Here is a 144,179-nt window from a genome sequence, read left to right on the forward strand (position 1 = left end):
CATCACATGATGAGTCTGTGTAACCAATCCTGCTGCTGCTGCGAGGGCAGAGAAGAGCACAGGTGGATTGATTTTCTGCATGACTCTCAGTTGCAGATGCTTTTGGGGGGTTTCATCCTGCAGCTTGTATGATAAAGAGTCATGTCTTGGTTCCAATATGCCTGAAATTGTTCATCAAAAATTCCAGTCTGGCTTTGATTTACCTCAAAATGTCATCAAAAACTTATTTGCCTCTAAACTTATTTCTTTTAAAAAAGATAAATCAATTCTGCACCTTGGTGAAAACCAGATCACCATCTTCTGAGCAAAGAAGAGACCGTGTGACTGCTTAAAACAAAAACTCAGCCTATGGTTTGCCATTTCTTGTAGAATATAATGAGTTAAACCCAATATAAGCCAGATTGACCATACAAGTCCAAGTCAAAATATTAAAAGCAAACTTTGAGACTTAGTTTGCTTTTAGTTTGTAAACAAATCTGCTGATGATTAAGCCAAATCTCCTTGTGACATTACTTAAAATAACAATAATCTCTCAATTTAAGAACCAGTTCAGTTGCAGATCTTCAAGCTCATTAATAAACGGCTAAAACCCTACATTTAGTCCAGTACCTAAGAATTGGATAGTTGTTCAGACCTGTCTTGTTTAAAGGGGCTATATATCAAGTTAAATCAGTTTTCATTTACACCAGCAGTCTTCAACTGTTTTCCAACCAAGAACCCCCTTAACTGACAGAGAGACAGAGCAGGGACCCCCCTATATATAGGTGTGAATGCTGAGTGAACCTGTGTGCAGTTTGAGAGAGATGCTGTTTTGCAAGATATCTTTGGCCTCTGTTTATCCACTGAGGTGTGTTTAACGAAAATTACAAGACTAAAAATTGAAATATTTGGAAATAATCGTATGATGATATAAAAAATTTCCTAATCAAACCAAAAATGTCATGGACCCCCCTAGGGGTCGCAGACCTTCTGTTGAAGACCTCTGCTCTACACCAATGTATTTTTTTCAATCTGTTAAATTAGTTTCAGCTAATACTACAAGATTAAAGATGAATTCACTGCTGCAAGATATTTAAGATTTGACACACCATTTTCATTTGAATTATATTTGTATATTACCTCTAAATGTTTTTGTTTTTGTTTCTTGTCTCTTTGAACAATGTTATAAATCTATGGGTATTCCAGGTGTTGCATTATTTTGTTTATTACTGTTACTTTTATTACTGTTATTACTGTGTTGAATTTTGGCAGTAATGTTCATGCCGTCATATGTAGTATCAATTAATATAAAAATTAATAAAACAACAACAACAAAAAAAAAAAACAAAGGCAACAGACCTATCTTTGCTTGACAGGTTTCATCTCAGAGGGTTCTTCTTGTAATTGTTTTGTCTTTAATTATCTCAAAATGGTTGAAATGTCTTGTACTATGATCTTGATTCTGTTTCTAAGTTTTTCAGTGTGTAAAGCTATACTCACTTAAATAGCTGGACTGACTCTGGAAGTCTTAACTTCAAGACTTCACCACTCATTTATTAAGATCATACAATGATGACATGTAGTTCACAAAATAAGAGTGCTGATTGGCCTTGTTGTTTAAGAATGTGTCCAATTTAAAGAGCCTTTAGTCCTCCCCTTTTAAATAACTAATATTATACACGCTTGTGTATAATGTCAGCACATTTCAGGGCATAGTTTGGGGAAAGCTATTAAAAATTAACTTCAACTTTAACAAATTAACCTGACTGTAGTCTGCTGCTCAAAGTTAAAAATTCTAGTTTCACTAATACATTTTCAAATTAAAATTATTAAATGAAATATTCTCATGATGAAGAGCTAATATCTGTAGAACAAAAACAGAACTGCTAACTTGGAGCTTAAAGCCAACAATTCAATCACTCACAAACTATCACTCCTTATTTCTCCCTAAGAGGATACTCTCACACATTAGCCGGTTTCCTGCTCTTCTTTTATACCCAGGAGGCTTTCTGACACCATCCAGGAGGCAGAGCATGAAGCAGAGTTACATCTTAACCTTATTCCCCTGAGGAGGCCTTTCAGCTCCAGCGGGGCTTTGAAACAAGAGGCTCATCACTGAAGCTAATGTGACCTCCAATGGAAGCAGCCAGCGTGCGTGTGGCCTTTACAGATTTTGTTTGAAGGTGACATCGCAACTGTTGATCCTGGGAGGAGGAGGATTATGGTTGAATGAGGAAGGTGCCATGTGTCTGTCTGCCTGTTGGCTGCCTGGAGTCAAAGAAAAAAAGGTTTCCACTTTTAAGATTCCGGATATCGATCATTTTTTGTTCACTGTGTCCAGCTTTATGGTTAAAGGTGCCGGTATTGATGTACTGTGGTCTGTGATACAGACAGATACACACACACACATACACACACATACAAGGGGTGAGAGAAGTCTGATTCATTTTTCATGTTAAGAAAAAGGACACTTCCTGAAGAAGTTGATCACATGATACTCTTGTGTCTGAGCACTATTTCTTGTCAGTCGGGTCGTAAATGCAGACTTTGTAATATTAGCCTCTAGCTAATAGCAGACTTGGCTTGGCTGAGAAAAAAATCTCAAAATGGGGTAGCCATATAATACCTTTTATTTTACCTCTGCAGACTGCATCATACAGAGAAAAGGTGGAAGGATTTTACTGTATGTAACTGTGAAAAGTAAACTGTACTTGTAATACATGCTGACTTTTAAAAAACATTTAATAAAAAACTCAATTGATTAGGTTTTTTGGTACAATATAATTTTTGATGAGACAATATTCATTTTTTTAAATGTAAAAAAATATTTTATCTTCTGTTATTTCAAAAACTGCAGTAATTTTTGCTCTGGTTGCTATTCTCAGGATTTACATAGTAGTCGCAGAGATGCATTTTAAAAGTAAGAAAACTTGCTAACAGCCGAGTATTTTGTCTGCTCCTCTTACTAGAGAGCGAAGGCATTCAGCTTTGGCTCATCCTCTGTTCACACATGCATTACATTCCTGAAAACTTTCCCAATTCATGTTTTTTTTGAGAATTTTAACAGCCTTTTTTTTTTTTTACTTGACTTCCCTGATTTTTTTTTTCATTTTGTAGAATTTCAACCAGGACTCAGGGTAAAGCAGCTAAAAAAAAGGAAGAAAGATAAAACTATGAGCTCAGAGTGTTGCCAACCTACTGGTTCTCTTTGAGTGATTTGTTATTTGTGCTTTTTTCATTGGATATACTTCTTTCATCACATCACCAGATGAACACAGTGGAAAGAGCAGATTGTTGACATGTCATGGAAATCCATTGAAAAAAGTGAAGGATACATTAATACCCAGACTCTTAGCACTCAGCAGGAACCAATAAATCCTAAAGTGGAGGAAATACCTGCTTGGCTCTGCAGTTTTCCTCTGATGAATGTACATTATCACAAATATAGACTGACTCTTACCGTATCTAGAGGCTGAGGCATCTACTGTGACTTCTATTACCTCAGTCAATAAGAGTGTCGTCAATAAAGCAGTCTGAAAAGTGTAGTCTGCAATAACTGAGGGTTTGTGTCTTATTCAAGTATTGAATAATAAGTTCATATTAAACCATCTTCTCAGCTTAAAACAGTATTTATGGCATTTATGGGATTTCTTTATTGTCTTCTTGAAATTGCAAATGCCACAAGGTAAGTTATAACACATCCGCAAAGGTTGACGGCAAAAACACAGTAATGATTGCCACCACTAATTAAATGCTCTGGTGTTACCAGATGAATCAATGACCATCAGAAGATTGTCTGAGGCTGAGATGAATCTCATGTGTTGGAGATTGTTAAGAAAGCATAAACAGATCAATGGAGCTCCACTTTATAGGCTTGGATAGGGCTTAGATATCCTTTCTGCTTTATGTTGGAGTGTGTGTGTGTGTGTGTGTGTGTGTGTGTGTGTGTGTGTGTGTGTGTGTGTGTGTGTGTGTGTGTGTGTGTGTGTGTGTGTGTGTGTGTGTGTGTGTGTGTGTGTGTGTGCGCGTGTGTGTGTGTGGCGTATGTGACTGTCCGCCTGGTAACCAGAGCCGTAACACAAGCCCATTTAGCATATGGCATTTTTTCACCACAGAGAGGTAAACACAGTGGGGAGGCCAGAGGAATAGTAAAACACACTGCTCGGGCCGGATCTCCCTGTGGACACACACAGGGTGGACACACACAGAGGACGCAGTGTCCATACCCAGTGATAATCTGAGGTCACTGTGGGACGTACTGTGCCTTCTTTTGATCTCGACTCAAAATCATAGCAATGAAACGATAATAAAACAACATGGAAACTTCTTACATGAGAAATGGCGTACCTCAGGGCTCTTTTCTAGGTCCTCTGCTGCTAAAAGTTTTTCTCCTCTCTGATAAGTCATCTATTTCCTACTTGCCCTTTGGGTCATTTCAATGTGTCACAACACCAATGGATGTTGATATCAACTGTCAAACCTTAAACCCTAATGGGGCTTTTTTTAAAAGTGACAATCTTAACAGATCAATGCACCTATTGGGTGTCAGATTACTGAGACCTTCAGTGACCACACATGTGAAGGAGAGAAGGAAAAAGAAGACACCAAAGCATACGATAGAGTTAGCTTTAGCTGCACTGAAAGACATGGAGCTAAAAAGTGCAGATGCATAATTGCAACTTGATGTAAGGCATGATTTGTACCTGTTATGCTACTGCTGCCATGCCTTGCCTGTGTGACCTGGGGATTTTCACACTCTGTTGTTTTGGGATGAAAAATGCTGGAACACCTTGGGAATTAAATAAAAAAATACTGACTTTGTTTTTAAAAGATCAAAGTTAATTTGACAGAAAACTCATGAGGGCGTTGTCTCTCCAAGAAAGTGCTGAAAGGACGTAGAGAAAAGCAGCAGTGGCGGGGTGTTAGGAAGTTAGATGCCGGGAAGCAGCACTAAGGTGGTGCTAGGCTAGAGAGAAGCCATAAAGACAGGCCTGTTAGGGAACATTAGGTGGAGGAGAGGGTCATAAGGCTTCATGAATGTTTCAGCATTACTGGGGGCATTTGTCTTCCAGCTCTACTGTCAAAAAGCCATCATGACTCAGTGTTGTTGGGGGGGTCAGAGAGTAGGGTGGGGGTGGATTGCGGCTGCAGGGCTGAGACAGTCTATTTTCCTGTGGCAAAGCACACGTGCACAATCACAGACGTGGATGGACGACACACAGAGGAACACTCACTACAAACCAACAGCAGCACATATACTCCCAGTTGTGGTAGTGCACTCAGTGCCCGCCTCATCCGTCACTCTTTTCATCTCCATCACTACTAACACACTTCAAGTTGAATCATGGCCTCTCGTCTCAGGGATGAGCAGGTTTAAGACCTTCCTGCTTCCACACTCGCTAATGTTTGGCACCATCGCAAAGCATCAGGTGCTTAAACAGTCATCCAGCCCTGAGGTATGGCTGCTAAACATCCACACCCCCAGGGTCTTTCAGCGCTGGCTCCCCTTTGACCCTGCAGGCCTCTGGGAGCTGCCTGGGGTCACGGTCAATTGTCCTGTGGACAATAGTAATGTAGCACTGATAGCGATAGTAAGTAGATAACACAGTGGGTAGTCTGTGTTTTGGAGAGCAGAGGATGGAGGGAGTGGACTATGAGGGGGAAAATGATCTTGCTACCAAATTTTTAATAATTTTCAGAGTGACAACAAGCTTCTGTTTCTGGAAGTCTGAGCACTATCTCAGTTAGCCACACAGCTACACTACCAAATTGCCTGTCTGAGCAACTTCTATTAGCTCGAGAAAAAGTCTCAAGCAGAGGTCACCAGTTGGAAAACATTTACCTGCAAGAGCTCCAAGTGAGTTTTAACTAAACATGAAATAAAAAATCTGGATCTTTGCACTGACCTCTGCCACAAGATTTCAGATCTGAAATTAATTTCCTGTAAAGGGCTAATTGACTCAGCCTTGAGCTATGCTGATACAAAACTTATGAGAACTTCCTAATGACAGAAAATGATCTTTAGGATAATTTCCTGTGAGTAAGAAAGCAAAAAAGATCAAGTTTCTATCATGAGGCTGGTGTAGAAATGATTTCAACCATCATTATTGCTTGTTGCCAAGATTTTGTTGATATTACACTGTTGTGTTTTTCTTAAGAGGCCAACTCTGAGAGGAGACGGGGGAAGATTTCAAGCTGTGAGTGAAATATAAGCAATTATGAGAAGTTTTGAGGGCAGAGCTCTTTATATTCCCTTAAAATTTCCAGGAGTGCATATATGGAGACTTACAGAGCTCAGATATCTCCTGGAGTTTTCAGTCAAACTACTGCTCCAACAAACAACAGGGTGATTCAATCAGGTTCAGTTCAATCATGTCTTTTCAGACATAAAAGCTGTTTCTGCTTACTCTTTTTATCTACCCTGTTGCCTCTCATAAGCCAACTGTGAGCTGACAGAGCGTTGGTAGTGTAGTGATTAGATGATGTGAGGAGGAGCTAGGGAGGTGATAAGAGGAGAAGGAGGAGGAGGAGGGAACTAACTAGCTGATAAAGCAGTTGTCTTCCCTTCCTCTCTGCTGTTAGCTTTGTTAAATGTGACTGACAGCTATTGACAGATATGTAGCTGAGATGCCCCACCTCCTGTGCATGTTTCTGTGTGTGCATGCATGTGTATATTTTTCTGCCTATGTCAGCTTAATGCACTTTTTTTTTTTGCAAACACTTAAAATGTTTGTTCGTGTAATGGCTTGGTTTGCAGGACTTTAGTGCAGTATGTGCGGCTTGAGTGTATACTTTTATAACATTTTACAGGGAAATCAATCATCATCTGTCCTGTGTGGCTGGTGACCAAACAATCTCCAGGGTGCAGAGATGACAGGAACCGAGTAAGTGAGAAAAATGACAAAACCGCTAATTTGCTGATCCACTTCAAAGTGGTTGAAATCAGCCACTTCCCTAATTATCTGCTGGTCTTTTTCTGAGTGTTTCTACCACAGTTTCAAACACACACTGCATGTGAAGAAAGAGCATATTCTTCCATGTTTTTCTTTACTCCATACCCCTCTATGATAGCAACAGAGAAAGAAAACATCTCTATTTGACAGGACAGTACAGAGTCGATGTTAGCCGTATGAGAGTGATGTGTTGGACCAAATGGAGAGCTTAAGTAAGATTAGTTGGACTAACAGCAAACATCTTTATAGGCAGAGAGGTCACCATGCCTGAGCATGGATGCGCATGTGGCACGGGTACAGTGTCCATATGTTGTAAATCCTTCCCTCAGGGACATCATGCAGGCCCTCTTTGACTGTCAGATCTGGCTCTCTAGAAACCCAAAATGTGTTTCAAGAATAATCAAATGCAATCTAACCTGCCTGTTGACAACTACATCTTCAAGATTTATTGGGATATTTTCCAAACTTAAACAGTGACGAAGCCACGCACCAGTGTGTGTCCATCACTGGCCAATAGAGTCCTACCAGCAAGTGGTCCCCCTGTCTGAGAGTACCACTCAAAGACATCCAAGGGTCTTTCAACACAACTATCCCACAGGGAGGAACATTCGCTTGAGAAAAGACCCCATGCCAACAGGGGGCAGGTAAAACCATGAGGTAACTGTCACATGGGAATTACACGGTCACATCAGGAGGACAAACTGTTGCGGACTTTCTTGTGGTTTGGTTGGTGGGGCAGCATCAGGCTGTGATTTGCACTTATTTATTACAGTACATACTAAGAGGACACATAAACACCCGGATGAATAAAGAAGAGCTGGGTGAAAGAGATGTGTGTGTTAGAGGGAGGGAGTGCTGTAACAGTAGCCTCTCTCTTCACTGCCAGCTTCATCACCCACAGGAACAACAGTCGGGTACCTACAAAAGCCTTGCGCATAAAGACACACAAATAGCACACCAAGAACTATTGTAAAGCGCAAACGCATGGGGAGAAGAACCTTATAACACTTTCTAACATCCAGAATGACAATGCCACATGTCAAGCTACAAGCAGATTTACTCCTTTCAGCACTGGCGCATGTGAATCAGCCTGAGAGATGAACCCAGCGGGAAGGAAACAGTTCAAACAGGGACAGGAGCATAAAGGTTATATTTAGATAGATAGAAAGATAAAAAGATAAATAGAAAGACAAGCTAAGCTAGGTCACTAACAAGCTAGATAGGAATATAGTTTAAAGTTATCTTGCTAGATGACAAAGGGCTAGCTCAAGAACAGAAGAGGAGAAGAGGTGAAAGAAAGCTAAATAGCTAGCAATGGTAGCTAAAAAGTTATCATAGATAGATATACAGTTGAAAGTCAGCCAGCTAGATAACTAACAAGCTTGCTCAAAATATGCTTTCTGTATAAAGTGTTTGTGTGTGTGGTGTGGCCACGTTGGAGGTACACGAAGTGAAGTGCATGGTAAGATATTATTTGAAGATTTCTCATCCGCCAACGAATGTGAAAAAACGCACAAAGCACACTCAACCTTATAGTGAAGGACTCAGCCAGCATGAAAAACAGATATTTTGAAAAATTGCACCTAATAAGCCACAGAGACCCATCTTTATCATCATCTACCCAAAGGGTAAAGAGTAAACAATTGGTGTTTAAAACAAGAAATCTCCTGTGAACCAGGCGACCTCACTTCTCTGACCACTAAAGATGCTTCCTCCAAAGCCTTTAACAAATGAAGTCCAAACACTTCAGCTCATGACCACCATGAGGCTAGCCCTCAAGTGGGTCATTCCCCAAAATTATCATATTTCCTTCTCTGGTCCTCTCCTCTCCCCTATCCCTCTGGTTAAAGGCATAAAAGTCCGAGAAAATAACTTGAACAAGGGAAGACAGCGTAGACCTGGAATTTGGACACAGCTTGGTGGAAGATAGCTTAAATAAGAGGCACAATACTAAAGTATACAGTATGAGTTATTGTGTGTGTGTGTGTGTGTGTGTGTGTGTGTGTGTGTGTGTGTGTGTGTGTGTGTGTGTGTGTGTGTGTGTGTGTGTGTGTGTGTGTGTGTGTGTGTGTCTGAGGAGGTGGTAGGGTAAAATACGCTGCCCCATGGGACACAGTGGATCCTTGCACCAGCCCCCACAGAGAAGGATAAGGCCATCTGCCCTCCTCATGCATCAATCCTACCTAAAACACACACACATTCGCACACACACACACACACACACACACACACACACACACACACACACACACACACACACACACACACACACACACACACACACACACACACACACACACACACACACATGCAGGCCACTGGGCGACAATATGGAGAGGCTTTGCAGACAGTGTTTGATCTGCCTTTCAACCATCCAGCTGTAAGCAGTCCACTGAGCCCCTGTGTGTCTCCTGCAGTACTGTCCACTGTCCCTGTGGAAATCAGCAGCCGACAACAACAGCTTCAACCTGAGGCCTGAATGGCAGCACACAAGCTGATCAGCCTCATCTCTGAACACAGGGAACAGGAGGGGGCACAGCTCAGTGGATCCACTCAAACTCAAATGACTTAATTCAAGTGATTCCTCCAAGTCACACAGATAACACACGCCACTGTAATATGAGAGCTCTAAAACAAAGCGTAACAATAGATTTTTAAATAAAATAACAAAAACAACAAAAAAAATACTAAACAAAAAGTCAGCATTTAGAATAACTTGATTACTTTATATGAAACAGGATATGAAATAAAGAATAAGGAGAAAATAAAACAATTTGGGAAGATCTGACATTAATTTACAGGTCACATAAATATGACCATGTGTTTCTTAAAGTTAAAAAATCTTATGAATCTGTCGACCAACCATTTTTTTTTAACAGGATGACTCCCAACAAAAGTTACTTCATTACCCTACACATACGAAGCAGGTTTAGACTCAGCCTTATCACAAAGAATCCAAGGAGTTTTGATAACCTTGTTAGAAATAGTCCAACTGGTAGACTGAAAAGTGTTTATCTGATCGCATAATAAAAAGGTTATTTTTGTACAGGGTGTAAATAAAATACTGATTTATGAAATGACCTTTATGGAGCCTCATGTCACTTTTTCCACATGAGCCAGCAAAATACACTCAAAGTGTCTGTTTGTGTGAAAAGACAAAAGACACAAGTTTCAAAACACTCTCTTCCACATCACTGAGTTGTTCATGTGGTCTGAGGCAGACTGAGCACAGATGGACGGAGAGCTGCTGTGGTTTGACTTTATGAGTCCACTCAGCTGAGAGTCTGAGGCCTGTCTGAGAACAGAGGCTAGCCTCAACATCAGCCAGACTACAGCGCGCGCGCGCGCACACACACACACACACACACACACACACACACACACACACACACACACACACACACACACACACACACACACACACACACACACACACACACTGCACTGACAGCTATTAGGCAATCAATAGAAGCTAATACATCAGAGTATCTGACCACTCAGCTCCACTAGCTTAGCAGACCGAGAGGGAGAGAAGAGAAAGGAAGAGTAAGGAAGAAGAGAATCATGGTGAGGAAGAGGATACGTGAGAGAAAAAAAAAGAGGAAAAGCATAGAAGAGTTTGGAAAGAGGAATCACATAAGAAAAAGAGGACAGAGAGGACAAAGGCAGGTGAAAACGTAAATCAAGAAAAATAGGGGAAAGATGGAAAAGAGAAGAAAGTAAAATGGGAAAGAGAAACGAAAGATGAGAGTTGATGAAATAAGAAGAAAAAATGTTAAAAAAAAGAGAGATTAAGGCTTAGGAGAAGTAAAAAAAAGACAGGAGGAAAGAGGAAAATGGACAACGGAGAAAAGTCATGAAGGGAACTAAGAAGAGTATGAGGAGAGAAGGAATCAGAAAAAAGAAGAGAGATAAGAAAGGAGAAACTAAACATAAGATAGATAGGAAAAAAGAAGAAGAGATATCTATGGGTTATGCTTTAGGAAACAATTACTTTCCAAGCACATGTCCAGATGTAATGATAACGATCAGTGAACACGATTAATTGATCCTGTTGTGGCTGCATTTATAATGGATGTGATATTAAACATCTTACATTCTTTAGTCCAGAGTTATGGCAGTGTGCTTCAACCTCAGAGGGACATAACCTCAGCACACTCATAAAAGCTCCACTCTTATCATTAATATCACATTAATAAAGTTATCAATCTGACGGATCGGCCTCCAGAGGCTCTGTAAACTCAGCCCATGGTTAAGTGTGAAATCAATCCCTATAAATGACCTGGATAAAAATTCTCCCATGCCGGAGAGTTTGAGTCTTAAATCAACCAATCACAGAGGTGCTAGTAAAACCAGTCTTTTAGCACAGCTTGCTAACAATCTCAGTATTTCAGCTCTGGCAGCTCATTCTCTTTTTCCTCCTTCTGTCTTTCTTTTTTGTCTTTTGTTCACGTCCCATCCTTCTCCTCCACCCCCTCCACCCCTCTGCTCCTGCACGACCACAAAGGGGAGTTTCCTCTCTTTTCAGAGTCAGCCACTCATGTTGGCTCGGGGGTTGTATAGATGGGAGGTGAGGGCGATCCACACTTGTTCAAGGATCCATGTTCTGGCTATTTCAAGGGAGAGGGAGGTTGTTAAACAGTCAGTGAGGAGGTGACCCCTGACCCTGAAGGCTGCTGTCCATCAGTTACACAAATAAAAACAGAGAGGCTTGACAAAATGGTACTGACAACGCTCTTTATCTCCACCAGGAATCTCTGGTAGTTGTAGAAAAATGCGAGGTTTATACTCCAAATAAAGTAGCAAAATATTGTCCTGTAAACCAGAGACCTTTTGGTTTGTCTCTGTCCAGCAAGTAGCTGCAAACATCTGAGGAGTGTAACTGCATTCTGTTAGATATCATTAATTTTTTTTTTAATATGAATTTCAATATGATTAAAGAATTAATATTTTAGTGATCATTGTGAGGAATGTAGGCAAACTGTGCAACCTAAATCTGGAGATCTGCGCTGGCTGCAGAGGTGAATGGTGATTGCTGTAGTTATGGAGGAGCTGCATTGATTGTAGCAGACATAAACACTTTCTGATGCAACAGATTCAGTCATTACAGATACAAATTGAAATGAATGCTACACAATACCATACCCAAAGCTAACCAATAGATTTCATGCATCAATGCAGTTAAAAATAATGCACTTTTAAACAATACCAAAAAGGGACACTAGTAGTTCTAGATTTTGGAAGTGAGATGACTATTCACCATTTTAACTAAATCGACAAAAAACATTGCTACATCACTTGTTTATGATGTATTTTTTGTATCACATTTGGCACATTGCATGGTTTTGGTAACTTTTTTAGTAAAGATTTTAAGCTGTATGAAACACTGATATGTTGGGTTTAAGCCTGTAGATCTTATGTAACCATTCTAACAGGGTAACCTAACTCCTACGAGCTAGCAGCTGCCTACTAGCTGCAGGTAGCGTTAGCTAAAGGTACAATTCACAAACCAAAAGTAGCTTACTTTTGGTTGAAAAAGTAGCCAGTATTAATGTAGCACATTCAAACATTCCTCTTCATTCTCATTCAAGCTGTTTTATTGAAAAATACTGTCCCCAACATGCTAATAATGACTATCCACATTACATGAGTTGGTCACCAAGTTTTTGCTAACACTTTTCACTTCCCCTTGTTATTTTCAGTAAAACATAGTATGGTGAGTAGTCACTTTTACTGTATAATTTTTATGACTGTTTATTTGTTGGGGTTGTAGTTGTAGAGCCATCAAAATATCTGTTTTTCATCATTTTATAAAACACACCAATCACATCCATTTTCTCACTTTTTGCATTTGTTCTTCATGTTCTACTGCTGTGTCACCCACTTAGCGCTGTTGAAGCATTGTTGAGTCTGACTGCATGCCCATAGTGTGGTGACTCACAGGTTAAGGGACACATAACAGAGCAGTGAACAAAGACTGGAGACACTGTCATCTGTCAGACCCCATGCTGCAGCTACTTTTGATGCCAACTGGTGCTCGCATCTATCTATCTATCTATCTATCTATCTATCTATCTATCTATCTATCTATCTATCTATCTATCTATCTGACTATCTATCTATCTATCTATCTATCTATCTATCTATCTGACTATCTATCTATCTGACTATCTATCTGGGGACAACATGTGGCACAGTTGGAGACATTGTGAGGGCAGATGTCAGTCTTTGTGTGAGAAGCAATAGACCACCTTACTGCTGCACTCCATTGTCATTCATTTGCTCTGCTGGGGTTTGTTCACTTTTTACGGTGAGCAGGACTGGACACACCAATTCATCAAATGGCAACAAATGAACTCACAGGACACAAAGACACACACACACACACACACACACACACACACACACACACACACACACACACACACACACATACACACACACACACACACACACACACACACACACACACACACACACACACACACACACACACACACACACACACACACACACACACACACACACACACACTTTAAAATGGACAGGGTCAATACAACAGGACATATAAACACGTACATGGATGCAAAATGTTGATGAGACCCTGCCCATGTAGCATTATTTGGGAATCATTCAATAATTTTCTTCCACAATTGGTTACAAATTCACAGATAGAAAAAAAGAGGAGCGTTTGAATTTTAAAGACTAAATTGTGAAATGGGTTATGTTTTTATTTTATTTTTCATCCAAAATGTGGTATAATTCTGGAGTATGATTAAACATATACGTTTTTAACCTTCTGCTCAGAATCTCAAAACTGAAACTGAATAAGAAAACTATCATGCTTTATTAATTACCATTCATACATTCTGTTTGTTACCATGGGGATTTAAATTGAGTGCCAACTCAGTTTAAATGAATTAATAAAAACAGGTGAACGCGATTCCATGCGCTGATTTTTTATTTGTAAAACATGAAAATGCAGACGCACAAACAGAACAACTGCAGACACCTTGATTGTTTTGCAGCCTTACATAACTGTAGAAAATATGTACATATGTTATAAATTAAAAGAGTGTAAGATTCATTTTGTACACAAGTAGGCTGCAATCTACAATGACAAAAATACCCCTGCTTTTCAAGCATTAGTGGATGCAAGAAACTCCAATAAAATAATAAGTTATTTGGTTACACTGGGCTAGAATAACTGCAGACTCAAAGCTTTAAGCCACAAAACAACAGACAACATATTTTGACATATATTAAATAGATTTAGACACTTTTTCAACATTTTAAATTATGATGAGCTTCCATAAATAGTATAATCCAAATACCTGTTTTCAAGCAGCATTTACATTATCACAAGATCCTACCTTATAGGCTTCTTTCGATGATCTTTTATGGCTTAGCAACAATGTTTCTGAACGTATAATATTTGTTATATTTTAATTTTTGTATTACACAAAAATCAGTAAAACAATCCTTTACACAAGTAGTTTGAGTTTTTCCAATTAAGTGAGTGCAGTTTAGCTCAGGTTGCTCAGTTGTTAAACTTAGTTCCATGGACGATACTCTTGATTTAAAACTGTTAATCCAGAATAAGGAAAGTTCTTCTGTGTTTTGGGATTGTCTTTCACTGCAAACATGGTGTCTTCCTGTAATCCACTGCCTGGAGAAGTCTGGAGACCTGTGCTGTCCAAGATTTCTGCAAAGCAGGAAAATAGCACAATTAATTACCAGCCTCATTTTCTTTTGCCACTAAATCTGGGGATCTGCTAGACAGAGATGAAGACTATTAATGAAGACAAAAAATATACAATAATTAAATAATAGTAATAATAAATAAAGGGAATTAATTCAGAATGTCAAAGACAAAGCACACACAAACATCGTTAAGTGGTAAGTCTCAGTGTTAAACAGAGGCCTGCAGTAGGCCCATATGCCATTCACGGGGTTCACACATCTAAACAACAAATCTAACAAGATTGCATGTGGAAATGCAATACAACGGTAAAAAACAAACAAACAAAAAAAAACGTGGAGCTTTTTTTTTCTATTCCCATGGTTGGGCTTTTCATCCGAAATGAGTCGATTTTTTTTATTTAAAAAAATATATATATATATATAGGCTATAATTCTACAGGTCGCTTATTATCGGATTAAATTGGCTACTGTAGGCCTACTCAGTGGCCTTTAACATTTGAACAGTAGAAAACAATGGTGTCTTATTTCTTACTTTTGTGGTTTTTCATATGGTACTGTAGCTCCTGCTCCTCCTGAAAAGTAGCCCCGCACAGCTCACAGGGATGCGGCTTGTCCTTTGCGTGAGTCCGCCGGACGTGGCTGTCGTGGGCCGCGTGAGAAGCGAAGGCCTTCCCGCAGTGCTTACACTTGAAGGGCCGCTCTCCGGAGTGCTGGCGGATGTGTGTGCGGAGGATACTGGAGGCGGTAAAGGCCTACAGTGAGAAAAAAGAACTGTTGGTGAACATATTTCATTTTTTTTTCTATTAAAATAGGCCTATTTATTAAAAGAATAATGTAAACACAAATACACACATATTAAAAATGAAATGTTTCAACTGCAGTTCAAAATTGCTGCTGGAAAAATTATTAGCTTGTTCCCAGAACAAGCTAGAAATTCGGAACACAATGGCCCGGTGCTATTCTCCATTTTTGGGCACTTTAGCTAACAGGCTACTGTTGGATATAAATCTCTTATACTTTAAATAGGCCTAATTAACCACTTTGTAGGCTATAATAAGCCAAATGACAGGCTAAATATAAAAAAAAATCGACTAACGGTAAAAATGCACTCTTGTTAGCATTTCCTTAAAATTCGGTTTCTTCTCATACCTTCTAGAAAGACTGTAAGCCCAGGCCTCGTGCCGTATTGCCCCGATAAGAAGAAAGTAGATTAGCTTTAACAAAACCCTCTACGGGTGCATAAAAAGGGGAGGATATCGAGAGACAGAGAATGAACAAAAAAACTTCTGCTCATTCCAGGGCCGTATATTTCAAGTATAATCCCGTTAGACAAAAGGGTGGGTGTGCATCTGGCGATAATTAGCATGTAAGTGTCTGCGTGGAGCGTGCCCGGAGAGAGAGACAATAATGAGGGGCTCGAGCCAAATGCACCATGAAACGAGGAGGCAGATAATGGATCCGGAAGACTGTTGGTTTAAAGAATAACATGAAGAGGGGAAGAGGAGAAGGCCTCGATTATCTGTACTTGAAATGAACTAGGAAAAAAATCACGGTATTCTGGAAGATTTTAAAGCCTAAAAACATCGTCTTCCGTTTAAAGCAAAATGAGTTTGATTTCTTCGTCATTTTGTTTATTAATTTTTATTACAAGGCACGCTATTTTGCCGTTGTGTTGCAGGGTAACCACGCAGCCTTACTAGGTTTACATACTAAATTGAAACACACAAAGACTTACACTGTATTAAAAAATGGCCCATTTTAAACACAGGCCCACACAGAAACACTGCATTAAAAACAAATGTCATACCTTATTACAGTAAACACACTTGTACGGTCGCTCTCCAGAGTGCACACGCATGTGTTTGTTGAGACTGGAGGACTGTGAGAAACTCTTTCCACACACAGAGCACTATACCAGGAAGAGAGAGAGAAAACAAATTAATGAATAAATAAATATGAGACAAAGCAGTTTCATTGAATTTGGGACTTTAAAAGAAGTCAACAATACAAATTGTGTCACATAATGTTTCTTCTTTAGTTTAAACCAAGATTTTCCACGGTAAAATATCCGATTTAGTGTTCAACTCTTTATCTTATTTGTATTTTTTGTTTAAGTTTTGATGCTCGATCTTACACTCTGTTCATCTCCAGCTGGAGTTCTTACAGTAATTTGCTTTTTTTTTACGAGCTTAATAAAACCTGATGCATCCGTTTGTAAGTGACACAGCAGGGAGCTGTTCTTTCAGCACCACACAAACTTCTGCACACACCTATCGACCTGTAGCCATGATGTCATCATGTACAAGCACGTGCATTTTTCAGTACCTTGTGAGGTCGGTGTTTCTCGTGCACGTGCAAAATGTGGATCCTTAATCTGTCTCTCTTCTCGAAGGATCTGTTGCAGAGGTGACAGGGAAACTTCCTGTCTCCCTGGTCCACGCAGCGCGTGTACTTCAGGTGCTTGTCTCTGTAGTATTTATAGGCAAAAACTTTGCCGCACCTGTCACACTTGAAACCTTCACCAGCATCTGTAAAAAAAGGGAAAAATAAGTTTAGTGTTAAAGTGAAAAAAAAAAAGTTGGTTAAATTTTTTTTTCAACAGGGTCTAGATCCTGACCTTCAGCGGGAGGGACCACGTTGTTTTCCTCTCTGGGGTCTTTCAAAGTGAGTGGGATTCCGAGGAACTGCATGTAGCAGTCTCCATACCACACCAACAGCTCCTGGCCGGGCCGGATCTCTTTACAGGCCTCGTAGAAGATCTGACCCTGAGCCTGGACAGCGATGAGGTTTTGCTCGTCCGGGAAGCGAGCACACTTCACCAAAGACATCCAGTTGCCTGATCCTCCTCTGCCGTCCACGAAGTGACTCAAGCGGCCGTTTTCAAAGACCTGGAAAAACCAAAATGTTAACTCACTCATCACATCAGAGAAAAAAACAAACACAGTAATGTTAACTTTTACAGCACATCCCACACATTACCTCCCACATCAAAGTGTTGTCGTCGTAGGTTTTGATTTCACTGGTATTGACCAGTTTTCCCTGGAAAGGTCCGAAGCGCGTGCCTTTCGGGATGCTGCTTTTGTCTGTGAAAACTCCACGATGTGACACGTTTCCCCACGCAGTCTGAATGATTGTTAACCCTGGAACACAAAAACAAAACCGTGTCACTCCTCGGCCAAATAAATAGAATTAAATATGTGTTTTTCTTTTGTAGAAAGTTTGCAGGTCCTCACCCTCTGGGAGTTCCAGTGCGTCTTTGTCCAGTGGGAGGATGTGAGAGTCAGAAACTGAAGAGGAGAACACACATTTTAAAAACAGTGGGAATTAAACACTTGCTTAAGACGAATAATATTATGGTACATTTTCATTCTGCAGGCTGATTTTTGGAGCAGTTCGCAGGATTTTTGACGGAGTAAATTATTACTCATTCCACTAATTAAACTCACCTGTCTTTTCTGGCAGCGTCAGTCCTGATATCGCATGACCCACGTTCCGGTCCTGGTTTCCAGAGTACCCGTACAACACCATGAACAAGTCATCCTCGCTAAAATTATAAAACGTACGGGTTTTCTCAGGTGAACTCTCTGCGCTCCGGAGCCGAAACAAACTCTCTTTCGGCGGTGAGGACGAGGACACTGAGGATGACCTCTCACTGGACGGGCTGCTGAAGTCCGTCGAAAGAGGACCAGCCGCTTGCTCCGTCACCACCGCAGCCAGCTCCTCCGGTTTGGAGTTCAGAGGTTGCCCCGGCAACATCTGGCTCAGGTAGGGGATCCCGGATGCGCTCAACACGTGCTCGTGCAGGACTGAGGGGTGGTGATGGAACTGAGGGGCTCCACCGGGCAGACTGAGGGGCAGGGACCCCTGTGCGTCCGACACGAGACGCCCGAGGGACTTGAGCGGGTGGAGGAGGCTGTGAGTCCGCGGGAAGAAGTCCATGAAAGGGTGGTGGGGGGCGGGGAAGAAGCCCCGAGCCGGACTGCCCTTCAACATGCTGGAGTGGTAGCTGGTGTCCTTGAGGACAACGGGGATACTGGACAGAGACACGGACATGATGGGACGAGGGAGGTCTGGGAGTCAGATGAAGACTGGTGTTTCCTTCAGGAGAACAGAGAGAGGGGGAGAGGTCGAGTTATAAAAGTTTAATGTGTGTAAACTAAAAAGGGAAACATGACATCAGGAGAGGTTTACCACACCTGAATTAATGATTTAAAACCGAGTTCAGTCACTTTGGCAAAGCTATTTCTGCTAAACCAATAAAACCAGAAGAACAACATTATCTAAATCCACCAATAAGAAACCCAAAATTTCCGAGACAGTATTTTCCATGATTATAAGACCTATCCATCATACCGGTAATTCTGAGAACAACGCTTTGCACTGTAAGTGAAAGCCAAACTGAACAGCCGATTTTGCAATATTTCCAACTGAGAGCACACACCATAAGACACACATTAAATGATCATCAGCTGTTTTAAATGACCAGCAGGAACATGGTGTGTTCTTTTGGGGAATGGTTCACCAGTCAGCCGGTAAATAGAGAGACAAATCAGGGTCGTGACACCCATCACAGAACAGGCGGCCGGAGCAGAGGTCAACATTAATGAAGCTCGTTTATGGACCTTACAATTACCGTACTATCATGGTTAGAAGAGAGAGACATCAGCAGGTGATAATAAGCGCATAAAATCAAAGAAACCTTTTAATTTTAATAGTTAAAATAAATATTTTTAAAAAATTACAAGCAAGATCCAACAGTATTTGGTTTTAAAATAAACCAGATAATAATTCTGATTTAAGAAATTAACCAGCGATTATTCCGGAGAATAAAGGTAGTACTATGTTCCTGGAGAGATTTTTAAAATCTGGAGAAACTTACCTTTTCGATTAAAGAGCAGATGCAGTCAAGTTGTCTCTCTCATGTCCACAGGCTTCAGTTTCTGTCGTCTCCAAAGCGCAGCTGACAAATCGCTCACAAAATGTGCAGAGGTTTAAAAACAAGAAGCCCAGCAGCAGGTCTAAACTTCAGAGTGAGCTTCAGCTGTGTTGTCCTGTGGTCATCTGAGGGCACCTTTACTGTGCTCATCAGGGTCTGCAAGAGATGCTTCCCTGCACCCTTATTCTTATTGGTCGGGAGTCAGCTCAGCCTCATGCATGCCAATGCCCCCACAGGAATACATCTTCTGTGGGACTACCCACTCCTTTAACTTCTCCACAGCAGTCTGCTTTCTCTGCTACAATGAGGCCAATCAAGAGATGACCCAGCTCAACTACGCTCTCCGTTTCTTTCTCTCTGTCACACTCACACTTTAACAAATGCACAACCCCACAGCGAGAAGGAACAATACGCTTTATTTATAGAGACATAATCATGCATAGCCTACCAAGGTTTTACCCAGAGTTAAATTCCAGATAATCTCGTTTTCGTTTGAAAGAGTTTTGCTTTAATTGTGTCTTTTCTCTGTGCATCAGATTTTTTTTTAAAATTCCGGTTGGATCCAAGTAAAAACGAACAGTCGCATGGGATTGTTCTTGAACTGAAAACGCGTCTAAAATCCTTTCACATTTGCCGATGATCAAAACATAATCTCAGACAGTTTATGTGAAAAAATTTACGGTAATTACGGTAAATGGATAAGCAACGCGTATCCGAAAAAACCTGGCTTCTGTTTTGAGAATGGTTTATTTAATAATTCAATATCTAATTTGGAATTGCATTCGTACTTAAAATAATGTTTTGTTCGCTCATTTTTGTATATAACCCCTAGTGTCAAGGTAGATGTTATAAAAGATGAAAGCATATAGAAAAAAACACCTTCTTGTGAAGCCTCACACTAAATGCTATGCCTTTTCGTTTCTCTGTAAGAAAATAAAATAGATGAACATTAAGGATATTTTTTCAAAGGTTAAACATCCTCCTTTCTTTTCATTTGAAATAAGACTCACCCATTAAATACTGCAATAACAGAATTCTTTATTTACAAGGCAAATAGCATCAGCGAAGCCATATTAGTTCACAACTTGCATAACTGTGGTTTTAACTTTTCTTGTATATCTAACTTTGCATAAAACGCTCACACACACGAGAGATACAAAGATGAATGCAGGTATACAGTGTGATTCCTGTGAACAATGCAGAAAAAAATATTTCAGGGGGGAGAAAAAAAACACAACAGTAAGCTTTCTTCAGAAAGTCCATATAGTATTTTACATATTGCTTCAATATCCCTATGTATCATCTTTTTCATACGAACAGTGAAGGAGGGAGGAAAGGGCGTGAAATAACAGAGTCTTCAACCCAACACAGAACAGAGAGCAATAATGAGGGACAAGAGTCTCCAGCAACTGCGAAAAAGTTGAACGATGATGCACCCATTCAATATTGTACACAACTCATTATACAAATTTATACAGACAGCGGTGTAATGTACAAGAACGAGAACAGACGAAATCTAAGGCATTATGCTAGGGTTTTTAGCATTTCAAGGTTGCATCTTAGCTCTAAGAAATTGGCAGACAATACAAAAGGGCATTTAAAGTTCTTCAAAAACCATAAGTTAGAAGAGAGGAAAAAAATATTTTTGTGTAGTGGGTCCAAAAGCCTGGATATTTCTACGGGGCAAAATCATTTATTTGCTCCTGTCCTCATTATAAATGCTAAAAAAATGCATTGCTACCACATGGCTTTGAATTTTCTTAAAATGTTGACAATCTTTGGAAATTTTGCAAAGGGCTGTGAATCATTCTTTAAAATGGCTCAAAAAGGCTTTTTCTGCGCGACTGTATGATACAATCAAAACAGCATTTATCAAAAAATGTGATCTCCTGGAGGGCCTGCAGCAAAAAAACAGAAAGAAAACCTGCAAGGCATCTGCAACGATGACGACTAAAACATGCAGACTTCCTTTGCCCAAAAGTTCACTTGCTACAGCTATGGATCTGATGTTGAACTCAGTAATCACAATAAAAAAAACGAGAAAGGAAGGAAATAAGCAGCAACGGGCAACATCCTACCTAAATGCTGAGAAGAGCATGGTGCAACTGCACAACACCACGTTGTCAACATGTTGACAATCAACACCATCAGTCACATCCTTAGGCCTTCTAAAGACAATACATTCAGAATGATTCTCTTCCTCTGGTTTGCTGCGACTTCTACATTGACCCTGTTAAGTGACATCATGTGTTTTTTTTGAGGGCCTGAAAACAAACTAACCAACAAGTCTTCTCTCTATGAAAATAAAAGCTGGCAGAATCCAGAAAATTCCAATTTGAAAGGTGAGGATTATTTGGCTTGCTCCGAGTTTGTCCTGGGTTAAAATAGTTAATATAAAAAGTTTAGTTTGAGGAAAAATGTATTTTTGAGGTTAGAGAAGATGACTTGCTCTAGATCTCGTGAGGGTCAAACCCAACCCCTACAGGGGCCACAAGAGCAGCATGTCATTACCGAACACTTTATACTGCCTGAGGTCATAAAATATGGCTAAGTGTCAGTCAGAGCAGGTCCGGTGAACCGTGCAGTCTTAACTCTGACCTCTGTATGCAATAGAAGAGTGGCTGCATAATCTAAACAGGAACGCTGTGTGTGGATGTAGACTTTCTTGGTACAAACTGCAATAAAAAACTGTGTTTAATACTGCATCCAAACGTGGAGCAAAAATGTGTCCTTTTTTATTCAGGAAACTGTACAAAAATTACAAAAACAAAAAGACGAAAAAACCCCAAAGTGATTCTCAAGTAATCGTTATTGCTTGTTTACATCACACCAGAACAGTTTGCACCTAGCAGCTTGTATGAAGCAGTTTCACTCCAGACAACATAGAAAGCACACTTCTGTTATTTTTTTCAGTTATTGTATGGCTGTGTTGAAGTTTTTTTTTTTTTAGTAACTTTTTGTTTCAATGATTTTCTATGCTAAAGGCAGAGAAGCAAGCGATAATCTGTACACTGTATACACAGCACACCCCCTTTCAACCCTTCCCTACCTCCCACCCCCACCCATGTGTCTGCATCGTACCAGAATGTGAAGGCTCCCACTCCACCTCCCGAAAAAGAAAAAAACGAAACAAAACAAAAACAATACCTGCTCTGCTTCAAGAGGCAGTTTCGACCAGACGGGGGAACCATACCCTAAGGAACAAAATAAATAGGAAAGAAAGTCTTTTTATCGGTATGTACAATCTCTGTAGGTCATTTTTAAACCATATATGAATTTGACATCTTCTGAAACTCCAGGACCACAAAAGACTTCGGAATCCAGGTTAATAGAAGAATCTCCTCAGAAAGAATACAACCATTACTGTTAAAATTATAAAAAAGTGCCTCTTTCACACTTTGAGAAATATTTTTCTTGTTGCTACCAGGATAAAGAATCATCTACAATAATTAAAATGAATCTATACAGAAAAATAAAACTTAATTTAATACACTATATAAACCTCTTGACTAAATTAGTCTAATCATACAAATCACCAATCCACTCAAACCATTCTTCTGCAGTGTTTTATCAAGATCAGTTTCTCAACCATATCTTCATTCTACAGCTGTGGTCAAAAGTTTACATACACTTGTAAATAACATTATGTCATGGCTCGCTTGAGTTTCAAGTTATTTCTACAACTCTGGTTTTTCTCTGATAGAGTGATTGAAACAGATACTTCTTTGTCACAAAAAACAATCATGAAGTTCTGTGCTTTTATGACTTTATTATAGATTAACAGATTAAGTGACCAAATCTGCAGCCCCACAGCATAATACTTCCACCACCGTGCTTGATAGTAGGTATGGTGTTCTTGGGGTTAAAGGCCTCACCTTTTCTCCTCCAAACATATTGCTGGGAATTGTGGCCAAACAGCTCGATTTTGTTTCGTCTGACCACAGAACTTTCCTCCAGAAGGTCTTATCTTTGTCCATGTGATCAGCAGCAAACTTCAGACGAGTCTTAATGTGCCGCTTTTGGAGCAAGGGCTTCCTTCTTGCACGGCAGCCTCTCAGTCCACGTCTGTGCAAAACTCTCTTGACTGTGGACGCTGACACCTGTGTTCCAGCAGCTTCTAATTCTTGGCAGATCTGCTTTTTGATGATTCTCCTCATCCTCCTGACTAATTTTCTCTCAGCAGCAGCTGACAGCTTGCATTTTCTTCCTGATCGTGGCAGTGACAAAACAGTGCCTGGTACTTAATACTTACAAACAATTGTTTGCACTGTTGCTCTTGGGACCTGAACTCAGAGGAATCACCAGCTGTAATCACTCATAATCACTCACAAGAAGTTAGGAGGCCATGCTATGAAGCTCATTTCATTGACACAGCTTTGTAAGTCACAAGAAATGCTAATTCATGTAACTGCATGTATATTTTTGACTAAGCAGATTTGGCCACTTTTTTCTGTTAATCCATAATAAAGTCATAAAAGAACCAAACTTCATTTATGTTTTTTGTGACATAGAAGTATCTATTCCAATCACTCTATCAGAGAAAAATCAGAGTTGTAGAAATAACTGGAAACTCAAGAGAGCCATGACATTATGTTATTTACAAGTGTGTAAACTTTTGACCACAACTGTACATCTTAATTCTCACAACAAAAAATAATAAACAACTGAAATGACAATAAAATAAAGAACAGCAAAAAGGCAAAACCGGCTAAGTGTTTGAGCTCCGTTCGTGGACTGAACACATTTTGGAGTCTTTGCTGCCATGGTGGAACTATGTGGAAATGTCACAAATGAGTGAACAAGAAAACATAACAAAAAAAAGTCAGTGTACGTCATTTTTGTTGAGATGAGATTGTAAATGGCCGCTGTCCACTGAGAGGAATACATTCATCAGAACAAAGGGATCCCACCCACTGCTGCCCTCTTTAGGTCAGTGTCCCCCTGATCGAGGAGGCCTACAGTAAGTCACACTACGGTGAATGCAGCTGGACAGGCAGACAGACTGGCTCATCACAAGGCTCTCCCCCAGGAGGGTTAGGCATGTTGGACAGAGATCCACAACCCTGCCCCCACCAGCCCTCTTCGCACTCTCCGGTGTCTGTTCAGGGGTCCGGGCTTCTCCAGGGGCCGCTGAAGACGCCCAGCCGTGGAACAGACAGCAAACTCAGGACTGGGGAGGGTGACTTCTGGGTGTCAGGGCACGGCCTGGCCGGTTCAAGGGGAAGTCGGTTGGGTACAATTTTTTAAAGGGCCGAAGTGCTCCTTGGACCAGCTGATCACTGAGGTTCAGGCTGAGCTCTTCATGAAGGTCAACAGTACTTCTGTGAGGAAAACAACATGTCTTAGTGGAAACAGCACAAGTGTTGAGTTAACTTTCAAAACTTCTCAGGAGTAAATCAGATGCATGTGCAAAGGACTTTAAACCATCCCAGACCACACCGCTGAGGCTAAAACAAGTCAGTAAATCACAAAAAGTCTGCACTAATGGCCAAACGGTAAATAATTGAAATAATCTAAGTGCCAATATATTTCTATAATCCTGGAAGGAGGATAAATCAAGTGACAGATATACTGGTGTGTTAGAAACAGTCTGAAGTGCAGACAATCAAACATTAGCTTCTTACTTAAATATTCATGAGCCTTTATTGGGCTTAAAAGCATCACGAGCAACAGCAGTGCATTTTACATACCAGGCTAACTATACCAGGGAGACAATGGAAGAAGGATTAACTGAGTTATCACTAAATTATTACCAACTGTAGAGTGCTGAATGTCTGACTTGTTATGCTGCCAAATCAAACGTTAATGTGCTTGTTTATGTGCACAGAGTGTGTGTAAGTTTAACAGAGGAGGCAAGTTTTACTGCTTAGTCCGCGGTCCCGACAGTCCGGCCTTTACAAATCATGCAGTAACGTCTACGCAGTCTAAATGGTCCAGGCTGAAGTGCCCGCTGCTAATTACATCATTGTCCTCTAAGTTCAAGTGAAACATCAGAACTCCAGCTCGCAAGACTCGCGTAAACTACCGAGTAAATTATTCACTAGCTGTTCAATAAGTGTACCCAAACACTTAGGGTCTTACGATAACACAAACACAGAAGATAAGCAGCTCGGCGTGCAGGGGAAGAAGGATGAACCTTTCAGTTTTCTTGGTCCCTTGACTGCTGTGGAAAGTGTCTGACCTCAAAGGTTTGAACTCTAAGTGTCTGACTTCCTCTAGAAAGCTTATTTACAGGCTCATCGTGAGGATTTCGCTGAGAGACTCTGAACTTGAAATTCTTGTTCCTACCCGTTTTCACAGTCCCTAGTTTTGATACAATTTATACTTTTGCTTTGTCAGTTTGAGCCACGTGTTTGAGTCAAAGGTGAATATGGATTTTAAAATTGAAAATAGAAAAAAGTGGGCTAAAAATACCCATTTAGACACTTTCTATCTTTATTAGAGTGTTATGTATACAACTCATCAACAGGAATTTTTTGAAACATTTGACAGTGAATCACATGATTTCTGTCGTGAAAAATGTTCTTCTTGGGTAAATGGATTGAAGAATTAATTAAATGTTAATCATTTTGGGCATTAAAAAGTAAATAGATGGCTGTAGTTAGAGCCCAACAAACATGAACTGCTTTGAAAACAACATATTTGGAGATTTATACTGAAATGGATCCATTAGCTCCCGCTCACTCTACATTATCTAGAGTCATAGAAAAAAAAGGAAAATGTCTTAAAATGTTCACCAGTAAAGTTAAAAGGGTTGTTACTCTATCTACAACTCAAAAAACATGATTGAACAATGAAATGGAAGTCGCCTTTTAAGTTTGACCATTGAACCCTGTAGTTTAGTCTTTTCTTTCTTCAACCTAACAAGTTGATTTGATACAGTGTTACCCTCTCTTTCTGGTGTAGATGAAGCAAGTGGCTGGGCATTCTCCTGTGGTTCATATGGGTCACTGGAATGGGTGGTGTGTGTTTTAGGTTTTTGTGGCTCACTGGGTTGAGGTCGAAGTTGGGGATCTTCAGGAACAGATTCATAAATAGATTCTGGTGTGTTTTCAATGAGTTCATTTGTCTGCCTCAGTCTTTACCTTTGACTTTTCTAAATTATCCTCCACTCTTTTCTTTTTTGCAGCAAAAAAAGTTAACAGCTGTATTGGTGTCTTGGGCTTAGATTTTGACTTGTGTTTGTGACAAACAAAACAAATAATACGATGAATTACCTCGATGCAAACTGCTCCAGGAGAAATATGCGCTTGGTTAAGTTGATACATTTCTTAACCAACACATTTAAGCCTTTTGCAAACAAGCTTTTCTAACTGATATGCTGATTTCATTACTAAACTACAAAACATTTCTCTCTTTTTCTGGAGATACTCCTCCCTAGCTTGTGGATCAGCATTTCTCCTGGCCCTGAAAAGTCCCTGCCTCACTTTATTGGACAGTGGCATATGAAAGGACAAAACTGAACCTTAAATATCAAAATCTGTGCTAAATCCTTATTTACCTGAACTTGCTCTGCAGGCTTGGCATATTACAGTATAGTTTTTGGTTCATTTTGGACAATAACTTAAAAAAACGGTGATAATGACCAGTGTTACTATCTCTGAATAATGTGAAAAAAATAAGAACAAAAAATGCCATAAAGTTATGAATTGTATAATATTGTTATTAAAATAATGAAACAGTTTCAATTCAATGCCTTAAAAGCGACAGATATTAATATAAACCTGTATTGATTATCATGTCCGCTCTGGATAACAGAGGACATAAAAACTTTATGGTTGATATCCAGAAGGACACACAATTCAGGACATCATGCACTAGTGACCGAAAAGTTTAAAATATTAACATTTTAAGAGGCTGATGCAATAGCCTGTCACATGACTATCCGATTCCAAATATGGTAATTTATAGCCACTGTATGTGTGTTATTTTTATACTTAATACTCATATGAGTAAGTAAAGTGGAGAGAGTTGAATACTGCTAAGTGGTATTTTAAAATCTGTATTTTTAACTTCATTATTATGCTTTAGACAACAAAAATGACACACCACATCTTTGACCCGTTTACCTGTTCTTGTCCCATGGAGGGCAGGCCGGGCGATGGCCCTGAGGCCATGGACGTGACACTCATCTGCCCGCCCATCTGTCCCATGCTGCTGGTAGCCATGTTAGTGGCCATAGAGACGTTGTTGAGGTTCATGCCATTGCCGTTGTACATGTTGCTGTTGTTCTGCTGGGTGAACTGTGGTGATGCTTGCTGCTGTGAGAACATACTGCAGACAAACAAAGGAAAAGAAAGATGGAAATTTTACTCATTTGTTAATGTTACACCATTTTTCTTCATCTTCTCTTTCTTTTTTTTCTAGAATGAGACACAGATTGATTGAAGCTCCCATCATCTCTACCTGTTGCCTCCCATGTTGCCTTGCGGCCAGCCGTTCATGTCAGGCGAACCCTGGAAAGCAGCGTTTCCTTGACCCTGCTGCATCATGGGGGATTGTGTGTGGGCCATGCGGGGGGAAAGCATGGGGCTCTGTGGTGTGCCGGGACCTCCGAAGCCTCCATCTGCTTGTTGGCTCATACCTGTGGTGGATGCATCATGACAGGTAAAACAGACTGAACCTGCAATGTCTCGACTCTGATCATGTGCTGAGGAGGGAGGAGTGACTGGATGTTAGCAGCACATCAACTATGACACAGTCATGCCACATGAAGACAAGCAGTTTAGCATTAATGAGCATCTGAGCAAGCACAACAAGAAGCTCGAGGATTTCTGGTTGCATTCAGGACGGCTGACAGGGAGTTGATGATTCTTACATGCAGTAAACAGGCAAGGAAGAAGGGATAAAGGGATTAGGAGATCAGGAAAGGAAATAAGGAAATAAGGACAAACAGTTGGAAGTCCTGTTAAAGTTATCGCTCTATACAAACCTATGGGCAAGACTCTGAGGTCATTATAAGCAACAGTTTGACTCTGAATCATCAGATTGAAATAACTGATCTTATAAACCTGACACATTGCTGCTCTGCCTGCTTACAATCTTTAGAGTCAGGTGTCTCCTGAGTTAAGCTGTATCATGGGGCCCTCTAGTGGAGAAAAAGTGCACAGCCAGCACACTATTCTTCTAACGCACAGCACAGATTATATGCTCACACTCCTGATAGCAGCGCGCTTGTTATGCAACTGAAAGACAAATTATGCAGCAGTTTGGATCATTCACTGATTAATGCAGTCATCAGATGATTGCAGCTAAAAGCATGTGATGCTGTGCAACTAGAGTCACATCAACACACAGACACAATGGTGTACACACACACACACACACAGGTTGTAGGGTGGAGTGTGTGTGAGGCGGGGGGGGTGTGGGAGCAGTACCTGAGTTGGGAAACTGAAAGGCACTGTGCTGCAATTGGGGGCTGAGTACGGCCCCGTACTGTCCGCCCATCATGTTTGTGTTTCCCATCATCATCTGTGAGGAGGAGGAGGAGGTGGAGGAAGAGGAGGAGGTGCCATGCAAGTGGAGCTGGGGATTGGGGGGTAGAGAGGGCAGGCTGGGGGAGATAGGGGAGGAGAAGGGGCTGGTGGGAGGAGGTGGCGAGGCCAGGCCTGTACTGGTACCGTAGCTGGGCGGGTAGGGGAACTGCTGGGGGTTGGCCTGGGGGATCCGAGGGTTACTCATGCCTCCGGCAGCCATGTTCGGAGGCAGGTTGAGTCCCTGAGCCCGCATGGCCATGCTGCGCTGCTGCTGGACCTGCTGGGCCTGCTGCTGCTGCTGCCGCTGTCTCAGGTGATTACTCAGCAGCTCCCGCTGACGCTGTGCCAACATCTGAGCGTTGATGGTCCCCTGAGAGCAGGAGGAAACAACGTGAGGTTGGAGCATCCCCTTTTAAGAAAGGGCATGAGAGATTATTCATAACACACTCTGAATAAAGCCTTAATTTCAGTCACCGGCAAATGAAACACAACCTGCAACCATAACAGCACATCTGTGCAGAAAGATCAGGTGATGGCAGCAGTCACCTACCTGGTTTGGAGCACTGGCCCTGAGAGGTAGGTTCACATTTGAAACACTACTCATCTGAGTCATCATTGGCTGACGGTTCTGGTGGGACAAGCAGAAGAAGAGGATAAGAAAAAACACTTCTACTTCTCTAACACTTGGTTCAATCTTGTACCAGTGATTTTAACAAAGACAGTGAGGAGAGAGCAGGTAAAAAAATGTGTTAAAAACAGAATGTCCTTTAGAACAGAATCACTAATTCACCTCTGTGGTCCTGTTGTTTATGAAATATTAAATGGTCAATAATCAATATGAAATAAGATTATATTTATGTTTGAGATGATAAAATGTCCAGTTAGATCTGGATATTGCAAGAATTCTCAACATGTTCTCCCCTCTCAACCAAGAACAGCTTCCCCAAAAGGGAAACACCAGCTCTTCTGACAAGCTGTGTGTGGCCAGAACGTAAACCAACAACAACACAAGCTGCTGCTGAAAACAGGACACATTCAAATTATGCACCACATATTTGAATGCTTGCTTAAAATCCTGTCAGCAATATTTAAAGAATAGCGTGCACGTTCACTCTCTTGTGATACACAGATGCTGCATGTAGAGAGTAAAGTTCACAGTGTGTCTTGTTGAAGGAAGTCATGTAATTTATTTCTGATGTGATGATTGGTTTAAAATTTAAAATCTTATGATTCTGTTTTTGTCATGAGGTGTGAGGATGCAGCATTATGTGTTTAGTCAACATCACACATTCTTTAGTATGAAAAAGTGGATATCCTTACAATATTTTATAATTCCTCTTTTTCTTGTTTAAATTTTGTTGGACTTAATATGCAATTCCAGAAACTGCCATAAAAGACCAGCAGGTGGCAGCCTTCCTAAATGTCCAGCCTTGTCCTGCACGTCCTGAGGAAGATCTGCCAAAATGTCAGCCTCAAGGATGACTACACATCCCTTAAATATTTGCCCACTCACACAGCTGCTGATCAAACAGAGCAGCGTTACATAATGAAGACGAAGGAATCAATAAACAGGTTCACTGCACAGTCTGGATCACCGTGTACCTGCTGAGACTGGAGCCGGTGCTGCAGCTGCAGCCGTAGTGTGTTAGGCTGATTGGGGACGACCCCCGTGGGCCTGAGTCCAGGTCTGGTCTGCATCCTCATCATGGGGTAACCGGGCCGTGGACCCATCTGACCTGACATGGGGTGGAATCCTTGCTCTTGCATTGGGGCACCAGGATAACCCCTCTGGGCCATGTGGGAGGGTGGAGGACCAAACTGCTGGGTGTACATGGGGGGCTTTTGGTCCAACATCATGGAGGGGTCCTGGGGGAACTGATCCGGCTCAATAGTTTGGGTCTGAAACAGCCAGACGTATAGATTAAAACCATATTGTGTCATAAAAACCCTAAAAAACTCTCTAAAGAAGAACATTAAAGTATAAACGGGATGATTTATTTTGGACGTATGAATCTCACTTGTTCTACCAGAGCAGGGATCCCCAGAGCGCGATCGATCTCCTCAAGGCCGTCGAAATCTTTCAGTGCCGTGTACAGCTGTGACATCAGGACTCCCTCGTCTACAGCGCTGCCTTCCCCTGAGCTGTGCTCTGTGCTGCACAGCAGATCCTCCTGGGGCGCTGAGTGCACCGGCCTGAGCAGAGACGAGACGGAGAATATTTTCTCACTAAGAACATTTTGTGCAGTACAAACTTCAGCTCACTCATACAGCTTTGAGGACAGGTTTTTACCTGGTTTTAACAAGTGCTTTAAGTTTGGCAGAATTACCTGTTCTGGTTAACAAAAGCTGTCTGATCGATGGGCATCATGCTGTCGGGCCAGGGGGCTGTCTGGTTGGGTGGAGCCTGCTGCTGGGAGAAATGGTGGCCAGCGATGCCAATGTCCATGTCAGGTTGAGCTAAATAAAAAAAAAAGCAAACAGGCTCAGTCCAGCTGTAAATGTAGACTCTAAAAGAAAAAACTCCTGCAATCCAAATCAATATTAATTTTCCTCTTTTAAAGACAACAACTGGGACACAAAGTCCTGGATGAGATATTACATACTATAAAGTTATACCTCAGTCAGCCACTGGGTGGCAACCTTAAACTTTTCTCTGATATGAGTGAGGGAAGGTCTCTTCATTTTAGCTTTACCACTCCCCCAGCAGCACAGGATCTTTAGGGCTGTGGCTGAGAGATCAGCGAAAGAACAACAAGAAATATCAACAAAAGCTTTGCTCTGTGATGTATCCTTGTGGTGGAGGAGGCTTTGTTGCTATTGGTCAATCAAAGGGCTACTTTATGATGCCACATTTTATTTGTGTTTTTGGAGAGCTCTGCACCCTCACCATTGGCCATCATCGGTGACTGAAGCATCTGTCGGGGCCCTGGCTGGCTGTTGGGCCTCATGGGTGCTCCATTGGGCCCCATCCGGCCCTGCATGGCACCTTGCTGTCCTGGGCCGGATGCTCCCAAAGGAGGGGCGGAGGCTGAGCCCACCCAGCCCTCCTGCTGCTGCTGCATGCCCGGCCGTGGACCCCCAGGGGCCATGAGTCCTGCAGGAGCAAACACAGATAGAGGGATAAGACACTGTGACATATAGTGGATTGACTCTGTACCCATGATGCAATGGTTAAGTAAGGGGTAAAAACCGTCTTTTGGAGGGCAAGGGGATGTTGGAGGAGTTCTAATATGTGGGAGTGACAGTGAGAGAAACTTTGTGCCCGAGTGTGTGACTAAATATTTCCTGTCACAGGAAGTGAGTCACTGTGCCATGACATGATATGTCACAGGCTAAGAGCAAAACAGAGGGAGTCAAAAAAAGTCTTTCCTCATAAAACAAGAGTTAAATATCATAAGGAGGATATTGTTTGGAGTCTCACTGGGTTCGCCCCTGTGAAATTGCTCAGACATAAGTGAAGTCTTCTTTTTTTATCTGCTCCAAAGTCCAGGCTCTGCACTGAAAGTTGCTCCTCTGTTAAGGTAGCGACCCTTCAGGAACAGGAATCATCTTTTTGTTTTCTTATTTGATATTTACATTTTTTTCAACCATTGGCTGCTTTTTAATATCCCTGAATTTTTATTCTCATATTGACGATTGTGGTGTCTTTTGTTTGTTTTGGTATTTCAGACAGGAAATGTGGGAGGAAGAGTGGGGAGTCATCATGCCTCAAAGGGTCGTGGCTGGTAGCTGAACTAATTTAAGATGAGTTTAAACTTGGAGCATCTGAATATGAGGCACCTCTACATCAACTAACAACCTACACCAGCATCCTGTTATAAATTAAATATTATTAACATGAATTATAAGATTTAAATAAATGATTTTGGGCTCTAAAACAATTAGAGGAAGTGGGGGTGGCATGATTAATCTCTTAATCTAATCCAAATGAAAGATTTCACATTTTTGAAGACCCTTCAGACTCATGACCCCAGCTCTGAATCGAGAGCACACATTTCCTCAAAAGAAAAAGGAAAGCAGTATCATCATGAGAACGCTTTCTATTTCTGTCTGAAGATTTCAACACTAAAATGAAAATGCTCACTTTCAGGAAAAGTGTACTCAAGCTCCTCATAAAGGAATAAGTGTACATGATATCTGCACATTAACATGAGATTTCGTCCTCTTTTTTTGTCTTAGTTAACATTTCTACATTAGGAGATGAAAAACCACTTTGTTTTTCAAACTTTTTCAAAACTCTACGATCTAAAATCATGCTATAACATTAAAAACCATGACCACACCTACCTGTGTTTACCATACCAGCCTGGTTAGCCATCATGCCATGATTTCCCACCATGCCTTGCTGCTGCTGTTGCTGCATAAGAGTGTATGGGCTGGTGGCCCTCATGGGGTACTGTAATGAGGGCTGCTGAGGGGACACATTCATGTCCAGAGAGACACTCCTCACAGGCAGACCCCGGCCCGGCTGACCTGGTCGGACTCCTCCAAAGTCTGCAGAAAGGAACAAAAGAGTTCTAATTTACAGGTGTTCATAAAACAAAGATGTATGCTTATAATTAGAACTTTGGTTTTAACAAACTGGAACATATTTCAGGAGGGAAACCCAGGAGCCTGAGACTCACTTGTTGGGGCCATGCCAGTCCCCATGGCTCTGTGTTGCTGCTGTGCGGCCATGGCAGGATTGTTTTCAGACATTTGCAGGATGTCGTTGATAATGTTCTGCTTGTCCATTGGACTGGGCAAAGAAACAGGCCGGGGTTCACAGAAGAGCTGCGGCTGAGCATTCTGCAGGTCATTCAGGATGTCGTCCAGCTCCGACGACTGGAGAGAGAATGGGGAAAAGAGTGTGAAAAACAAGAAACAGACGAGCCATTCAGAAGCGAATTTCTGTCTCACCTGGACACATTTACTGAAAGCTAACTCAAGCCTGTGAACAAAACAACACTTGCATGAGTCTTTATCCAGGAAATGGTAACAGCAGGCTTGGCCTTGTTTATAATACAGCACTAACCCCGGGATAAAATGGACCAATTTTCCTAAATCTAGGCCACGCTTCACTTTGACTTAGATCGTCTGACACATTCTGCTCTTTTCCTTCAAACCCTCAGCTGTGTGTGCTCCGCTTTAAAAGTCCATACTTTTAAGTACATATTAAAGACTGCCTTTAAAAATTTTATGACTTATTTTGTCGTCACTGAGGAAGAACATGGGGCTACAGAAGCTGCTTTCTGCTGAGTAACTTTGGAGAGGAGTGTTTGGTCGATGCCTAAGTTTGAATCGCCCCATGTGCCCCCCCTTCTACACACACACACACACACACACACACACACACACACACACACACACACACACACACACACACACACACACACACACACACACACACACACACACACACACACTGCAAACAGCTGGGACTGAGCGGGCTCACTACAGCCCAAGGCTACTTTCACGCACAGCTGGGCTGTGGACTATCTGGACAGTTTTTGTTTAGTTTTTCACACAACTCTCTAACAGACAAGGACAAAGTAACTGAAAGAAGACGAAGTTCTGTAACCGTTTTAGGCTGACACTGTGGACTATCTATCCTTCCAATGCCACCTCATGGAGCTTTTCGGATCTTTATCAAAACATCTGTTACATTCTACCCTCAAGTCTCCCTTGGAGTAAGCACAAATTCTTTATGTGACCATCATCCTGAAATATTCTGATCAAATGAAACACTTTCAGTAAGACTGTACCACCTCAGCTCATCATATTTTAGCCTATTGCTATCATATCATAAAAGAAAAAAATGACCAAAACAGCTTTAACACACATTTTTTTTCTCCATCCAGATCACTCGGTCACTCAAACATGTTATCCTTTTAAGTTAGATCAGTGAGTGGTGATCCGATTTCCAACCAGAACCAGTTAACAATCCTATAATTCACTTGTTGCTTCTCACACCAGCTTTCTATAGCAGTCAAAACAAACTCAAAGTTCCTGATGGTTATGTGCAAGCCACTGCACCCCCTGACCCCTTGTTCCTCCATATCCAGTTCACCAACTGCAAATCAAAAGGTGATCACGCCTTCTCTGTTTAAGCTTCCAACTTCAGATCAACTAACACAATCTATCAGATCAGTAAATCTTTGAGAGATAAACATCTGTATGGACAAGCCTTCATGTAGCTCTGAAACCTTGTCCTTTCTTGGGTTTTGGTCTGTTTGGGTTTTTTGACATCATGTTAACTGTACTGTATTGTAGTAACTGTGTTTGCAAAGCACTTTGAAACAAAGTGCCATGCTTGTGTCATACTTACACTACCGCAAATATCACCCACAGTTTTTCTGTTTTTCATTGTTTTAGTTTAAATTAATTTATGTCTTGTGTTGTGGCGTCTTTCTAAACCCCTTGATCTGCATAGTGGGGGCAGAGTTCAAGGCCTTTCATAAATCTGCTAGTGCTCAAGATTTTCTATCCGTCTTCTTTCACAAACTAACTTTTGATGGATGAAAGTTTGGACTCTGTAAATCACACCAAAAAAGAGTGTGGTGTAGTCCCACTGTCTTTTGAAGTGCTCTGAGGTAATTTTTTGGTGCTGTAAGAATGTAGACTGATTGATTGAAAAGCGCTGCACAAGTCTTGCTGTATAAGTTTGCCTGTCCTACACCAACAGAGAATTTGGGATGCTACATTAAGCCTGGCTCACACTATAAGATTCTCAAGATGATATGATCTGGATTCAGCCCACCTGACAATCGGTAGACATCAGTGGGCGAGGTCGGCTCTGATGTTCAGCCCAGATTATTTTCTAGTGTGAGCAAATGACTAGTTAATCCTAAACCCCTCGATCTGCTCACAGACTTGTTGGAAGCGCCCCAATAATTTTTATTTATCAGAATGATTACGCCACTCATATACACTAAGAATGACAATAGCCAATCAGAGAGAGCCACCTACAAGGGACCAATGATTAGAAGTTATCAGAGACTAAATGTTGTGCGTGTCTCCTCGACCACTTCTTCATCCAAATGTGTTTAGTTCAAATCTTGTAGTGTTTCTAAGATCTAAGAGAAAATGTAGTGTGAGCCAGGCTTTAGGGACGCATTGGTCCAACCCTGGTATCAGGTATCGATACAATATTGACCAAGAACGTAAGACCAGATGTTGGTGACAAAAGGCCAATCCACTGAAACATTTTATTTCACTTAAACTTGAGCTCCTCTGTGTTTTTCATGACCACGTGTGTGTATTAGGTCATCAACAGCGGTAGGTCTGTGCACTTTTGCTGGGCAGAGCTAAAATATCATGAAGGTAAGTAACAGTAGCTCAGCAGTTTAGAGGATTTTCACACTAGTTTCATCAAAAACTCTGACAGAAATTAGTAAAATGAGCCAGTTTCATTTCTCACTGCCGAGGTTTTATCCCATAAAGCAAAGATTTAGTCAGTTTAGATATATTTATTTCATTTTACAATGTAAATAAATTGAAGCTGACAAAACATTACTCTCAGTCTCATCCTGGCTGATACCAAAGCCCAGGTGTTAGTATTTGTCGGGACTGAAATAGTTGGATTGGTGCTTCACTTTGCTCAATGTACATCCAAGTCACTGATCCACTTTCTGACTAGTATGTGTGGTTTTGGGGAGTGGTTATTTATGAAGAAGAACTTTGAGTTGTGTTAACTAATTTGGAAATTGCTTTACAAACAAAGTCTGATAATTGGATCAAAAACAGCCCAATACAAAACAACCAACCTACAACAGAACAACAGCATGTCTGCACTGAATTCCACTCAGCTGACATACATGAAGGCAGTCAAAACCTGAGAGAAACGTAAACATTGGTGAGTGTAGAGCTTCCCAGCCAGGCCTGGGGGATTTAAGGTAAATAAGTTGCAGTGGCTGAAATCAGCCAGGAGAGAGCAGCACACTTGGAAACACTGACAACTCCTGACTGTGACACACTGTACTGTACAGCAGGAAAACAGATCCAGTGTTGTACCTCAGTGTTCCACACAGTTACATCTATTACTTGTGCATAAAAACACTCCTAAAGATGAGCAGTCGGTCAATACGGCTGATAACGTGGGTAAATGTTGAAGCCTGATGAACGGCCTTTTCTCTTCGTGAGATATTGTGTTGGAGAAAACATCTCCACAGTCACAGCAGCACACAGATAGCCTCACAGTGCCCATGGCTCCAAGCATACAGGATATGTAGAGAGCGGCAGAGAGCGGTGGGGGTGGGGGGCGGTGGTGGGAGAGAGAAAAGCCCTAATGAGGTCAGGAATGATGTAATGCTCCTGTACGCTCTCAGATTGCTCTTTTCCTCCTCCTCCTCCTCTCCGATTCTCTCTCCCCTCCCACTTTCTATTCTCTCGTCTTCTCTGGTTGCTTTTACCCTTAATGGGTCCTATTTCTATCAATCCCTGTTACTCTCTCCCCTCAATGCATGTCAGCGCATGCAACGCAGTCCACATCCTTCTTCGCTGCATTGCAGATTCTGAGTTCATCTGAAACTGGAAGGATTTGTAGAAACCAAATTACTCTGACCAAAAATAAAGTCTGAGGCAGCATCTCGTTTGCAGATGACTTCTGAGAGTTTGTGGAGTAAAGGTGATGTTAACACAGAGGAGCAGCTTACACAAATCATGTGATCCACTGTTTAAGGGCAAACATGCATAGTTAAAACTCCTGTATGGTTTTTGTCCTGGAAACTTACTCTCAGTTTATTCCCACATGCATTACGTAAATATGAACACATATGACACACACACACACACACACACTGTACATTACATTTAGAAATAGCTGCCTCAAGACTACTGCCCTAAATCTGTGATATTTACATCAACCCAAACCCTATAATATTGATGAATGTTCACCAATGTGTCCTAAATTTACACAAAGTCAGAAAAGAAAGTAAAAGTTAATCATGTAAATAAAAAAAGCATCACAGTTCCTTTCAGTCAAATCCTTCTGTTTTTACAAACATCTCGCAGCAAAGCCTGACTCCTTCACAGCAGAGCGTATTTTCCTACTGTTTAACATGACTCAGCTTAATGTCAACACTGCTCTAAAGAAGGGCTGTAAAACCAGAATAATTTGATTAACTTGTTGACTTCTTGTTGTGACACCCTGACCTAACCTGGGTCATTTTAAAGGAAAGGGAACTGAGACACAGCCAAAAAGAAAAAGTGTTTGCTCAAATTTTGATTCCACTTTATCAACAATCCAAAAAGAATAATAAAAAAAACAACAGCAGAACATTTACAGCAAGAGATGAGACCTTACGAGCTGTGATTAGAGTTATATGAGATGGAAGTTAAACATTGTTTAGTTCTACTTTAATACATAACTCAAAAATGTCATTACATCATCATCATGGAGGCAAAATCACTGGAACATTAAATTAGTCAACAAAGAGGTTTTCTGAAATATGAGCCTTCATGGCACAGGTAACGCTGAGCCGAGCACCTATTGTATAAGCTTTCTCATGTTTTTTAAAATGCTTGCGATATTATCAGGGCTGCTGAGGGGATTAGTGTTTTTTAAGTGTGAAGATTGATAGTGTCATTACATCTTTTTATCAAGAAATACAAGAAGAATCAAAGAGAAGGTGGAAAACTTTCTATTGATTTCAATTGAAGAGAAAATACCTCTCTGAGAATTTAAACTTTTGCGATCGATATAAAAGTGCAGCTTGCACACCAACTTTTACTACATTTATTATCTCCCTTAAAATATTAAAAGCTTTGCACCTTGTGATTCAGGCGATCAGAGGCTTGCTGGGTTTTAAAAACATCTGACATTAACCATACACAAGGACCTACATGATTTCTGAAAAACGTCGGTATGTTTGCTGAATGAGCTCCAGTGGAAGTGACATGTTTTGGCATGCCGTTTAACATTATACAGACTCTTAAGTTAAGAGGAAAACTGCAGCATTTAGGCCATCTGAAACTAATGAAGGAGCCTTTGAAACTAATTAGAGTGAACTGAATGAGACAAATTGTGGTATTTTCTTTAATAGCTCTCATTATCTGGGTCATAAAAGGTGTGTGGGTATTGGGATAAATATCCTTGACACTTTAGATGAAATAAACACTAAATCTGGAGGAAAACTGGTGATTTACAGTGACGCGGCAGAGAGCTCTGATTTAACTCTTGCCTCAAAGCGTATATGTTTCATTGGTGGGATAGTAGTGCTTTGGAAAGAGGATTATGCAGCTTCATAGACAGTGTGTTTACAAGACAACATTTGAAATAACCGCAGGGACACACACACACAGACACACACACAAAGATAATCCTTCCTCCCATAGGACTGTGAGACTAAAGGACCATACCTATACTTCCTTTAGCCATCAACACAGCCACTAATACTGCGCTCTGCTCTGATTTCTCATTTAGCTCTGCTCCAGCCATCAATAATTCAGCCCTCAAACAATCATGAGGAAGAGAGGAGGGAGGGAGGGAGGGAGGAAGACACAGCGAGAACACAGTGGGTGAGGTTAGTACAGCGAAAAGGATGAGTGGACTTTTTAACTAGTACAGTCAGCTTTCACACATGGCTGAGCAGAAACCCACTCACACACATGTAATGGCTCTAATGAAGTCATGGCTTTAGTGCATGTCTAATAAATGCTCTTGTTCTGGCTTGGAAACCATAGTCACTGAAATGTGTAATCACCAGCACTGTTAAACGCTTTGAATGCTTTAATCACCGCCTCTACATACAAGCCAGATTTTCCTTTTCCTACGTGCACCAGCACACCGGTCTCTTAAAATAAAACCTTCACCGGTAAGTTCTATTCTTCTATTCCTCTGTCTTCTTTCTCCCTCTATTGTTTCCCGTACGTTCCTTGTTCTACAAACACACACCACTCCCTCTCCCTCTATCTCCATGGCAGCAGAGAGGACATGCAGGAGCATATGGCTCATCATTTTCACTCTGCCTGCCGAGGCTGGGCTCTCCTGGGGGTATCTACACCTCTCTCCCTCTCATCTCTCTTTCTTTGTTCAGTTCAACAGCAGCTCTTATTATCCACCCAATCACCCTTTCCTTATTCTCCATATGTACCCGAGTGGCCGAGCACATGCTGTACGTTACGCACAGCGAGATGACATTGTGTACCACTGCACATCTGTATGCACACTCAGAAATGTGCAACAAAGGCGGTGGAAAACAATAATAGAGCAGAATCAGAACGCATATGCTCCAGTTTGACTTTATGTTAATGCATTTTAATCAAATTAGAGCTTACGGAGGAAACAAGAGTTTTATGTGTGTATAAAACTGCATTCTTTAACATGTTTCTCGTACATAAAGGTCAGAGTCCCACAACATTGATTTTCTGAGCTACATTGCTGCTTTGCTGGAATCTAGAGTTTTACCAACCACACACACACCCTGCTTACTTCCCATTTCACTTTCTCCCTCCTCTCTCTTTCAGTGCCAGGCCTGACCAGCACTCCCTGCCAAACCCGAGGACTCAGGCCAAACGCAACCAGGATCAAATGGCTGGAGAACCGCAGGGGCTCCTTCCAAATGTCACAGTTGTTTGAAGCTGGGGCGGACAGCTTCAGTTGGCTTCTGCTTCCGATACATAAGCATTGACGGCCCACATGTTTTTATAAATGTGATTAAAAAGTACACACATGATGTCTTAATGTGAAGAATGAGACTGTGAACATGTATGTTGCATATCAGAGCCACAGCCTACCTGACCTCTACTCTGCTGGACTGTATTTGTGTTTAGCTGAGGCATACTGTGTGGACATGGGACTGGGAGGAAGTAACATCTGCCACCTAACCCAGATTAATGCTCAGGCACAGAGAGGAGGCCAGCGGATCAGGACTGAAAAGTTTTGGCATTTGCATTCAGAGGAAGAGGAGGAGAAGAAAAAGTTTGAGGGCAGCTCTGGGTCTAAAAAAACGTGACAAAGGAAGTGTGAAAACCTACCTGCTCAGCCCGGTCGTATCCTGCGTCTTGCTTTTCCGCTTTGACGAGCGGGTGTTTCCCCCCTTCCACCTTCACCTCCCCAGCCTCCAGCTTAGGCGCCTTGTCCTTTAGTACAGTGTCATCTTTATCCAGCAGGTAGCGAAGCAGGGCATTGTCTTTCTTCTTTGGGCTCAGGGGCTCCTGCTTGGGTGTAATTTCTGCCCCAGCGGCTGTCCCACCGGCCCCCGGGGTCTGGTCTTGGCCCAGCTCTTTGCCTGTGGCCTCCGCTGTGAGCTTGGCCAGGTCTACAGGAGACGTGCTGTTCTGGAGCAGCTGGTGGAGGATCTTGTGTTTTTCTTTGAGGGAAGTGGCGTGTGTGCTCCCCCCTGCGTGACCGCTCCGGACCCCTGTCCCGGCCTGGTCCTTGCTCTCTCCTCCTGCGTTTGGGGAGAGGGACGTCTCTAAGGGCTCAGGCTTGGTGGTGAGCAGTTGCAGCAGCTTTGTCTGACCCTTGTTGTCATGGAGACGGTTGTGAGCATCGTGACCCTCAGTGGGTCCATCTCGCTCTTCCTTGGGCTCAGTTAGGTTGCTGTCTGTCTGGCCTTGCGTGTGCCCCTGACCCCCTTCTGAGTGAGGTCCAAACGAGTCTCCCGTACCGCTGCCTCCTCCAAGTTTTGACATTAGATGTGGGTTCACCCCTGACCCTGGTGTGACCCCTGCTGGGGAGCCTATCTTTCTGTCTGGAGACCCCAGAGTGTGTGCATGAGGGGGTCCATGTCCGTGTCCCACACCGTGACACTCGCTAAGAGCCTGCAAAGCTGAAAGAGAGCTGCTAGTGTAGCTGTTAGCGTGAGAGCTAGTCGTACTGCTACTGCCCGCACTTCCAGGCCCTCCACCACACATCGCCACAGGGGAGGGGGAGTGCAGGCCTCCTGCTACACGAGGGCTGCCGCCCCCTCCAGGACTCCCTCTGTGCCTGGGTGACAGCATAGAGTTCTGTTGAGGTGGGTGAGGTCCACCGGCCGGGCTGGGGCTGGCTCGAGACGGGCTGTTCATCCTCCAGTTGGGGCCCTGCTGCGGAGGCTGCATGCCCCCGGTGTGGTTGTGCGGTGGGGGGCAACCGAAACGGTAGCCCTGCATATGGCCCCCAATGGCTGCTGGCTCTCTGGGGCCAGCTGGGCCAGGGGGAGAGAAAGGCGTGCTGTTGCTGCTGATGGTAGTGTCTTGGCCCTGAGGCCCTGAGCCTGGCAAGGAGCCTGGGGTTGGGGGAGTCATGGAGGGAGTGGAGGGGTTCATCGGTTTAGGAGCCATCCCTGTGGCCTGACTGCCAGGACCCATGTCCTGACCCATCCCACAAACTGTCTGCTCCCTGGGAGTGAAAAGAATGCGAACAAACAGGTACAGTAGGTTAATTACACTGTTTTAACTAACACATCTGTTTTTCTTAAGGTTAAAAAGTCAGGAACAGGAACCACTGAGCAGAGGTTTCCAAAAAGAAGGGCAGCTCTGACCATGAACCAGCATAAAGACTCACATTTAAACCCATCCACATGGAACACATGAAGCCAACACCGTGCCCTTTGGGGCATTGACAGGCCGAAACATGTAGCCATGCAGCTCATTTGTCTCTGTCTTCCTGACACAGGTGTAGTTAGAGAGTCATACCTCTGAAGAATATGCAGGGACATGTAGAGCTGGGGTTCGTTGGTGGCTTGTGAGCGCACCAGTTTGCTCTTTGTGTGGGCCGACACGATGGTTCCATCAGAGAGTGAGAATCGGTAGATAGGGCTGAACGCCTGGCCGTGGCGGAGCACTGAGGAAAAATAGACCTTATGTTAGAGGACGATCAGATTTTTAACCCCATACAGATAAAAGACATATTTTCTGTTGTGAAGATTCTTTTTGTAGTTTGTTTTTTTTGACTGAGGGACTTAGTAAGGCAGCAGATTATCTACAAGCATTGTTATGATCAAATCCTTATTTTATAGGAAATCAAGCCAGAAGAAAGACAAATAAATCAAACTAAAGAAACTAACTGTCCACATGTCAAACAGGATAGTCTTTGAGTAAGTGGTGTTACCTTCCTGTTGATGCCTCTTTGCAAATGACATCTCTCCATCATTCTGCAGGTGGAACCTCTGGATGCAGCGCCTGACCAGATCTTCCCAGCCCGGCTTCATGGACGCTCGGAGGAGGCTCGTATCCAGGGACGTTATCTTACCTAAACACAGAGGAGCGGATCAAAAAGGTCTTAGCTGTGCACAGAAGTGAGGTTTTCCAAACACATGCACAGAACAGCACCAGCTGAGCTGCTGGGGATTCGATGCCTCGCTGAAATATAAATATGTAGAGCAGCTTGTTGACAAGAGATGCTCTTTACTTTGCCACTCTGCTGCGAGACAACTGTGTGGTTTGATACCTACAGAAGAAGTACAGAGGATTTACTCTGCTTACATTTTAATTACAACCTGTCAAAAGCGTTAGTGAGAGATTCCCAATGTGCCTGTGAGGTGAGGTTTTTCAGAGAGGGTCCTTAAGTTTTCTTTCTGGAGCTCAACAAATGCTCCTGAGCTGTGTGTAAACACAGTCACATTCTCCCTCAGATAGAGTAAAAGTTATCCCTCATCGGGTTGTGATTTAAATGGAGGCAGTGATGCATCTAATGGGCTGACAAGCAGACTGCTGCTTGAATGACAGCCAAAGGGACAGTAGCCTCTTAGAGCACAACACCAGATTCATCTTATTGGTAAGCAATGTGCTCAGAGGATATGTTCATGAGAAATCCAAGAATCAAATCATTCTCACTGTATGAATAAAACTAACCAGCAGTAGGGCTGAACGATTTTGGAAAATAATCGAAATTGCGATTTTTTTGGACAAGTATGGCAATTGCAATTTAGCATGCGATTTTGGGGGGTGATGTTTATATTTTCATTATTCACTCAACACAAGCAATAAACCATTCTACAGTATGACCAACACAACAAAGGATTCTGTCAACATACGAAATATCCTTTCCTTTAGGCCAGGTGTACATGTTATGATGAAATGAGATAAATTGGTGTATGAATTGATACAAATAATGTATCTTCATTTAACTATTACGATTACAGCAGAATATTGACTGATTGATTAAACTTCAAGCCTTGTAGACATGTAATAAAATGATTAATTTCCTTGAATAACATCAGAGAAAGAAACAAAGCACTGCAGAACAACAGGCCTGGTATGACCAATAATCTGAAAAATAAATATGAATCCTCTCTTCCGTAAATCTCACACTAAATACAGCAAAGAAATGTGAATAAAATCAAATCTCTGGCTCAACCTCTGAAATATGTCAACATGTGAAGTGCTCTTTTATAAAATGAAATAGAAACAGTATGGAAACATATTTATCAAAGGTTTAAAAATCTCACTGATCTCTCATCAGTAACAAAACTAGGGCTGAACGATTTCGGAAAATAATCTTAATTGTGACTTTTTGGACCAATATTATGATTGCGATTTAGCATGCAATTTTTAGGGGGGATGTCTTCTTCATTATTCATTCAACACAAGCAGTAAATCATTCTGTAGTATGACCAACACAGCAAAGGATATTGTCAACATAAAAAACAAGACTCTCCTGTGGCCAGGCCTACATGTTGTGATTAAATGAGATGAATTGATACTAATAACATATCTCTAACTATTACAAACACAGTAGAATATTGACTGATTGATTTAATTTCAAGTCTTGTAGATGTGTAATAAAATAAACAATACATTCCACAAATAAAATCAGAGAAAGGAACAAAGTCCTGCAGAACAAGAGGTCAGGTATGAACAATAATCTTGAAAATAAATATCAATCTTCTCTTCTATGAATCTCACACTAAATAAAGTGAAGAACTGTAAATAAAAACAACGTTTTGGCTCAACCACTGAATTATGTATACTTGTGGATTACACTTTTTAAATGAACTTTAAAACTTTTCTTTCTTTCTTTTTTAAATTTCAGCCTTTGCGATTTGAAAATTGCATTGTATTACATTGTGATGTTGATTTAAATTCGATTAATTGTTCAGTCCTAAACAAAACACAAACTAAGGTGCAGAAATGTAAATAAAAACAAAATTTTGGCTCAACCACTGAAATATGTAAACATACGGATTTCAGTTTTTAGCTGCATTTTCATTTTTTTCAATTGCAGGCTTTTCGATTTGAAAATTGCATTCTATTACATTGGGATATGGGTTTAAATTCAATTAATTGTTCAGCCCAAACCAGCAGGGCTCCAAAGTGCGACCAATTTGGTCCCATAGGCGACTAATATTTATTCTGTTACGCAGGCTCGTCATCTCACTTTTTATAATTAATTTCAATACGAAATTCTTCACATAAAGTAAAAAGGATTAACGTCAGTTCAGTTCAGTAAAGCACTTTAGGAATAGTCACTTTGTTTTGGAAATGTTTTATTTTTTTCATGTTTGGGTTTAAAATGTTTAGTTTCAGCTCAGTGAGGCACTTTAAACACTTAATTCATTTTCTTTTCCTATCTAGTTGTGCTCCAAATAAAGACAAACGTTTCTCTACATCGTATTCATGTTCGAAAATTATTAACATATTATGGTCATGGAAAGCAATGAAAAGGTGACCTGATGGCATTTAAGGTGTCAAAATTAAAAATTTGGGTGCACCAAAATTTTGTGCTGGTGCACCGAAAAAAAAAAGTTAGGCGCACCAATGTGAAATGTTAGCCTGGAGCCCTGAGCAGCCTAACAAAGAGCTGGTAGAAGAGAGTAGTTGTGATTCCTGAACACCTACAGAGGTCTGGGTGGGGGGGCTGCAGTAAATTACAATACACCAGTGAGTAACTTGGGAATGTGCTTGTGTGTCTGCCACACACAAACGTTACGAGCACATCAAAGACCAGGTGATATGCAGACCGTCTGCATCGGTGTGTTGATGTTCACAAATGTTTTACCTCCCAGAGAGCAGACCAGGGTGGGATGGAGGTGTAAGGATCTCTACCAAGGATGTAATAATCTTTTAAGACCTCAACCCAGTGTGAAGTGATTTATGTGAAGGTGATACCGAGAGAGGAAGTGACGATCATGGAAACAGGCTGAAAAAGTTTGGAGTTGCTAGCTGTGTGAGTGGTTTAAGTACCTTGCAGGTCCTGGCGCGTGGTGAAGCTCTCATGTGTGGGAAGCATGGGTCTTTCCTTCATGGGCACCCTGCGAGCCACGCAGATCAGGCACGACTGAAAGTCTAAAAGAGAGAAGAAAGATACACAAAGAGAGGAGGGGGGGGAGTAAGGTAGAGGATATAGAGGGCAGGGGTAGGGACAGGAGGGATGAAGGGGGAGGGGAGAAGGAGGGTGTAAATGATAGAGACGAAGGCAGGAAAAGAAAATGAAATGCATGTTATTCCCAGGCAGCATAATTAATACAGTTATTAATGAGCACAGGGATCAGGGCTCCGCTGCTTTCATGAGGAGGAGCAGCGATCACTGGCAGGGGAAATGATGAAGTGTGACCTTTGAAGGTATGTGTGTGTGTGTGTGTGTGTGTGTGTGTGTGTGTGTGTGTGTGTGTGTGTGTGTGTGTGTGTGTGTGTGTGTGTGTGTGTGCTTGCATGCGGCATGTGTGCTTGCTGCTGGTGTGTGTCTCCAGTTCGTCTCACCTACAGTGTCATCTCACACAGATGACACCTCCCCTGGCCCAACTTTAAAGATTGCTATCGCTCAATAATGGCAGTAACGTACACACACACACACTCTCTCACACACACACACACACACAGATGATATCGCCAAGTCCGGGAGTGGGGTGACCCCGGAAAGTCTGCCATCTGACTTCCTTGTGCCAGTAATACCCACAGCCCTACACATGTTTCTAGCTAAGGAATTCATGCCAGAGCTAACACACACACACACACACACACACACACACACACACACACACACACACACACACACACACACACACACACACACACACACACACACACACACACACACACACACACACACACACACACATACACATTCCTCATTTCAAGTCGTAAACAAATCCTCTTGGGTGGTCCCACTCCAAAAATCTGTGAATCTCTCCAAACTCCTTTGCTTTCTCTTCTCCTTCTGCTCTCCTGCTATTCTTTCTCCTTTCTTCAATCTCTGGACAAACTCCTGCAACTGTAACCACTGATTCTGGTTTGCTGCTAACACACACATACACACTCTTTAGTACACACACACACACCTCTGGCCTAGATCCTAGTCAGTGTATCTGCCAAAGTATGGCTGGCAAGCAGCTGGTGCACAAAGGAAGCCAGAGACGAAAGGCAGGTTGGCGTGAAACATTTGCATTTTCACTTATTGTTCTAATCAACCACTCCTACTTATTATTCTGTTATACAGAGAAGTTTCTCATTCAACAGAGTTCATGTTGAGATGTAGAATTTTGCTTTGAAAGCATTAAATTTCTCCTCTTTGCAAAGACTAGACGTTTTTTTCGATAAAGGAAAAGTCACTTCTGGTCAAATTTGACTCAACTACAGGATCAAGTTTCTTTATAAATCCCTGAAAACACTTGAAATGAAGCGTTGACCTCTCCGTGACTGAGAGCTGCAAGGAGAGCAGAAGCAACACACAATTTAAATCATTCCCCGAGAACAGGGAGCAGATGTTTATACGAGTGGCTACCACAAACGCAGCTCCTCTCTCTTTCTACCCAAACAAGCTCCGAAGTACGTCCTGAGTGTGGAGTGGAGAATAATCCTCAAGTTTTCAAAAGGTTTACAGCTGCACATGTGATTCAAACAGCTTCACTCTGCGCTTTCACTCCTCAGGTTTGTGATGGATGGACATGAATTATAGATGTGCTTTAATGACAGCTGCCCAGCCTCACGTCTCCCTTGAGTCACTTAACTTTTCATAGATGCAGCTTGAGTGACAGCAGCTAGCTCCTCATCAGCTCCTTAAAGGACTTTTACAATGTTGGCAATGAGACTCGAAATGACGAAGCACTCTGAATAAGTCTCAATGTAAACTGCTGTGTTTACCTTTCTGCTGATAAGTTCAGAAAAAATCATTTTAGCCTTTTATATATTATTTTATTTAATTTACCATTTTTTTGTTCTTTTTAAGGTTTTTGAGCTGTAACATGAGGTATTAGCTCTGCTATCAGATATCTTTTCACTATTTTAATGATTAAACTAGACCAGGGGTGGCCAACCGGGCAGAGAACCAAGAGCCACAAAAATGACCGTGGTACTACGGAGAGCCACGTCACACTCGTGGTCTTACAAACACACTTCCTCTCACACATCAACAAAATGACATAAAATGAAAACCAATACATTTCCAATTTTCAAAGATTTACTGTGTTTCTGTGTTTAAATTCGTACTAGAGAAGAGAAACTGAAACTTAAGTATCAATCCCAACTGATCCCAACTTTGGCATATATATATTTATATATAGTTTTGATTGATTGGCACATCTCTGCTCATGACTATATGAGCTTTTTTTCATAAATGGATCAAAGAGCAACATGCGGCTTGCGAGCCACAGGTTGGCCAGCCCTTGTAGAAATTTAAGACACCTGCTAATTTTCTGCAAAGTTGTCTTTAAAGAGAAATTTGTAAAATATTTTCCCTATTTTTCTTGTATTTCTTTCAAGCATTGTTATTATTTAAGCATTAAATTTAGTTTATTATCTTAATTTCTTGTTTGATTTTTTCTTCAAGCTTCTTTTTTTAATCTTTTTTTAAATCAATTTTATTGTCCTTTTTTTTACATTAAGTTTCTTTGAATTTTGAGTTTTTTGATTTTTTTGAGTTGAACTTTGAGTTTTCTTTTCTTATACATTCATTCTTCATTTTACCTTTGTAATTCTAATTTTTGTCCTTATTTAACTTTTTTTTTGATTTAGCCTTTTTTTCTTTAAATAAAGTTTATCAGATTTTTTTTGTTTAGTCTAGAAAATTCATGGTATGTTTTTTTCTTTTTCAAATGTAATTATTTTGTTTTGTTATTGCTCTTGTTTTTGCCTTTTTTTCATTTAATTTCTATCGCTTTTGTATTTTTTAAAATATTCCTTTCAACGTGTGCGCTTGAGCTTTTTCCTTTGTTCCTTTTTTTTTCACGGGCCGCTCATTTTTTCATTCCTTCTTTTGTGATATTTTTACAGTGCTTGCATCTCTTCTCCTCCTGGTCTCAGTTAATTTTTACTACTCTTACTATTCTGTCTCACTACCCCTGTGAATAGTTTATTAATTAATTAATTAATTGTATGCTTTGCTTGTTTCAGAGCTTTTTATAAACTCTTTTTTTAACTCTTGTTGGTAAAAGGCACTACACAAACAAACTCATTCCCACCATGATTCATTCTCATACCTGGGGGTTCGATTACTGGTTTGGTTGGTTATATTGCTTTAGCAGAGGTTTTCTTTTCCCACATCTGACAGTCTAGTGTCAAAGATAAACTCAGGCTAATTCTCTTTAAAGAAGTCTTTTATTCCTCACTCATAAAAAGTTTGCCTTTGGTCTGTCATGAGCCAGCTCTCATAAAGAGGGCAGTGTTTTGAAAATTGTTCCACTAATGACTTGTTTTTTCAGAACGTCTCCATTCACAAGCTCAGAGATCCTTATCCTGTGGAGTTGCTTTGGATTCCTCTAATTTTCTGGCATCTCTCAATCAGAAGTTTTCTAATCAGCAATGTGTCTAAAATTAGTCGAGAGTTAATGAGAAAATTTAATTCTGAGAGTTTCAATAAACCCAGAAACTAAATTTTGTCCAAGGTTGTTGTGAAGGATTATGGCTTTGGTATCAAGTATCTTTTTTTTCCCCCCACAGTTTGGTCCCTCTGCCCCTCCGTACCGTCTCCTTCCTCCTTGATTGACTTGGGCTCAGACACTGCGAAACACTGCATGGTCTCGTATTTCTGCGGCTGAGGTTCATGCTCGTGCTGCTCGTCCTGGCTCTCGCTGTGCGGGTTGACCAGCATTCGGCAGTTGAATGTGTGGCTGTTCCTCCTCGGACCCTCGCTGGACCAGGGGACGCCGTTTACTGCAAAAAGAGCGAGAAGGAGAGATTTACAGTGTGGGGAATTTTATTGGATATAGTTTTTTTTACTGCAGCCAAAAGTGAACAACAAGGAAAGAGAAGAGGGAGCCAAGAGAGGCTAACACACTGCAAGTGAAAGACATAATGAGAGCAAGAAAGAGAGAATGAAGGCAGGAGAAGTGTAAAAGAGGAGAGAGCAGTTGCTGGGTAGAGATCAGTCGTAATGAGCAGTTGGAACTCGGAGCCTTGTGCCATCCATCCACAGCCATGCATTACAGCCAGGCCTCCATATGCATGTCCTCTAAAACACCACTGCCAATCCTTCTTCTGCTCTCCAACACTTACACAAGTGCGAGCAAACACACACACTTGAACACACTAAAAAAAGAACAAGGAGATGTACGGTCGCAAACACACACACACATACACACACAAGTCATTTAACTCTTGCAAACTCCCATCACACTCCATCTGGTTTGTGATCTCATTCGGTGCATTGATAATCTCCCAGTATCTGGGACACAGCCCACTGATCGTTTCCAGGGTACTCGGCTCGGCGCTGCTCCCCCACCCAGATGGCCGGGCTCTCAGACCTCAATCCGAAGCACCGGGAAAGGAAGAGGAAAAGGAAGAGGAAGAGGGGACTAAGAGAAAGAGCTCCTGATGGGATGCGCTGACATATATTGCAATCACCTTTCGCCCAAGGAAGATAGAGAGGAAGAATAAAAAAGAGAGGGAAGCAGAAAACTGGAGAAGAAAGCAAAACTCAAACGTCTGCCTCGCCAGGATAAATGGCCTGTTGTCATGAAATGAGCAATGCTGGGGTAAAAACAATGCTTTTCAGGGAGGATCACAAAGGGAAAGGCGAAAGAGATAAAACTGGAGGTTGGCCAGAGTGAGAATAACACACAAAGTGAAGAGAAGGGGAAGGAAGGGCATGAGATGAGAATATAGGAAGGGAGCGATGCTGCTGACAGGGGAGGCACGCCGAAAAAAGGAAGTTAATTAGCTGAAAAGGGAGGAGGAAGGAGAGAAGGGCGCGAGAGGGAGAATGTCTGGCTGAGCATCAGCAAAAGAGAAAATGAAGAACCTATAGGTCCCTCACATTGTTCTATCAGCGTATGCACGACAAAGACACACTTTACAACCTCTATCTGACGCATTTAAAGTGTACGAGTGATTCTATGATTAGGGGTACATTTCATGTCCATGGGATATATTTATCAAATTTACTAAATATTAATTTCAAGCAATGACCAGTTTCACAGTGGGCCATTTGGGTGATATTTCACTTTTATTTTAGAAAGTGAACAGGTTCCATCACTTATTTAGCAAAAAATGCATCATGTATTGGAATTTGCCGTTTTTGTGCTGTCTGATTTCTCAAATGTCAAGTTTGCTCTTAAAATTAAGACAATAATACATGTTTGTGAATATTAATTTCAGTATTATTTGTTTAAAATAATCATAAAAACATGAAAAACTGTTTTTAATTTTTTTTTAAATTAATTTATGTGGATAGAGTAATTCATTTTGTGAGTGTCTGGAAAATAGGCGTCAACTGTGTTACCCATTGAAAAAAAGCCTTTAAATCAGCAATGGTTTGCTCCAAAGTCACATGACTTAAATCAATTAAAGTCACATCCTTTTTGGCGGGAAAATGTTCCATGTTTAACTCCTCCTTATCAGTATTTCGTCAAAATGATTGTCTGTACACGGTGCGCTTTAACTGTTCGTCAACTGTGTTAACAATATTTTCTGGTGTTCTTATTATAAATGTTAAAAAAAAACAACCTGAAGACAATGCACTAAAATACGAGGAGATTGAGGTCAGGTGGTGCCATGTTTAAGGTCTGCAGTTAGCACAAGGGCCAAAAAATAGAGGAAAATTCAACCGTGTCACATGTGATTTTTGTGCCATAATTCTTTTAAATTTAGGCTAAACTGTGATATAAATGGTGACAGACATTTCTAGGGAGTGTAGTCTTGTATAGAAAGGTTGAATAACTCCAAATTCAGTATAATATGGATTTATGTGGAAGAAAAAGTCACAACTTTTGTCTTTAACACAGTAGACAAAATTATGCTCCATTTTTTTAAAAGTATATTAAATATTAAAGAATCCATTAGAGTTAAAGTTTGCCAACTAATTACTTAAATACATTAAAGGTGTATCATTTGCTGTCAAACAGAATATGAAACAAAAAGCACATATTTTCTCACCCTTTTGTATAGCTGAATTGTACCCCTAATTATAGAATCACTCACAAATATTATAGTAATAATAGTAATATAATATAATTTAGCTCACATCAATACCACAACAGGTATCTGGAAGAGTTTTATCACAATGAAGAAAAAAAGATAGCAGCATGTGTAAAACAGAAGAGATGAGGCCGGCGTGTAAATGAGAGAGTTACGAGCAGAGGTGGGAATGATGCAACACAGAGGACATACACGCAGAGTTTGGAAAACAGAGAGAGACGAGGAATGCAAGCGACACAGCGAGACGGAAACTGACAGGTGGAAAAAGAAGCTGAGGGAAAACTAAAGCCGGATGCTAACCGAGGGATTTGGGCAGCAGGTTCTTGATAAACTCTGCGTGATCCCCGACGTGCAGCACGCTGTACACGCTGGTGTTCATCAGCTCCTCCTGGTTGTAGCGCAGGTACTGGGTGACGTTCTCCGACACAAAGACGATGTTGCCCTCCATGTTCACCACAAAGAAGAAGCCGTCCAGGGCCTGGAGGGAAGAGAAGAAGAAATATTTTACTGTTCTTTTAAATTCTACCACAGACAAACGATCTGACCATGACAGAAACGCAAAGCAGGAGGGTAAAAATCTGTTTGGACATCACAATAAGAGCTGATGGGTATGTGCAGAACTTTCATCAAGCTGTTTAAAAACTGTATGGTATCTAAAGAGCAGTGATTAGTACAGTGAGTGCCAGGTACAGCCAGCACTGCTGCAGACTCTCAACATCAGTGTGTCTGATAGGAATCAGGATAAAAGCATGTGCCCACAGAGATGGAGGATGTGCAAGAGGAGGAGCACTTAATTGAAAGAACACAGCCCCAGGTCAGCCATTACACACAAGATGGTGTCAATTAGGCCATCAAATCACACAGCACTTTTAAATAGCTGCTTGTAAGGCTGTAAAATGTAGTGCCAAGATAAGACAGAACTGCCAATGTTTCTGCTGCTTACCTCTGCTTTAATAATTAGACAGTTCCCATTATTACTCATAAAACTAACCATACGCACCAGACTACGAATCACATGACTACATCTTCAATACTCTGATGCAACTTCTTTTTTTTATCATGATTAACCTGCAGGCTAAACTTTTGGGGTGCTATCTCCTTCATCCCAGAGCACACAGGATCACAGCGGGCAGAAGTTTCCCCCTCGCCTGCATTAACAAGCTGAAAATAGACTTTAAGGAGATCTCATCTATCACTGCATGAAGTCGAGCGTTTCCAAAATGCGGCATGGGTTGTGCAAGTCGGCCCCTGTGTGAAGAAAGGCCGTGTACTGGACAAGTAGGGCAAACAGAAAGAGAGCAAACACTTCTTTGGTGCCAACTATTGCCTTCTTCCAGACAATCTTGCGTAATGCAGTTAGTCAACAGTAATTTACAACACCCTGATTAAAGAAAGACAGAAAGAAATTAATATACTCCAAATAAAAACACCCTGAGTCTCCACATTTCATGTGCTCTTTTACACCTGGCCTGTTGTCTTAATGTATGACCTTTAAAGGCCCAATGGCTACACAGATAAACAGGAGGCAGTGAAATGTAACAGTGTGGAGTAGGCTCTCTGGTCAGCTCCCTCTGTATTTGGTGATTTTAGACTTTTTAAGCTAAACTTGTGATATTTTTGGTGCTTTTTATAAATTTAAGTTCGTAAAGGTAAATATTCTGACTGCCAATTTACACATTAGTTTGTATTAATGAATCAAAGAGAGAAAAACATCAATTCAAGATCAACTAAGTGCATCTCCCTATTTCTCCTGTGGGAGACATGATCACATCTAACCTCAACATTGATAAGGTACAACTAGGGATAGGTATCAATAACTAGTTCTTGTTAAGAATCGATTAGAAATGGTCCAATCTATCAACATCACTAGCCCTTATAATTATTTTCTCCTTTCTTTACGTTTTGCTGGAGCAGCCGGACCTGAAGTCTCCAGATGTGCAACCAATTTGGTCTAAATGCGACTAAAACTTTTTAGAGTGCAGCTAACATTTCATCCAGGTCGCACTGGTGCACATGATGCAACCCAGGTGAGAACATATTTCTTTCTTATTCAAAACACAAACACAGACATCAGCACAACCCAAAAGAAAACAAAAAAAAATTAAATAAAATGAGTACAACAAGAGCACATCACTATGACCACGAGTGGCCATGGCAGTAGTAAAAATGAAATAAAATAAAATAAAATAAAATAAGATAAGCCTAGCAAAACTGTTAAATATATATGTTAATAATAACAATTGAAATTATAGTGTACTATAGATGCTATTGATGGAGTATCATCTGAAAACTGAGGAGGACATGAACTGAAGAGGACGGATTTTAAAAAAGACAGGTCTCAGTGGCACTTGCTTTTACAACAACAGAGTAGTAGGGTCACACCGGATTAGAAAGAAAACATCAAAGGAAACTATGACCATATTAAATAATTTACCTTTCGCAATTTTCTTAGAGTTCGCACAAAGTTCTGGGCTCATTCGCCACCACATTCCTTTAAATTGTTTTAAAATACTTTTTTATTTAGGACAAACTGTCATCACATCTGCCTTAGATTCTGGGAAAAAAAAGTATCTGGTGGTGTAAAAATCAATCTGTGAGAACAAACATGTCAACTTGTCCAGCTAAATTTGAGGGAGAAAGACAAACAGGAGTGTGCGAGGAGCAGAATGTGTGTGTGTGTGTGTGTGTGTGTGTGTGTGTGTGTGTGTGTGTGTGTGTGTGTGTGTGTGTGTGTGTGTGTGTGTGTGTGTGTGTGTGTGCATGTGTAGCCTGATCAAGTTGAAAAGGGTCAGTTTGGAGACACTTCCTCAGGATTTAAGCAGAATGCGGAAGTTAGTAATAACCATCCAGAAACAGAGTGACACAGTTTGTGTGCCTGTTGTGCACAAAGTCTCATATTACAGACATTTTCCAATAATTGTGATAAATTAATTACAAAGCCTGCGACTGTAATATGATACTAATCTATTTATAACATTAAGGGCTTACTCAATATTTTTGCCAGTCTAAGATAATTTCCACAATAATATCCAGCTTCACATGATAAGCTGTTTAAGTTTAGATTTTAAAAGTGACCCCCTGGTACAACTTTAAAAACTTTTCTGAACTTGCTCAGCCGCGCCACCTTGTATCTGAATGACTTGACCACAATCATGCAACAGAACAAGATTTGTTCCCAGGGGGTTAAAACAACAGCATGCTACTGTTTGTTCAAGGGCCTTCGCCGTCTTCCTCCACTTGCATGACAGCGGGTGGCAGAGAGCGTAGGAGCACGGGGTCACAGGGCACGTGGGGGCATTTCCTGCCGCCGGCCATTCTCCTCAGAACATCCTGTAATGAGCCCTGGGGCTTGTGGACGGGGACGTGGCCAGAGCGGAGCAGGGTGTGAATGGCCGGTCGCTGTGTTTTGGGGCCGCTGACAGATGGGAAAGCATGTGGGCTGCGCTGAGCTATATTTAGCCTCGAGTTAGTATGTCGATTCGGTGACGCTGGACCAGGAGAGCTATAAATATTCCATGACAGGACAGATCTAGAGGCAAATGAAGAGAGGATAGGGAAGGAGAGACAGAGCTGAAGAAGAAAGGAGAGAAAGGGAGGGAGGAAGTGAGTGAGTGAGAGGACAGGCTCAATGGAGTGATTCATTCGCCAGGCTGTTGCTTTCTTTCCCATTATACGTAAGCACTTCAGTGGCCCTCCGCAGGACAACGAGGCCATTGCTGCACTCGGTGATTTACAGCCAATCCGGCGCAGATACAAGACGCTGGCAGCTTTGACTCCACACAGCAACACTCTCACACACTAACACCACTGGCCCATTTGTGATTGTTCTCCGAGGATTCTCTCTTCATTAGATAGCCATCAGGATTTAAAGAGAGGAGTTTATGGTATGTGGGTGTTGGTATGAGTGTTCAGTGTGGGTACTTCAGTGTGTGGTTGGAATGACACTTTGAATGAGCGAGGAAACCCACCTCCAGCATCATTGGTCCCAAGGCATCTTTATCAATCACACTTTGGCCTGTTGATGAGACATCAGCCTTCTGTACCTCCTCCTCGTTTGCTGCTGCTGCTTTTTCTGTTGGCGAGAAAGTCAGGATAAAAGTTTTAAGGCAAAAAAAACAAACACAGCTTCAAGATAATTCCAATTCTTACCAAAATAAGCTGGATGAACAGCTTACACTGCAAAAACTGAAATCTTATTAAGTGTTTTTGTCTTATTTTCAGTAGAAAATTCCTTTTTTGACTCAATATGAGCCAAATTCACATGATCAATCCAGAAAAATGTCTTGTTTAAAGTTATATAAAGACAAAAATTAGGGTCTGAGTTGCTCGTAACCAGTAAAAAAAATCTGCCAATGGAACAAGAGAAAAGTTACTTGTATTAAGACATTGTTCTAGTCTCAAGGAAATTTTCAAGCAATTTTTTCTTGTTCCATTGGCAGATTTTTTTTACTGGTTACAAGTGATTCAAACCTCATTTTTGTACTCTGATAACTTGAAACAAGGCATTTTTCTGGATTGTAATATAATAATAAGACGATTTTTACTTAAAAAAAAAGACAAAAACACTTGATAAGATTTCAGTTTTTTGCAGTGTAGTTATTAAGTGATTTGTTGTGACTGAGAACAAAATAAGAAAACACAACACACATCGATGAGGTCAACAAGAAAAAAATCGTTTTCCTCTCCTCGGCCCACATTCTTCAAAAGAGGTTGTCTGTTGACGAGACTTTTAACAAGTCATCTTCCCCAGCTTCAAAGCAAACGCATTTTGTCCCCTTTGTCAAAACATGTTGCAATGGCTCAAGCCCAAGCAGTGAGCAGCGATCGCAGTGAAAGGTTGCTGTAATTGAGTGTGTCAGAGCATGCAGCTGCCACGCTGGTGGCAGCCACTGGATGGATTGCATTGTGATGTGCAAAAAAAGGGGGCTTTTGTAGAAACAATAAAAGTGTGTAAACCAGTCAGGCTCATGATAAAGAGGCAAGTTTTTTCTTCATGGTGGAGCTGTGTAAAGTTAGTTGTTGCTGATTACTAAACTGTTGTTGGATTTTACTTTTTATGTTTCGTTAACTTTTCTGGGTTAAATAACAACATGAGTAATTAATTTGTAACAAAATGAGAGGATGATGGTTACAGGAGTCAGAAAATATGACCACTGCTTCTATAACCCTCTTCTGGAAATGACATTTGATGTTGGGATCTCTTTAACATTGACACTCCACAGCAGGGGGTTGCCTCCCTTTTCATACGGATGCCTTCCTCATAACTTAGCTGGCGGGGTCTCCTCCTCGTGAGCTTGTAGTCTTATTGAATTTCCGTGCAAGGATATAAAAAGTACAGCATGTAAAACACACACCTACTTAAGGTCTTTATTAAAGAGTAGATTCCTCATAGGTTTGAAAGCGAAAAAAACACACACTCTTTCTATCTGCAGCTGAACAAAGAGGCAGGCACTGTAAAAATGAGGTGACTGATCAACTCTGGAGAGGAAGTAAGAGTGTGCTGTATGCTCCTGTACCTGCTCTGTGGAGCTGTTCATTTGTCCATGTGAATGATTGGGTTAATAACCATGCAGAGAAGCCTTATGTTCAGCGCGTAGGCTGCCCTACTTTTGGAGATGATGATGAGAGGCGGAATATGAGTGGGCTGTTGGGGGGACACATTTAACTGTCGCACCATGCCAAGAAGAGGGCTGACCATATGGTGAGAGAATGTTGTAGTGAAAAGCAAACAAAATCCCGTCCTTCCTTTATTAATTTTTAAAACTGTTTTGGGTGGAGACGTGTGAGAGCTGAATTCAGGTTCCCTCTCTCGATGCTGTGGGCCCGTGCAACACCTCACAGAGGCACATTCATCTCTTTCAGCATTAATGATGTGCGCATCAGCAGGACCTCTGCAGACCCAGCGGGCCCCAGTATACCAGCACAGCTGCCCTGGGTGCAGACCCATCACTCAATGTCAGAGCAGCCCTCACTGACTCACAGTCTGTCTGCAGAGCGAGGCCACAGTTAGAGGGAAGACCTGCTTATTCAGACGGGCGGCGTCTTGTCTTAACTGCTACATATCTGTAACTCTATCTCAAGTGGTATCTTTAGGAGTTTTTACTTATAATGAACTCAAATTTATCGACTCACAGCCTCCACCAACGAGGGCCTCTCTCTGCTGGGTTGGCAGGAATGAGCAGTTGAGAGTGTAAAGAAGTGAGAGCCTTTATTTATCGGCGTGATAATAAAAGACATCACTTCTCAACATATGTCTATGGAGATGCAACAAGCTGGAAAAGAAAAAGAAAGCTGTTCTGAGCACACAACTATTTCAATTAGCGAAATGTATGCAGACAGCATGAGAGGAACAAACAAGGATAATTGAAAGCTTTTCGGTGGGAGGCCACTTTTTCACAGGCAATCATCGCTGCTTTGCACTTCTCTGCACGGCGAGGACACCAATCAGTGAGAATTATTAAGTTGCATTAGTTTAATTTCATACATCAGAAATGTCACCACAAACCAAGAATGATTTAAAGCAATAAAAGGCATATAGAAAGAGAATGTGCCCCAGTAACAGCCTCGTATATCCTTGAGATGACAGAAGAGCTGCAGTGAAAATGACAAACAGCAGCAGTAAAATGATGCAACCTGTACTTCGATCTCTCTGTGCATGTGTGGCTTCACGACAAGAGCGACAAAACAAACCACAAGCAGCTGAAGTTCTCTCTGATGAGGTGAACCGGCCGCGTACGTCAGTAAAATCAAAAAAGGTGTTGGCTATCGAGGTCTGGAGAACAAAGCCGGGGAGCGAGCACTGTTTAGCCCTTCCCTCTGTGGTTGCTGTACAAACACAATGACGCCTTCGGAGGCAGGCTCAGGACGTCACTACAGCCCAGCGTAAATAAATGAGGGCGAGGAAAAGGAAGAGTAGGTGGGGGGAGAGGGGAAGGAAGACAGTAGAGAGGAAGAGGGAGGGACAGGCGGCAGCTCAAGTTTTTTTGGTGAGATTTTTGCATCACATTGTTCAGTATTACATAACTGAGCTCCGTGAGTCATCAGCTGTGACATCATCAGCCGCTCTGATTCATGTGGACCTCGAGTGGGCCACTCTTTGTCAACGGCTCACTCAGCAGCTCCTCCTGCCTTCTTTTTTTTTCTTTAAGTCCAAGCCTATTCACAATTCTGCCTTTTACAAGTTTGTAAGCTATTTTTGGACCTGGAAGAAGGGAAGAAATCCACTTGTGTTGGTCGAGTAATTCAAACATGAAAAAAGTGGAAAAACAGACTTCGACTAACTGCTACAAAAGAGGAGCTGGAAGCAACAACGGAGCACACTGATCCATTTTCCTGATGTTCTGGCTCAGGATAGAAGTGGGGAAGATTGGCGGCCAACAGGAAACTGCTCTGGTTCCTCCACATTATATGATGAAGTGATGGAGGGAACATTAAATCAATGATGCTGCCCTTTAATACCAGCATCAATTACTGCGTATGGAGCAGATCCCACACCGTAATATTTATGCAGTTGTATCTGATGCTCCTGCCAACAGAGGGCTACCTGTGGCACTTGTGGGTATATTGGAGCCTTTAAACCACAACAACCTCCTTAAAATATTCATGATAGAGCACCACCTTATTCACTTTTATAAAAGCAAACCACTTGCACCTCTTCATTTCAACTAATAAAAACCTAAGAGAAGGAGGAGGAAGAAAAGCAGGATTTTCCTACTTTTTCCTGTTGCAGTGGGAATGATCCCCTTGGCTTTTACATCAACAGACATAAAAAGTGTCAAAAAGATTCACAGGCAGTACCTTGCTCCTTTATTTGTCTGATCTGTTTCACAGTTTCCTTCAGGATTGCACATTTGTCAGGCTTGACATTGAAGTTGTCGATGTCGTTGAAGTTGGCAAAGATCAGCTCGGCGAGCTCCTCGATGTATTTGTTCTCGTGCTCGCGGTTGCGCTTCTCATTGCTCCGCTTCGGACTATGAGGAGGAAGAGAAAGAGAGAGAGAAGGAAAATTACAGTCAACTCTGAGATGATACTGTTACACTTGTGTCCAACTGTTCTTAATTTAAAAGATGCAAGTTTACTGATTTTGCTACATTACAGGCAAAACAAGCCCTGGCCTTCAACTAGGAGAAAACTGATTCACCTACAGTCAGTGCCTGGATGAAAGATATGGCACAGTGTGCATCAACAGAGAGGATGATGTACACCTTGAAAAACAAACTGACAGTTTATGAGAGATCTGGAAACTGTTTAATGATTTTATTAAAAGAGAAGATGTAAAAGGGCTTCTATAGGATAATAACCCAGATTCTTAACCCCACAATACTTAAAACTCAAACAAATGGATAAATGATTTAATTTGGTTTAACAATTTTTTAACATAATAATAATTTATCAGACAGCAGATGAAGGAATTCTAGCGTATATTTTATCAATGAAATGTTCACACAGCAGAACATATCACCACTTTTTTGGGGAAGCTGAGCTTCCTTTGCAGTCTTAGAGCAATCACCAACTGATATGAATATATATTTTACACCAAGGAAGGGAGCATTAAATTCTAAAGAGATTCTTTTTTTGTAAACTATAGATTTTAGGAGAGAAACTTGTGTGTTGTAGGAGGAAGGTGTTATGTTTGTTTAATATTTTTTTTAAAGACTAATGTATTGTACAATATGGCATCACAGTTTTGATGTTTGTACAATATGTGCACAATGAAAAGTCAATAAAGACGTTCAAATAGATGGAAGAGAGAAGACTGGGTTGAATATATAAAACGAGGAAGATAGTAACTACAGGCAGAGAAGAAGTGATGGCAAAACTCAGCACGGAGGAGAGTCAAGAGAGGGGTGACACTGGGGTCAATTATTCTCCGTAAAGCTTGTTGAAACGTATCTTTAAGCCTCTTTGTTGTCCCAACATGGAGCACAGCATCAATAAAGAAAAGCCTCATTCTTAAGTGCTTATCTGCTGATGAATTATGCAGATTTATTGCTTCAACTGGGCTCCAGGTTTAGCAGTGACATTCAGTTGCATTCATGCAACTGTATGTACTGTGTTCTTGGATATTTCACTTCAAATATCTAAAGTTTTCAAGGATGTAGGACAAGATGAGGATATGTAACCTGGTCAATTTGCGAAGCAGTGGGCAAAGTTGCTGAGTAGATGCGCTTTGTGATAAAAGCTTGGTAGATACAGCACTTCAAGACAGATACTGATAGAGATTTTACTGATATGGTAGAAAACATAAGAGCTTTGAATGAAAGATAGACCTTTCTTTTAAAGCTATAGATAAAATATAAATATCTGCCTTTATCTTAAGAAAACAGATATCAGTGTATCATATACTCATGCTTTATATCAGGGGTGGCCAACCTGTGCCTCGTAAGCCACATGTGGCTCTTTGCCTTTCAGAGTGTGGCTCTTCTATTCACTATATAGTTATGAGAAACGGTGTGCCGATCAATCTAAAATATTGATATATTGGTGCCAAAGTTGGGATCTGTGTTGATTAATACTTTGGTAAAGAGATTGATACTTCAGTTTCAGTTTCTCTTCTCTACATGTGCTCCTCTCATGAGCTCATCTATCTATCTATCCATCTATCTATCTATCTATCTATCTATCTATCTATCTATCTATCTATCTATCTATCTATCTATCTATCTATCTATCTATCTATCTATCTATAGATACATAGATAAATAGATATATGTGTGAGAGGAAGTGTGTTTGCAGGATTATGTGTGTGACGTGATTCTTTCTAGTACCACTGTGATTTTTGTGGCTCCTGGTCTCTGACTGGTTGGCCACCCCTGCTTTATATGAACATGTAAGTATTGGCAGTACAACACATCTGTTGTGCATTCTCTGTAAGAAAATGAAAAGATCCCACATGAAATGCAGGCCCTGTGTTAGTCTTTCCACCAGAGGTACAGGTCTTACCTGGGTCCCAGAAGTTCGTTTGAACATTCTTTGCGTTTTCGTGACTCTGCCCTCGCAGGGTCAGATGAGTTTTCACCGACTCCACTCATCCTCAATGCATATCAGCGTCTGGAAAGTCAACACAAGCAGAGGAAAGCAGGCTTTAATGATATGTAAATTCAGATTCATATGACACTCCATAGATCAGCGATGCAAAAACCAACAGCAGATTCACATGGAGCTACTTATAGTCTGTAGGTGTTCGAGCATGCCAACGTTGGCATCTGCATACAACGCACACATTCGTGCACACACATAATAATCCAGCGCTGGGGGCACAGGTTGATCCACTCCAGGAGAAATGAGTGAAAATGGAGCGGAGAAAGAGATTCAATCATTTCCCTCTGATGGTGCGGCTCTCCCCAGAGAGGCTGAAATGAGAACACGGCGCTTTGCCCACAGCACCAGACTGCGCGCTCAACCATGTACCAAGAAAAAGCCATTCGTTACACGATACAGGAGAGAAGCCAGCTCACAGACAGAGCTGAGAGGGTTTATGATCACAACATGTGTCTGTGTTTACCGAGCACCACGACGGATGCTTTCACCTGGAGAGGTTTGAAAGTGTCACAGAAAAGTAAGAAAGTCTCCAGTCTGCTTTGTTTTTTCAATAAAAGCTACAGAGGAAGAGCTGTGAGGAAGGATTCATACAGTGATGGTTGTTTTCTGTACAGTGTGACAAACTGGCTGAGGGCTGCGTCTTAAACTAACATCCTTCATGCTGCTATCTGCACTTTCCTCGTCAATAGGTTTTGAATCTGTTGTGTATTTAATCTAAATCAACACAGGGTCACAGGGGCTTTATGCAAGCAAAAGTCCTGGAAAGAGTGAGTTTGAGCAGGGACATCAGGAGCTTTCTCAGAAAAACAACACAGAAACACACTGATGCAATTTATCTGCACTTTGAAACATCAATGCTGAGAAAACACTAAAGATAGTTTTTTCATAATTAGTTTGAAAATCTAGGAATGTTGGATAACGATTCGACTTGATCTTTCTTTGAGGTTCAAGAGAAAAGAGAACTTGTTTCAGTGTTCCCATCTAATGCTAGCATCACTTTCTATCCCTTTACATCTATGAGGGAGCTTACTATATTACATTAATCTAATGAAAGCTACATCAACTTAAACGAGATGTGATGCAATACATTCAATACATGTGGTCTAAAGGATTAATACTGCGCTGATTTTTGTTAAATTTTTTTTAGTTATCTACCACTTCATCTTTTAAACAACCTACAATAACTGATGAACTTATGTTGGTGTTAAACATTAATCTGATGGACCACAAAAATTGATTCTTGTTCGTACAATACTATTTTAAGTCATTTTATTTATCATGTAATTTGCTGAGTCATCTGTTTTAATTATTTGACATTTAAAGGAAGGAGAAATAATGTCAACGTGCATCTCAACGGTTTGATTCACACAGGTTAAATTTTACAGGTGTGCACTCCAAAGCCACCGATGTAAAAGTCAGTCCAACTAAGGTTAAAACACTAAATAAAATATAGATTATTCAACATGAAAAAATATCATTAGCTGCAGCTACAACATAGTCCAGAGTTTCTTTCATGATAAGTAGAATGTGACGTCCTTATTGCCTGAATAGTTACACTAATTATATACTGCTAAATAATTGTTAAATTATTAACCTTTTCGAAACTTTTTAAAAAACCTTTCAAAAAGTTTTAAGACCTCATAGCAATTTTAAGCTGTTGGCAGCAACCCATTCTTAGCAGTTGTGGTGTGAATTTAAACAGAAATGAGGTAAGCTGTGAAGGAATAAAGCTTGAAAAAATAAATGAAACCCTGTTGGCTATCCATTGTTATTGGGAACGTAAGATCTATCTCCAATAAGATGGAAGAGCTAGCTGTACTAACCCAGCAACAGAGGGAAAACCAGAAGGCAGAGTAGCATCATGCTATTCACAGACATGGTTAATGGAGCTAACATCAGACACCAACGCCATACTGGAAGAGCTTCACCTGCTGTGAGTGGACAGGATCCAGGAGACAGAGATGGAGCATGACTGAAGAAGCTCAGTCCTGGACCCTGTAGAGGTGGAGGCTGGCTGAACTGGAGAATGATGGACAAGCTGTCATCATCTATTTTCTTATGGACCTTTTTGCACTTTCTATACACTTTCTTACTTTTGTTTTCTTGATTGCTACTGTGACTTCAATTTAGTTGTACTTGTTACAATGACAATAAAGTTCTATTCTATTCTATTCTATTGGCACTACCATTCATGTTCCCATACAGCAAGTGACAGCAATTATTCAAGGCCAACTAGTTGAAAAACAAGAAATTATTTCATCATTATCAAAATTTGAGAAATGTGACTGAGACAGTGTGATTTGCTTTCCATCAGCTTCTTGTGTCCACCATAGGCATGTCATTGATGACATGTAAGCAGGCAGCTCCAAGGCAATTTAGATGGACTTGCATGGTTCATTGTCTGAAACCTCCATTTTGCCAAGCTCCAATAGCTGACAACTTCAATGACCGAATGCTTAACGGCACAATCAGGGAACAGTTGCAAGGAGGAAAAGAAATATTCATGGATACTGTTGGAGTCAAAGCTTGAACACCAATAAAATTCAATACCTCTTAAAACCATAATTAAGGATTTTTAATACTTTTTAAGGGCCTTAATTTTCCTACAATTGATCCATCAACTTTTAATACTTTTTAAGGACCCCGCGGACACCCTGTCGCTAGATTAAGTGGAGAAATAACCATCTGGGACAGCTCTACTTCTGAGTTTCACTTTCTTCCCTATTTGCTGGTGCTCCTGTCACAGCAAGCAGCACAACCCCCTAGCCCACCCAGAAAACTCCTGCGCATGCATGTTTTTGCATTAGAAGAGGAGGGACAAAAGTTGCTTGCAAATCTCGTCAGTCGTGGGTTTGGGGTTTGCAAATGCAAATTTTAAAATATCCAACTGAAGGGTCTGCTTGAACCGTTATACTGGTGTCATTTTATGCATCTAAGGGTTGAATTGAAAAGTTATGTAGTGATTTAGAGGAGAAATCAGAATATCGAGATGTATAATGTGTGTCCCGAAATAGCTAAAAATATCAAGACATGTGTTACCATATCATGCAGCTTTAAATATAATAGGGCATGCAATTGATGCAATTACCAAACCTTGCATGTTCTGTATCAGCTTCAGCAGACATGATTGGCCTGCACATCCATTCAAAACAAGAGGAGCTCTTTGAGACTCTGTAAACCATCTGCCTTCATATGTTGAGCATCCACGCTCTCTCATTCCCTCCTCTTCCCCCTCTGCAACTCAGCGCAGGCTGAACTTCATGCCACTAAATGAACGACTATCAATTATTGATCAGAGTAATGCCTTATTAATTAGCACCATCTTCTGCACCAAAATCTGATGGTGGCTAATGGACTTGGAGTTCGACACTAGACAAAGTATGCTGCATAGAAGATGGGAAACTTGCAGAAAGATAGTGAGATTTTAAAAATATATGCATGGGAGTTATTTCTTCTTGGTCGAAAAGACAGAAACTGAGAGAAAAAGAAAGTTTTTACCGAGTGCTATGCACAAGATCATGGTATAATTTGTTGTGAGACACTGCGAGCCACTCTTGCCATGGAAACGGCAGTGACACACACAGCTCAGCCATTACATAAGGCTGAGAGCAGAGTACAGCACAGCACAATGTAGAGCAGAGAGCATAGCTTAGCAGAGGCATGCTAAACTAAAAAAGGGAGCTGGTGACCATGCAAACTTGAGTCTGGCTCCCTCCTGGCCTGAAGTGACCTACTTTAAGCTAATGGTAGGGTCTGCGCTTACATGGGAGAAGTCAAAGCGAGGTGATTGGCTGGAGGAACAGAGGAGAGTTTGAAGGGTAAAACCTGTTTCTAATGCTCTGTTGACAAGTAATATGAGTGCTTCTGGCCTTTACAGTGTTCAGACAGGAAATTAACACAAATGTCACTCATGTGTCCTTGCATTAGCCTCATCTGAATGTGATCAGGGCGTCTTTACACCGTGACACCGTGGTGTCCACCTAAATGATAACAGTCTTTATAGCAGAGGTTACGCGCTTTTATTAACGATAACAGAAACAGGACATTAAACTCTCAAAGCCAAGAGGCACTCTGTCCTGATTGGTTGTGCCAGCACAAGTTACCATGGGGATTCCAGACCTGATTGGTCTTCACTTGTCTCGCCGGGCCGCATGTGATTGGTTGCCTTTGTCTCCTTGACATGCCAGTAATGATGGGTCAGTTTGAGACAAATAAGAGAGACTGGAAGCAGCGGGCACGTCTCAATGACACCAGCACAGACAGCCAGACAGCTCGACCAGCGGGGAGGTTTTGTTGCTGGGGGGGTCCAATCTTAGCATGGGCAGACTTGGGAAGGATTTGTAATCCTAGAGAACACCCTGGATCTGTGTGAAGCTATAAACAGCTGGGCACTGGTGTTAGCACTTCCTGTAAAGAGCTGTGTCACTGAGTTATTCACAACATCCGCCACTAGGGGAAAGTTACTCTCACTAGCTGAGGCTTTAGCAGACCAAAGGAGTTTGGAGCTAAGTGGATGAAAGCATGTGGCTTCTGTTTTTGGGATTAGCAGGAATGTGCTCAGGTTTTCCTGGGGGTGGCCAAACCAGGGGCCCTGACTCGAGCAGGGGTGACATGAAGTATGTAAACACACAGTTACAAATGAAGAGTATTTATTCACCTTTCATATTTACACACACCTAGTAAAAAAAATCAGCAAAGGCCAGACATTTTTAGGATTTTAAAGAATTTCTTGACTGATTTTCTAGTGGTATAAATGACATTAACAGTGATTTTTGCCGCAATCTGTCCGAAGATCATCAATGCGAATTTGAAATTATGAAAATGAAACATGTTATATTTTCTAGATCAGATATGTTGAAACTTTCCAATAGCCAATCAGGAGGCAAGCTGATTGAAGGAGGAGGTATAACAAACAGCGATGGTTACGAGAGTTTAAGTTTAACGTGAGACAGACATGGAGGACCAACTCGTCACAAGGAAACACAATGTGTCCTGTGGAAAATCTCACAATCAAAATGAAAGAAGAGTTGAACTGAATGAATTCACCAAGTGGCTAAGCAGCTAGCGACAATTAGCTTGTCTAAGGTTAGCCATGGTTGGTAACATTCAAGTCCTGTTCGAGAAATTTTGCAAAATGTCTAATTTGAGAGTGAGGAGCACTTGTAGTCTTAATTTTTGCCCTTACTCTTCTTTTCTTTTTATTTTATCATGTATTCTGTTTCTGTTGTTATAATACTTGTTTTACTATGTATGTGGCTTGTTTATTGTCAATGTATTCATGCTGTTGTTGTTTGGTCCCTTAGAGTTTTGGTCTGCAGTGTATGGAAGTTGATTTTCATAGTGTTGTCTCACTTTCTGAAAAATAAAAATACCAAAAAAGAAAACCCCTATAATATACTATTTACTTTCAACCACACACACAGTCAGACATCATTAAAGAGATGTTTATGAAGAATAATGAGTTGTCAGTGCTGAGAAAGACACATTTATGACTGTGATACAGGTAGGACCTCATGATGACTAATTACCATACAACACACTCACTCAGAATTTGTTTTTGAAAAAACTATATAAAAAACATCCTCACCCATTAAAATTGATTTATTTATTCATTTTAAAAGGAAACCCAGTGGCAACCACAAGCCTCAAGTGATCCAACTGAGATTTCAAAGACATTAAGATAACACAACTCAACTCTGGGAAAACTACAGAGTTCTTTACAGCGATTATACTTCCTTCAAGCTCACGTGTTTTTAAGACCAGGGTTAATTAAAGTACTTTAGACCTTATTTAGACCACATTAACCTGTGGCTGAAAAATGTTTGTTTAAGCTAAAAGGGATGAATTTTTATAGCCTCACTTGGTTCACTGCAAACCACACAGTAGAATAAAGTATGAAGTGTTATATAGTGACCACATTCAGTGTTTAAAAACAGTCTATTTTTTGTTGTAGCATCAACTCAAGACTGATTTAGCTTTAGCATTAGCTAGCATACAGGCACAGAAAAATTCATAGCAGATGTTTTTTATGAAGATAAATATAGAAAAGGGGGGAACTTAACCTCATTACGTATAGGACTGACTGACAGATTCTGGAAGGCATCAACTAAATTTGCAGTTTGTCAAGCTGTCAGCTCATTTGGAGCATTAGCAGTGCAAGTTGAGACATATGGTCCATCAGTCACCATGAGCCACCGTATGTCAGTCACAGGCAGCAGTGTGATGTGGCTGCACTACATTATGAAAATAGCTTTGTGCTCTTGGACTGAAGGAGACTTTAAAGTTGAATGTCACAGACCAACAGCTCCAGGTACCTCTGTTTCTGGCTCCTTTTAAGAAATGGTGACATTATGTAAGTAACAGTCTTTTAACTTCCTTTTTTACAAACATCACAGGTATCACGGAAAGTACTTTCACTTTCAACTCAAATATAAGCCATGCATTTTTCCCACACTTTGCTGTCTTTTGCACAATGTATTTGAATAGTGGTGACCAAAAGTTTTACATTTATTGTTAGATAGTTAGATACTGTTGATTATAGCCTGAAATACAGGATCAGGTATAGGAGAGCACACAAGTGACTGAATAGGGTATGATGGCCAATCAGACATGAAAATCTACCTCATAAATACTAATTTCAGTCAAAGTTATCCACAACTAGACAGTTTTAAGCTAAATTTAAGATCTAACCTGCCACTCTGAGCTGGAGTTGTAAATATTAAGAAGTTTTGATATGTTAGCTGTTACTTGTGAAGCCCACAGTTAACAGTATGCATTTCTAAAGTAAAGCAGCTCCTGTAGCTTGGACAATAATGTCTCAAAGCCAACCTGAAAATTGTTTCTGTTTATTTAATCCAACAGTCAAAACCTCTATACATTCAGAGAAACTTGAGCTGATAGAGTCACAGGTTTTGACAAAATAAGGACACAAGTCAAACATCAGCCAGCTTATAAAAATAGGAAAGTGGGGACACTTTTAACACACTTTCTAAAGTTCCAGCTAACTGCTTGTTGTTGTTGTCAAAATGCTGGTAGGCTGATGATCACTGGGAAAGTACAAACAGCAGATCTGACTGGAAATGAAGCAGGGGTCACGAGGTTTACTGGAGCACACAGTCCCCACGTCGTCTTTTTGATACTTTGATGTTTTGATGAGCTCAGGTTTCCTCTTACATAAGTGTAGTAAACACAACAAGCTAAGCTCTGCCCCTCTTCCCACCTCGCTCACACAAACACGTACTTATAAGACGGCAAACATAACTGTATATTTGTGTGCAGACAGGTTTGTCCTGCCAGCATGAAGTCAACACTTCATTAAAGGTTTTCATCTTCATCCCGGTCTATCTGTGAGGCTGACTCACCAAGCTAAATGAAGCTACAACCACGACTTCTGCTGCAGGAACACTACACTAATGATTTCCCAGTGATTTGTCGTGTTTATTAGACTGGTATGAGTGCCTACATCTGGGACTCATTCATATGCTAAGAAATGTGTAAAAAGAGCCATAAAAAGTGACTAAATCACACTTGCATAACGATACAAAAATCCAGTAAGGGAGAGCCGGGAAGGCAGTAAACACAGATTAAGACAAAAGTTTGCAAAATCAATTGACTTTGAAAGCTCTGGGTGCACTTCGGGGGGATCATAGGTGTGTGTCATTGCTTATGTCTTAGGTGTCACAGGAGCAGACTCTACAGGACTGAGTTGGAGCCAAGCAGTCTGGAGGGGGAGGACTGCAGAGACAACAAGGGTCTGCTGCTGCTGCTGCTGCTCTGAGCGAGGAGAAGACAACGTTGTCTCCTGTCACACTCAGCTGGTACAACCTGTACGTGACATGCTGGGTCACACCACAACAAACAACTCAGAAGCACACCTAAGTATACCTGTAAGAGCGCCAGAATGACATAATACAGAGAAATTTTACCCAGGCACATTAAGTGTTTCTAAAAAAAAGGACTGTATGAAGCTGTTTGCTACAGGGGTCTGGAGCAAGTCAGGGTAGCGAAAGGGTGGTATTTGCACAAGTTTCCAATTTTCACATTAAAAACACTCTCAGGTCTGTTTGGTATCACAACAACACCATGCACTGTTCCAGTTTTACAGCCAAAAAAGCTGTGGGGAGAGGGAATCTGTTAGGAACGATCATTCGAGGAAAACTAATATTAGAAATGACTTTTATTTTGCCTTTTTACTGCTTCATGCTGAAATTCATTTTCTGTTTTGTTTCTGGACTTTTATCTTAGAAAGAAAAAACTAACCCACTAAACACCCCCCCCCCCCCCCCCCCCCAAAAAAAAAAAAAAAAAAAAAAAAACATCTCAAAACGTTTAATAGTCGTAGTGAAAATATTCTTTGGTGCATGTGTGAGTAACACAGTGCAAACAAGAGAAGGGGTGGCACTGTGCATCCTGATTCATCTTTTATGTCATCTTTTCGGTACCCATCCCTATGTGTCAGTGTCTGTGTTTGCCTCAAACCCCCCCTCCTCAGCTTGTATCTTGACATTTCTGGCCAGAGAGTAAGCGTGGTTATATCGGCCAATAACAGAGCACCCAGCGCACAAATGACTTTGCATGTTTTTTAAGAAGCTAATCAGAGCGGCTACGATTGTGGACGTAGCTCAGAGGAAGAAAGACACAACCAAAGTGAAATGAAATGCCAAACAGATATAGCTTTCTTCTACATGAGGGTAAGCTTGGCTCAACTTTAACCCACTTGAAGAGCAGCAAAGGACGAAGAGCGATTCAAGTTGGTATGCGACAAATACCCATGATTAGCTTGTGCTAACATGCCAAGTCAGAGGCACAACTCTCAAGTCTCTCCCGTGTAGAAACGTGATGCTGCGGGTGGTTGCTGGGCGGGTAAGTGTGTTCACGTGGTTACGGTCGGAGGCAGTGGGTGTGCGCTGCCGCTGGCACTGAGCCAAGGAGGAGGAGCCCAGTTTGAATGTTTTATTTATGAACAAGTAACAAAAATTCCTGCAGACTTCAAGTTATTTAAGGATTTGCAAGGTCATTTACAAAGACATGAAGTGTGTTTCCAACCCCCCTTCCATCAGATGTTTGTAGATGGCCTGGCAAAACATTATAAACACTTGTCAATATAATGCAGACCAGTTCCACAGAGCTACAAACTTATCTCTCTCTGCCTGTGTTATAAACTGAACAGTATCTGCAATTTAATGGGAGCTGTATTTTTTGTACAGGCAATCTCAGCCCTGTCAGCTGAAGCTTAAAAACAGAATCTCCTCTATGTCAAATTAATTTGTAGAACTTGTGATAAATTCCTTAAACAAGAAAGCACTGTACAGCGTTGACATTTCTTCCTTCCAAGCTTACTGCTACTACTAGATGCTTTATCTTAGACTGAATTCAGCAGCCATAACCACGCAGAGTGTGCAAGGCAGCAAGCACATCACCGCAGGGGGGGTCTTCAAAAACACTGAATCACATATTCCGGTCATAGTATAATAGAGGGGGGAAAAGGGATGCAGAGGGAAAGAGACAGAGGAAAAAAAAAAACAGCGTCTGATTGCCAAGGGGAGAGGGCATGTGCCAGTGTGCCATTCCTGTAATCATGTGGGTTAGCAGGGCTTTGATTAAGAAGACACACCCAGTGCATGCAGAGCTCAGAGCGCGCTGGGCATGACTGTGCATTAAACTGCATGAAAAGCTATCGGAGAAGTGTTTGAAGTCTCCAGCACTGTAATAATGAGGGCCCTTCCAGAAAGTGCAAAACCACCGTGGGGCACCAAACAATGTCTTGCTGGTGTGTAATCTGTCCTCACACGGCTTCTTGGCACAACAGGCCCCCAGAGAGAATCAGAGAACAAGAGTGCACCAATAAAAGCTGCTTCTGGAGGGCTGCAACACGGGCCATTTGTTCCCCCCCTAAAACTGAAGAGGAAATCATGACGGGGGAGGGGCCCAAAGGACTCATGTCTTCTCATTTTACATCTCAATATTTGCAAGGGTGAGAAGAAGAGCTAAGAGAGCCAAAGCACACAGAAACATGTTGGAGCTATGTCAGAAGGTATTAAAGACAAACACGTACTTAAAAACAATATCCATTTCAGCTGAACCCAACTTGGGTGGGGGTCTGCAGAGCACCCTGGACCTGCTGACAGCTGCTGTTACCTTGAACCAGATGTTCTGATATTAGGTTAGGGTCAGGGGAGGGGCAGTGGGATACTGAGGGATGGATGTGACGATGGATTGAAAGAGATTAAGAGCAGTATGAATTGGAAACGGAGAATCTTAGGGAGAATTTAACAAGATTTGAGTGACGGCTGCGTCATTCTGAAAATCGAGAGGAACAAGACCATTGACAGGGAGTGGGGCAGGAGAGAAAACCGAGGATCAGAATGGAGAGGAGGCAAAGGAAGATGGTGAGACAAAGGAATGAAAATAGGTCATGGGCCTTTTTTCACAGAGACATATATGACGCGTGTGCAACAGACCCTGGATGACATGCTTCAAAGACCCCAATGTCTACCATATTTACATAAATATATACAGTGTATGTCACTGCTGGGGCACCATTTTGCATTATCTGAGAGCCTACACACAATCACATAGACACACAGTTATAGGTCTGAGGGTGTTTAGTTTCCAATTTAAGGTAAAGGGAGAGTATAATCTCTTAATTTTCTAGTTTTGTTTTTTGTGCTGAACACAGGGAAAAACACAGAATCTTTACATAGAATTTGATTCATTTCTGTAACATATATCGCCAGTTAAGACATCACAGTCCTGGAAAAACAGAAGAGATATCTTTTTGATTTTTTCCACAATATTTGAACAATGATGGACAAATAAATGACAGAAACTAGTGACAACATCCTGACTGAACAGTTTAACAGCCATGTTTTTCTAGGTTTTGGATCTGGATCAACTGGAAAAGTGCAAGTTTTTTTTTTTGTAAGATAAATTGTCTAGCCCTTTATCCGTGATATCAGCATTAACTGATTAGCATTGATGTCTCTGCTTGCTGCAAGTGGCTTTTTAGCCTTTTTAGTTTTAGTGAAACGCTGATACATCCCTCAACCACTGCAAAAAAGTCAAGATATAAGATTAAAGGGACTAATCCTGACTTTTTCCACACTGCTTTTTTAGAAAAAAAAAAAAAAACACTTTTCAGCCTGTGTCTGTAACACACCATTTCGACTGCTGTTTCTTTAAGGCTCCCTGCTCCACAAACCCCCTTCCCCCTGATTGGTCGGCCCTGTGGGGGCCTGTCAGGGGCAAAGCTATGGCCTTGGTGTTTGAGGCCTGCCCCCAACATCACATAAAATTGCTATGAGATCTTTATATGATGACCTCATCACTTCAACAAGTCTGATGAAGATCGCTAACAATTTTGTGGAGCGATCCATTTCGAGTGATTTATAGACAAATTCAGGGTTTTCTACAATACATGAACGTGTAGTGGTTTGAAAGTTTGCATCCAACATTGTTACTAAGACATGTTTCAAATATAAATAATAGCATAATACTTCCTCTTGAAATTTTTTAGAAGCCAGCTAAGAAAAAAGCAAGGCTTTGATACCGAGTGCTGATCAATCACTTTTTTTAACTTGAGGTAAAAAAAAAAAAAAAAAGAGTTGAAAGATAAAGAGCTTGATTCTCAATTGTTGTGTCCACCAGTATTGTGGCCTGTTTTTAAATAACAGTGTCTGACAACACATTAACACACTACTATTCACAGAGTATGCAGAAGGGTTTGCACCGTGCCTGCTTCCAAGTCCCCTTCAAGAGCCCATCCACTCCAGAATCACTGCACAGTAATGGCTCCAAAGAGCAAACCCCCCCATTTACTGAAAGCTGATCAGGCTCATGAATCTTTAACACTGGCAGTCACTTCAGGATGTCGCAGAATGGGAAGAGGAGGGCTTTCTATATAATAAGCACAGAGCGTTGAGTTCTGGCTGTCATAGAAAAGCTAGAAGAGGAGACTAAAGGGGAGACAAAGAGTGGAGGGATAACCAAATTGATTAACTGGTACAAATAAGCGCTTCTCAGCAACGGCGCAGTCAACAATTCATCTGTGGCCGAAAGCAGCGCCTGAGGGGAGATTCAGATGTCGCTGTGGAAATCAGATTATTTGGTGTGTTTACATGAAGGGCCATTTTGAGCCGATCTTGGTGAAACATCTGATTCAGGGTCAATTAATGTGATTTTGGTATTACAATATTTCCATTTCAGATAATTTGTTTTCAGGAACACAATGTGCTTTCTGAATCCCAGCCAGCATGACACCTGATTGTGCTCTGCACAAAAACTGTAAGCTAAATAAGTACAAAGCCCCCAAACAACCATGATAAGTATCAAATGAATCAATCAATAAAAGGGATTCTGTGCAATGGTGTCTCCAAAGTGTGTCAGTTGGCTTTAGGATTCATTTTCCTGTATTTTGTTCACATGACTCATCTACAAAAAACTGAAAAAGCTCCACCATATTTTCCAAAGTCAACTTTCAGTATGTTTGAGCTGCATGAACTCTATGACCTATGAAAATGTAAATATTGGACTTAGACTCATACTCAGCATAAGAACGCTCATAGAGAGGGAAAAAATTAGCTAACCATAAAAAAGTGTGCAGGCTCTGTGGACAAAGTGGAAAAGCAGTTGGTCCATTTTGACCTACACATATCAGTTCGTACCTGAGCTGTTATTTTTGAAGATGTTTGTGCACTAGGAACATGGTGTTATTTAAGTATGAGGGATGTATGAAGAAAGATGTCTCAATACGGTTGTGGATGTGTGATTGTCTGAAATGAAAAGTCGAGTTATCGTGATTTTATCGTGTTGTGAGTTTTTACCATTGTTACCTCCCTTGTGAGGATGAAAACAAATGGACTGCATTACAGCTCCAAAAAAGTAAAGCCAAAACATCCAAAGTGTCTCCTGCTGTTTAGCAAAAGTGAATGTTGCAAAAGATCAAAAACCCACTTTCTGCGTGTTAACAGATGGAACAATGGTCAAATTTAAAACCAGAATAAAAAAATGCATTTCTCTCAAACATGAGTTCAATTATTAAGGTAATTTTATGCTTATTATTTATGTAATAAAATGTATTTTTGAAGAAGTTTGGTTGTAATTCAGTACTTCATACTACAGAACTGAGTATTTATTTTCTTAAAGGGACAGATCACCTTAATGACCATTTCAGAGCAGCTTCCATGTGAATTTGCTTGAGCTAGCCTTTAAGCTAATTTTCTCCTGTAGTCCCAGGCAGGTCATAGCATAGTTCATACAATGAAGAGAAGATTAAGAAGAAAGGTTGAGAAAGAGAACATCATGATAGCATAAAAATGAAACAGTAATCAGGACCTGCCATGCACTGGCAGGGTAGGTGACAGTGGCTACGACTTGAGTTACGTCTTTAGCTTATTAGGTTGTTTTGGTCCGACACAGCCCTCTAACACCACTGCCATTGTGTACAATGACCATCAAAAGGAGCGGTCACGATGATTCTGTGTCATGTCCTCGTGTGACTGCCTCCTTAAGGTGTCACTGGACTTTCCATAACCAGGCATTTCAACTCAGTCATGAAGCTTTATGTCGTGACTGCAGTACCCTGAGAGATCATTACCTTGTTTAAGTGGTAAGTTAAATGTGTGTGTTGGTTTGTGGAGGTGTTTGAGTTTGACATATTCTTGCTTCACTTTTGTACAACAGGGGGAGGTGAAGACATGTTGCCCATCTTTGAATACAGCCACCGATACTGACAGTCATTGCTGCATTCCTGAAGGATCCACTCCTACTACACCAGGAGAACTGGAAATTAATGAGGACCAGGGAGTGCTGTGTAGTACACTATGGGCAGCTGGATGTGTATACTTTCAAAAGCAGAAATAGCAGAGAAAGCTTTCAGTAGATAAACCTTTTCAGTCGAATTCGTCACAACTCAGATAGCAGCAGAAAAGGCTTGGAGTGCATTCTTTTGTTTTTTATAAGAGGAGTCATCTTTGAAAAGCCCTGATGACCTAATATGCAGAGGCACTTATTCCAGCAAATAGAGCAGAATGAGATAAATGCCAAAAGAGGAGACCTGTGGGGTTTGTTTTCATGGCCACACAAAGAGTCAGGGACAATACTTAAGAAATTACTTAATATAACAGCTTTATCTAAGATGTTTGCATCATCTCTGTGACTAGCTATTGTGTGTTCAACTGGAGTGTCTATTTGCAGCATCTTACGTTACAGTTATGTAAAAAAAAGAAGAAGGAAAAAAAAGGTATTTGGCTGCATCTACGCTTCTCACCTTGGTTTCAGTCCAGAGAGCCCCTCAGGCCATTGCTGCAGGACGGCAATGCTAGGAAACCTTTAAGCATCATCCACGTCTCCCTGCAGGAAAAAAAAACAGCAAAATTGGGATGTACAGTACAGCACTGAGTGAATCAGCACAACTCTTATCACAAAAGGCAGAACAGTGCACAATGCAGAAAGTGCTGCAATGTACTGTTCGACAATAGTTACATGAAAACCGAAGATACTGGAAAACATTCAAGGACGCTACTCGCAAATTAAAGTGTGATTTTACAATTCAATAATTTTGTTGCTTTTACAGCCTAACACGGTTTATACAGATCAACATTTTTTAAGTACAACATGCGAGCATTATCACTCCTCACACACAGGTCATGGACGGAGGACAGGGACAGCTCCCGTGATAAAATACTAAAAAAATGTTTTCTGTGCTTTCACTGATTTGCAGAAAAACCCAGTGACTGTACGCTCCTACCGAGAAATCACTGCCATGTCTACAGAAAACAATCAAAACAAAGTAATTCCTTTGTGTGGGAAGTCCATCACCAATCACCAAATCACCAAATTTTAAACTCTGAATGCATGAATTCAAAGATCTCTGTCAAACACACTCCTATTCAGGTGTTCGCTAGTCTGATTCAACCTCACAAATCATCTTTTCTAGTGTTTGCAGAAAGTAAGCAATGAGCTGCAAGTTTAACGTCCACAGGGTCTTTTCTTCTCCTTTGGGACCCTGAAGCCCATTACAGCATAAAGCACAGTGAGCTGTTTAATCATGATTAATTAGACAGGAGAAAAGTTTCAATTTTAAGCCATATTCCCTTTTGGATAATTAGAAAATGCAACTTGTAACTCAAAATAGAGGACTCTGCAGGGCTATTTGCCTTTTCTAAAAAATGAAAAAAAAAGAAGAAAGGAATAAAAAAGGTCTTGTGCTGCGTGCAGGAGTGAGAAGCAGCCAGGCAGCCCCCTCTTGGCCTGGGTGAATTCTCCACAAATACCTGCCAAGTGAGCCAGCTGAGGAATGCACTCACGTGATGTCATGTGCTGACATAACTGGAGAGTAAACTGATTCCCCTTTTGAACCCTGCACAAGCTAGGAGCCTTGAAAGGTGATATTCAGCGCTGTGAAGAGCTGCACGCCACACTCAAACACACGCGGTCTGATGTGTCAGTAAACTGGGACAAATTCCTCAGCTGGGACACGAAATACTGATAAAACTCCGCTTCTGTACACACACGTTAGAAACCAAGTGGAACAGACTCTACATCAATTAATCTGATCTCGCGAATGAAATTTCACAACCCTGGATTTCTTAACTCCACCTTCCTCTTTTCTTTTTCCTGCAGCCTTCTGGTTCTCATCCTCTGGAGGAATTTCCTCTGAGTGCTAATGCTGTCACATGCTCAGACTCAGTCCAGCTCTTGATCTGCAAACTGAGTGACAGAATTAGGCAGAGTGTGAAAACACTCCCATTGGATTGTTTCAACAGCAATCATTTTCAAATGCTTCAGAGCTGATCAAAAGCATCTTTTGTCAGTTGTTAGAAAGAGATGAGCCTTTTCTTTGTTTATTAATCTAATGCAATTTGTTAGAAAATCCAGAACTTAATATTGATTTGCTCTCAGAGATACCAATCAGCAGCACAACAGTAAAACATGATTCAGACTGTTGCTGGCACGATAATGGTAATAATGTCAATTTATGAGCAGTGCTCTAGCATCCAGTTTGCATCTGTCACTTCCACTGACTGCTGTGTGTCATCAATTCAAATACTTCTTATAAGTGAGTTTAAAGTCCCATGAGGGTCAGCCAGGGCCAAAAAAGGCCCGCTCTCATGTTTCACCAGCTGAGCCATGCAAATGCTTCCTGTGATATCAGGGGTGTGGACCCGCTGTGACATTCGTGGTGTGATCCAAGACCAGTGGCAAGTCACACCACAAGAGTGCATACACATATGTGTGCATGGAAGTGTGTGAACCGTGCAGACACAATGAAGCAGAAGATCTCTGCAGGAAAAAAGCTCCACACTGGAGGACTTTCCCATCCAGAAGTGCCGAATGACACACAGCAGCACCTAAACAAAAACATGCAGCGCTGCCAGAGTACAGCTAAGCTTTAGCTGCATCAGTTGAATTACGTACTACCCTAAATACAAGCATGACACAATCTATAAGGCTATTTGTGGAGTATGGTGGAGACAGTTTGAAAAATTTCAAAAAGGAAGCCAGAGATATTCACACGAGGGATGTAAACATTCATGGTCAAGCTCACACCTTCTCGGAAACCTGACACGCGATCATGACAGTATCTCATTTGCCAAACGCGCTCTCAGTCCAACCATCTGTTGGTATTTAACAGGAGGTCAAAGATCACTGGGTTAAAAGTTCACGTTCCCTTTACACAGACCGCAGCCCGTTGAAACCACCAGTGGTGATGGACAGCTTCAGTATGCGGTGAAAAAAACCTTCACATTACGCTCGATGCTGGTGACAAATCAAAACACGACCAGACAGATGTCAGTGAAACAAAAATGTGTGAAATGAAACTCAATAGAAACACGCAATAATCTGAGTGACAGATTTCCTCTCAGCGTTGCACACTCATTGAGACAGTTGGTGTTCGTTTAAACAGCTTGATCATGGGGGGGGCGGCACTGTTGACTAAAGTCTTGAAAGTAGTTGTAATCCCGTCTTTCTCTCAGCATTGGCAACAGGCTCATTCTGAGTGAGAGCCTTTGTCACCCAGGCTGGGCTAACAATGCTAATGAGCCGGCTAATCAGGTTCAGATAGGACAAAGGGTAGACAGTTCATGTGCTAGAAAGTGACCAAAGCTGACCATAATGGCCAGGTCACAGAGGGGGTAAACACCAATGGAGCTTGTACTGGGTGCCTCCTGAATGGCTTACTAATGGCCTTCAATTCAATAAGAATCACCGCTGATGTCCCCCCTAATGAAAACACCTGGCCTTTTAGCTCCAAACACACCAAGGTTTGGTCATGATCCTCGTCCTAACCAATAATCAATTGGTATTAGTCCTTTAAAGGAGGCTGTACGGCTACAGCAAGGTTTTAAGAGCTCCAGACTGCGACCATTTCTTCAGCGTGTGCAAGTAAGAATTTCATTTGGTCGTGTTCGTGCGACAGCATATGTTTTAATGCTTCCTCTTTCTCAGGGGCTTTATGAGACATTGTGGTTTAAAGTTGCCCTCTCTTCTACAGCCCGACCGATATGGGATTTTTGGGGCCGAGGCCGATACTAGGGGCAAAAAAAAAAAGCCGATATTCAATATATCGGCCAATATCCAACATATCGACTAGGGATGGGTACCGAAGCAGGTACTTTTTTTAGGTACCGACCGAATTCTGACAAAAGTACCGGGTACCGATTCATGTTAAGTCAAAGGGTACCATGTTTAGGTACCTAAATGCATCCTTGTGACTTTGAGGGAGTGGATGAGTAGGCTATTTTCCATGCTGGACATGAACACAGCATTCCAAGTTTACATATATGTATGTATTTTTCTACCTTCTGTATTTTTTTTTATTTTTCTACTGTTAAATTGACCGAAATCAATCAATCAAACAATCAATCAAAACATATTGAAGAATAAATATGTTAAATTGAAAAAAAAAAAAAAAATATATATATATATATATATATATATATATATATATATATATATATATATATATATATATATATATATATATATATATATATTTCATTATTAAACAAATTGATATTTTTTACCACATTAACACACAAAAGTACCGAAAATTGGTACAGTTGAGTACTGGTATCGATTGCCAGGTACCGGGCATTGGTACTGTATCATTTCAAATGTGAAAGGTACCCATCCCCAATATCGACCGATATCCGATATATCGGCTGATATATATAATAAATTCATTGATATACACAGGATATATACTGTATATGAACACAAATTATTATAATATCCATATGATTCAAGACAGATACAGAACACTATAAAATAAAAACAAGGAACTTAAATTATAAAACTGTGAACATAAGAACTATAGTGTTAACCAATGATAAATAAGAACAAGCTGTAAACACAATAATAAATAAATAAGTCAAACTTTAAACACAGTAAGTATGAAAAAAAAAAATGTAAACGCACAATGAGCAACTTACACAACGTTAAAACGCCGTATTATAGTCTTACATTAGATAATGGTAGACTTGTGAAATAACAGAACCATTTATCTCTGTTTATCTCACAAAAAGCAACTAACACAACGTTAAAACGTCTTTCTATAGTCTTAAATTACATAATGGTGGATGGAGGGGGCGGGCACTCGGGCAGTGTGCAGCCCAACACACAGACACACAGGAGCAGGAGTGACAGAATCTCTGTGGAGCAAAATCTTTTATAATCGGCTACATTTTGGACGATTTTGATTAATCGATGACAGGCATTATCGGCCCAGTCTCCACCTGCACTCTCTCTTATTCTGAAGACAGAGCGCCGTCACGTACACGTGCAGCGCATATGTGCATCACACACTGAAGACAGAACTTCATGACAACAAGGGTTTCACTATTTGTAGTGATAGAAACAATCAGCCTCCTCACTTTAAGATTCAGAGGAGCGGATGTTATGCTACGTTAGAGCAGAGGTAGGCAACGTACAGCACAGGTGACACAGCTGGCACATGAGGCTATTTATGTTGGCACGCAGATAATTATTACAATGAGGCAGAGGACAAAATAAATAAATAAAATGAAATAATAATAAAACAATTGTGTTGTATTCTATTTAACACTTCACAAAAAATTGAGCACACCACGATTGTTCTTACATAGAAATTTAACAAATAACATTAGATAATACATTAAAATTATGCATATTCGCAGTTTAGGCATTAGTGTTTTCTGAAGTGGCACAAGTCATGAGAAAGGTTGCCTACCCCTGTGTTAGAGCATGTCGAAGCCAAATGTTAGACAGAGAAATCGCTAGAAGTCGCTCTAGAAGTCATACATGCTCAAGAAAAAAAAGAAATCACAAGACGCCAGAAAAAAAAAATGATCAAGAGCAAACATTACAGGAATGTGGCTGTACTGGATTTCTCTTTGGGAGTTGTTGAACTGTGAAGCTTTAACACACAACACAGCTGGAGAGCCACACACACAGGCAGGAGAGCAGATCAAAACTACATCAGAGATTTATGTAATGAACCACATTAACAGTGCGCAGGTATTTTAGTGTCAGTCACTGTTGATATGGACAGTTTTAATTAGGTTACTGTAAACATCCATTGATAATCTGGTTGTGTTTGTAGCCAAACTCAACACCTCACTTATACCGCAGAGGAGAGTCTGAATGCTGCGTGTTTAGAAGTTTATGTTTCCAGACAGACATATGTTTATTTTTAAAACAGTGTAAATTAACTGTGCAACATTTGTTTTGGACGTCACTGAAAGTCAGTTTTTGAATAAAGGCAGGGTGAGATCTAACTTTCACCTGCTGTGAGCAGACAGGAGACTACGACTGAGACTGATTAGACTGGTGAGGAAGGCCAGCTCAGTCCTGGACCCTGTGGAGGTGGAGGCTGACTGGAGCATTATGGCCAAGCTGTCGTCTACGACTGCATTATATTTTTCTATTTCTATATTCTTGGGATTTTTTCATGTTACCTTTCTTGTATTGCTGCTGTGACTGATATTTCCCTTCAGGATTTAATAAAGTACATTCTATTCTGTTTGACTGAAAAGAAAAGCCTGAGCCATTCTTCAAAGTTTCGAGAGGGAGTTTGTGGCTTTTTCTAAGGTTTCAAACTGTCCCTCAGGTACCCCTGATGTAGCTTTACATGATTCACACCTAAAAAAAGTCTCTATTTTACCTCAGTCTGAAACGTCTGGAATACTTCTTTTCAGCTCCTGTCTCTTTAAGGTTTCCCGCTCCACAAACCCCCTTTGCTTTGATTGGCCAAGCCTCTAAAGAGCTTTTGGGGGCAGAACTATGGGCAGACCTTGGTGTTTGAACTGCTGCTCTCATGTATCATGAACCATATTGGAGATCCTTATGTGATGACATCATTGCAGCAGTTTGGTTTGGTGTGTTGCGTTCTTCTTCGTTGGATTTATTAGAGGGGTGCACTGCATTGCGCTGCTATGGCGTAACGCTGTTATTTAACTGATGCAACCATTGGCATCCAGCTTACACGCCGCCTACCACATAGGGGCATGGTTGGCTGTAGAAACACAAACAGGACCAGGCTTAACCGAGCTAACCCGTACTGATCTAAACTGGACTGCTTGGTGGAAACAGAGATTTAGAATTCACCGTTTTGAGCAGTTTACAGACAGATTCAAAGATATCTACGTATGAATATGTAGAGGTATGAAAATCTGCAACTGAAACGGCCAGGATTGTTACTTTATAGCCACATTTCATAAATGGGAAAGCAAAACACCCCCACTTTAATGAAACCAGTAGAAATTGAGCATTGTGCAAACAAAATGAAACACAAACAAATGAACTAACAGGTATTTAAATGTCTACTTGAATGTAAAGATGATCACAAAGGAGACACCAGGATTTAGACTTTTGTGGCAAAACATCCCAGTGTGCTGACACGAACGCCGCACTGATCCTCAAACAACATCCAGGATGCGATTGGCTCAGAACAAAAGGTGTATTCAGACCTGGACTGTTTGGTCCACTTTAAACGGACCAGGGTTTGTTTCCCATGCTGGTGCAGACTTTTCATGCAGGTGTGAATAGACACAAACGAACCCTGGTGCGGACCAAACAACCGGACCGAGACCCACTTTTTGAGGTGATCTCGGTCCGCTTCCAAACGAACTCTGGTGCGGTTCGTGGTTCTCTGGTGCAGGTCTGAAAACAAACCAAGGTCCATCCGAACTAACTACAGGGTACATGCGCCTTTTGGGCCTATAAAGCCACCGTAACCTAACCGTCTTTGGTTCATCCCTGATCCTCCGTCTTCTGTTTAGCCACGCTGTTGCTAGCATGTTGTGGGTCAGGACACGCAGCGCATAGCGTATCCTTGCTGCGCGCATTCGTCTTCGCTGTTCCAAAATTTGAAACGGTGTTGTTACGTCTGCTTTGAAGGAGATGCTCTTGAAACTGAAAATTATTTTGCAGCTCTAATAAAAGCACAAACACATGTTTTATCCATTTCCAGGTCTGTATTCTGTGTGCCGCCTTTGTCAGTGCTGTCCAATGAGAGCACCGATCGTCACACACGTGGATGTGTTAACAGAATATAGTCCACTTGCAAAAAGTACAATCTGTATACGAACCACACCAAACGAAAAAAATAAAGTCCGCTTTTGGTCCGGACCAAACAAGTGGACCAAAGGACTTTTCTGGTCTGAATACAGCCTAAAATAAATATCTGTTTGGTAAATGCTAAAATAAAAAAAGTTCAGTCAGGAACACTCTCGTCATAGATTAACCATTTATTGCCAAATGGATACAGTTAGAATTGGCGTTAAAGCTCTGCTTTTCAGAGTACTCCCTGGGTTAGCCGAGCAGCTTGCTCGAGCTTTCCAGGGAGTGCATAGCAAACCCCCCGTATACATACAGAACAAATGAATGCATACAGATCAATAAGATACATACATGAGGCTAAATAGGAGGAGGCTGGGGTGGAGGTGGGATGATTGTGACAGCAGCAGCTGAGCAACAATGAGGTAGCAGGAATAACTGAGAATGAAGACGTGATTTAAATACACCGCCTTGTTGTTAGACGCACGCTGTGATTGGTTGAGAGGGGTAGGTTAGAACATCAGTCTGTCAGCTGATCACAGCTGGGCGTATGACTTCCGTGTCCTTCATGAACTTACGTTAACTCCATTTGTTTTCATCAAACTGAAAGAACAGCAGCCTATTAAGGTATAACCAGTTCTGGTGCATTCCCTGAATTTTTGTTTATTCTTATGCACCAATTAATATATTTTAGCAATATTTTCATGTTTTATCCTCTTCTCTTTTAGTTCCAAATGTAGCCTCATTATCTTTGCCTCTGACACCGATTCACTTCAAGGATGAGTTAATGCATTGCGATTGATTTACAGCCACTTTACTTTTCTATGGTACCACAGCAGAGTTGTATAAAGTTTCAGTGACAGACACATCTGTTGCCATAGAAACTCCCTATCCCCAGCCTGGGTCCAGTCTGCAGAAAGAGCAGAGCAGAGAGCCACACTGGCACTGCCAACAGAGCATACTCTGATATAATGTACACAAATGAAGAGTGATGGCTGGGTTTCATGGTCATATATTTTACTTTAGAATAAAATAAATGACACCCCAGCTAACAGCCACCTTTGGACCTGAAAAATACTGAAACACAGCTCCCATCAAACAGCCAACACAACTTGAGTTGTTAACAGTCAGCTAACTGATGCAGGGCTATGAATACAAACATTAAAACGGCTCATCGCCGCCCTTTTAAAGTTGGCCGCTTGAGTTTGAGCCGAAGACAAACACGTCTATTCAAAGTCTATAGAGTCGATTTTTTAAGACCCAAAACTCTGGAATTTGTGATGATCCAAGAGTCCTGAAAAACATTTGTGTTTCACACACCACAGTAGCAGATTTCAGTGGGATGCTCTGATGCAGATGCATCATCAAAGCACCAGGTGCCTTTGCATCTGTTACTCAAAAAGCAACAGCCAGCTCCTTCAGCTGTGACCTCAGGGACGGCAAACACAAAGCGCGTAAGTACCATCATGAGATTGATAAGACGTGTTGTAAAAGGTGAGTCATTATGACAGGAGAAAGCAAGTGTGTGTAACAAAGTGAGGGTGTGGGTGGAGAGAACAGTTTGTGTGCACAGCTGATTGTATCACACTTTCAGAGATGATGTGGAGCTCGTCTTGTGACTCGTCTGCCTGTGTGTGTGTGTGTGTGTGTGTGTGTGTATGTGTTTGTGTTTGTGTGGCCACCATCTTTTACTGCTTGTCACAGTTTGTAAGGAATTAGTTCCCGCAGAGGCCGAGGGCTGTACAGTGGAGACGCTCTCAGGATGAGGAGGTGCTGTAGTTAGCATGTAGAGGAGGGAGGAGGGGAGATCAGCTGACACAACTATGTCACTTTATCAGCCAGAGACTGAGACAATGTGACAGGCCAGACTTCCAGCAAATGCACATACAGAGTCTGGGAAAAGTGCAGAACACGACTCCAAAAAAGTAGCTTCATTTGGATTCAAATGATGTAGAAGAGAGGAGATAAGACGAGGGAAGGGTTCATAGGGTTAGTCTGCTCCATTAAAGAGGCGTGTGAGCAGGGTAATAATCTGTGGAGCACGTTTAGGGGGATGCCTTTAAACCCTTGGCTTTATCTGAGCTGCTGCTCTGACACTGGAACATGTAATTGGTCCAGACAGAATAAAGAGCAAAGTGAAGATGCACTCTTGCCATTTTCAGCCTTCTTATAAGTCGGTGTCAGCCAGGTGAGAGTAAACCTGTTCTCAACAGAGAGTGGGTGCATTTTAAACGCAGCATGAACATGGTTTACCTCCTGTTTGTGACTTTCTAATTGAGGCTATTGACTGTCATGTTCAGCAGCAGGAGCATCAGTGTCATATCACGACTCTGCCTCTGTTGTGTAATTTCCCCTCTGATGAGTTCCTTTGTTTTGTGCGCCTCCGCCGCCAGATGAGATGGGAGGCGGTTTTGTTTTGACGGCCCACATCTTCAGGTGCCAAAACCACAAATCTCTGGAGTGAAGGTATGAATGGGAGCACTTTTACATGCAAACAAACACACACACACACGCACTCCATGTGGAACAGATATAGGTCGGGTGGATGTTTTGCTTGAGGGGAATGTGTAATTAAATTATGTAGAACTTCAGTGCGTGCATACATGAATTACAAACACAATGGAAGCATTTCGGAAACAACTGCTGTGCTTTCTGGCCTTTTCAAGACATGTAGCAACTATTCAAACAGATATTTCATGTAAATCATCAGAAAGAAGTGATACATCTTAGGGGTGGGAGAAATAATCAAAAAATGGTATATCTGGATTTTTTTTTCTGACAATACCAAAATTGGGGTTCTTTGTCAAAAAATCTTTTTTTCTCCAAATTCAAATTCTTCATTTCAGTCTTTTTTCATAAACTGGATTGGAAAAAAGTTACCCCTTTTCTCCAGCAGGGGGTGAAATGTTTCTCTCTGACTCACGTGATGTGCATTTTATGGGAAAATATGACTCCTGATAAAGTCTGTAGACATTATCGTCATCATTTAACTTTTCGCATGGTCTGGTGTTTAAAAACAAACTAAAAATCACAAAAATTGTAAATATTCAATAACCACAAAACTAAATAGATCAAATTGTGTGCGTAGTAGGGGTACATGTATCCGTGCCGAACCGCTCCATAAGGCCGTTCGGTTCGGTACAGTGCTGTATTCGAACAGTACAGTAAGTTTACGTTAGCTGCTGCACATGGCTCTTTAATATTCACGTGAGTACTCGTCTGATTGGCTGAGCAGGGAAGGTGTTTTAATATTCATGAGGAAAGTGGTCTGTGATCCGTGCTTTGCAATCATGTGCATATTATGTGGATGTGACTTCTCACAGCGAGCCAATCAGAAGAAGAATATCAAAGAGCTTCTGTAGCCACAGGAGCTTGTGTCTGAATTGTGCATCATGGCTGCTGCCAACAACCAACCGGAGCTTGAAGAGCCTCCCCCCTCGCTGTATAATTGCAAGTTTTTGGTTTAATAAACATGCTAAACAAGCAAATGGTTTTGCGTTGTTCCATACTGTACCGAAAATGTACCTAACTGTGACCCTAAAACCAAGGTATGAACCGAACCGTGATTTTTATGTACCGTTACACCCCTAGTGTGTAGCATATCGTCCCAGCCCTAATATATCTCGTATAACAGGTGGTGTGACAGCCATTTAGAGCCATCGTATTCCGGAACAACGTGAAGTCAGGCTTCAAACTCTTAAAAAAAATAAAATTAAAAAAATGTGTAGTCATTGCTTGACTTGCATCATCAAGTGGTAAGCTTGAGGTTTGTTTTGACATGTATTCAATCCCATTTGTTGATCTTCTAATGCAACATCAACTTTAACCAAGTGTTAACTGAGATGTGGCACCTTAGTGAGCCACATAGATCTGCTCCACCAATGTAAAAATAACCTCTCCTGTATGCGATGTTTGTGTGGACTCCTCATGAAGTGTGTGTTAGTGTTTTGTAATTTACTGTATGTTGACTACTCTGCATTACAAAGGACTGCAACACTGGGATTTTGATCTCTGAGTCCGCAGGTATCCTGCCAATACAAGCTGACTGCTGCTTGTGAAAACACTTGGTGGAGTTAGTTACTTTATCCACGGCTCAGTGAAGTCTTGGTATGTTTAGTCACTCACGTTACAAAACTAAAATAATCTTCTCTGTCCAAAATAAGAAGACATAAGAACAAAAAGCTTGTGCAGCTTCTTTCACACATCTACTGAATTTGCTTTGTGATTGATCTGCAAATAATAATTTTTCAGCAGGTTCCAGCGCTCTTGTGTTTACAACAAAAGGATTGGGGTTTGTTTATGTGAGATTGTTCACAAATAGTATTGAAAGATGCAGCTTTTATTTGATTGAATGATGTGGTGGAATTTTTTTATAGCTCTGAATAAAAGAGAGCTATATCTATTTTGTGATGAAATATCAGTGATTTTATGTTGCTATAATAATGTAAATGTGGATAAAATACATGAAACTGAAGATTAAATGCGTGATGATGGTGATGTATTGAACTGGTGATGCACAATGACTATTATGCGTTTAATAGGAAGTTAAAAAAATAAAAATAAAGTAATAATAATATAGCATTTTCCTTATACAAATGATCTAATCTGTGACTTAAAATGTTCTTTCCAGACTCACCTTTTAGAAAAGAAATCAGAGTAGAATGCATTTTATTAATCCTAGGGCTGAGTATTGCATCACAATTAGCACCTTCTACCTGAATTTTTATTTAATTAATGCATGATTATCCCAATTTCAACTCAGTTTATTCTGTAAATATGTATATGATTTTAAAACATCTAACTTAAAGGAACATCCACAGATGTAGACTTAAGGTTTACACACGCCAGCTAGAATCGAAAAGTTTGGGGGATGGGGGGGTCAACAAATTTTCCTTAAAGAAAAAGAGAAAATAAAAAAAATGTGTATTTCTTGCAAGTAAAATAAATGGTTTTAATACAGGGGTGTTACTGTAGAAAATAACTTTCCTCTGCTGGTTTTTGCAACATCTGGCTGTCTGTCGTGTATTTTAAAGGGACAGTTCAGTTTTTTTGAAGTGGGGTTGTATGAGCTCTATGTGACCACTAAGGACATTAGATACAGTAGAGAGGTGTCTCCTCTCCCTCAGTAAGACACAAACTGTAATCGCTGGTGACGAGGAAATAGGCGCTAACAGGGACAGACGGTACCAGATTCAAAGGCTATTTTCTCTGCCTACAAGAACTAAAATCAAAAAGTAATACCACAGTTTAAGAGTACGCTAATATTTTTTAAGCGCATTAAGTCTTTGGAAATATAAACATTTATCCGGACTTAACTAACTGGTCATGTATCCTTCCCCGCAGCGCTAGTGCGCTCCGTCCCCCCTCCTCCTTTCAGCTGTAGGGAATGTAAACAAGCTATGCTTCGGGCGCCGGTTGTAGCCTCGTGTAAGTTTGATCAAGTATTGTAATTCTTTTGTTTGTACTCTAAGGATTGTGAGGCAGCGTAGGAAATTCAAAATGAGTGACTATGACAGCGACGATGAAGTTTCATTCACTTCGGAACCAAAAGGTATGTATGTACCTGTATGAACCGGAGCACACAGAAGAGGAGCTGCTACAAATGGCGACTGAAAGGAATACAGAGGAAACATCCACGGACATCCCACTTCAAAAAAACTGAACTGTCCCTTTAAGGGGACGGTGAATTAGTAGAGTTGGTTTGAAAATCAAAATATTGGTTTTGATTATTAATCGATCGCCCAGCCTTAATTAATTCCCATGGGAAGCTCAGGTAAATTTCATTTTTAATTTTCGTTCAATTTTCAGAAATCTACCACAAGAAGAAATAATAATTTGTCCTCTTTTTGTGTCAGTGCACATCAGGTAAAGTCTGTTTCACAATTTCACAATATGGTTGGATTAATTTAATCATAACAACACAATCAGTGATTGAAAACATTATTTATAGACCGTATGTTATCTGAACATATGATCCCTTACATTATGCTTCATGTTCATTAGGTAACTATTAATGAGCTCATTCACATGCACACCATGTTCACCTTTTCACATTTGTTTCACTCCCCATTTATGCTTCATTGTGGTAGTTAATGGTGTGTGACACGATGCTCATGAACCTGTACAACATTTTATAACTGTAATGATTAATGCAATGAAAACAAGCGCTTCAGCTGATGGGTTTGTGCTTAATAATTACAGCAGAATGTATGGAAAACACAGGTCAGCTGAGGAGATTCCCTCCCTGCAGAAAACAGTCAAGATAAAGCAAGCGAAACCATATTATAGGTCACTGCAGGAACAGTGCTGAGTCAGCAGAGAGTGAGAGACAGAGAGAGTGAAAGAGGAGAGAGGGAAATCATGCTGGTCAGAGTTTGACCCTCACAATGTGCGCAGAAATGAAAGGCCTGAAACTGAATCCCCACATTCCTCTGGCTTTATGACAAGCCAGTGAGAAATGCTGCTGCTCTGCACATGTCATTCCATACTACCTCAGCTCAGCCCGCGATGCTGCTGCTGTTCACCTCCTCTCCACAGTCACACTCTGCACAAGTTTTTCTCCCTCTCCACCGGTCCACTCTGCACATTTTTGGACCACCCACCCAACTCCAGCAACAGCCAGCCCAATCCAAGGTTCTGCTCCCTCCCTCTGTGCCAAGGATTCCACCCTGGGCAGTGGGAAAGGCGCCAACCACATGCTAACACCCAGCGCCACAAACACACTGTGGCAGAGGGGAATACAATTCACCCACTTGCACGAATTAAGATGTCAATGCACAACCCACTCTCCTTAATGTGCAACCTGTTCCACTCTGTCGATTTGGAGGACCCATCATATACTTCCTTTAAGTGTTTTATGCCTCTCCGTAAAGAGCCGTACATTTAGAGAAGTCCTTTTAAATAGCTCATTTTACGACCATTATTTCAAGAGAACCCAGCACAGCTCCACCAACATGAATTTGAGGAACTCCCTCACAGCGCATATTCAAATAGTAACACTTATTACATCTACTACAGTTAAGCAATACAAGGCAATACACATCTCTAGGGAAAACAGCTGCAGAAACATTGTCACACAGTCATGTGACCTCTGCTGCCTCCTCTGTTGTAGCCAAGCTGGCTGAGGGAGGGCACCTTCTTCTTCGCAATGAGCGGTAGACACCACAATATCATTTAGCTCCAGAGATCAATATGCACTTTGCAGTAGCTGACCTACATAAGTGGAGGAGCGTGCAGAGTCGAAATCATTGGATTGCCTGTGAGCCTTAAGATCCTTGGTGCCCTGCTGGTGTCTCCATGGGATGAAGAGCGTGAGGCAGCTGATGGTGTGGGGTTACAAATCTCTGTTTTAAAACAACACTGATAGTGATTTCAAGCGGTAATATCAGGCGGGAAAGAAGTGATGGGGAATCACTGCATCTGAATGCTGCTGGGAACAAATGCAGGACGCTGAGACCAAAACAAGTGCTTAGATCAAGGCTTGACCATATGGCAAAAATATGACCAGTCGTTTTTCTACACTTATCAACCTGAAATCACTGGGTCAACTGGTTTTACTTATGGATACAGCTTAGTAACATGAGCTCAGGTTTATCAGACGTTTGGAGAGCTGTCTCTTTTTTTTCTTTTTTTAAATAGTATAAAATAATGTGCTTAGGATTACAAGGGGTGGGATTTTTAGCTTGGGAATATTTTATATCTTTAGGGTTTCGTTGCCATCAACTTCATGATTTTTTAAAAAAAATTGGCATGGAAGTTGGGAATTTTTTTTATCGTTAATTTGAAAGAGGTTTTCAAAAATGATTTTGGTTAAAATAATGATAAAAACCAAATTCAACTGTTTACCATGACATACATGTGCAAACAATTCCAAGCACATTTGATCGCCATCAATCACTACTTCATTAGCCCACAGTGTTTCTCCTGAGACCACATTTCTGGATTTGGAGTCTAGAGGTCAGCAAGGTAAGCGAGTGTTGCATCTTCACAGAGAAGGCACTGGAAAAAAAATTTCGAGGTGTTTTTCCAGCTCTCTGTCCACTATATGGAATAAACTTGTCTGTGTGTGTACATGTGCGCACGTGTTTGTGTGTGTGAACGCAGTGGGGCAGAACTTTGCTGTGTGCAAAACAGCGAGAGGAGAAATGTGAATGGGACGATGTACAAATGACATCCCCTCATGTAAATTAGATCAACAAAATAATGCTATTTAGCATGTTGACATAAAAAACAAGATTTAGACCTGATTTATGAAAGAGGTTACTCTAAATCACTTCTGCTGTGTTCTGGCACTATATGGAAAATAAAATCAACTCTTCTTCCTGTACTTAGCCATGACAAATATTTGCGCCTATATTCATGACAGACTCAGGAGAAAATCCTGAGGTTTCATTTATTGAGTCATTTAAAAATATTACGATAAACATGTTTGCATGCATGTCTGCTTATAGCAAACCAAAATGTTTAATATTTATACACATATAAGACCAGGCAAATGCAATTAAAATGAATCCCTGAAAATTCTTGTTAATTTCTGAAAATTCCCAACTTTGAAATGCAAATTTATAACCCTAAGTAAGATAATCATCAGTAAAAGAGTCTTTTCTGTGGTTTGTTAGCATATTTCAATTTTTCTCCATGTTAGTGGATGGTACAGCTTTTTTAAGACACATCTTTCAGTTTCATGTGAACAATGTTTGTCAATATGGCTCATCAGTTTCGACAGGGGGCTGCGAACTGAGCTGCCACTCTCCTACATGTCCATTTTGGATGAAAAAATTCTCATCTTTGGGTGACAATATGTGCATTGTAATCCATGTTTCCATGCCCTATTTCACCCCTTTTTCCCCTTCTTTTTCTTTTTTCCTTTTCTTCACCAGCAGCTCCAATAATGTTTTCCATTGGAGGTTGGGTGTTTACTCCTTTGTGTACTGTGAGCTACAAGACAAGCCTATACTCACTGGCTGATGTCACTGTTTTGGCTCTGTAAAGGCCCGCTTGAGCATTTATCATTTTTAAAGACATAAATTTCACATAAACTCCCCTGAGCCCTCAGAATGGGACGATCTCTTCCATGACCTGCTGCCGCAAATTAAGCATTTTGACATCCTAACTGGCTGTGTGCAAATTGAGGCTGAAAATGATCCTAGGGCACATTTTAGTGAGTTATTTGGCTCAATTTAATTTAATTTAATCAGGAAACCACTGTAACGTCTTTCAAATACCTTGTGTGGATCACCAGCAAACCCAGAAACACAGCTCAGATCCAACAGAGCGTCATTTAATCTGTAACTCTTTAATAACAAGCGCGGGAGTTTCTGGATGACAGAAATAATTATCTAACTTGCAAAGATCCCGCACAGGCTGCCGTTAACAAGACAGGACCTACTTTCAGCACAGATAGATGGGATGTCTGATTTGAGGTCAGCTGAACAACACAATAACAACATGCCTGGAAGCAGAGAGAGGGAGTAAATACTCCCGCTCCTCCTCTTCCATGTCAAAGCCCTCGCCACTCTTCATCAACCATCTCTGCCTCGCTTTAGACGTCTCCCCTCCGCTGCCCCTCCTTCCTCCCTCTGCTGTAAAAACCTGGCCATTTCCCCACTGCTCATCCCTCACGCCCACCCAGGACCTGTCACACTGCTGTTTCCATGACAACGCAAACGCAGAGACAGCAGGGTGAGATGCCCAGCGAGAGGAGGCAAACGGATAGTGGGGTGGGCTGTACTTCACATCATGTATACATTTTATGCAGCAAGTGATGGACAGATAACACAATGTAGTCTGATCACATCCTAACTTTAAGAGAAGGCTTTGTGCTTTTCTTTGACCTCTTTTATCACTTATTTAAAGTCCACCCCGGCCCAAGCTTTTTAGGTCATTTTACTGAATTTTTCAAAAATGTAAAAAACAAAAGAAGAAGAAAACTCTACTGTTCGTTGACAGATTTATCCAGAGCAGTCTTTCTGAACCAGAAAACAATCCCCAGTTGTTTCCTTATATTTGCTCTTTCAATGAAACACACAGGCTTGAGCAACGGCCGTGATACTTTGCAACATCCTTATGAAATCCCAGATTCCTGCCAGTGTGTCAGTCCTGGACGCCAACATCTGACACTCCTTTAAGAAAGAGTCCACATTAAAGAAGCAGCGAAAAAGAGACGGCTGTGATTCTGTTCAGGAGCTGACCGCACTAAGAGGCAATGACAGGGATGTCATTTTCCAGCCCGACTTAAGTGAGTCAACGTAATTTTGTTAGCAAAGATGAGTGATGGAAACAAGGAGCAGCGAGTTAACTAGCACAATGAGGCATGTGTAAGAAGGGATTTAAGGTTTAAAAACTCAAACAGCGTCACTGATGTCATACTTTTGACATTTCCAGTTTTGCAATAGAGCATCCCATCTCTCATACGGCAACTCATGGAAAAAAAAATACCATAAGGAGACCCAGTGATGGTTTTCAGGTGCAACCAATAAAAATGTTTGTTTAGAGTGTACAGTGGCACATTTTAGTCAATCACTGAAACCTCAAAGATATTCACTTTACATAGAAAAGAAAAAAGCTCAAACTAACGTGATGATGTTTTCTTCCCTTTGGCCAGTCTACCTGGATGGAAGGACTCAGTTAGGGCTGCAGCTATCGAATATTTTAGTATTCGAGTATTCTACTGAAAATCCCATCGATTAATCGAGTAATCGGATAAAATACATTTTTGTTTAGTTAAAGAGCAGTTATTTTTCAAATGAAAATTTTTCTCTTTAAGAAACAGAATTTTCTGATACAGCATGTCAATAAGAGCACTTGCTTTGGTAGCTCCAAAATTTGTAAACACACTTTGACACATTTTTTGTGCCTTGTACATCTCATCAAATGTTGCGGACCCAAATGGCACCCGTTTCGTAGAATGACCCATTAGTCTCCAAACTCCAGAAAAGAAGCTAGATTTGTTGCTAGTTCCTATTTTGTATAAGAGGTAGCTTGAGGGGTCTGAAAACTCTCTTAATATGGCCTCAGCTCTATTTGAAATACCACTATTTGATCCCTTTTAAAATTAAACGATTCCTTGAGGCGGAAAAAATTACTTGAGGTTTTTTTGGAAATCGAGTACCTCGATTAATTCGAGGAATCGTTTCAGCTCTAGACTCAGTACCCCCAGATAGTGGCCAATGGATAAGGGAGGTCATGTGTCTTGTCCATCATGTGAACGGGAATCACAGGGAAACTCACAATAAAATATCAGACATAACAACGCGATGCCCAGCTCATCACCCAACACAACAGTTAAAACAGAATCAGCAACACTTGAAAATTTGAGTGACAATCTCATGATGGTTTTCACCACATTTAATTTCCTTAAATTTACAGAACAACCTTGAAAGGTAGAGTGATGTCTCCAGCGCCATCGTGACAAGAAGGCGACATAGCAAGCCAACTTTAAAAGGATGTGTCTGTTGGACAGCCACTGCTAACTATCTGCAGATTACTCTAACAGTTCCTTGCTCCACATGGAGACATAAGGAAACAGAGGTCCATTTAATGATTGTGAAAGGTTGATGAGGCTGGTTAGACATGGATATGATCTGCAAGAGCTGAGACGATATCCTTTCCTCCTGATTCAGTTCTTTAACGATTACTAACAGGGGTGCAGATTCAACTTAAATTGTGATTCTTAGATATTTTAGATTTTTGCAATTTTTAGTTTGCTTTTATAACACCAGAGCACATGAAAGAGTTAAATGATGATGATGGTGATGATGTCTACAGACTATATCAGGAGCCATACTTTCTCCAAAAATGCACTTAACGTGAGCCAGTGTTTAAGATTTATTCAGGGGATCTGGCATCTCAACTTTTTCCACCAAGACTTAAGTAGGGATAGACCGATTATCGGCTGATATTTGGCCTTTTGAGGCATATCTGCATTGGCCTTTTGTTTAATTCGATAGCCGATAAGAAACACATTTAAAACTGCTCACCCGTAGCATCTGATTGGTTACAAGCAGAGCCATGGCTTGGGAAACAGCCAATCAGCAGTGCAGTTATTACAGTTATTGCAGTTACATTGAAATGTTAGAAAACTTTGTTTACTGTAGAAAACTTGAGCTATTTATTTTTTTTTAATTTTCATTTTACTTTCTAAAACATGCTGCTGAGCCTGGGAGCTGTTTAATAAACTCATGCTTAAAGGTATTTGAATAAAGTTAAGTGTTGGAGTTTGTATAACTCTTGTATTGTAAAAAAATTTTGACACCAAAATTTTCCCTTTGACTGCAAATTAATATCCGCTTCAAATATCGGTTATCGGCCTCCTTGATTACAAATGATCGGTATCAGCCCAAATCCATATCAGTCTATCTCGAGACTTAAGTGAAGGACTTAAATTTGAAAAAGAAAAAGAAAAAAACAACCTTTTTTTTGAAAAAAAAAAAAAAATAATAATAATAATAAAAAATACTAGTTTAAAATAATTAAATAAAAAAGACCAATTTGCACATAACTTATACTTATTTATTCATTTCTTGTAGAAGTTTCTGCTAGAACTTGTTGATGCTTCAACAGGCTGGTATAAACAATTGAAAGACTGTTTTTTAAAGATGAAATAACTTTTCAATTTTTTACAATTTAACCATTATTTGAAGGTCCACAAGTCATAGCACAATCCTACAAGTCAGTGCCAGAATTAAAGGTTGGTTGCAAGAAATGAAATATTCTTTACTATTGTAGGTCAGTGAATGTCGATCACATGCTCTGACTAAGCTGAAGCACAGACACCTGCCTGGAGCTGTATCTCTGTTCACAGCTTTATACACATCTTGCTATTAGCTGAGTACTTTCTTACACTTTTGACGAGACAGTTAGTCAAAATTTTATTTTATATATGACTTAGATAAGTTAGTCCCTTTCAGAATCTTTTTGTGATTATCGGATTGCAAAAATCAGGACAGCAATACTTTTCTTTATTGATCGATCCCCATTAAAGATAGCACAGCAGCTTTAGTGAGAATGTCTAGGCTAAATTATCAGATTAGGGAAAAGATTCGGATTTTACAAATTTGAGTGAAAAAAACGTTAAGAGGGAGAGAAATGTCCTAGAGGTAGACTGATATATCGGCCGGCCGATATATCAGGCCGATATTTGGACATTTGTCTCTATGGGCCATCTGCCGTATTTTCTTTGAAAAAGCCGATTTTTGATCCGTTGTATAAAATGACGCAATTTTTGATCAGGCACAAAAAGATGAGCACCTCAAACTTGTGGAACCACTTGGATACATTACATACTTTTGTTCAAATTATATTAACAAGTTTAAATTTCTTTTTTGACATTTTAAGAAGAGTGTGAATGTTTACTACTGCTTGTTACATTGTGTGTTTACTCAGACAAAATATTTCATTGTTTTGAAAGCTGAATAAATGTTTAGAGGACTGGACATGACTTGTTGTAACAGATTTCTTTTAGTTGCTCAGAAATTGCTGCGTTTCACAAAAATGTGATAAATATATATTTATTTAACAATCGGCCTGAATTTCAAATTGGAAAATACAAATACTTGCTATGCTATGCATATCGGCATCGGCTGCCCAAATTTGGAAAGCATCGGCATCGGCCCCCCAAAAAACCATATCGGTCGACCTCTAAAATGTACACTGAAATGTGTTGCATTTTGATGAACTAAAACCAGATTACAACTACAAAATAAATTCCAAAACTGACAGTGCATGAAGATGTCAATAAAAGTGTTGAAAACTGTATTAATCATAACACAGAGTGGGTTATTGTTTTTGTTGAAAGAACTGAAAAAAGAGATAGCGATAACTTTGCGTTGAAATGCAATATTCTTCAAAATGAATTGTCATCAGGAGTGTTAGACTAACACAGGGAGCTAGAAAAGAACTGGCAGCATACGCTACAGAACAAGGGTCGAATGATTACAGTATCTCTCAGGTGACGCAACAAGGCAACCTATCACAGGGCAAAAGTCAGTGATTACAAGATGAGAGGCTTCTCTTGAAGAGCACTGCTTTCTTTTTGTGAAATTACAAACATCAGGTGGGTGAGCAACAAAAACCAGAGAGGAATACATAGAAAGATGGGTTTGTGTGATAGAAATAACAGGGCTGAGTGGAGCCATGGCAACTCGGGAGCAAGAGATGGATGAAGAGATTGTTTCCAAACCATGTGACGAGCTTTACTCTGTCCCACACACACACACTTACACATACACACACCTGTTGCTACAGCCTTAGTTCACCATGTGTTCAGGCAGAGAACTACTGTTTAGTAACACCCTGTCCACAGACTGGGACAAGTCAGTGAGAGAAAACTCCAGTTGGTTTTCCTTGTATAAACATCCACATACTTGGATACACACTTAAATGAATTCCTGAAATGTCATCGTCCCAACACAGTCATTCCTCTGCACTGCTACACGGAAGTGACATCAAACTAATAGCATCGTATTATTTAGGAATGCATGGGTGCATCTACCTCGACTGCATTCTTTGTAACTAGGCAAGGTTGACAGAAGACCCAATGAGCATGCTCTGTTGTCCTCATTGAACTCACTATGAGATCTCATTTAAGTTTTGGTTTCGGAGGAAATCCTACTTCTTGTCTCGGCCTGTCTTTTAGGACCAAATGGCGTGATGAGTCACAATCTTTAAAAAAGAAATGCAAGTCAAAAGTAGTTTTGTTTCACTCTAAGTTTAAAAAAGTAAATAACTTCAGGCACAATGCTTTGGAGATGTAATACTCCTCAGGTTGGCAGGAGATGCAGTTTTTAAGTGCTTAAATGACAACACATGCACACAGGAGAGAGGAATAAACACATTATCTTTAAACTCATCAAGTTATACACTCCAGACTTTTTCAATTTGCTTCAATAAAAAATTGACCCAGGAGCCAACATTTCTGTTTCTAACCTCACAAGAGTTGGCTTTCATATAACTACTGGTAAATCTGACTGAAATCCTTCACTTCACATCTCCAAACAGCCCCGAAGCTGGAGCCAAACCACAGCTGGACAACAAGACATGTTAAGCCGGTGATGTGACCAGAGAGCTGTGCACCATCAGGTGGGCAGAGTGATGCAACTGAAACTGCTCAACTGGTTCCACAGGACACGTTCCTCCAGCATGACTGAGAGGAGCGTTGACAGTCATTGAAATGGCACAAGTTGTCTGCCTGTATAGTCCTGAATCAGTCAAGCAGGAGGACCCTTAAAAGGAGAGCACTGCACCCTCAACGTGGGGGCCACAACAAAGCAGCACACAGGTCAAAGCCTTATGCAGCATTCCCTACAATGCATGGGTTCAGTCTGTGCTCAATTAGCAGTCCTAAATCTTTTGCCAAAGGTATTGTGGCCCAATCTTAATTCTGCGGACATAATTTGAATTTTCCACATGGCTTTAAAAATTGTCTCACAGCAATCTGCACTGCTGTGCAAACTTCTCCTCTTTAATCTTTCTTGTAGAGTGCTTTAATATTATCTAGGTGCATTTATAGAGAAAGATTACTTTATGAATTAAAAGGAAAATAAGGTTATTGTAGCAGCATTTCACAAAATGCTGAAAACAAATATACTTTAAGTAAATGGAAAACTTGCACCAAGGTAGCTGGTTGCAGACAGTAGGGCAATAAAATGACACAAGACAAACTTTTCGTACACAATGAGATAATAAATGTATAGCGTGCTATATACTCATACTAACACCCTATGAGGCCAGATGCATAAATAGGTTACATCAAAACGTGCAATACTGAGCGTGGTAGAAATACTGACACTTGAAGTGGAATTAATTGAATAAATGTGAGTTATCGCACAACAATACCTTATTGTTTTACAAATAATGACTTAAAGCACATTTGTTTAAGTTTTTCGAGCTACTATTATAGCTTTTATGTTCTGCTAACTAGCATTTCAACAGAGCACACCGACAACACACAGCAACGCAAGCCAAACACAACAGAAACATTACTTCAGCAAAAAATGAGAATGGTCCCTGCCCCCTGAACGAATACAGAAATTTCGTCAACTTACCCACCGTGGCAAGTGGCACAGAGGCAGGGTTAACACCAAAACAAACCATGTTAACAGCCCGCTCAAACACATGGTGCTGAGAACTGTCCTGACTCACTCGTATATTCTGACAACGACGTCCAAGCAGCCAGACTAGCCTGCAGCTAAACAGTTAGCATGCTAACTATGTTCCTGGTGTACTGGCGAACTTCGTCCAGTGTTGTATGCACGGTCACCCGCTCACTCAGCATAAAAAGCAATGACATTTTAAAGTATTGTGCACGCCACATCTCACTTAATACCACATTGTACATGTGGTCACACCGTTTACAAATACAAATACATGTCAGAAATTGCAACAACTCGCTTGCATACTCGCTGCCGGAGCCGTCTAATTGAGTTTGCTGCAGAAACAGTATTGACACAGGCAGCGGGCTTAGCCAAGAAGCTAGCGCTTGCTAATCAGCTAGCGCCGAAGCGAGAGCCCGTGCCAGACAGACACACAACCGAGATTGAAGACCTCGCATTGGATCCTGGATTTCACAACGAAAACACCTCGTCCCCTCTCAACAAGCAGCACCAACACGTGTGGCAACTTACGATTGAATACTTTGGGCTGTGTCCTCGCTGTTAAATCCCGTTTATCAGACGCAGCTCTGACCTTCGCGGTAGTGAAACAACATTTCTGCTGGCTAACTGTGCCGCCATGTTACTCCTGCTGTGCAAACCAATGCTGAGTGTTTATCTGGCTGCTAGCTGCTATCCTCCCCCACACCAAACCACATCACGGGGCTCCAGCAGGATCAACTCTGTTACCGCCGGGGCTCGTGAGCAAAACCACGGTGATTTACCTGTGCAGTGACTAGCTTCACAATCAAGATGCGTCATTATTTCACCTTAAAACCAGTAACAGTCACTCTAAAACATCACAGTCATAAATGTCAGCGTTCTGACGGTGCTTAAAAAGTGGGAAAAGTATCACGTCCAATCCAACTTGACAGTCTCATTAAAGAGAAAAAGTGTATTAGTGAATTATAAATGTCACTCAAACACATCCGCAAGAAAGGAAACATTGAACACAACAGGAGGATAAATTAAGGCCAGACAAATTCAATGTAAATCTATCAAACGAGACATCTGGGAATTTTTAAAAAGCTACCAAAACGACAACAGTTAAAGATGAAGACAGTCGTAGTCTTTATAATTCACTTTATTCTTGCCTGCCTGTCTCTATGAAACACAATTTAAATTAATGTAGTGATGAGAAGCAGCAACTTGCCTGATGAAAAAAATGGCAAGATTTGTTTGAGACAATAAACAACTACTATTTTTTCAGTAACAGGCGAAAACACTGAACTAAACAATGACCACAAATGACAAGTAACATAAACATTTAAAATTAGGATGTCCTATTTATTTTAACACCTTAATTTACTGGGTGGTCAACGCTTCAGAGCACACCAAGTAAGGAGGCGTGCTCTGTCAACAAAAACTTAAACAACACTTCCACCAAGTGGTGTCTAAGTGAAACAACAGGACGATTTTCTATAAACTTTCGTTAACCTGGGAGATACACGAACTGATGAAAAACTGACCAACTTCATTTTTTAAAGTCCATTGAGTTATTCTTGAAGCTTTAAAAAATTAGTCATTTCTGTTTTACAGAGCTATATGGCGATCTTTGGACTATTAGTTACAACACTGAATAGTGGAAGGTTTGGTACTTTCTGCATTTGTTTTGGAATATTTTGTAAATGAACAGTGTAACTGAAAATGTGATTTTCTAAAAGAAAATTACAAGTCAGGTAGGTTATTTAAGAGTGTTTTCAGTTTGGACGTTTATATTTACTTAAAAGTAGTAAGAGCACATACTGACCTGAGTATTTTAGAATTTGACATTTCTTCTAGGGCATAGATAACTAAACAGTACAGATGGAGGGAGATGGGAATGAGATATCACTTGATTCCTCAAACTTGTGATGTTGTAAAGAATGAGGTATCTGTTACATTGAATGACATCTTATGCCATTACGATAACTAAAAATGTGCCTCTAAATTTACAGCGAATCATCAAAAAAGCAGTTTCTCTCTGAAATATTCCTTTTGCAAACTACATTAGCTCTCAGAGAGACACATACACTGCTGCTGTACTCCTTAACAGAGCTATGCCTCACTATTATATACGAGTAGAGAACAGTTTTATTCTTTAGAATCATCCAGTGTTACTTTTGTGATTGATGCACACAACACAGTAAAGCCAGTCCTTATTCCGCAGCTTTGTAAATTCATTTTATGGCATATAAGTAAAAGGCATACATCAACAGTCAATCAGGCTCATTTGGCACAGTCCAAAGAGGGTCAGGGGAAAACAGCCAAACAAATTGATTCACTTTCAGTCCGTGCTTTTACATCAAATCCTGTGGACACTTTTCAGGTGAGCGTAATGGGAGACTTAACGAATACTGTGGCTCACTTAAAAAATGAGGGATCCCACAAGACAATCCAACTCATAAAGGTTTTTTTTTTTTTTTGCCTGATTTCATCCTTGTCAACAGTGATTTAGGCAGAACTGCAGCTCATCAGGTATAACTTAAAGGTGTGAAATTGCCCCTTTGAGATTATATGAGCAGCTCTCAACTAAAAAAATTCAATGCTACATCAAAGTACAGGGCAGTTTTGCAGAAAGCTAAACTGTGACACTACACATATCATTACAGTATGATGTCTCCTATTAGTCTTGTTTCCTTTAATACCCATTTTTTTCTATCTAATCCATGTGTGGGTATGGATTATTTCAATGTCCTGCAGTGGGGCTTGTTTTACAGTTTAGGTTGTGAAACCAGTCATGTCCTAAGGATCTTAGCAAATTTTGTGGCACCCATGGGAAATTATGGTGAAAATGGAATTCATGTATTCCATAATTGTCCTCAAAGAGAGATAGATGCAAAGAAAAAGGCTGGCAGGTACACATACAAGAGGAAAAGGGGAAATCGAACACAAGTGGGAAAACACAGTATTTAAGACAAAGCATGAATGACCTGACTTGGGAGAAATATTAAACACTGATGTCATCATTCCTGAATTTTTAAAATTACACACCCTGTACAAAACAATCTGTATCAATAGGCACTTTTTAAATAAGGTCTTTTTATAGTTTATTTCTGGATTTGTTTGAAAAACGGCACAGCAGAGCAATGATTCTTAAATCAAGGCGTGCTGGGTGAGCGGAGAGAAGTAAAGCTAAATGCATTCTGGGCCTTGGGAGTCCAGCCGGAAGGAGGTCAGTCTGTTCTGTGTGGGGGGTATCGTAAAGGTGGAAAAGCAGAGGGTGAAGGAGAAAGAGGAGGTGTTGGTTGGATGCAGCCACGGAGGCACGTGGGCAGTCGAATCTTTGAAGAGGGGGTTGAGGGGAAGAAATGTGTTTATGATGATTTCTCTTTTCTTGCTCTGGGTGAATCGGCTCCATGAGAGTTTACTCCGTTTACTCCATTGGCTGTAAAAAGAGAAAACATCAGTAACATGAACGGATATAAGCATTGGAAGTATCGACTAGATACGACGACACGAGTAGGAAAAAGTTAGATAACAGTGTGTGATTTGATATCTTTGTTTTGGGGGAAATGTTTACTCCTTCTTTCATAATCACCTTTGTCTTTCTTTGATTTGCTCTTGGATGGAACCTGTTTCTTTTTCAAACTCTGAGCCTGGGCGTGCTCCCTCCATCGGCGCAGCTGGAAGTTGATAAATTTCCACATCATGAAGGCCTGAGTGAGGCAGATGGCGGCCAGGACAGTTATCCTGATGGAGAGGGGAAACAGTCATAAATTTAATTCACATGTGTGCATGTGAGGAGGCTGTGCAAAATCAGATTAAAAAATGGATTTTCTGGCTAAAACTGGTGCTATATTAGCAGATATTCCATCAGAGTAGCATTATTTTTCTCTTTAAATAAGACAACACATCCTCACCACTCAAAATCCGACTATCAGGAAAATATTTCTCACTTGGCTTTGCATTTGGCTGCCTGTTGGTTGCTTCCGATCAAACTCATTGAGCTGATGTTGTTTAACTAATGCCACGACTTTAGCATCCAAAGACTGTTCCTTTAAGCTTTGTGGCTAATGTGAGCAGATTATCTTTAGAGAAATGTTTATTGTACACGTTTACATGTTATAAGGTCTGCTGCACCTGTTTAGGAACATCTCACTGTCAATAATTAGCAAATCCTGCAGTGAAAATATCCCAGAGTTGTTTTTTATGTGGCCTCATAAATGTAAAAAAGAGGCAAAATATCATTAAGCTGTTGTCTTTTTCCTTTCAAAAATTCTTACCGAATGAAAATAACATTAAAGTTTCCTTCAGCCCAACTGAAGCCTTGATTCTCAGCATTGGCAAGGCCAAAGCCCACGGTGAGGACAGATAGAGACAGAGTGAGGAGCCGTCCAAGGACAAATAAGACTGCCCAGATGGTGAAACTGGAAGGCAGATGAGAAGAGGGACACCATGATGCTTCACCCAAGACTTTTACCATCGGTTATTTCTGAGAAGTAAAAAATGCTTCTTGAATCACTGATTCTGTGCGTACGAGCTCACCCAGTCTGTCTGTTCTCGTTGCTGAAGTAGACGAGGCGAGAAACATGGAACAGCAGCTCGACGAAGTAATGCAGCACAAGCAGGACCAGACCCAGACGGTTCAGACTGAAAAGGAGAGAATTCACTTTATTACAGCTGATAGGATGAGCACAAAGGGACACCATGAACCCTCTTTTTATGCTGTATTCTTTGTAAGAGAGAGCTCTTACTTCAGAATGTAGGCGCCTGCGATGTGGACCAGGTAGAGAGATATATACACAAGCTGCCGTGGAATATCCTCCTAAACAGGAAATACAAAGAAGAGCAGGCCAAAATATTTATTGCAGCGTGGCTCTGCATGCAGATTTAGGCAAAGTGTATGAATCTTTGAAACAATACAATACAACGAAGGAAGTCAAACAGGAAAGAGCCTCAGGGTGCAAACAAAACAGTACAGTACAAAATACTACACACACACACATACACGCACTTACTTTCTTTGTCTTTTGGAAATACAGCTCAGGGATGGAGTGCAACCAGTAACCCAGCTGGCAAATGAAATAGAATTTCATCTGGAATCTGAAGGATCAGCCAAAATAAAACTCTATTATTAAAGGTCGCTCTTTAAGTCACATTTAAGAGGTTTCCTTTTGTCGAATGATAATCAACTTACGGCATCAGTGTGTGGGGATAACCTTCCCAAAGTGTGACAGGGTTGGACAGAAAGTTTTCCTGAAATCAAACACAAATGCAGTTAAAATCTCACGAATGGGTCTTTTTTATGTGAGCCAAGTAGAAACTGAATGCTGTGAATACGTACAGAGAGAAGGATGCTTAAGCCCCAGCAGAAGGAGAATAAGTAGAAAGCGCTGAGCTGTCCTGACTCATTGAACTTGCTGTGTTTAGTTTTGGAGAAGTGCTTCTTCCTGTTTATTTTCTGCAACACATGAACAAGACAAGTTATAGAAGTGTACTGCAGAAATTAAAGAAGTGTTAGTGTCTCACTTACATCCAGCACGTACTCCTGGATGATTGCATGCATGATGATGGCAACGAGCATGTAGAAGAAGATGGTGGCCAGGTCTTTGATGCCATGGTGGAAGTGGTTTATAGCTGTCTCCTCTGGGCCTTCTGTAGTTTGACACAGACATTACAAAAGTCTACTTTAGCTGTTTACTGTTCCATCTGTTAATGCAGGTTTCTTTTATGTTTCAAATCGACAACTGAACCGCCATTTCACCCTTGCTCAGTCAAGTGATTCACAGGTTTAATAACCTTAATTCCTCAGGTGAGACACCTAGATTAGCAAGCTTCGTCTGTGCAGTGTTACGCAACTCAGAAATGCCAGGGTCATAAAGCTCCTCTGTCGGTCTGTTGTTACACTTTATCTCATATCATTTGTTAAAGTCAGCGCAGACAAAAAACAATCCTGTCACACAACAGAAAGATTTGGCTTCTATTTGTTGTCTGCTGTCAATAAATAACAGAGCGAGGTAAGCAGTGAATCGAGGTCTCTCTGATAACGCCTGGATCACCAGCTGGCAGGCTGGAAACCTCCAGCCTGAGGTCGTACTTTCTTTTTCACAGTACCAAAAGTTGGCAAAGAAACTGTTAACCTTGAAATGAACAGCACTTGAATCGAGAGGCCCATATTACACCTCAGCCTAAATTCAGCCGGCACAACCTTGCCACAAGAGAACTTTATAAATCAGGCAGACTAAATTTAGCTCCACAGAGGGGGAAAAAAAGAAGCTTTCTAATGGGTTTTGTGTTAGGCCACGCAAGTACCGCTCCAGAATCCAAATGAGAGGCTCCCAGACAGACAAGTCACAGATAACACTGTGTCATATGAAGCAGCCCAAACTCCCAGTACAGTATTCATTAAAACAGACTGACAGAGCATCATGATCATCATCTTATTCTTTACTCACCGTTGGCTGATATGGTGACATTGTACTGAACCGTTATGAATAGTACGGCAAACTTTGAGGTGACCTGCAGAGAAGGAAACACATGAGTGCTGAGAATAACATACATTTATATTTGTATTTACTGTGTGTTGCAGTTATTTCAAAGACAAGCAAACATACGGTTAGTATCAAATCAAATAGGCTGTACGTTGAGGATTTAATTACAAGACTTTTAACAGAGTAACTGTGAATGTGACTTCATAAAGATTAGGATGATAAAGTGGTTTTGAAATCTTTGCATTTTCACCAAGACAAGACAGAAATGAAACTCTATGAAGTTAATACAATATCTAAAAAATGTTTACTAACTCCCTCTTATGGGCAGATATACATAAAAAAAATGTCAAGAAAGAGTAACAAATACTGCACAAAAACACATTTCAGGATCACATTTCTCAGAATTTTTAGTGATTAAATATGATTACTGGATGACGTCTTTAAAATGTATCAAATTGGTGTAATGTGCTGCAAATAAAAAGGTTTCAACAGCAAGTCAGCTGTGTCCCCTAAAAAAACAAAGTACGACATGAGCAAGATATTAAAGTTTTATAAAGAAATTAAGTCAGAATTTATTTAATTTGACGTCAAATGTTGCGTTTTCAAACTTTTACTGCTCAAATAAATTTCCCATACGCTATTTCTTCGGGCACGTGTTTTACTTTGAAAAAAACAGGAAGTAGTCAAAAATATCCTTTTCTGACTCTAATGGCGCTGCTTTTCGCTAAAATGAAAACCTGTTTGAAATGAAACCTTGATGTGAGTGAAAGAAGAGCTGCGTGGAGCAGCACGGAGACCGTCACGCTGTGTAAATATTGTTGTCAGACCCACAGGATCGAGTTACGTTTGAAACACTGCGAGGAAAACTTTGAGATTCAGCGTAAGCGGGTTTCTGTGATGATGACAGCACTCTCAGTCACTGTGTGATTGCCACGTAACACATCTACGCATAAACTAACAAAGCAGAGGATTGCTCAATTGAGCAGCCTAAACTGTGGATACACCATTGCAATATTGTAACATACGGATTTTTCTTTTAAGTGCAGTGCATGTGAAAAGTTTTAACATGAACGCGCGGGCCTGCAGATGGACGATTTGAAATATCGATTGTAACGTGGGGAGCAGCCAGATGGAGAGAATTCACTGGTTCCCATGTCACTTAGAGAAAGACAAAGTTATAATTAAAGCTAAAGCATATGTCTGACGACAAGATTGAGTCGATAACCTGATGGATTAAAAACAAAAGCGAGGCCATTGCGCACAGAAAACTTTCGATCATGAGAGGAAGTGGAGTGGAGAATAGAGATCAGACAGCCATGTCAGTTTCCAGGAGAGCAGATGGAGTTATCCGGCATCCTCTCAGCCAGGAGCCCGTCCTCTGGACCGAGCAAGCATCCCTGTGTGGTGTGCAATCTGAACCAGTCAACATGTGGACGGGACTCACCTCAAAAATGAGCCCGAGCAGAAACACCATAGCAACACAGGAAACAATATCTGCATGGTTCTGGATGACAAACTCATGGCTCAGCACCGGCGGGTTCTTGTTGGTCTTTTTTCGGATCCCCATGTCCACACAGTTCGTCCCAACTTCGGCTGCACGACGCTCAGCTGTAGTCGCTTTCTGTCTGATTCGATGAATATCTTCTGTGAGAGAAACGCTCAAAGCTTCCTCCGGCTTGCTTCAAGCAAAGGGCCAGGCAGCAATTGAATGGCGTGTCACTCTTCTGCTAGTGGGAGGGTCCACGGAGAGAGAGACGCTGCGTCTGACCAACGAGACTCTTGACGCGCAGGATCCAAACATCTGGGCTCTCCATCACCACCTACAGGTCTGGAGTGAGAGAGTTTAAAAAAGACCTTACAGATCAAATAAGATGCGGGGAATGCACACGTAACAGTTGTACAAGTACTCAGTGTAACTGGTGTGTGTTTTTAAATGTGGATTAAAAAAAAAAAAAATTACCTCAAACAAGACTGAGACAAACCTCCCAACAAAAGCCATTTCAAGCGCAGTGCCTTCTGGCATTTCTTTTTGAGAAGATCCATGTCAAGATGCCAATTTCGCTTTTAAAACCCGTAAAAAGAAAAACAAATTGCCATGAAATAATAAATTCCCATTACAGGCCTAAAACTTAATACAGCCTCTGTTTGGTCTGACTGGAGATTATCACTAGGAGGCGGCAGAGTGGACAGGAAAAAAAAAAAAAAAAAAAAAAAAAATGATAATAATAATAATAATAACAATAATAATACAAATATTAATAGTAATCACAAGAAGACAATGAAATGTATGGAATAGGATTTTGGCCACTTAAAATGATTCTTCAGGTTAAAGCATTAAAAAAAAAAAAAAAAAAAAAAAAAATCAGAGGAAGAGCATTATTTCCCAGAACTTTGACTTGAAACACTGCAGAAAGTGAAATTCAAAAAAGTGTCAATGTCCCTGCCTATATTCAGTGAAAAAGTTGGGCTTTAAATAAGTCACAATTACTTCCTAATCCCAGAAAAATGTATTATTTCCAGACATTAAAACATAAAATTACTTGTAAAGAGTAGTTAAGAGGAAATAAAAGACTTTAAAAAAAGAATTTTGAGATAAATGATTAATGCCAGAACTAACACTTTAATCTCAAAATTAAAAAAAAAAAAAACAGATTCAGGAAAAATGGCCCTAAGTCAATTTCGACATCACATACACCAGATACCACACTGTGTGACTCTGGTGGCAGTTAAGCGCTGACAGTTATAATGAATGATAAAAAAGCATATTTAAAACAACATACTGACTCTGCAATACAAACAACACCACAAAACTTGGGCTACATCTGCAAAATTATGTGATTGGTTAAAACAAAATGATAATTAAAGCTTAGTTGATTTTCTTTACAGTATGTAACTTGCTCATTTTTGGGATCCACAATGATTATTTGTTTCCGTTGCCATCCATCTGATATTGTTTATTCTGTTCTTTGTCTTCATTTTTATTTTTCTTTTGCTTTCCTTTTTCCCTTTCCCCCTTTATCTCCATTTAACACTAACCATTTTAGTGCGTTGTCTCCATATTTACAAAGTTTATTTGTAAGCCTTATGGACATGAACTGTTATTGATTACAGAAAGGGGTGGAACTCTTGTACAAGCCCATCAAGCTTCATTCCCTCTTTGCCCCCTTTTCTTTTATTAATGTGTGCTAAACTTGCTAACGAACTTACTAAAATTTAAAATAAGCTTTATTGGCATGAAGCTTTTTTGATTACAAAAAAAAAACAAAAACAAATAATAACGAAATAAAAGCAACAAATAAGCTAACAATGATCTATATTTACATGGATATAAATGTTGTTGTTGTTTTTTTTTTGTTTCCTAATAACACCTTTTTGACTGTCTGTCTAACTCTGTGACACACTGTGTCAAATTTGGCTGATAGCTGAACACTAGCCACCTAGCTAACTAGCTAACAAACTAACTAACTTGTTTTGGTTAATTCAATTCTAAGCTTTAAGAGATGTATTCAAGTATTTGAAGCTTCCAGTTTGGGGTTTGAAAACTTTGAAGTGCTTCCTGAAATTTCAGATAGACTCACGCTGACTTTAAAAGCTTGGTTTACAGGAAACCACAAAGTGAGATATGACATCATCAGTCCTGTGTGAAAAAGATTCATCTTGTGACACTCAGCAGTATGTTCAGGGATGCCAGCATGTCATCACTGTCCTTTGTGACAGCAGGAAGTCTATCACAAGGAATTTAAAGAATGACCCACCACCTGGTCTCTCTCTCACACACACCCACTCCCACACCCACAGCCGCACATTATCTATTATGCAATCATGTCTTACTGTCTGAGTGTCAAACAGTCAGTGGGTGGAGTCAAGGGTTTCAGGGAAGTGAAAAACAAAACGGCTGCATGCAGAAGAGCTTTCCACTGGGACGCTACACAACTGTCAAGCATGGGCTTAATAATCTGGTGAGTAAAACCGCTGATAGTAAACTTTGGTAACTTAGTGGACATTCATATCTTGGCAGAGTATGATTTTTAAAGACATGAAGTACAATGTTTTCAACTACTACCACTCTGTGTCTTGAAGTAGAGGAACAGAAATGTGTCAAAGTCTTAAACAGTAATCGAGATTAAGCTAAAACATGTTGAAAATGCTTCAGCTCTAGTTCTTTCTTCTTTACCTTTTAAGTCTGAGGTAAAAACATACCAGTGCACGTTATGTAAGAGTTTGGGGTGTGCAAGTTTTTATTATCATGTTCTAATTTCAACTGATAACATTGGTAATCACCTTTCTGTCCCAATGGTAACTATGTCATTTATCAACATGACTCCATAATAAGTGATATGGTTGAGATCAAAGGGCAAGAGACAATGACACAACCACTGACCACAGTTTCATGTTTAACATTTGATGATGATCCAATAATCCACAGTTTTTTGTCATCTTTTTGCAGATTTTCCAAAATGTCTTCTGAACTTCCAGATCCAAACACAAAACTGTCAACAGCAGATTTTCTTCACAACCTTCAAAGATCAACCACATTTCTTCCTCCACTCTGAGGAAAGCTTCGATAAAATGCTTCAGTCTGACAGCCATTACACTAAACTGCGATGGATTCTAACCATCGCTGGACTCTTCTTGTATGTTGTGGACATTGGGACGGATGTTGCACTTGCCCTGAAATACTTCCACGAGAGGCGGTTCGTGTGGAGTGGGCTGACTGTGCTGTTTGTTCTAGTTGGGCTGTTTGTGACGCAGATCTTTAGCTATGCTTGGTACAGGGACGACATGAAGGAGGTCGTGTTAAGCCCTGATGGGAGAAAAACCACGCCTGGGACATCAAAAGGTAGACTTGCTGCACTTCACCTGTGTGGCATGGGGATCTACACCAGGTATGGAATGAACAATTGAAGCCAACTATGTGTCACTGCTGTGATACCTGCACAATTACATATGCTGCACGTGTTGCATGTAATAAGTTGTGTCTGCAGGTTGTGAAACAGAGTGTACAGCACACTAATCATGCACGTTGTTGTCCCGAATTGCACAAACTGGAATGTCAACATTTCAGCTGTCACTTGAACTTTAAACTCTGAGCTTAACCAAAGTACATACATCACTGTTTGTGCAGGAGCAGAATCTGAAATTTGGACCAGAAGATAGTACTTCAGTTGTTTTTATCTACATGGAGCCAAATAGTATCAAAAGTTACTTAAGAAATGAAACAAGCCTAGTTGATCAAGCACAAGCCTTGAGTAGAACTAGACTTAGACTGCCATAACCCTCTAGGCCAAAAAAAGTAGAAGACGGACCACGAAACAAAAAGATGAATACAGACTAACAGGCCTACAAATGTTAAGCAGTCGTTAAACAAAAAAAAAAAAACAAACCTAAAAGCAGGCAGAAGTCTCAAACAGATGTAGATTTATTGGTAGACAACCTTCTGCCAAAACTGTTTGGGCCAATATAGTTGGGAAGAGAAGGAAAAAGAAAGAGCTGGATGGAGAAAAACAGAAAAACAAACAAACAGTAAGATGTCAGGAAAGGTAGACAAACAAAGATGGCAAACAGAGAAACTAATGTTTGTTGCTGTTGTTGTACTAACCACCTGCCTGACTTTGAATGTGTTTGTCTCCAGGTATTACGAGCTGCTGAAAGAAGGTTTCAGTATAGTTTGGACAAAAACTATACTCTACACAGTGGAGGAGAGAAGAGAAGTGAACCACAGACTGTTTTGCATGGCGACTGATCTGAGCATGCTCAAACTGTTTGAGGCTTTCCTGGAGAGCGTTCCCCAGCTTCTTCTGCAGCTGTACATCGTGTTGAGTCTGGAGGGATGCTCAGTCATGCAGTGTAAGTAGAGGAAGTAACCCTGTGCATGTCATGGGTTTGCTGTGTGAATACTTACACCACAGTGTTTGTTTCTTTCAGATTTATCCATGGCGGTTTCCTTCTTTAACATCGCCTGGGCCCTGGTGGATTACCGCCGCTGCCTGCGCAGATCTCTTCCCCACGTCAGTGAAATGCCCTCTGGCATCCCTACAGTAATCTACCTCCTATATAAACTGGGTACTATCACCAGCCACATCCTCAGCCTCACCCTCCTCCTCCTCCTGAGCACCTACAGCACGGTGGCCTTCGCCGCCCTCTGGCTGCTGTGGACGATTTGGGCGCATCTGCTTCGGACCAACTTCTGCTCCTCCAGAGGCCTCGAGCTTGTGTACCGAGCAGTTGTTGGAGTCATCCTCATGTTCACCTTTTTTAACGTCAAAGGGAAGGACACTAAAATGTCCATGATACTTTACTACATGTTCTACTCTCTGGTAAACATTTCATCTCCTCTGCTGCTTGTTTTCTTGGGACCAGAGTCTCAGACGCTCACATTCGTGCTGACAGTCAGTGGTCTGATTTTTGGAGGTCTGATGCTGGGGTTGGTGTGTCTCGTGCTCTACTACCTCCTCCTGCATCCTAGGGAGAAGTTGCGAGAGGCTGATGAGGTGGATGGTCTTGGGGAAACAGAGACCACAAGGAGAATAAGGAACTGTCTGCAACCTTGAGGAATAATTACAAAACCACTTTGAGTCAGATCATGACAGTGCAGAAAGAAACTGATTCATATTATTTTATCACTGGACAAGAAATGACAGTCACAACGGATAGATATGCTCCTCATTAGTAATGGTGCTGTCGGTCGTCTCATCAATTTCTGAGTTGATAACTTTCATCGTTGATAAAAAAAATGGCTGACTTTTTAAACAGGAGTCTTATAATTTTTTGTATAGATTACCTTTTATTTATTCTTGTGTAAATAATGCTGTCAATAAAGACCATATTTATTCTCACCAGACACGCAAACATTTTTCAATCCCAAAGGACAGCAGGTATATTAAAATACATATTGTTGACTGTGCAGAAAGATAGATAGATAGATAGATAGATAGATAGATAGATAGATAGATAGATAGATAGATAGATAGATAGACAGAAAGATAGATAGATAGATAGATAGATAGATAGATAGATAGATAGATAGATAGATAGATAGATAGATAGATAGATAGATAGATAGATAGATAGATAGATAGATAGATGGATAGATAGATAGATAGATAGATAGATAGATAGATAGATAGATAGATAGATAGATAGATAGATAGATATCAAGGTAAATACTAGAGGCTGACTCTTGGGACAGCTGTGCAGATAGAAAATGGAAAAAGGGAGGTTTAGTTTATGCTGTTGTTATTTTGAGGCAGTTAAGCAGAGTAGTTTAGTATAAGGGCCTGAAGTTTTCTGTAGGCATTTACAGATATGCACTTTCTTATGGCCTGTAACACACATGTTCAACATAAGGGGGCAGTATTGTCTAGGTTAACTTCACAAAAACCCAGTCAGAGTCAAAAGAAAAGAATCAAAACTTCAGAACCAAGACAAAAAAAATCTAATCAATCTCCTTTAACATCTTTAGTGTCCAGATGGATAAAATCTGACATTTTATTGCTTGTTTTAAAATCAAAATTTACAACTCCATAATTGGCAGAAATATTCATTTTTATTTTCAGTCCTTTGCTAAATGCCTATGAATCAGCTCAGACTTGTTTCTTTCTTGCTTTTACTCACATACCTGAGAATTAACCAAGATGATGCTCAACTATAGTCCGGCAAATCAAATGTACAGTCTGGTTAAAAATGAAACAGTGTCACTTCCTCATCCAAAGTGGCTGTTTAACTGCAATAAGACTGAATTGAACTATAAACACCAGCCACTAATTTAATCTCTCTTACCCCCATACTTACATAGCCAATAAATTAACCCCCCCTCCTCTGAAGTAATGAAAAAAAGGCTGCATGGATGAGTTAAATATAAATAACAAATCCAGCACTAATTTTGTTTTGACTACCAGGAAAATATTGGGTGAGTCAAGCCGGGCTTTGGAGGACCCTTCCTGGCCAGAGCGGACTTTAGGGGGGCTATTTCAGAGTGAGCTCACCTGGGAGGAACGCTGACAAACCACAGGGTCGAGGTCGGATGATTCCAGTTTGCTCCAACCCCCTTCCTCCTTTCTCTAAGTCAGAGCTTTTTGACTTGTTTACTCCACTGGACCACTTTAATGTTGATGTTTTAGTTGCGCCCTGTCAGGAACACTCTATAAAATGACAAATTGAAGTAAAGACCTTGCATTAAAGAGGAAATGAGTCACTGTAATTTAGTTACCACGTAGATTTAAGCTTTACTGTAGACAGGTCTGAACTCTTTGACTTTTGATGGCTTACCTTAGGGTGCAGAAGGAGGACATTGCACAAGTAGCACCTGTAAGAAAGAGACATCATTAGGAGGAAAATAAAATGACTTCATCCTTTACATTTCACATGATAGATGCTCCTCCCTCTCCCTTGCCGCTGTATATTTTCTTTGGTTGGGTGAACTAATGCGATGTAAACCTGCCAACGGAACTTTTATTGGGAGAAGATGCATGTGTCCATGGCTGGCGTCCTCCCTCTCCTTCTTGCTTTGCTTTTGTTGAACCACTCATACTTTTGGCTGTGACTCACTGCCTACAGCACTGCCAGGGAGCAGTCACAAGCCATTGGGATGAAACGTGTTGAGTAAAGCATTACCACTCTCTTTCTCTCCAGGAGAAAACAAGCAGAGAGAAGTCTGGCGTTGACAACCTCTCAGTAATTTCCACTTCTGGCACCGAGAGCTTTAATTCGCAGTAATCTCTCGCTCTGATCTCGCTGTTAATGCACCTCCAAAAGAAGCTGGAAAGTGCAGTGAGAAGTGAAGGGACTAATAGCAAATCAAAGATAACGACACGTGACAGTGCACGGCGAAGATCAGGAGCTGCAGAGACTTTTGTTTTTGCTACAACCAAGATCAGAAAAAAGTCGTTAACAGCAGCCATTGGGTGCATCTTACAGTGCTTACAGAAAAAAAGTGTAAAAAGTGCAAAAAGACTTCAGTCTGAAGCGCCTACATAAACAACTTTGACCCCTGACCTCTCTATCACCGTCACTAGCTTTCCACCAAATCTTATCTTTTTGTTTTCCATCACCACATCCTGTAACAGCCGGTCAGGAGGGGGGCACTCCTGGCGTACGCCATCCCGACAATTTGTACAGACACAGTAAACCCGGAGAGGCAGGCTGTTTTTCATTAGGGCTTCAAAGTCCATATAAACCATGATTAATGAAGTCTTGAGATGTTGTATGTCTTTAATTATTATGACTTGACTCGCTGCACCAGTGCCGCAGATGCATTAAGCAATGTTGGCGATCTGTACACATCTGCCTGGCTGCGTTTCTGACATGGCAGCTTCGCCTCATTCTCGGAGAATTCCCCCGATGTTGAGGGAGGCGGGAGGAAAGGGGGAGTGATGGGAGCTCCCTCTTTCTTGCAATGGCACAGGAGTTTCTTTAATCACTGTACATGCATACTTACAAATGAGTTTGGGCAGTGACAGATTGGAGAACAGGCTGAGGATAATTACATGCAGTGGGCTGGTTGGTGTGTGTGTGTGTGATCAGAGCGTGGCATTGCGTTACTCAGAGAGCTCAGTAAATAAAGTCCTCTTGCAGTGAAGGAGGATTTTGTTCTGGGCATTATCCTGGATACAATAGTCTTACCATTGTTTCGATGAGGATTCCTGATTTAGAAAAGTGATTGGTGTAGAATGGACAGAAATGCAACACTCAAGTCAATCAAGGCTCAAGCAGAAAAACACACTGGATGAGGTCAGTTTATCATAAAATTAACATGAGGCACCAATTACCCACAATAACTAGTCCACACTACAGGAAATGCGTTCTGGCTGTTTCTTGGGACTTCAGATGAATCTTCTCATCAGTGCGTTTGAACTGTTTTTAAAAATGCATCATGCTAAAATAAACTGGTTCATATAGCCTCAACAACTTACCAACTCTCAGTCATGCTAACTAATGCATTAGCTAAGCATAAACTTGAAGCTCCCCTGAGGGTTTTTTAAAGCTTGGGTTGAAAGATACTTAAAAAATACATTAGGGATTTTTTTTTTTACTTTTAAGGACAAGATAAGCAAAAAGATAAAGTTGAGTCAACAAGGGGGCATACAAATCAAAAGACACCTGGAGGAGCTCTAAATGAGCTTTAATGAATAAATCTGGGGAAACATTACATGTATAGCTGTTAAACTTCATGATATGTAAAAAGCCTTGTGTCATAATTTAATTTGACCAAATGTATTTTTATGACAATAAGCTGATAAAAAATTGGTACCACTGCATCTAAAGCACACAATGAATCAAACCCTGAACAAAAACAACTGTGATCCTGGTTTAACCCCTATGGACTTTTTTATACATGTATGTAGTGTCTGTGACATCACCAAATGGTTTTTGATCACAATGGTTTTTGAAAACATTGTCATCATAATGACAATGTTTACTCAATGTGACTTTTTGCAAGCTACATTGTTCATACATAACAATCAAGTGAGCGGAACTCTAATGTCCTCAAAAGTAATACAAAATAAAAAAATTCCACCCCAATACACTGTGTGGGCAGAGAAAAGAGCTGATTACAGTAAAATTAATTACTTTAAATCCGGGTGTGTGTTTCTATTTTGCTGCAAAGATGCTTTATTTATTTGAATGGGTTTGCATTCTGTTTCTGGTGCTTCAGCAGACAGCCACAAGTGGATGCTTCAGGGACTGCATTTTTAAGCAATCCTGCATTTACTTTACAAAACCGGGGCATTGTCATGCGATTACAACAAAAACCTTCTCCTTGGAAACTGTCTGCAGTATAGGTCAAAGCACCTGCCTCCTCCATTGTAATAAATGGAGCGTGGATCACACTAGAAATAAATTTGCACTTTAAAAACATTTCTCAAACATGGTTTCTGTATTTGCAGTTAGCAGCATATTCATTCACGTGCAAGTCATGACAACACTGATGTGAACTGGTTAAAACCTCAACTATCATTTGAATATGAATGGGCTAGCGTGCTAATGACAAAAGTAAACCTTGTATCCCAGCATAACAATATCTACTCATTTTAACATTTTAGCATACTAAAATCTGCCAACTAGCATTAAACAGAACAAAATTTCATCAAATACTTTTTTTGTGTTTTTGTGTCATTTGACATGAAAAAAAGTAACTTTTTAAACAAAAAAGTTAAAGTTAAGTTAAGTTAAGTTTTTAATTTGGCGAATTGATGAATGACAGATGCTTGTCCATACATTGAAACTGGAAAGCCGCAAATAATACCAGCAAATTGTACAAAACTTTGTGACATCTAGCTGTGTGATGAGAAAAAGTAACTGAACCAACTACTGAAGAAACTTTATACAGTATTACTGTATAATAACAATAAATGAAAAAAAATGGCATAATACTTGACCACATGCTGGAGGAATTGTTAATGTTAGTTTATCTTTTTAAAGGTTAGCTGACTGGGTTTTTATTTGTTAATTAACAATGGAGAAGGGGTGGAAAATAAAAAGTTTTATTGTTTTCTGCTTCTTTTTTTGCGAACGTAAAAGAAGTTAAATCAGTGATTTAACAGTTTGTGTTTTCTCATTGTTTGCAATATTACAAAGTTTTCAATGTTCTTTCTTTCTTTGTGTAGATTTAAAAAAAAAAGATTCACTTTTACATTTTCAAAATAAAATTTTTCATCAGTCAATCAATCAAAAAACCTTTTTGTTGCCCTTATCTACCTACCTACCTACCTACCTACCTACCTACCTACCTACCTACCTACCTACCTACCTACCTACCTACCTACCTACCTACCTACCTAATACTGTTACTGTTAGCAGCTCTTTCAGGCTGCTGGAGGAAGGCAAGAGTGCAAGTTAATCACATCCTGCTTTCACATTTTCCCAGCCTGTCGATGGATTCTGCTTCCAACTTACCCTTCGATTTAATACCCTGATTGTTTGACATATGCTGTAAATGATTATTTTATTGGCTAGCTCGTCTCATAAACACTTTGTCATGGCTGAGCTAATGTAAAAACAAATGCTAAAAAAGAATGAGGAGCTGTAAGTCATGTTGTTTTGAGTTCTGATGAGTGACATATTAAAAGGACTTCAAAGAATTGTGGGAGTAATCAAACTGAGTGTGCTCTCAATCCTGCGTCATGTCCAGACTATGAGACGCAGAATCGTGAGCTAAGGAGGAAGCTCATTTGTATAATCCTCATTTGGAACAGACGGTTTATGTTTCACAGTCATGGACAGAGAGCACTAACATAATAGTGCTACGCATCCTAGCCCTCACACACAGTCTGCTTCACACAGACGTACACACAGATAGAAAACAGAAGCCATGTTTGTGTTGGGCACGCTCCCACAGCACACGAGATGATGGATTATAGACTGTGCTTGTTTATTTATGCTGCACTGAGTAGAGGAATATGGGTAAAGACCTTGTGAATACAGCGTATCTATAGTAAATACAATCAGCTCTCAAATAAGATTGCATATTATGAATGAGAAATGTTCACACACACATGAAAAAGCAATGGCCTGCAATCAAACACACCCACACACTCGTGTTTTTTTCAGGGGGAAGCTTGTCTTGATTAACCTGGCCGGGGGAACCCAACGTGTTTTTCCTTTGACGTCATGGCCCGCTCTCTGAGTGGCTCGGTGGAAGCCATCAATTCTAGTTTGTCTGCAGTTTGTCTGTTTGAATTTTTTGCTAATCTGTATTATTCATTGATGGCCTGTTGGTCTTTCACAAGAAGCGCTGAGTGAAGACTTTTGCGATCATACATCAAGCTTTCTTTTTCTTCAAACAATATGTGCATCCCACCGCCATGTGCCTCTGGGAATGAAAAGTTTTAAAGGGAATACGATTCGTTTTGCCACACTTTATCAGCTGGAAATCTTTTGATAAGAGCGAGAGAAGTTTGGATTATCAGCATGATCCATGAAAACAATGAGGAGTAGCACAAAGCATCTGTGACTGTGACTGTGAGGGACAAACGGTTTTCTCTCATACAGCTACTCTCTAAGCTGCATTCAGCACAGCTTATCACCCCCTTGATAATTTTCTGTTTCTGCCACTATCAGAAGGCCCATACATCTTGAGTGGAGGAAAAGATGCTATGCCTGATTATAACAAGAGGTCAGGTCTTTGATGCTGGTACGCTGAAATTTGTTATATGTTAAGCCAGTGCTAATGTGATTATGGACATTGATCCATTAAATCTACTGTAAAAATGCAGCCTGCACTAGTTTTGAACTTGATACTGAGAAGAAATATGAGAGGCACTGTGAAACATTAAAGACGCTTTGATGTAATATTTAACCCATCTGCAGCAAAAAGGGAAATGTCCGTAAAATGCATTTTGGGCCAGAGTACGAGGGACAGGCCGGTGTGAGAAATGGGATGTGTGATTTTCGCCCCGGTCTCTTGCAGTGCCGCTGCAGCGTGGGCATGAAAAGGGCAACTGCTTGTCACGATTACCCCTGAGGACGTTTTATCAGGGCCATAAAATCAGGGTCTGTGTGGCTGGAGTACAATGTGGAACTCCCCTGCCTCCCAGAACCAGCCTGAGTCTCAGACTGTTGACTCAGCCCTCAACGCCAACCTTCGGAAAAAAGAGTTTGCCAAAAGTTTAAATTCGGTTGTGAATCAGAAGAGCTCATATAAAAGATTCACAAGTTTTACAGCTGACTTTTAGTTTGTTTAAGAGCTTCTACGTGTAAAATATAGACAAACAACAAAAGAATGACATACAATATACGACCATCTTATATGCCCCCTGAGATAAAAAATATTTGAATTATAACCTAATGACAGCTTGTTCATACATTCACTTATCTGATGCGTCTGTTTACTGTCAATATTCATACGTATATTAATGATGATAATTGATTTATTGGCAACAAAAAGTCACAGGTACTGAGATTGCTTTTATCAGTTTGCTCATGCAGGAATTTAGACGTAATAATGTTCTGAAGCTTCAGTGAGTGACTTTTGAATTGTGTCCTTTTGCATCCCTGTGAGCAAAGTGGTCTTTGCTGATTTCGTCATGTATGAGTGTTAGAAGTGTTCCTTGAAATGTCATCCTGCTGTCTCAAGAGTTAGATGTATCAGTCATTAATAATAATTAAATACAATTTTTCACAGGACTTACTGTTTGAGAATGCTTCTCTAGATTAAAAAAAAAACAAAAAAAAACATAAGACTATGTTTCACAACCATAGACTGTATATAGAGTGGACAACGTTGTTTCACCATTTACCATTGTACGGTTTTGAAGCCAAAATACCCCATCACAGGTGCAGCCATTGTAGCAGTTGTACAGCTAGAGTCTGCGCAGTAGAGGCTGTGAGGGATTCTGGGAGAATCTGAGTGGAGCCGAGTGACAAAAATAATAATTATTTTTTTCTTTCGAGAGTCTGACCACTTCTTGACTCCACCTCCCGACATATTTTACAATCCCTGAAAAAACGATAACAGCATCTGTCAATCATCGTTAAACGTTACGTATAGCCTCGTTTTTAACCTTGTATGACTAATGAAAAGGAACCTTTCCAGAAAAAAGAGGACTTAAACACAAGACAGCCAAATGAAATCTTTAAATCACCACAGCAATCAGCCGTGAGAAACATTTCTACGAGGTGTATTAATTTTTTAAAGTTTGACCAAAGCCCATCTGGAATGGCTGGACAGCTGGAATTTTTAACCTATACTGCTGCCAGCCACCAGGGGGAGCAGTTTTTGTGGAGACCTCACTTCGAGCCGAGCAAGATGATGTGCACTTTTTTCACAGTCTATGTTAACAACCAGCTAAAACATGCAACAGGAGCTTTAAACTACATCTTAGAGTAAAAGACACAACTGTGTTCCATATGTAGCATGTACTGTTGGATGCTAGGCTAACAGGCTAGTTGATATCACTTAACCCCTATACATTAAAATTAAGAATCTCAACAACAACCGAAGAATTTCTGCCGCTATTGGACAGAATGTAGCCGACGTTCCTCTGACTGTACATCAAGAAGTTGTTAAAATTGTTTAGTTTTCAAATACAGACAACAGTTAGCTCATGGACAAAATCGAAACGTAAGCTAATTGTTTGCCAAGATCAGCTTAAAGAGCAATGACTTGGGATTAATAATGTCAGAGCTAGCCTAGCAGCAATAAATTGTTTTTCTCAACAGATAAAAAAAGCTAGTATATCTCATTTGATTTTCTAATGTACAGACTGCAAAGTAAGTTGTTGTGTTATTCACTCAGTTATTTTCATTTATAGATAACAGTCTCATATGGAAAAAAAACAAAATTAGAGTCTAGTCTAAAGGCCTTTGCACACCAATGGCAAAGCAAATAAAAGCACGAAATTGCGAAAAATTTTGTAGTTTTTGTGTCTTTTGTCGTAAAGAACCGGGACATGAACACAATCAATGTAGAATGTTTTGGTATGTAACTTGTCAACAACAAGCTTCTTGATTGGTCCGATGTGTGCAAGCAAAACTTTTGAAAACTCAGCCTCGGTCCAACAAAAAAATGGCCGCAACTTTGCTCGGCAGAAGTGACACAGAGCCGTGTTTCTGTGAAAGCCGCTGTAGTGATATGCACCACATTCAACATATTTCTGTGGCTGGATTTTCATGGGGAGTCACGGGGTATTCAAACAGCTATTGTGGTCACAACAATTACACCATAAAAAAAATGCTGTAAAAATATTCAAAAAGTTGAAATATGTGGTCTGTTTGTACAGTTCATGTGTGTTATTATGCTTTTACTTGGTGTCGACACTATGTTCTCAGGTCAGCATCTTCTACTACATACATCCTGAGGATCCAGAGTGTAACGAAGGATTTCATCTCTTCACCAGACGATGAGGAAATGACTTAATTCGATTGTGGTTTTACAATACTGTCTAAAAGGGTATCCAACTCTTTTCAAAGTCTTCCTCTTTTTTTAGAAGTAATTTGTTCATTACACTGGATCTGATAACACGCTCAATGAGCCCACCACTAATTCACTGTGTGATGTAGTCTTTAGAGTTATCTGATTGTATGTGGGAGCCACGGCCAGTCAGTGCTGTATAATGTTGCTTCTATAATGCCATATCATGTGTGATTAAATATTTGGTGATTGAATGAAAGTCAGGTTATGGAGGGAAGTATTTGCCATGAAGGGGATTCTGACCACTGAGGGTGTCCAAACTGTTCAATGTTATTACACATTCACAGTGCCAGGGATTACATTTTCCTTTAATCTTGAAGAAAGAAACCCAGACCTGGACTCTGATGGATGCTGATGTCCGTCCTTGTTCGTTTAGGTGTCAAAGAGCTGTCAGTTTGGCGTCTCTTTGGGATGTCCACAGTGCACGGCCTTTTCACTCCAGGCCGGTAATGCAACAAAGGTGTGGTGACTGAGTAATCTCTTTAAACAGGCTCCTTGGCGAAGCCTCGGGTTCACTCCTGGGCCCCAGAGCCTCTACCAGAGGAAACTGCATCCCCCTCAGATCCTGACTCAGATAAAGCACACTGATGACATCACCGTCTCCCTTGTGTTTTTTTTCTTTAAAGAAACATCCCAGTGGTCTTACCTTATTAGCATGTGCAGAGTAGCGGGCAGCGGGAATAACAATGTGCTCCCCCTCTCTCACACCGTCCGAGCTATTTGGGTTTGAACCACAAAGCCTCAGGCAGCAGCCAAGCTAAACAACCGTCAGAGGGAAGATGGTCAAAGCATCACAATTAGGGGCGGTTTATTTTCTATTCTGCCCGTGCCAGAAGGATCGCAGACTGTAATTTGCGCCAAAGATGCTTGAGAGTTGATGCAGTTGGAGAATTCTTCGGAAAGTTTGTGAAGCTTTCGGACGGAGGAGCGTGGTCAGAGGTGATGCTGGTTGAAAGCTGATCAGCTAAGTGGAAATGATGCAAAGTGGGTTTATGTGAAGTTCAAGGGACGTAGAAAGGTGCAAAGAATGAATGAATGAAGTGCCTCTCTCTTAAATGGACAACAGGGAACTCCCACAAACACTCTCCTGTGTCCCAATATTAACAAATTACTGCGAGCTTTAACTTTGACTTATGATTATTATTGATCATTTTACGAAGCATGTAAAGCTATAGTACACTTAATGCAACCCTAGGGTCCCGTCCAGGCCCGGCTCAACCACATGTGCCCTGTGAGGGCTTTGAGTTCAGGCAGGCACATGTGGGATTTCCCCCACAGACACAGACACACAGAGAGAGTGTGTGTGTGTGTGTTGTGTGTGTAACAGCACTATTATAAAGCTCTGTTTAGGGCTCTTGGCTTGTGTACAGTATGTTGCTTATAAAGCCTTTTTGCTGCTTTCTTGACCCACAGGGTGAAGTGAGGCTGTCAGAGCTGTCAGGACAAAATAAAGATTCTGTTTCAAACTTGCGGTTCATGAGAGAGCTCTGAATGGACCTTTTAGATTCATTATGTCAAGTTAGAGATTTTCTTACCCCATATTTCAAGTGTTTTTCCCCAGTTGTTCAACAAACAAAACACCAAAGTGAGACAAATCAGCGTCCAGATATTTGATAAATGAGCAAAGCTCGCCGTTAAAATGGGCAAAAGTTGCTGCAGGGTACTTTTTATATTCTTCTGAATAAATGAATGAATGTTGCATACAAATCTGCAACAATGCAAGACTTAGAATTTTCCAAAATAGTAAAAAAAAAAGAAAAAAAGGCAACTTTTTAGACAGAGAAATGCTCATTTATTTTGCCTACATTCTCTTCTTTATAAATAACAATAAATTCAATTTGATTGTCTTAGTTTATTTCATTCAAAATTATAAAATCATGAAATTAACACAATGAGAGCTGTTCCTTAAGATAAGTTTCATCATGCTAACTCTTCATGTATTCAGGGGTGTTTTATGTGTTAATTCATACAAAGCCAGCTGCTTCTCCTGTGTCTCACTGTCCAACATCTGGCCAGTAGATGGTGGTAAAAATACATGGAAGTACCACACATCCCTGCGGTTTCAGGGCCAGGCCTTCCCGTCACTGTCTGCCCGTGTGTGAGCAGAGGCCAGCGGTCACACGCGGACACCTGATCGCCCTCATCCTCCTCATCAGCTAATGAACCAAGCGGACAGCTCATCACTCGGTCCCAAACAAACGTCTTTTTGAGTTTTTAATGAAGAGCTTTTAGCGTTTTAAGACAATAAGACTCAAGACTCAAATTTCTTCCATGGATAAATATCCAAGACGCATGGTGCAAAATGCAAATTATACACTTTAAATACAGCTGCACAAAAAGTGACAGAAATTAAACTGACAAATAATTAAACAACACTTTTAAAGATGTTAAAAATTTAACAGAAAAAAACAGATTCAACATTTATGTCAACTAATTACGTCTGAAGAAAGAAAAGCTTTTTTTTCTTAATGTACTGAATTAATTTATGTAGGATTCAGGTATTTATATTTTCAACAATTATAATTGTATAATTCTATAACATGAATAAAAGAGGCAAAAAATGTTGTGGTGCTTGAATATTTATTTTGCAAAAATTAAAAAATGTATAAATAAAAATTTATTGAGTAAGTTTTAGAATAATGGCTTTAAGTTAAGTCTTTCCCCCTTTTTTCCTGATTTGAAATAAAATCTTTTTGATGACAACAGATTTTGCATTATTCAAACTTTGGGAAGTGTCTGTTATTAAAAAATGTTAAATAGTAAGTGTGGTTGCCTCATTGCCATTTCAAAATGCAATGAAACATTTTTTAATTATTCGATAATTGTAAATTCTTAGAGCCCCTTGTTAATTTATGGCATTTATCAATTGATTGCACACACACACACACACACACACACACACACACACACACACACACACACACACACAGAAAAACAAAAAAAATAAATAAAACAAAAAAGTGATCTACCCACAGCATTAATAAGGCCTACGGTAAATGTCTCACCCTCGGCAGCGAGGGATCAATAATGTCAGCGGTTTGGGATGGCGAGGATGAAGTCACGTGGAGGCAGATTCTATGAGTGAGAGCAGCGGGACAGGGCCAACCTTGACACTGAAAGGACTATTGAGTTTCAAGACAGCGAGAAGTTCAGGTTTCATACAAAGAAAAACACAAAGTGGTTACAATTAATGAGGCAACAAATTCATAGTTGGTTGCCGAATAAAAAATAAAATCCTAAGTTTGTGGTCATTGAGGACGGTATATTTAAAATTCGTAAATGTGACCTTTTTTACATGAATAACTTGAATTTTGAATACTTTTAAAAAAAGAGTCACAACTGATGCTAAAATGTCAAATACCCTCAAATTTGCAGAACTTAACTGTGGTATAAAATTCAAAATTGGAAACTGACTCTTCATTTTTGATTCCACCCTGCTTCCAAAACCGTCCTGCCTCCAATAATGTTCCCACCTGTCCCGCAAAGTGACAAAGCTCCACATCTCGCTCGCATGCTCTGCCAGGAAGTGACGGCCTAGTGCTTCTACTTAATGATTTCCACAGGATAGGCTGCGCATGACAGACTCACACACACACACGGACAAATACTATCTATCAGAGGGATACTGCTCTTGGTCCAGCGCGTCTCGGTCCTGCCTGTGTTTGTATAAGCTTGATTTTCACAACTGGAAAGTAATAGCCATCTGCCTGCGCAGCCTGGAGGGGTATCATATGAGAGCAGGTAACTGACGCTATTAAAATCACACACACTTGGACCTCAGCTACTCTCTCTCACACACATACACACACACACACACACACACGGTAAGAGGCTGAAAGAGAAGAGAGGGGAAAACAGGATGAAATATGGTGAAACATAGAAACTGGAATCACACACCACGCAGAGAGACATTGATGATAGTCATAATTTAAAAGCACAATATTTGATAAACCAACAGAACAGGAGGTGTGTTTCTGCTAAAATGAGGCAGATTTAAAGGGATGAGGGTTAAGGGTATAGGAAAGATATTTCCCAGTCACGGCAGATGGCCATCCACCAATAAGTCTGGTTTTGCTCAAGATTTCTGCTTTTAAAGTATTTTTTCGGCTCACCATGCCTCTGTTTGTAAAGTGCCATGAACTACACGGAAAAAAACTGAAATCTTATTGAGTGTTTTCAAGTGTCTTATTTTTGGTAGAAAATATCTTTTTAAACTTAACGTGAGCCACATTCACCTGACCTGTCCAGAAAAATGTCTTATTTTAAGTTATTTAAAGACAAAAATGAGGCCTAAATTGCTTGTAACAAGTTAAAAAAATCTGCCAATGGCACAAGAGAAATTCTAGTCTATTCTAGTTTCAAGCAAATCTTCAAGCAAATTTTTTCTTATTTCATTTGCAGATTTATTTCACCTGTTAAAAGCAATCCAGGCCTCATTTTAGTCTTTAAATAACTTGAAACAAGACAATTTCCTGGACTGATCAGTTGAACGTGGCTCATATCAAGCATAATAAAATTTTCTTACTTAAAACAAGACAAAAACACTTGATAAGATTTCAGTTTTTTTGCAATGTAGCTTTATCTGCAATCTGCTGCAATCACTATAAAAACTCCCTGATTAACTGAACAACACAGAAAGCCAAACCGGCCGGCATAAATCAAAGACAACCAGTCCGACAGGTGAGCGGAGTCTCTCAGGTCCACGTTAGCTCCATTCCCAGACCTCATCTCCCCAGGTACTGTGAGAAGACAAATCCACTCCCACCCCCTCGGCCCCTTCTCAAAGGGCGTGTGCGACCCCGTGATGACATATGACCTCTTGAATGGCCCTCTTGAGCCGCATCTGTCATTTCCCACAATCCCCTTTCCCATTTTCATCTCAGGGTAAGCTGGAAATTACAGGAAAAGAACAGTGGAAGCTTCCTCTTGCCATCAGACTATTCGGTCTTGTCAATTTTTACACCGCAAATTCAAAAAGCAAAGAGTACTGAAGAAAATGCTCTAGCACTGTTTAAATCTGCAGGATGCAGAAGACACGACATGTTGTTTTGCATTTCGTTCCTACAATAGTTTTTGTCTTGAATACTGGAGGATGACCAGACGCAAACACGTTTTTGATTCTGTTTCACGACTGTCAGCGAGAAAAGGAAACTTTCCCAAAGGTTCAGCTGATTAAAAAAAAAGAAATAGCTGCACATTTTAACATCTCATTTATTCAGAGGACATAAGGAGCGCTCATTTATTCCCTCGGCTATCTGTAATGGTCTAATTACCCTCTAAAAGCTTCTCCATTGGCGTCTGTGTAATGAGGCCCCTGTAGACTACAGGTTGACATAGGACTGCCTTCAACTCACCCCCACTGCACCTCCACCCCTCCCTGCTCTCACTCCATCCGGCCTCAAGGGCCTGAAAAAGCGGTCCAAGCAGCGGCAGCGGTCCATCTGCACAGGACGGGGGCGAGCCCAGACGGAAGCCATTGAGGTGGAACGTACAGGAGAGGTCCTGACAAGATAAAGATATCAGGAGCAGACAAGGGCAAAGGAACATATTGATGGAGAGGGCCTCTCTCAGGGCCCGCTGACACCAGATACCTGCTATTTAAAACAGTGGTTTCGCTTGCTCATGGATTTGTCCATGCTGCAGTGCCATAACCTCACTGGGAGGGCCGTGAACTCTCTCTTTCTCTATCTCTCTTCCCGTCCACCCCCTCCTCCCCTCCTTGTCCTCTCTACATTAACCCTCTTTTACACGGTGTCAAGCAGGCAAACACAGTCACCCCTATAACTGCTAATGCCAGCGACATAAGGCTCCATCTTTGGCCTCTAATGAAACCGGAATATGTGCGCACTTCCAAACTGGATCACATTAAAACATCTTCCCCCACACTCCTCCTCACGTCTCGATGCAGACTTAACCATTAGTGTTTCTCGGGTCTTTCAGTGCGACAGGGGCCCCTTGCAGCCCTGGCTTGTCTGGCTGAGGGCCAATGCCCCTCTGAGGACGGATGCTGGGATCCAGTCTAGCCATTGGCCATGCATTGTGTGGAGCCGAGTGACAGTGAGTTCTGGGCAACAGCTGAAAGAAGCTGGCAGTCTGAGCCCCTATGGGGGGAGGGTTAATGTGGCTTTGAGCTCTGCCTAAAGCTCACCAAAGTGGAGACAGAAACACAAAAAAGTGACTGTTATCCGTTGGAGAAGTTTGGGTTTAAGATTTTAAGGTTGTACAAATTTCAACTCTGTTTAACTTTCGTACCTTTTTCAACTTAGATTCTAAACCACAACAGGTAAAAAAGGTGTAAAATCGCTGCTTTGAAGAGTCCAAGAACCATCCAGAAACATAAAGATTTGATACAAATGTGACGATTTTGCACATAAGTGAATTTTTTGTACTGTCCTACTAACTGCTTCAGCTAGTTTCAATTCAGCAGGTTAAAAGCTGTTTTAAGGGCCATTTAAATGAGAAATCTGTAATTTTAAAAAATAATTCAAAAATATTTTACTAAGATATTTAATTTAGATATCGAAGATTAAAAATAAGTAAATTTCATCCAATACTTAACTTTTTTTTTTTTTTAAATGTGTATTTTCAGATATTTGTCAAGTGGCCCCTTGTATTAAACTCTTCTGGTTCCTTGATAAATGGACCAAACTGACTTCTTCCCCTCTTTGAGTCTATTAACCCACTCCATCCATCTACAGTACACTGACTTTCCCTCCCCTTCTCAGTGACTGCACCCCCCTCCATGTCCCAAACCCCATTATAGCCCCCCAGCACCCTCCCTCCCTCCTCCAGTCACCAGCTCTCCTGTCACATACCCCTGCCTCTGCCTTGTCACACCCCTGGACTGATGGATGGTTGGGGTCAGTGGTTCAGCTGTGGAGTTCAAGCCTGCAGGCTCCATACACCCTCCCCACACCTCCACCACCGCCACCACCTCCACTCCACCTTTTACTGCTCCTGACCCCCTACTCCCTCTTGGGTGAAAACAATGTCAGAAACCCTGAGCTGGGCGCTCAGCTGAGAAAACTCATAACTCTCCCCTCAGCACCCAGCGTCCCCAACACTCACTGTTAACACTTTCATTCCTCGCTGGGCCCTCAAATAGAGCCGGCTTACTGGGGCCACATAAATCACCAGGAGGGGTCAGGTCGGGCCTGGAGTCAGGCCTCACCTTATGTTGAATGGGTGGAGGCAGGTCATGCACTGTCATTGTTGTGTGAGTTATCTCTTTATAATGACGCCTGTTGGCTGTCTGTGAATGTGTGTGAATGAACAGGTTTTACAGTTTTTTCATCCGACTGACTTAAATTAAAATATCTTTCTTGCTACTTTTTACTCCAGGTCACAGCAGCTTACATGATCTTTTTGCTGCTGTTTACTGTTTGACTGCAAGGCCACGTAGCTCCTGATCAACCCCATCCTAAACAACTCCATAGAGGGGGGTGTCTGGAGAGTCTCACGTCCTGGACTTGAATAGTTACTGACACACACTCTGCTTTTATGCTAATCACAATGTTTAGGAACCGACAAGGGGGTCGGACCAGGGCTGGACAGGGGTTTTGGGTGGGAGGCCTGACGAATTCCAGTAGTTTTGAGATGTGGCAATTATCAGCATTAGCCTGCACCCCCTCGACTGAAACCGCCAAAGTGGGCGGAAATGGCAGCAATCAGGCCCGATTTCCCTCAAAGAAGAAGACAAGGCTAGACACACACACATCTGAGAGACATGGGCCCTCAGTCACAGAGGAAGAGAAGCACCAGAGCCTCCTGAAGACCCCCCCACCCCCACTCCTCCGACAGATGGGAGCAGAGCAGAGCGAGGCAGGTCCCGGGGCTGACAGCAACGTTGCCAAAATTGCTCTTGGATTGACTAACAATTAAGATATCAAAAGAGATCACGGCAGCTCACTGACAGCTGCGTCAATTGTTTGCACCTGCTCCTCTGGTGTTCTGCACATGTCTGGCATGGATTAGGCCGACTCGTGCTGGCCACATTTCACCTTTCCACAAGTGATTTACTCCAGAATCATCCTCCTGGCTGGCTGGTTTGTTGAACGTACCCGGTAACTGCTCTCCAGTTGGGAGAGAAGAGGGGAAGGGAGGGTGGGAGCGTCCTCAGTGGCATCAGTTTCATCATCCTTGCCCTTAGCAGCTCTGTCTGTATCTCTCATCTCTTCTGTAGCTGCTAACTGCTCTGGTTATCCGTAAATGACGCCTCCATGAGTGACACTTTCACCCTGGATGGTGGGACTAACAGGAACGTAATGCTGTGTCAACATTAAGCGCAGTCTCCCTCCTGTTCCACACGCATCAGGCAGGTTGAGATAAGCCAATCTTCTTTTCCTTTGCTTGAATCTTCCCCATGTTGAAGGGATGACAGGTTTGACTTACAGGTAGATTAATGTGCTAACCCATCAGGTGTAGTGAGTTCTGTTGTCCCATTTCTAGGCGAGCACATTTTTTTCTGTTGTCAAATTTCAGTTTTAGAGAGAAGCAGCTGGAAAATGAAGAGCGATAAGCACATGGGAGGAACACACATGTACATGAATACATGTATTTGTATTTGTGTTTGTGTGCGTGTCAGATGATAATGAGCCCAGTTCAAACAAGGCCACTCTCTCCTGTTATCTGTCCATCAGCTTTAGGCCCCATTAAAACTGCCCTCCCATCAGGGCACAATAACACCAGTATTCTCTGTGTGCTGTCATTGTCCAGGCCTTTTTTTTTTTACCTGATAGAGCTTCCTTTCTGTGTGTGTGTGTGTACAAACAGCATTGCTTGTAGACGTGTAGACAAGCCAGTTTCTTAAGTATGCCCCCAAAAATTAAGAACAGGAAGGAAGGATGTAGAAGTTCCAGCCCATAAACCCTTCCACCTTACACAACCTTACACACACACACACAGATACAGACACTCATACACACACACCCGTTGCTTGGCAGGGCAAGACGAGGTCATTTGTACCCAGTGCCAACCCCTCTGGAGTCAGGCCAGTCCTCGGCTGGACCCTCTGGATCGTATTCTGGTGAGGGCCGTTGTGGCTGGTTGGTCCCGCTGTGTAACTCTAGCTCTGTCTCTGACACAGCACAGGTATGTCCCCTGTGGCCCAGATTACCAGGGGACTGTGTAAACAGCTCTGCTAATCTGAGGAAGTATCCTGTTGGCATATTTGTGTAGCTTGCCTCGGCAACAGGTCTGGTATTTTCTTCAGAAAGCCGAAGTGGGCATCATGAGGGCTAAGAGAGTTGGGGAAGTTCAGATTGTTCAGAAAAGCTAAAATTGGTAAATATTTTTCTGTTTTTGTTCCTTCGATGTGACAAAATATGGCAACACAAAACCATTTAAAATGTCTCTGAATTCAGTTAAAATCTTCTACATGTCATTGCTCTCAGCAGACCTGGTGAAAGTATGTAAATACTTTAATCAAATATAATATTTAATAACTGTATCTGTGGTAAAAGCTTAAAATGGATCAAACTCTTTAATTTGTTAAAAAAAAATGCTTCATGGATGTACTGACAGTATTAATGTAGAGAGAATCCGCTGAAGAATTGAAATTAGTAACATGGGGACTTTTGGCGCTGTGATCCTGTTCTCACATTGGGCCTCATTTACCAATAAATGTGTAGAAATGTTCCTACTCTGTGCACAAGTTCAGTGTTTATGTAAAATCACCATCAGATTCATGACACATGTCCACAAGCCAATTTTCTTCTCACCACCGGACGTATGTTCATGAATTTGTGCCAGCAACCAGCAATCAGCATACTACCACGCCCCAATTCATCCATATAAGGGGATCTGTTTGGTGCCTCATGATGAGGTATAGACTTTAAAAAAATTGACATCATCTTGCTCGTCTCGAAGTGAGGTCGCCAAAAAACCTGCTCCCCCTGGTGACTGGCTGCAGTATAGGTTAAAAAATCCACCTCGTAGAAATGTTTCTCACATCTGATTGTGGTGGTGATTCGAAGATATCACTTGGCTGCCTTGTACTCAAGTCCTCTTTTTTCTGAAAAGTTTCTTTTTCATTTTTATTTCAGGTTTTACATCAAGTTTAATGATGATTCACAGATGCTGTTCTTGTGTATTTTTTTCGGGGATTGTAAAATATGTTGGGAGGTAGAGTCAGGAAGTGATTAGACTCTTGAAAGAAAAAAAAAATCGTATTTTTGTCACCCGGCTCCACTCAGATTCTCCCAGAATCCCTCACAGTCTCTACTGCGCAGACTCAGGCTGCACAACTGCTACAATGGCTGCGCCTGTGACGGGGGTATTTTGGCTTCAAAACTGTACAACAGTAAATGGCGGAGCCACACTGTCCACTCTATATACAGTCTATGGGAGGAGGCACCACAGACCTCGACATTCACATTGCCAGGGTCAGCCACACGGCCCCATCCCTTGTGTCTCACCGAGAGTCTTTGCGAGATGATCAATAATCTGCTGGCGCCCCTGGGTGCTGTGGGGGAGATCAGTATGGGTATCCAAAATATGAATGCATATTAAAAAAGTTGCTGGATATTTTTGCAAACAAATTAAAAAGTATGAGTAAACAGTGGAGCTGTGTGTTCCTCATTTGCTCAGAAAATGTATAAAGTCATGAGGAGAAGCAGTTATTTCATGTCTTCATTCAGTTTCCATTTTGAAACAGCTTTATAGCTGACCTCTATTGGAGAGGCTGCATTTACCTTACCTAACAATTTAACATCAAAACTGACATTTTGAAATGTACATTGTGATCATTCGAATTGTAAAACTAAGTTTTTAATTTAAGATTCAATATTATAAATATAAAAAGTGTGAATACACATCAATAATACATTTAGTCAATTCATGCGTTTTATTGTTGAATTTTGTAAAAGACTTTTTGTCTTTTAGTGAAAAAAGTTTAATTATGTGGAATGTGGTAGTTAGTGTTTCTTCCATACGTTTCTCTGCTGTTGGTGACAGTTATCAGAACACAGGAAAAATAAAAAAGTTGTGTCAACTCAGAATTTCAAGGCAACTGTCCGCACTGGACTTTTTTTTTTAGTTTTGAGGCCAACTAAAAATCTTGCACTTGAACCAACTGATAATTTTTTTGTTGAGATAACTTATTATTCATATTTAATAAAACTTAAGGACACAAGTTCTCCATGTTAAGAACTCAGAGAAGCAAACGTACAAAGTTATGATTTTTTTTTTTTTCAGAAAATTACTTTGAACATCCAATCTTTCTCCCCACGCTTGTTTTATAGAAAGGGACGTTTTACACTCAGCTCCCCACTGAACAACTTCATTGAGGGAGCAGGATTCAATCACTGCTCTTTTGATTGAGAGTCAACAACGCTACCACAAAGCCACGGCCGCTCTACTAACACATCACACAAACTAATCAAGTCATGATCAATCGACCAACTGTAAAGCTAGAGTTTAGATACAAATAAATGTATTCACCTTTGTGGTGAATTTATTCATTCTCATCTGTTTCATTCATGAGAACAGAGGAGATAGTGGCACATGTGGGAAATTGAAAATGTAGACGAAGACCCCTGTAGGTTTGAGTTAGAGACACTGTTCTCTGCTGAAAGAATACTAATAGAAATCTAGCTATATCCTCCGACCTAATTTGAAGTTTCGCCAACTTAACTTGTGAAATGAGACCAACTTTACAAAACAGGCTTAATATAGGTAGTCCAGATAACTACTTTAAAGTGGTTTTAAACACAACAGAACTTTTTTTTGTTGTTATTTAATCAGAAAATCATTTTCAGGCCAACAACTTGAATTTTCAATTTTTACAATGATGTCTAATCAAAAAGATGATATGAATGGCCACAGTCCCTAAATTCTTATTTATTTTCAACCTGACATCAGCAAAAATAAACACATAATTCCCAACAAAATTTGTTTGGTTTGGGCCTGGACAACAAAAAGTGATAATAGAGTATAGTAGATTCATATTAAGTTCAGTTTTTATTGTTTTTTGTTTGCTGTTGGCACCTCCAAACTACTCTAATGAATTGAAGACGGACAGACCTTCAAATAACCTCTAAGAAAATCTCTGTATCCACCTGCCTTATCTTTTGTCATGGAGAATTCGCGTCCCTGCATCTTTAAGTCACTTTAATCTGCTAACAGCTCGGGCTTGGACTGCTCGCTCATTTCTTTGGCGCTCTTTCCATTGTCCTATATGTCATCTCCAGGCAGACACTGTTAAGATATTAATGGCTGCATGATGAGATGGCCTCCTTACAAGGCTGCCCTCACTGGATAATTGATCATGTGGTGAAAGACATGATGTGGTTCAGGTTTAGGTCTAGCTATTTCACCACAGAGGCATCAACTTATTTCTTTGAGGTGACACCCTCAGTCTCAGGTGGATTATCTGATGTCTTGGAAACAAAAGCTGAATTTATAAGATTTGATAGAAATGGAGGCAGAGCCTTGTTCACACTTGCACAAAGGGGAGAGAGCTATCCAGCTGTAATTGGCAGAAGGAGCAGAGTTACTGGAAGTCCTGGAGTCGCATGAATCACATTTGAAACTATAATTCTTAGTGTGTAAAACAAACAAGCTCAAAACATTCTGAGAGGTTCCTTTGATGACTTTTCTCTGCAAGTAACTAATCCCCGAGCCAAATGAGAGAAGTAATGAGCATTCTTCTCTGACATGAGTGTGTTTATAGGAGCGCAACTCTAGCATGTAAAGAGAGCACTTTTGTTTTTGGCATCAAGTAATTAAGGATCCCTCTGTCATTTTTTTTCTCCAGCTCTCAGCCAAAGAATGCAGCTTTCAGATCGTCAGTCGATCATCGCTACAACTTGACATTCTGACCCGGACATTTAATTTATTGATCTTCATTTTATTCGGATGTAAGGACCCTCAGCTCTTTTAAATTAATCCAGGTTAATTTGGCCGGGCCCCCTTATCCCACCCAGCATGAATGGGCCCTCTGTTGGGCAGAGCTGGCCCTGGCCACCCAGTTTTATGGGAATCTGCAGTGAATTAGAAAATCTGTCAATGCGAGAGGAGCTGCGCGGCGCGGATATGCCGTGTCACTCCACCTGTAAAAGAACTGCTCTTTGTCTATTATCTCCCAGGCTTACCTGAGGAGAGTTAACCTTGAGGTCAATAACATCTCCATGGTGTTTCATGACTGGCTGGGCCGGGGCCGGGGGGTCTGAGGAGAGCCATTGTTAACACGGGGGCTGCAGACCCACACTTCCTCCCTCTTTGGCTCTCCCAGTCAAATACCTCTGGGAAACGGATCTGTAAAGAGCAGTGACGGGAGCCATAAAGATGTGATCACTTTCACAGGAAAGAGCAGCCACTGTACTAGTTTGTCTTCATTGTGGTTAATACAGACGGCTCATTTCTTTAAATGAAGCTGCAGCATCCGGGTATGCTCCCTCAGGATGTAATTTCTGGGCTTCCTGCAGGACTTTTACCACCAAACCTTCCAAACTCACTGTTATAATTACACATAAAATATAACTCTACATTAATGCTCCATCCATGGCGTGCTCTCTACTCAGAAACCAGGGATGTGAAGCCTCTGGCTTACCCCCTTCCTCTTATTCCCCTTCTTATATGATTCATGCTCATTTAAAGTAGGGTCTTTGGAGTTAAGCATAGTGGTATTCAAATCTAAGCATCCCAGATTGAAGTATAATTTGCCTGTGCATATCTATTGCTCCCCCCGTAATCATCCATATGGTAGAAATAATTGTAAGATTGTAGGAAAGTTTTAGGCACTAAGCTGGGTAAATAACTTGTGTTTTGTCACAGCAGTGCTGCATTATTTTTCCTCAATCCCTCTTCTATTGTGAGTAACAGGAAAGATATTTGTGTTTACAGTTGCCAGAAATAGAGTTAAGAAGAGCGAGCGGGACAAACTGTACCCGTAACAAACCTGTTTGAAGATCTTTCATGGCAGCGTGAACAATTAGAGATTGTTGTCTGCGGCGTTTATCAGTTAATTTGCGTGTGCAGAGACCTTACACAAATTGATGCATAATCAAAAGCCGGTTGAGGGTGTCTGTTTTGAAATGCTCCTCTGTTTAGATGGAGCCATTTGAATAGGATTTGACCTGCATGTAAATGGAGGGTTGGGAGAAGTTTACACTGACAGCAGGCGGGCAGGTGCAGAGCACGGGAAAGTCCAGGTGTGCTGCTGCTGACAATGACTCACATCCATCCTGTGTGTTGCTGTTTGTTCTCCAGCTGTAAACCAGCAGAAAATCTTATTTACCCTCTAAAAATGACTTGCTTGAATTAAGTGTGTTTATCATGCAAGTTGCAGAGATATTTTCCACTTTCTTCGCCTGCGTAACTTCGTCAGAGCACACGAGGAACAAAGGATTTGCCTAATTTAAGTGGATGTTTTCAAGTCAGTCAAGCATTTGTCAACAAAGGCTAACAAAGCGGGACAGACAGCTCTGTGCTGCACGAGCTGACAGCAAATCAAACAGTGTCGGACTGATTGCTGCACACTGTCCAACAAGGATTTATTTTACCAAACAAAAGTAAAGACAAATGTCTTTTATTGAGGTGCTCATGGGAAATGTCTTTCTTCCCATGCTTAAACACAACCATGCGTTCCACGGTTCTGCTCAGCGTACACTGGGATAATCAGGTATTGATCTGTGTCGAAGAATAGAAAGTCTTCTTTCCGCTCCTTTTCTTGGAAAACGATGTTGTCATTGCATTCACTAACAGCCCCAAGGGGGAGGTGTGGAGGCAAGGGAACATGCTGGGCCAAGCACATCACCTGTTCCTCAAACCAAAATAGGACACAACTTGAGATTCAATTTTAGCAGCCAGTGGGGCTAACTGACGGCAGCGACAGGGGTGTAACGACTGGTGATGAGTGATGATCGCTGGCCTTCACTCACAACCAGCAGTCTCTGGTGGCCTCATTTCACTATACCTGCCACTTACTGTGGCCTGCCATCAACTGTGGACACTATTAATAACCCAGGATATGTGGATTCCTCTCCAGGCCTTATTTGAAATTATCAGCAGAGCAGAGGGGATTCTGCTCTTATTTGTTTGTGAGACAGACTTCTTTTATATCCTTAGAGTCTGAGCAGTTCTTAAGTACTGAGTCTGAGCTTTCACATCTGGGATCATCTCACTTGAGAGCATGGAAATTAGACCATAGCTAAAAGGACAGGGTAAGCCTTTGAGGAAGTCATAAAGTCTCCTGTTTCCTATGTAATCCGTATCTGAGAAACATAACCATAAGATTAAAACTCAAATAATCAAACTGGGCAGTAATCAAAATCTCAAATCTTACTCCAAGCAAAAGACAGAGCCCTTTTCCCTTCCTTGATTTCAGCAGCTGCATCTGACTTTTTCCTGCATTCAATTTGCGTCTCGTCTCGCTGCCATATTAAAACACAATGAACCACAAAACAAATATTTGTTTTTCTTTGCTCTGTGGAAGTAGAGGGCTTTGAAATCCAAACCAGCCGCCTCGTAGCTCAAACTGGTGCTGTGAAATCTAAAGTGACAAAGCATTTTTCTCTCTCCCTCCAAGACTTTTTTGAACCTGCTCGGAACAGCAGATGTTTCACTTTTTCATCATTTGGAAAATATACGCCTGTCTTTTTTCTGCTTTTGTATGTTTAATCCTTAGTGAAGGCTTGTGGTTATTTGTGGTCGTAATTAGGCTGTTTCCATTAAGGAATATTACAGCTAAATAGAACCATTACTCTAGATCCTACTTCGTCATAGGACAAAGCCCGACCACCACAGTGATTGGAAGGAGGCCCAGTCTGGATCTTAAAACAGAAAAGACTCACACCTGAATGAGACAGGGGCAAAGATGGAGCTCCATTTTATAACCAGGATCCAATTTTGTATCTTACATGGATCCAGGTTCTGACACGCTTCAAAAAGTAGGTAGCACAGCAAGTATGGTATCCTTCTCTTTGGTCATGTCCCAGAACTCTTTCTATGGATGGTTCTGATAAAAGTGGGCCAGATGAGATCTACAATCTAAAGCTTTTTGTGTATGCAGTGGGAATGCGGATGGGGGTATGAAACACACTATGTTGCTGCAATCTATTGAAGGTCATCATCCAGATCCAAGTTTTCGTCAGCCTAACTTTGCAAATATGTGTTAGACAGTCTTAACAAAGTGAAAAGAACTCTACATTGCAATATGTTACCCTATAATATGATTTGTTACAATACAATATGCTACCTTATGGTATGATGGGTTATGATATGATGCATCACCTTAAGATATATTTAGTTATATAATGTTTGATCACGATATATTACGATATGTTATGCGTTCAACAATGTTAAACATTACTGCAAGGCTTGCCATTATTATACAGTACGTTATGAAAGTTTGATATGTGAGGATATTGCCTGACATTGAATTACAATACATTGAGTTACATTATGAACATTAATCGTAAGACACAACGTTTACTGGGAACAAACCTACTCAAGTTTGGAAGCGTCATACAGAGCTCCTAATGAACATTGCTTTTATTAAATAAACAGCATCAATCAGAAGAATATTATGCATATACGGCTATTGAGAGGGGGGCCAGTGGGGGGGCCAGCAAATGTATCAGGGTGGCTGTGGCCCCCCTGGCCCACCTTGATGGGGCCACTGGAAATGCAATGAGATGTGATCAGAAAAGTGCTGTATTATACGGTACATAAGATATAACACAATGTCATGTGATACACTCACCGGCCACTTTATTAGGCACACCTGTCCAACTGCTTGTTAATGCAAATTTCTAATCAGCTAATCACATGGCAGCAATTCAATGCATTTAGGCAAGTAGACATGGCCAAGGCGATCTGCTCAAGTTCAAACTGAGCATCAGAATGAGGAAGAAAGGTGATTTAAGAGATTTTGAACGTGGTTGTTGGTGCCAGACGGGCTGGTCTGAGTATTTCAGAAACTGCTGATCTACTGGGATTTTAACCCACAACCATCCCCAGGGTTTACAGAGAATGCTCCAGTGAGTGGCAGTTCTGAGGGTCAAAATGCCTTGTTGATGCCAGAGGTCAGAGGAGAATGGACAGACTGGTTGGAGCTGATAGAAAGGTAACAGTAACTCAAATAACCACTGGTCACAACTGAGGTCTACAGAAGAGCATCTCTGAACGCACAACACGTCCAACCTTGAGGCAGATGGGCTACAGCAGCAGAAGACCACACGGGGTGACCCTCCTGTCAGCTAAGAACAGGAAACTGAGGCTACAATTTACACAGGCTCACCAAAACTGGACAATAGAAGATTGGAAAAACGTTGCCTGGTCTGATGAGTCTGGATTTCTGCTCCACATTCAGATGGTAGGGTCAGAATTTGGCGTCAACAACATGAAAGCATGGATCCATCCTGCCTTGTATCAACGGTTCAGGCTGCTGGTGTAATGGTGTGGGGGATATTTTCTTGGCACACTTTGGACCCCTTTGTACCAATGGAGCATGGTTTCAAGTCCACAGTCTACCTGAGTATTGTCCCTGACCATGTCCATCCCTTTATGACCACAGTGTACCCATCTTCTGATGGCTACTTTCAGCAAAATAACGCTCCATGTCATAAGCTGGAATCATCTCAGACTGCTTTCTTGAACATGACAATGAGTTCCCTGTACTCATTGTCATGTTCCCAAAAATATAGTCATAATTCACACAGTCATGATTAAAGAACAACCAATCCCCATGTCAAAGATCTTCTATTTTCCACCCCTGTGTATTCAACCAACCTAACAGTGGTTAGTTGGCAAAAGAGGGAAAGAGATCTAATGAATAACAACCTATTGATCTATGGATGACAACTGATAAAAGTTAAGACATTTGGTACAAAAATGTTTTGTTCTGTAGGGAAGACTTATGGCTCACGTGACAAGTTGTTTCCACAATACTTAGTAAACAAAAAGGAAAAATTCTCTTGGCCTTTCCTTCTGTTTTCAAGAACAACCACCCAGGAAAAAACACATCCATCAAGAAGTGAAGTGAGAGCAACAGTTATCTTGTACAATAAGTGGGGCCTTATATAAGGCACACATTGTCTTCCTAAGGCCCATGTTGAAAACTTTATTCTTCCCTTCCCTGTCAGGATCACGCCAACATTGACGCAGCTCGTGGCCTGAAGCAAGTTAAGTCACTGATACTGCTGCTCTGTCCTCCAAATGGGCGACACTGACACTAGGATGTCACCAGGACTTTGTTTCCTAGTGTGCCTCCACCTCTCCCACCCTCATCCCTCGGGGTTATTCCCAGCCTCAGCTCCTCTCACTCCTCCCTTTTGTATTGAGAGATAAACAATACATCCCAACTCCTCGGGGTTATTTTTACACCTTACGAGCTTTGTTGTCTTCGCTCCTCCCATGTTATTTTGTGAAACATACAGAAATGACGGGGCTGATCGATTGCAAGAAATATTTTGGGAGCTTTGGAATAAGTGCATGTGGCCTGCGGGGCTGTTCCACTAAAGACTGACGTCCTTTTTGTTGTTGTTGTGTGACATTACAGTTGCGGCCCATAGCGTGACAGCAAAGTGACAACAGCTCCTTTCAGATCATATTGTGACGTATTGTTCATAATCAGGGCCAGGCTGAGATCTCTGTGTTGCTTGTGTTGTGGAGGGCTGCTGTTGGCATTTGTCATATGGAAAAACCACAATTATTATAACAATTATTCCAACAACGTTTGATGGAGGATGCAACCTCCTTCAAATTTATGTTTGACTGTCCAACGAGCAGGAAGAGTTTGTTTTTGTATCTGTGGTTTGAGCAGTTCTAGGGGCTCCTTGAAATGTTATTTTTGTTAACTTGAGCCATTTGACAAAAACGTACTCCCTGAAACTTTCAAGTAAATACAAAACGCTAGGGATAAACATGTAAGTCCTGTTTGCTGGTTGTGAGTACATGAACTCGTTCTCCCTAACATTCTGTCTTGTCTGTGAAGCCTATCCACCGGTCTTTCCCCTCATTGTTATTAATGCCTTATATCCCTTGCTTGATCTTGACCCTGATGACAATGCTTTCCATATCCCAGTCATTCAGAGTTCTGTAAACAGACCACCTCTTTCATGTGAGCACAAACTACACAGTGAATACTCTCTAATAGCGCATATCAATTGCTATTAGTGAAAGGGGAAAAAGAGGGGGAACAAGACAAAAACAAGGGGGTCTGATTATCCCTAAATCTCTAACAGGCCAAATAAATAGTACCATGTGAGTGATTTGGCCCAGAAAGACACACGAGTCCAGAGGAGTTAGTGTCTTCCAAAAACCATCAGCGTTTAGGAGGGAAGTCAGAGTACCTGCCTTACCTCAGCATCCCCTCATCATTAAGAGCTTAGTGTCCCAAATGGATTTTACAGTCACTGCTCTCAGCCAAATGCCGGCATGGAGGCTTGGAGCTCTGAGCTGCAATGAAAACCACTTGTGGGGTCAAAAGTGAACTTTGTATTAAAGACAATTAAAAAAAAATAAGGAATATTCCTTTGTCGTGAAATTAAACAAATGGTTCTTAAAAATTGCTTATTGCCCAATAATCATTTGAAATTTCACCATTTGTAAGTTTTGCAGTTCCATCTACACAACTACACAACAGTGTTATTTTCATATTGATGTTTCTTTTAAACATGTAAGACTTGTGGGTGTTTGGCTGGGTATAAACAACGTAATGAGCAAACATTTGTTGTTTATTTGGATTCTGTAGAAATGCTTGAATTTGGACCAACCCAAAAAAACGGAAATGAGCTAAAAACTTGGTAACTAAGATTTAGATTCTATTACAGCTCTGTGTTACTTTCTGAAGAGGGCCTGGGCTTATCGTCATGATGCTAACAAAGGGCCTCACTCACAAACAGTGCTTACACACAAATTTCCACTTAAACTGTGCTCAAATGTTTGACACACAAATCTGTGATTCATCAATATTTTCTTACTTGTTTTAATTCTTACTTAAAAATTTAGAACCTACCCAGACCATGATGACCGACTGTCAGAAAACGAAAACACTCACCCCAACACATGACATATTGAGAATGTGAAACAAATTAGATTCAAGCTGTCAAGATGACAGCATCACAACCAGAACTGTTTCTACTAAAGTGGTGTTAGAGGAAAGTTACAGAGTTATCATTTCAATCAATCAAAATCATGTGGCAATCATGGAAGATTATATATATTTTTTCTGTAAATCCACCCAACAGCTGTTTCATAATGATTATTTGCGTCCAGATGTTGATCAAAAAGCATACACTAGTGTCTCTACAGGCCACAAATAGTACGGCTCAGAACAGTCAGTGTCCAGATTGCCTTAGACACTTCACAGAGCCTTTGATGCATTTTTCTTTGCAGCTACTTTGGAAGAAGAAATAGTTCTTGTGAATCTGTTGACAAAGAGGTCTGTGGATCATCCAGAGTAATAGAGCTGCTGTTTCTGGAAACTGTTGTTTCTGTCTGTCTGAGCTGGAAAATGTCTTCAAATTTAATTTTTTAGAGCTGGGACTAAAGAGGGAGACTCCAAAAATAACAGCTGTACTGAAGTTAAGGGAGAAATTACAGGAGCTGAATTTAAAGTTAGCAAACTATCAGTGTGTCGACAAAGCACTGGGGTCATTTTTTTGACATGGTTAACCAGTTCTTAAGATATTAATCAGTCATTCTGCCTAGCAGCTCTGTATTAAAAAAGCAGGGGTATTGTGCTTTTTGTGGCCTGTGCCTCTCGTACACCCTTGGTAGCTTTGCATGATTTACAGCTCAAAACATCCCTCTGTTCTTAAACTGGAGTTTTTCTGCCTCTGTCTGAAACATTTGATTCTAGCTTCTGTCTCTATAAAGCACCATGCTCCACAAACCCCCTCCTCTCTGATTGGCTAGCCTTCTTGTGGCCTGTCTGACACAGAACTATGGACAGACCTTGGTGTTTGAGGCCTGCTACTTCCAAGTGTCACAAACCATTTAGGGCATCCTTATGGGATGCTGCACTTTATATCCATGTTTGAGGTGTGGGAAAGACACATATCCCCTCTTTAACTCTTCAAATTATTATTGATACCAAATTAAATCCTCCATACACTGACACTTGTTGAATGAAAAGAAGGAGTTCCTTTTACAGAAACCCTGAGCAGAGCCAGTTTCAACAGTAGACAGCTGTCTCTTATGCCTGAATAATGTCTTATTATCTAAAAGTAAACAATAAAGGATTTTAAAATTTAACATTGACCACTGCTACTAGGATTAACTGGTTTGACCACATTGAGCTTCATAAATATTGGGTACACAGACTGACTTGCATCATCCCACAGAGAAATCATCCTGTCCAACTGTGGTCTTGGCATTTTTCTCTTTAGGGCAACATCTGCCTCTAAAGTCAGCCTCATTTGTGTGTGTAAATTAGCCTAAGCCATGGCCATGCTGGGCCCCGATACGGCAATGGAAATGAGTTACAGTGTGTCAACAGCCTCAGAGCAGTTTGGATCGACTTATTCATCTTGATTTTTCGTGTCTACTAGAAGCTGACATTTCCTCTCTGACAGTCTGTCACTCTCAGACTGATGCTTTTGCTTTATTTTGCTCGCACAAAAGGTCATTTCAGAGAGACAGTGGGAAGTGGCCAACATCTGCCTACCTGCCAGCCCCACTGACCCCCTGACATGAGGTTTTGTAACGTAATATCACAGATGAAGAGATAGTGACCGTATGCAGCCATTGGCCTTCTGTCGCAGTGTTGCAGGGACTCAAGTGAAGTCAAGTGAGTCCAGAAAAACTGCAATCTGGTCCCTAGTCATCAGCCTGTATCTTAAAATGCAGCAACAAATAGAAAAAGCTGCAGTTGTGTTGACTAATT

The 144,179-nt window shown here is 40.9% G+C and overlaps 4 protein-coding genes across 7 annotated transcripts; 1 reads left to right on the top strand and 3 right to left on the bottom strand.

Moving 5' to 3' along the window:
* Window positions 1-14,485: 14,485 nt before the first annotated feature.
* Window positions 14,486-18,689, bottom strand: prdm14 (PR domain containing 14). Its single transcript, XM_074693970.1, has 8 exons — window positions 18,083-18,689; window positions 17,870-17,923; window positions 17,616-17,776; window positions 17,254-17,524; window positions 16,962-17,164; window positions 16,444-16,545; window positions 15,169-15,388; window positions 14,486-14,637 (listed from the first exon to the last, which is right to left on the bottom strand). The coding sequence occupies exons 1-8, from the start codon at window positions 18,687-18,689 to the stop codon at window positions 14,486-14,488; spliced, it is 1,770 nt and encodes a 589-aa protein (XP_074550071.1).
* Window positions 18,690-20,614: 1,925 nt separating this feature from the next.
* ncoa2 (nuclear receptor coactivator 2) lies at window positions 20,615-100,744 on the bottom strand. 4 transcript variants are annotated; one of them, XM_074693060.1, is made up of 22 exons: window positions 100,502-100,744; window positions 76,609-76,691; window positions 62,244-62,351; window positions 60,099-60,271; window positions 56,270-56,373; window positions 52,602-52,779; window positions 49,851-50,039; window positions 46,137-46,238; window positions 43,063-43,203; window positions 42,648-42,795; window positions 41,004-42,351; window positions 33,674-33,872; window positions 33,336-33,542; window positions 31,936-32,142; window positions 31,376-31,505; window positions 31,076-31,241; window positions 30,651-30,947; window positions 29,599-29,676; window positions 28,950-29,418; window positions 27,979-28,156; window positions 27,642-27,846; window positions 20,615-24,893 (listed from the first exon to the last, which is right to left on the bottom strand). In XM_074693060.1, the coding sequence occupies exons 3-22, from the start codon at window positions 62,330-62,332 to the stop codon at window positions 24,882-24,884; spliced, it is 4,620 nt and encodes a 1,539-aa protein (XP_074549161.1). In that variant the 5' UTR covers window positions 62,333-62,351; window positions 76,609-76,691; window positions 100,502-100,744; the 3' UTR covers window positions 20,615-24,881. The 4 variants fall into 4 exon arrangements, with proteins under 4 accessions (XP_074549161.1, XP_074549162.1, XP_074549159.1 ...); XM_074693061.1 differs by having other exon boundaries at window positions 29,193-29,418; window positions 31,067-31,241; window positions 100,502-100,743; XM_074693058.1 differs by having other exon boundaries at window positions 31,067-31,241; window positions 100,502-100,743.
* A 1,406-nt stretch (window positions 100,745-102,150) lies between these two features.
* On the bottom strand, window positions 102,151-108,173 carry tram1 (translocation associated membrane protein 1). Its single transcript, XM_074693990.1, has 11 exons — window positions 107,885-108,173; window positions 106,405-106,468; window positions 105,483-105,604; window positions 105,294-105,410; window positions 105,147-105,205; window positions 104,968-105,052; window positions 104,704-104,774; window positions 104,495-104,599; window positions 104,233-104,376; window positions 103,548-103,699; window positions 102,151-103,394 (listed from the first exon to the last, which is right to left on the bottom strand). Exons 1-11 carry the CDS (start codon window positions 108,005-108,007, stop codon window positions 103,324-103,326), a joined length of 1,113 nt encoding a protein of 370 aa, XP_074550091.1. The 5' UTR covers window positions 108,008-108,173; the 3' UTR covers window positions 102,151-103,323.
* Window positions 108,174-111,009: 2,836 nt separating this feature from the next.
* Window positions 111,010-112,991, top strand: xkr9 (XK, Kell blood group complex subunit-related family, member 9). Its single transcript, XM_074693880.1, has 3 exons — window positions 111,010-111,326; window positions 112,073-112,287; window positions 112,366-112,991. The coding sequence occupies exons 1-3, from the start codon at window positions 111,010-111,012 to the stop codon at window positions 112,989-112,991; spliced, it is 1,158 nt and encodes a 385-aa protein (XP_074549981.1).
* Window positions 112,992-144,179: the final 31,188 nt, after the last annotated feature.

This window comes from Halichoeres trimaculatus, unplaced genomic scaffold (assembly GCF_033239565.1).
Source record: "Halichoeres trimaculatus isolate MK-OKI-2021-1 unplaced genomic scaffold, fHalTri1.1 fHalTri1_scaffold_18, whole genome shotgun sequence".
NCBI classification, from domain to species: domain Eukaryota; kingdom Metazoa; phylum Chordata; class Actinopteri; order Labriformes; family Labridae; genus Halichoeres; species Halichoeres trimaculatus.

Excerpts from the sequence above, each read along its gene's own strand:
- prdm14 (XM_074693970.1), bottom strand. The coding sequence starts at position 18,689 with ATGTCCGTGTCTCTGTCCAGTATCCCCGTTGTCCTCAAGGACACCAGC. Across the intron at positions 17,525-17,615 it reads ACAACACTTTGATGTGGGAG|GTCTTTGAAAACGGCCGCTT; the intron begins GTAATGTGTGGG and ends TGGTTTTTCCAG. Across the intron at positions 16,546-16,961 it reads AGAAACACCGACCTCACAAG|TGCTCTGTGTGTGGAAAGAG; the intron begins GTACTGAAAAAT and ends TTCCTGGTATAG.
- ncoa2 (XM_074693058.1), bottom strand. The coding sequence starts at position 62,332 with ATGAGTGGAGTCGGTGAAAACTCATCTGACCCTGCGAGGGCAGAGTCA. Across the intron at positions 31,506-31,935 it reads GTCACCGATGATGGCCAATG|CTCAACCTGACATGGACATT; the intron begins GTGAGGGTGCAG and ends TTTTTTATTTAG. Across the intron at positions 30,948-31,066 it reads TCCCTGCTCTGGTAGAACAA|ACCCAAACTATTGAGCCGGA; the intron begins GTGAGATTCATA and ends TGGCTGTTTCAG.
- tram1 (XM_074693990.1), bottom strand. The coding sequence starts at position 108,007 with ATGGGGATCCGAAAAAAGACCAACAAGAACCCGCCGGTGCTGAGCCAT. Across the intron at positions 105,605-106,404 it reads TGTCACCATATCAGCCAACG|AAGGCCCAGAGGAGACAGCT; the intron begins GTGAGTAAAGAA and ends GTCAAACTACAG. Across the intron at positions 105,053-105,146 it reads TATCCCCACACACTGATGCC|ATTCCAGATGAAATTCTATT; the intron begins GTAAGTTGATTA and ends CTGATCCTTCAG.
- xkr9 (XM_074693880.1), top strand. The coding sequence starts at position 111,010 with ATGCTTCAGTCTGACAGCCATTACACTAAACTGCGATGGATTCTAACC. Across the intron at positions 111,327-112,072 it reads GGCATGGGGATCTACACCAG|GTATTACGAGCTGCTGAAAG; the intron begins GTATGGAATGAA and ends GTTTGTCTCCAG. Across the intron at positions 112,288-112,365 it reads GGGATGCTCAGTCATGCAGT|ATTTATCCATGGCGGTTTCC; the intron begins GTAAGTAGAGGA and ends TGTTTCTTTCAG.